At 41.4% G+C, this 144,179-nt stretch overlaps 3 protein-coding genes and 1 long non-coding RNA gene across 10 annotated transcripts; 1 reads left to right on the top strand and 3 right to left on the bottom strand.

Annotated features, from left to right (window-relative positions):
• Positions 1-31,902: 31,902 nt before the first annotated feature.
• Positions 31,903-32,322, bottom strand: LOC124057508. The gene is made up of 3 exons (XR_006843115.1): positions 32,245-32,322; positions 32,112-32,173; positions 31,903-32,038 (listed from the first exon to the last, which is right to left on the bottom strand). It is a non-coding gene; the product is annotated as an uncharacterized LOC124057508 (long non-coding RNA).
• Positions 32,323-61,818: 29,496 nt separating this feature from the next.
• On the bottom strand, positions 61,819-104,157 carry ccdc125 (coiled-coil domain containing 125). 4 transcript variants are annotated; one of them, XM_046386093.1, is made up of 12 exons: positions 103,948-104,157; positions 99,191-99,443; positions 93,859-93,920; positions 93,679-93,765; positions 88,183-88,260; positions 83,639-83,724; positions 83,459-83,541; positions 83,105-83,217; positions 80,743-80,847; positions 71,471-71,621; positions 66,013-66,131; positions 61,819-63,259 (listed from the first exon to the last, which is right to left on the bottom strand). In XM_046386093.1, the coding sequence occupies exons 2-12, from the start codon at positions 99,441-99,443 to the stop codon at positions 63,029-63,031; spliced, it is 1,368 nt and encodes a 455-aa protein (XP_046242049.1). In that variant the 5' UTR covers positions 103,948-104,157; the 3' UTR covers positions 61,819-63,028. The 4 variants fall into 4 exon arrangements, with proteins under 4 accessions (XP_046242049.1, XP_046242051.1, XP_046242052.1 ...); XM_046386095.1 differs by having other exon boundaries at positions 93,859-93,917; XM_046386096.1 differs by lacking the exon at positions 93,679-93,765.
• Positions 104,158-104,636: 479 nt separating this feature from the next.
• rad17 (RAD17 checkpoint clamp loader component) lies at positions 104,637-124,905 on the bottom strand. 4 transcript variants are annotated; one of them, XM_046386091.1, is made up of 17 exons: positions 124,726-124,905; positions 124,389-124,438; positions 124,070-124,282; positions 123,134-123,208; positions 122,756-122,894; positions 120,588-120,724; positions 116,012-116,064; positions 115,550-115,675; positions 113,746-113,815; positions 113,551-113,662; positions 113,240-113,431; positions 112,318-112,421; positions 112,081-112,227; positions 110,573-110,701; positions 108,882-109,002; positions 106,848-106,905; positions 104,637-105,398 (listed from the first exon to the last, which is right to left on the bottom strand). In XM_046386091.1, exons 2-17 carry the CDS (start codon positions 124,428-124,430, stop codon positions 105,200-105,202), a joined length of 1,917 nt encoding a protein of 638 aa, XP_046242047.1. In that variant the 5' UTR covers positions 124,431-124,438; positions 124,726-124,905; the 3' UTR covers positions 104,637-105,199. The 4 variants fall into 4 exon arrangements, 3 of the variants coding, with proteins under 3 accessions (XP_046242047.1, XP_046242045.1, XP_046242046.1); XM_046386089.1 differs by having other exon boundaries at positions 124,389-124,495; positions 124,726-124,900; XM_046386090.1 differs by having other exon boundaries at positions 110,585-110,701; positions 124,389-124,495; positions 124,726-124,900.
• A 146-nt stretch (positions 124,906-125,051) lies between these two features.
• On the top strand, positions 125,052-136,641 carry ak6 (adenylate kinase 6). The gene is made up of 6 exons (XM_046386092.1): positions 125,052-125,188; positions 125,271-125,345; positions 128,084-128,176; positions 128,399-128,457; positions 132,560-132,705; positions 134,298-136,641. Exons 2-6 carry the CDS (start codon positions 125,309-125,311, stop codon positions 134,485-134,487), a joined length of 525 nt encoding a protein of 174 aa, XP_046242048.1. The 5' UTR covers positions 125,052-125,188; positions 125,271-125,308; the 3' UTR covers positions 134,488-136,641.
• The last annotated feature ends 7,538 nt before the right edge of the window (positions 136,642-144,179 follow it).

The following is a 144,179-nucleotide window of genomic DNA, read 5'->3' as shown; positions in this document are numbered from 1 at the left end:
TACTCATAGAATAAGTAAAAATCGATGTTATCTGGAAATATGGTAGGATGCAAGTAGTAGTTGGGAGAAGCCAAAGGGTCCAACCTGTCCTGAAGCAGCCCTTCCTGTTAGAAAGCCCTTCTCATTAAGAGTAATACAAACCATGCCATGAAAGGAATAAATGTGTATAAAATTTTATATACAGCTATTATCACTGTAGTAGTTCTCTTGCAGACTGAATCATATTTTTATTTTGCTGCATTCATTTTACTGTATTCATTTCACATTTAATGTGCTTGTGGTGATTTGCAGTGTTTGGTGTCCACCAAACACATTGTCTAGTCTGATGGCCAAAAAGCTCTATTTTGGTCTCATCAGACTGAAGAACTTTCTTCCAATTGACCTTGGAGTCTCCCACATGCCTTTGGGCAAATTCTAGTGGAGATTTAAGAGGAGCACTTTCACTTCAACAGTGAAAGCCACTGTTGAAGAAGGCTTTAAAGCTTTGACTTTTGAAGAACCCTTGCAACAGTTGTATGCAGAGTCTCATCTCAGCCGCTGAAGCTTTTAACTTCCCTTCTGAGTAGTTATGGATGTCTTGGTTGGATGTTGGATGTCCCTCACTGGCTTGTGAGGGCAGCCTGGTCTGGGCAGGCTTGACATTTGCTTTTTAGCTTTGCTGCTGGTTAGGCTTTTGAAAGGCTTTTTTTTTTTTTTTGATTAGGCTTGGTATGTTGCTGATTACATTCAATAAACTCTTGAACGTAATAGACATAACCTCAAAAGTTCCTCAAATGAACAGAGCCTTAGACTTTTAGTCTTAAAAATGGAACGTCACTTGTACTACTGTGCACATTAACAATAAAAGAACAATGAACAGAACCACTGGAAAGAAAATAACATGGCGTCATGGGGAAAAGATCCAATCGTACAGGGTTGTCTCATAAACATCTCCCATTATGAACAGAGCCTGCTACCGAAATTGCTCAGTCCTCCTGAATTCAGTCTAACCCACATGTCTGCTTACTCTCTGCTCAATGATTGTGAGGCCAGTGTGTGAAAGTAAATGGTGCCCCTCTGAAAGGCTCTATGTTATTAATGACCTTGAAATGCTTTATTTTTTCATTTGATAAAATAAAACTGAATGGGTTTTTTTCATGTTATAATTAAGTGACACGACAGAGTTAAGATGAGACAGGGCACTGGGACATTCTCTGGGCTGTGTGTGTGTGTGTGTGTGTGTGTGTGTGTGTGCATGTGCATGTAAAAGGGACTAAATTAGTGCAAAATGTGTGCATGTGCATGCATGTGTACACTCACATATGCATGAATGACTGCATGTATTCTCATGAATTTATGAAGGGCATGAGAGTGCATGTGCTGAATATGTGTGTGGGCTACTCGATGACAGTCTGAAAGTGTTCCAGGCTGCTTGTGAAGCAGAAAACACCATTCAGTGACACATGGAAACGCCAAGCAGGGCCTGTTGGCAGCACAACCAAAGTTTCTTTTAATTTTCTTGAGTCTCATTGGTCCCTGAAGAATTCATTTTATTTAATTGTGCGTGCATCTGTGTGTTTACATAAGGATGTCTGAATAATTTGTTCATAGTGTAACTGTATATCTAGTAAAGTATATGTAGTGTGAGTGACAAAACAAAGATTTTGTCTGCTTTTGTTTGTTATGACGAAGCATATTACCGATTTACTGTCATATTCGCGTATGGTTAAGATGTTGGCTACATGTTAGATTGCTACGTGGTGTCATGTCTTTGGGACAAATAAAGTTAATAGGGGTATTAAATAAACACAATGTAATGTTACATTACAGCTGAAAACCCATGTAAATTGGGTGTGCCATTCATTGTGCTTAAAACCTAGTCCATTCATTAGTAGTTCATAGCAAGAAACTGTTCCAAAGAAACTGCATAAATTACCAGGACTATAAGTTGTTGCTACTTTTTTTGTCAACAGAGTCGGGACTGAGAAACTTCCTGCATGGCTGGAAACATAGCCGATTGGGATCAGCTGGATCAGGCTGTAACCGACTGAGCCAAGTGAGTGCGCAGGACTCACAGCGCCAAAAGGACCTGGGTCCACAGGATTCATGACTGTGTCCAACTGATCCAAATGATTGCGTGGGACTCACAGTGCCAAACAGAGCCTGATTCACAGGACTCTTGTGTCTCGACTCGAGTCTTGTGGATCTGTTTGGCACTGTGAGACTTGTGACCGTAACAGAGATTTCACTAATCGGCTGTGTTTCCGGCTATGCGGGAAGCTTTTCTAACCTGAATCCATCAAATGCCTGAGTCTCCTGATGATGAATAAGATAGCAGCCACTACGTGTCCATGTAATTTATGCTATTTGTTGCAACAGTTTCTTGCGAACAACTACTTAGAATGACTGGGGTAGATTTTATAGAGATTATGAAAGGCAAAATTTATAATTCAGCATTTATATGGGTTGTTAGCAGCAAGTATAGCCAAGCACTCAACAGATCTGGGTTAGAGGATTCATATTTTTTGGAGCTGAGTGAATTAACTGAGTGACTCAGGACTTGTTCATGTCTATTTCATTAATTCATTCATTAACAGTAATAAGGGCATGGTACACATCGGACAATAAATTAGGGGGAAAGCATGTATGTATTTGAAAGGGCGAAAATAGCACAGCTATGGTATTTTTAAATATGAATGTATTTACAATGGCTAAGATATAATACAATGGACATGTATGGTGTTGTTTTTAAACTTCAATCACTCAAAAAGCATAAAGTATATGTGAAGTATTTGCAGTATAAACACAGAACATTGAGAAAAATTATGCAAGATAATGTGAATTAGGTCAACATAACATACTGCTTAACAGCAGTCACACTAATTATTGGTTTTATCCAGTCTTGCTTATTTCTTGACCATCTAGACTTGTATCCCTAGAATTTACTTTAAGAAAGCAAACTCAGACTGATATATTAAGGAATGAAAAGTTCATCAAATGAATCCCTTCCGTCAGCTTCAGCATATTAACAGCTGCATTATCTGCTGGAGTAGATAAATGGAGCAAAGAAGGTAATTTTGTTCTCTATCTTTGTTGAAGAGGAGGATCCACTTTTTCAACCTCTTTCAGCAGTGGAATAACTACTAACCTTCCTGGCAATATCGATCAAGCTCTATGCATGGCTGCACATTGAAAAAAAGGTCTCCCTTCATCAACATCAAACCCATTTGAGCAGAAAAACTGCAGTGTCCAAATGATGTTTACACTTCTGCTCCAATGTCCCTACTTAGTGATATGGCTGCTCGGCCCATCATATTTCTCTCAGCCAGTCTGCATAGGAAAGATTAATGATCTTGTGCTGCCAAAGCCCAGTAACATTATGTGACATTTACAGGAAGCTAAAAAGCAAAGGCTTAAACACAGCAATTTTCAAAGGTCGGCCATTTGTGTGTTTAGAGGGAATACAGCTTGGTAAGTCAAAGAACTGATTCACTTAGTCTTGCTCATTTAATGTTAATTCTTACCTCATATCCTACTTTCCATTTGATGAGAATAAAGATAAAAGATATTAAAGACTTTTATTATTTTTGAGCAAAGATGTTGTAATTTACTATAGAACCTTGTTCTCATAATGAAATTATTTGAATGGAGTTATTCTACTGCTCAGTCAGTACAAAGCAGTTGAAATGATTGCCACTGTGCTAACTTGGGCACATGATACTTGTTTAGATTGCTGTTTGAATGGTGAATGGAGACTGGCTGGCATTCAGTGTGACCCGAAAAGTTTCAAATGCTAACATGTACCCAGTGACACGTGATTCACATGCCATCCCTCGAGGTCACGTTGGTGTGGGACAGGGGCAGCTCTCTGTCTTACACACTGCAGCAGTGTGCACCACACAAACGCACAAAGAGCTGAAGTGGTTATACTTCAGAGTTGATGCTGACAGTACTCATTGCCACAAGAGCCAGTATTTTATCTGTAAGGGCAGATACACAAGCAATCCATCTAAACATCTAGCAAAAGTGCATCATATGCAGGCAGAGAAATGCACAGTTTTCCTAGCACGTAGTTCACTGGTCATTGTCCCATGTTACGTATGCTAGCAGCCTGGAGCTCACACACAGAGTTAACTAAATTATTCAAACATGGGTTAATAATTGAAAGTTACTATTAGACCGCTGATTGTTAAATTCTGTGTGAAATGGTCAGAGTATTGTCCGAACTGTCATTCAGAAATTCATTTTCACTTTCAGATCACAGCTGAAGCAAAGTTAGTGATTTGGGGGCTGAAGAGTGATGAGAGGTATTATCAGCACACTATACTTAGTTTTTACTTCCTTTATTTAACAGTTGTTCAACATGGAACTTCTAAGTCTTATAGTTATATCTTATAGTTACTTATAGTTTGATAAATAAATAATAATGCATCATATTTATTTGTCATATAAAATCTGTTATGCTTTGATCTGAGATCAAATGCTAAAATTAAAAAAATTTTGAATTATTTAAATTCTGAATTTATTTAAAGATTTAGATTTAAAGATTTAGGCCAAAATCCCTTCACAACTGCAGCTAGTGGGAGATTTATTTACAGTTCATATAACAAAATAAAGCAATGTTAATTATGTTCCTAATTTGTTTCTTTTTTCTCCTAAAAAATTCAAAAAGAACTGATAAGAGCATTGTTTAATTACTGTATCGATTTGCTATAAGAGTAATTAAAGTTGTTAAAAGTTGCAATATTAGTCGTTAAAAGCTCAAAGATACCCATCTGTAATAACATATCACATGAAAGAATACTATTTGTTTATACTCTTGTGTCTGGACTCCTAGATGCCTATGCCTATTTCTTGGCATGTTTGTCTCTGTCATACTTCAAAATGTAGACTAACTTGTGTGACTGTAGTAAGAATCTACATTAAAAAAAACAAACAACATAAAAATTGCATTGAAGGTAAAATACTCCTTTCTGATCTTTGTAAGGTCACTCCCAAGTAGCTAAAGCCACTGTTTCAACTGTCCTTCAATCCAGCTTGACTTTCATTTGTGAAGTGTTTGTGAAGTTCTATTTAGAGGTGTGCTTAAACTACCTTAAGAATGGCTTACACAGTGATTGGATGTTATTCTACAATCAGTTAAGATGGCTCCACCATCACCACTGGAATGCTACTCAAATGAGCACCATTGACTGGGATGCAGCTGGACTGGGTGCCAGTGACTGAAGCTGGTGACTGCTGTGTCACAGGGACCAGGATTCGTTGAGCAGCAGAGCTGGAAGCAGATGACTTGACCACCTCTTGGAACCAAGATCAGGAGATGATGACAGCTGAGCCACTGACTGTGCAACAGGACCAGGGGGTGTTGCCAGCCAGGCCGAGGACCAGAAACAAGAGTTGGATGAGTCTCCTCATGTTCTCCTCTTTCTGGACTCCCAGAAACTGGAAGTCAGAAACCCTCTCCAGGTAGTCCCCCTGATGTATATGACTGAAAGTTCTTTTTTTTCATCCTGAAGTCGATAATCAGCTGCTTTGTCTTAGTGGTGTTGAGGACCAGATTGTTGTCCATGCACCACACTGACCGCCACTCCACCTCATCGCAGTATGCAGACTCATCCAGCGAAGAGATGAGCCCCACCACCATTGTGTCGTCAGCAAACATGATGATGATGTTGCTGGAGTGGGTGGGGATGCAGTAGTGGGTGTAGAGGGTATAGTGTAGTCATCAAATATGTCATCCTGCTCTGTAAACAGCAGAAACCAATTGATTCTATACAAGATTGTCCACTGTTTGCATTATTTCAAACATAAATCGCACAGATTCTATCCCTCTGTCTCACCGATATGTGAAAAATGTAAGATGTCAGAAAGCACACTGTCGCATGTCTTTTGGTTTTGGCACATTAACGGGCTTCTGGTCCTGGATATTTGATTTTTATTCTAACGCCTACAAAAGACCCCTTCAACCCGAGGCACAGCTTGCTATCTTTGGCTGCTTGCCAGCGTCTGAGGACCTTCCTGTATCAGTGCGGCGTTCACTGGAGCTGGGAGTACTAGCAGCCACACTAAGTGTTCCCTTCCCTTCTGCCTGCTTTGTGCATTTACTTTTATTGTGGCAATGTATTTTGTATATGTCTGAGCCATTGTTTGTTTACTTGTTCACCTGTTTGTTTGTCTGTCTTATACTGTTTAAAATATAAATTTAAAAAACTGGTTGAACTGGTTTGCTCTATCCAGGCTCCCTGATGTCTGCCTCATCCCCTTGATGTGTTTCATTCCCATCCACACATCCCTCACACTGTTCTGTTGGAGTTTGGCCTCCAAATTCCTCCTGTAGTTGTCTGTACATGTCCTCAGCATGTCTCTGAGTTCATGCTGTGCCCTCCTCTGCTCCTCTCTGTCTCCGGACCTGAAAGTCTTCTTCTTCTTGTTCAGAAGTGCCTTCAGGTCACTGGTGGATCTGGGCTTGCTGTTGGAGTAGCAGTGCACGGTCCGGGCTGGCATGGTGGTGTCCTCACAGAATTTGATGTACTGGGTGATGCAGTCAGTCATCATATTGATGTCCTCCCCATGCGGCTCACAGAGTACATCCCAGTCTGTTGACTTGAAGCAGTCCTGCAGTGCCTCAGCAGCCTCCTGTGTCCACCTCCTCACCGTCCTGGTGTGCACAGGCTGCCTTCTCACAAGAGGGACATACCTGGGAGTCATCATGACCAAGTTGTGGTCTGACCTGTTGAGGGGCGGAAGGGCTGTGGCATCATATGCATCCATGGCATTAGCATACAGGAGATCCAGCATTTTATTGTCTCTGGTGGGGCAGTCGACATACTGGTGAAAGTTATTTGTGAGTACTGTATTGAGTTTTGCTCAATGAAGCATGATTAAAGTCTCCCGTAATGACCATGAATGCATCCGGGTGTTCAGTCTGTAGTTTGGCTGCAGTGGAGCTGACGACTTCACAGGCCACCACTGCATCAGCTGACGGGGGGATGTAAGCAGCAATAACAATGGTAGACGTGAACTCCCTCGGTAAATAATACGGGCGCATTCCTACAGCTAGCAATTCAGGGTACAGATCCACTCCTTCACACTAACATGTTCGGGATTGCACCACCTCTCACTCACATAAAGTGCAAGCCCGCCACCCTTCTTCTTCCAACTTTTGGAACAGTCTCCCCATACCAAACCGTAACCTGGAAGCTCAACGCTGTTGTCCAGGATGTGTGAGTGCAGCCATGTTTCACTGAAGGAAAATATGCTACACTCTGGGTCTTCACAAGCGCTGCCAGTTCGTCCGTGTTTTTCCCCAAAGACCTCACGTTCCCCATCATAATCACCAGGACCACTGGCTTATGTCTCCTCCTTTTCTCTCTCCATTTGGTTCCAACCCTGGAACCTCAGCGTCTCCTCTGTAACTCCTGTGGAACCACAGGTCTGTCTCCAGGCAGCAGCAAGGGCTTACACAGTACAATCAGCTCTTCACGGATGTAAACAATGCCTCTACCAGTATCAGCAAAGTTCTCTGTCACAAAGAGTAAAAAAAGTAACAGAAGAATGAGAAGAAGAGTAGCAAAACATCCAGCAATTGTCACAATTTTTATGAAGAGGTTGTGATTAATCAAAAAACAAATGGACAGGACTATACCAACAAATAAACAAAAGGAGGGGAGCTGTGGCTACAGGCTGCCACCTGGAACAGTGCCAAATACAGATGATGGGACCAGTTTCTCAAAGCACTTCATGACAACCGATGTAAATGCCATTGGTTGAAGATCTTGATGAAGATCCCAGCCAGCTGGTCCAAGCAGTTCTTTAGTGGGCAGGTTACAGACTAGCCCACTCAGGACCTGGATGGAGGTTTACAGGTGACAAAGAAGAAAAAAAAACAAGGAGAGAAACAGAACAGAAAAAAAGCTGAGAAACACAGAACACTCACAAAACACTGACTAAGAAAGAACAGAATGCAGGGAAAGCAACATTTGCAGGGAATATGGGTTAGGTAGGAAACACAGGACATAGGAATTGCAGGGCAACAAGAAAAAAACATGCTATTAGACAAACACAATCAGTAAAACAATTAGGGTGGAACAAGCAATCAAAAAAGGAGGGAAAACAGACAAAGACAGGAAATCAAAAGCTTAATCAGACACAGTGAGAGAAAAGCTACAAAATAAAAACAGGAAACTAACTAAACAGACACTTCAACCATGACAGGGTGACATAACAGTGGGTGTATACTTTGATGGGACAAATTGAAGCATTTAGTTGAAGCTGCTATGCAACCCCACTGACTTAATGGCATCCTGACAAACAGCTGCTCGTCCTTTGTCAAATATTTGTTCACTCTCACTATCTGCCATCACGTCCCAGTATCATTATTTAAACAGCTTATATAAACACCTTTAGCATTACCCACAAGCTGACAAGGCCATTGAGAATAAGCTGTTCCAGGCTTCGGTGTTTAAAGAGGTCAGAACTATTAACACCACGTGGGCAGTTCAGATAGCACCATGAGTTCATGACAGCCATGCAGAGCAGAAACCCTGTGAACTTGGAGTTATAATTCATTTATAGCAAGTGTTGCTGTAGGAAATAAAAAGAATTGTCTTTTTAATTGATATGTCATCTGATTTTCATGCAAAAAGTAATTACCAGCAATGATGAAAATGAATTATATAATTAATCATTTGGAAATACACACAGTTGTTATGTGTTCAAAAGTCGGGCCCCCTTATTACCTATTTAATATTATTATTTGAAGATTGTTAATTTTTTACAGCAATCATGTTATGTGCATGTAAATTGATGCAGATTCATGACCGGATGTGGATTTGCGACCTTTGGGCTGTTCTGCTCCTGTTCACTTTGCTTACACTTTGTTTCAATCTCGATATGAACCTGTATGAGTAACTAGTTGGTTGATTAATGGATTAATGAAAATTACCCTAAAAAATGCACTCCATGACAGGATAATAATAATTTGATGAAATGCAATGATATTCCTGGGAATCCTACCTTTCTTGTAACTCCAACAGAGACATTAACAATGTGAATAGTGAAACTAATAAATGAGGGCACCAATGAAGGAAAAAGGAAACCCAGATTTCAATGTTTTGTTTTTTTTTCTTCTTATATCTGCAAATTTAAACCAGAGATTTTTTTTTGTCACTGGTGGAACAGAATCACATTGTTACCACCACACTGATGTATCACTACCTTTTAAGTTGATATGGGGAACTTGTTCAGCAGTTACAAAGCAGTATTATCATTCATTTGAGTTTGTGTTTGTGTCCACCTTATGAATATAAGCACAATATTCATTCTGTTTTATCTCTGTTTTTGGTCTCTCGAAATTCAATATCTGATTCTTCAGATGCAAAATGTACCACTGTTTCAAAAGCTAGTCTTTAAACTGCTTGTCTCTGTTTGCTGCTGAGCATCACAATGGGCTTCCAGACCTTTTACTCTGAAAACAGCTGCCATTCATTCAAGTGAATGAACCAGAACAGTAAAGATGTGGGCCAGCAGCTAAAAAATGATCTGACACTCACTGTGAAGCTGTGTAAAGCCATTATGAGTTAAATTCATTTGATAATTCTCTGTATGTTCATCAGTACAAGACATTCCTCAGATTGTCACATCAGAATCAGAATCAGAAAGACTTTATTGCCATTGTAAGTGAAGAGGTTTCACATTACTAGGAATTTGTCTTGGTGATTGGGGCATACACAGAACGTAACGAGTAACATATAACAGAAGAATAAAATAAAATAAAATAAAATAAGGTAACACAAAATAAAATAAGATAAGTAAAATAAATATGTTTCTGGAGGTAGTCTAAAAGTGAGGTAGTGCAGGGTGGAATGGACCGTAACCTCCTGCCTGAAGGGAGGGAGTTTCACAAAGAGACATTATTGTAACAAAAAAAAGTAATGCACATCACAATTCACAATATGTCTTCTGTACAAATAACCTTGTACCTGAGAACTTCATGTTCAGAGAGAAACACAGGAGGCAGGGTATACTTCAAAACATCACAGTCTTAATTGAAGCAGTTCAGGATAAAATACAAGTGATCTATCCAACCAAGGAAAACAGTAACAGACAAAGGGCAAAAACACAAAAACCAATGAACAATCCGACATCATAACCCTAAAGAGCTGACATGAGGAAAAGGCTGGAGAGCAATGTACACACAAGGGAGATACGAAGATAATCTGACAGAGAACAAAAGAACATAGTGTTGTAAATAAACAAGTTGAGCTGGTGGTAAACAGCAGAGGTAGGAAAGGTATGGTCAGATAGTAAAAGGTAGTAGGGCTCAGGGGATTCTTTCTTACAGGTTTGATCTTGGGATGGACTCTCATACTTATGCAGAGATGTAACTGGACAATTACAGGATTGATCATTTTAGAAATAGGAAAAGAATCAACAAACGTGGGAGCCAGTTTGCATAATCCCACTCAGAAAAGAAGATCTTGGGTGGACAGTCAGACTTTTTGTCTCACAATATACCAAGGAGCTGGAGAGTGAACTACAGCCAGGGCTAAAGGCACAGAAACTTCATCTTCTAACTTGTGAGAACACAGAACATGGAACATGTTCACACAAACACTTGTCTTATCTTAATAGCTCCCAGGCAACTGAGCCCCCAACCTAACATCAGAAGCCTCAAACTTTATCTCCCAAGCTCATCATTAACAAGGGTCAGAGAAAACAGCACCAGAGAGATCAGAGAACTCTGAAAAGGAAACAGAGGACTTGCGGGGAACACTGGGAGGTGCTGACAGCAAACAGAAGGAGTGGCAGAAACTACCATATACTAGCCAGGAATAAGCAAGGATCTCACAGCTAGTAGATAATATGGAAAGTGATATGCAAATGAGATAAGCACACATAGGGTATTAACTAAATGCAAGGAGCATTATTCAAATAATTTATTTTAAGAAACAAAGGTAACAAAACTAAAACTGACAGGACATGTTAAATAAGATGATGATAAATAAACTGAATAGAAGATCAAAAGAACTCTAAAGCAATGCAACACAGTGCCAGGGAAGAGGGAGGCATAAAAATGCCAGAATGGGGCGATGGCCAGTTGCCTGGGAAGTTAGCACAGAAACAATGAAGGATAAAACAGTTAAGCACGTCTGATGTTGTAGGGTGTTATAAGGATAGATAAATAAATCATATTGCTGTAATACTGTGAAATGACAAGAATTTAGTAAAAACAGTCGATATTGTCCTCAGCACAGCATTAATATATATAATGGTTTTTGCTCCATGCCTATGAATCCTGCAGATCTGCCACTGTAAGCATCAAACCCAGCTTGACCTTTCCTCTGCTCCTGATCTCTTCCACTTTAACCTGCACATCTTTCAGCCATCAGCAACAGATGCTGTTCCACTGTCAAATGGCCTACAATCAAACTGCACTACTTTAATACTGAGTGTAGCCAGCATTAAAAATTGGATTGAGACGGATAAGATTAGATTATGCCTGCAGGATTTGACAAAATGTAAAAGCCTCATTTAGGCTTTTACATAATCTCCTTTCACTCCCAGCTAGCATCAAGCCTCCCAGCAGATGCCAGATACACTTTATATAGATGTTGCCTTTATTTTATCCCCAAGTCTCTTTTAATTTATTATTATTATTGTTATTATTATTATTATTATTATTATTATTATTATTATTATTATTATTATTATTATTATTATTATTATTATTATTATGAGTACTCCCTCTCTTTTCAGTGGACATTGTGTATCTTTGGGGTGTTCATACAGCAAGAATCTAGATGTTCGGCTTCCCAAGTGCATTAGTTCACAGGCCAAAGCCGGTAGCTTTTACACAAATTTCTATTACTTCACAACTAGAAATTTAATTTATATCGAGCACAGCTATATCCCCTATAACCAGTTGAAAGTTGATTAAAAACAGTAAAACTCTGCAACAGGTATCCCCTAACAACAGTTTGTATAAAATTTCTCTGACCCAGGTAGATTTGATCAGTATAGGGTGCTGTCCAATCTATCATTATGCCACTAATGTATGAAAAAAAAAAGAATGACGTAATGGCACCTCCAAAACACCAGTATTTCTCTGACGACAAATGAAGGAAATGAAGACAGATTAGAAAACAGGATTAAGGTATGAGAAAAGGGAGATTCACTTTGAGGCTGAATTAACAAGAAAGAGCATAAAATTAAGAATTTGTTAGTCCAGATTAGTCCTTAAACCCTGCCTCTAAACAAACAAGGGCGGGAAAAACCCTGCCTCAAAACTGTTGGAGAATAAAAAAAAAACAAGGAAATAGTTACAATTACTTATTACTTCTGACAGTAAATTAAATATCATAGAACCAACCTCTAATTACTGAGCAATGACAGGGGATCCAGCAAAACTTCAGAAGAAAATAAATATGGTGTTGAGCATACTGACCAATAACAACATGGTCAGCAACCAAAATAGTGACTAAAAAAATGTCCTGTTTGTTGATACAGAGAATACAGAGAATGTTTCTGAGAAAATGTATTAATTATGAATTATAGTAAAAAAAAAATAAAAAGATAATATTTTTAGAAAAAAGACACAAAGGGTAAATTTGGATAAATACTTCCTGCTATGTGTTCTCTTGTTGAGAAGAAAAAAAAATTGAAAGTGTGTTTTTGATGACCTCATCTGAGCCATCTGAGATCTGAGGGATTGGGGTTAGTTTTGAGAAGCTTTTCTTGCAGCTTGCTATGAGCTGGGGATAAATAGGCCTACATCCACACTTTCTCTCTTTGTCTCAAGCTGCTAATCCACCAGCAGCTCAGCCATTTAGTGGCAGCACAGGACCTTTCAACCTCGTCTTGCAGCACGCTGTGAGACAACAGGGGATGGGAGCACAATGTGTGTGTGCCTCAGTGTATGTGTGTATGTATGTGTCTATACATGTGTGTGCGTGCGGGTGGGGGGGTGTTAATAGTTGAACAGCTGCTTGTGGAACAAGAATCTGCACATGCATGCACGCACGCACGCACACACACACACACACACACACACACACACACACACACCATCACCATCCCATATGGCAAGGGGCCAGATTACAAAACCCCAACCAGGGTCATGGTGGCTACTGACTGATCTGCTTTCAGAGGTCCACTCACCAAAGGATTAAGACCACGCTGTTTGTGTTTTTTGTGTGTGAATGTTTTTTTCACTTTTTGTCTGAAAAGGGCTGTAAAGTAAAAAGAAAAACAAATTTAAGTTCTCTGAAAGGCTGCAAAAAAAATGAGGAAATGCTGAAAAAACAATGGTAGCAATTAAAAGTAAACCGTTAATGTATTGCTATTAGGAGTGGACAATATGGATAGAATCTTTTATCAGTATATGGTGGTATATAAAATATTTCATTATGGTATTTATGATGATGTATGCATTTGACTAAACAAGCATGTTGGATATAAAATCAAACTACTTTTTAGATGGATGCAAAAACACAATGAAGCAGTTTATTCTTTGCCTTTTGCTACAGTGTTGCCTATTTTCCCCTAAAATCGTGGTAGAATGTGAGGTTTACAGTGTAATACTGTAGCTAACCTGTCAGTATTAGACTGGTTAGTCAGCGTGGGTTCAACATCTCCTGTACTATGAAGTACCTAGAAGAATCTGAGTACCTATGAAAATGTAAAATAAATAAATAAAAAGAAAAATTTACTGCTGTATCTATCTTACATCAGCATGTTTATGGAGATAAATGTGAAGGTTGAAAAATTTCTAAATATATGAATACATCCAAGAATACCACATGGTGCCCAAGTGCCCAAGTCTAAGTGCATATTTGCCATGTGCAGATGGGGGCTCAGCTTGTGACCTTGTGACTTGGACTTGAGTCACAGTTAAATCACACACTCATGACACAATATAAATACAAAAAAACCTTACTGGACATCTCTTTTCGTAGCGAAAAAAACCCACATAATTCCTTTAATTTTTTTTAATAACCTTGGATTGAAAATCCATACGGCCTGTTGGATGGCCTGTTGATGGCATGTTGTTCATCCAATCTCTGTATTGTTGGACCGAGAGCTTGGTTCATGTTTCCAGCAATAAGTCAAACTCATGCCCAGTTAGGTTTGGACTCTGCCAGGGAGGGTGTCGAGTTTGATGACCTGAGGACTCTGTCTCTGCTTTTTGTATATGACGTGGTCCTATGGGCGTCATTGAACAGCGACCTCCAACTCGCACTGAGGTGGTTTACAGCCGAGCATGAAGAGGCTGGGATGAAGATCAGCACTTCTAAATCTAAGGCCATGGTTCTTACCTGGAAAAGGATGGATTGCCCATTCCAGGAGAGTTGCTGCCCCAAGAGGAGGAGTTCACGTATCTCAGGGTCTTGTTCATGAGTGAGGGAAAAATGGATTGACAGACGGATTGGGGCAGAGGGTGCTGTACCACTTTGTTGTGGTGAAGAGAGAGCTGAGCCTATGGTCACAAGCTGTGAATAGTGACCAAAAGAAACAAGATCACTAATACAATCAGCCGAAATAAGTTTCATCCACAGCGTGGCTGGGCTTAGCCTTTGAGATGGGGTGAGGAGCTTGGACATTCAAGAGGAGCTCAAAGTAGAGCTGCTGCTCCTCCACATCGAGAGGAGCCAGTTGAGGTGGTTTGGGCATCTGTTAAGGATGGTAGTTTTTCCTTGCCACTGTTGCCAAGTACTCGCTCATGGGCAATTGTTGGGTCTCTGTGTATTAAAAATATATTAAAGAGCATGCTTCAGACTATCTCTATCTGAAAAGAGCCATAGTTTTGTTGTGGTTTGGCATTATGTTAAAATACTTAAAATGAACTGAACTGATCTGATACACTTGTGACATGTTTATTTACATTTAACCAAAACCACGTTCTTTCCCAAACCTGGAACAACTACTGTTGTTGCCTCAACCTAACCGATCAAAGCTATGCACTCAAAAATACACCAATCAGCCACAAGACTGAAACCACTGACAGCTGAAATGAATAAAATTAATTATATGTTTACAATGCAATGTTTTTCAGAGAAAACTTGGGTTCTGGCAATCATGTAGATGTTCTTTGACACACAACATCTAGCTAAATATTGCCTTCCTCCTGGAGACTCTACCCTCAATGCACAGGGCCCAAGGGATCCAACATGCCTGATGCCGAGAACCGCAAACTACCCCATAGGTCCTGTATCCCTTCTCCTGGCAGGTTAGGTTCAGCCTCCAGGTTGGAGGATCAATTGGATGTTTATCATAGTGCTTTGAATTTATTATTCATTCCTTTATTTATTTATTAATTCATTTAGTTAGTTAGTTAGTTATACTCCAGGGGTTTTGTGTTGAATTTATTTTTCATTTTTCAGATTTTAAAAAATGCACACAAATGACTAATTTTTACAAATTTAGACACATAACATTTACACTATCTGCATGCCACTATTAGAGAAAGCATGTGTTTTCATAATACAAAATCGTATGAAATGCTGATATTATTTCAGATATGTTATAAATTGCAAATAAATAAAGAAACAACTCTAACCTCACTCAGAAATGTATTCCTAACAAAAAAAAAAAAAAAAAAAAAAAATTTACCTAGTTCGAGCCTTAATGTCATCCAGAGAAATATGCTACTCAGATTAATAACAAGCTGTCACTGTGATCAGATCCTGCACTTACGGGTTGGAGGTACAGCAGAGATGTTGCCTGTGGGCAGCAGTGCACAGGGCACACTGCCATTACTTTGAAGTCGATCTTGCACAAAGATTAGTCCTGGACAAAGATCAGCAACCAACAGCGACATCACCGCTGCCTTCGTTGTGACAGACACATTTCCTCTGTGATTAATCATTCCCTAATAGCTGCTTGAATGGCCTGACAGACAGGCCCAATGTGTCTCTGTGCAAGATATTGTATATAGATTATGTCTGTTATAATGAGAGCTACACACACACCATCCCTCAGAGACTAGAGACTGTTCCTCCTATATTAAGATTCAAGCTGCTGATAGATGATACTTTTTAGCAATAATAATTAAAATGAATGAAATGAATAGATTTTTTTTTCTCATAGGACCATCAGTATCTCTATGAAATTTTATTGCTGCTAACTGTGAAAATACATCTTCCTGGACCAGACAGAATGCTATCTATGGGGCAAAACACTCTTCAATTATTAAATGTAAATTCAAACAAAAAATCAAAACTAAATTATTAACTGCATATATATGCAAAACTACTACTTCATCTGAGAGTATGGTCAAACAGCAATATTGCTCTCATCAGAATGGAAAAATGTGGCTGGCCAACATAAAGCATTTAACAAAGCCTCTTCTACCCCCTTCTAACTTCCCACAGTACTGTGAATGTCTGCTGGTTGGATCAATAATCACATCCACCCAACTGGAAAATTTCACTCATGTCATATTCAGACAGGGCTTTAGACTCCCTTGACTAACCTGTCATTTCAATTTCATCTTACGCTGAATTTCATTGGTTACTGGACACTGGTTACTGAGCTGTAATTATTCCTGCGAGGAAGGGTGAACATTAGTCACTTAAGCATGTGTTTGGTTTTTTTTTTTTTAAACATTATTTTTTAATACATGCTCTCCAAAAGCAGCCAAATTCAAATTTGTCTCTGTCACTAAGCACAAACTTATTTGACATCACAGGAAAATAGCATGGATTTCCTATTATTTGCACAACAGCAAACTAAACACACATTGTCCAAAGTCACAATAACAGCTGTTAAGTCGACTCTTGCAGCATTTCAATGGTGAATGTTGCAGGATTACAAAAGCTTTTCATCCAAAGAGACACTTCACAAGTGAGGTGGAGATAATGTATGCAGAAGTGTCAACGTGCTGTTTAATTAATGTGCCACACATTTTCATTGCAACACAGGTATGGACTGCAGGCAGGCCATTTAAGTAACCACACTCTTAATACGAAGCCACACCCTTGACAATTGTGATCCTGTAAGCGTTTACAGTTGCCTAAGGATCCAGGGATTATTACTTATGGAATCCCTGCCACACATGTTTTTAATGGATTTTAATGAACCAAGAAGTACACATGATATGTTGCAAGCGCAGCAGTTTTTGTTTTTTTTTACCAGTGAATCAGGGAAAATATCCACTATTGTGTGCATATGTGTTACCATGGTTACCAAATAATTTGTACTCAATTTCTCAGTAGTTTATCTTTTTGAAATGTTGCTAAAATCACATTCTTGCTTTTGTAAAATCCAGTGGTGGGTTCATTTACTTTCACACCATAAACAGATCACCCCAGGATAGCAGCAACATGTATTCCAGAGCCCATGTAGTGGCATCCTTTATGCAGCCATGCTGGTTTTTAATGCAGTGTCACTTGAGGCATCAAAGGTCACAAGCATTCAAAGTTGGCTTTCGGCCTTTCCCCTTGCCTGCAGATATTTCTTTAAATTCTCAGAATGTTTTGAAGATATTGTGGATCGTAGACAGTGAAAGCCTGAAATTTTTGTGCTTTGAGAAATATTTTTAAATTTTTGATGCAGTGTGTGAGCTTGTGAACTTTGAACCATCCTTCTCTGTGAATAACTTAGCCATTTAACGATGCCCCTTTCATACCCAATCATGATGTTATCACCTGTAACTAATGAACCTGTTTACCTGTGAAATGTTCTAAACAGTTTTCCAAGAGCTTTCTCAGTCTGTTGTTGCTCCTGTCCCAACTTGCTTGAAACAAAAAATTTAAAATTAACATATTTTATAAAATTAGTTTTTGTACTGTGTTCAATTTAATATATGTCAAAAAGGATAAGCAAATTATTGCATTTGCATACTGTTTGATTAATTTATGTCAGTTTTTGTGGAAGAGGGTTTCACATATACGACATATGCATATGGTATATAAAGATATTGACCTGACTATGAAACAACCGATATTAAATTGGTGTCAATTTACTTGTGTTACACTTTACTTGTTTAAGATAAGTTCTCTGTTCTGTCCTACCGTTTCCCCTGTAAACTGTACCTTTTCTTTTATCCACAGAAAACCAGTAATACAAAAACTGTGTGCATATTATCCCGGATGTGTGTGTGCAGGTGTGTGTGTGTGTCTACAGTTCCCCTTCATTACCCCAGCAGCTTCTGCAGGGAGGAATCATCTCATCCGTTCCCTACATGGAAGAGGGAAAAGGACATTCAAAAGAAGGATGCCTCGAAGGGATATGTTTGAAATCCACTCAAACATACTCCAGTACATTAGACAGTAAACATATGGCAACCATCTCTGTCCCCTCTAGGTACACAGGCTTTTTGGAACACAAGTCCCTCTGAGGCATGGGCTGCTACTGCCCCCTCTTGATTAAAGGCAGAACTGGAACAATTCCTGCAAAGCAAGAAGTGAGCAATTTAGTAAGTAGGTAAATTTAGTCAAGAACAAACAGCATGCTCCATGCTCACATATTGCAGCGTCCCCATAAATGTGACACTTGGCTTCTCTAATTACTGTTTATTAGTTTTCTCACTTCACCTCATCTGAAAGCTCCATCAACAGCAGGACATATCGGGGAAGTCACATTCCAATCAAAAAACACTAACTCCATTAAATGAATAACCAACGGAGCGTCTGGACTCAGTAATGAGGGACACAGACATGTGCAGGGGGGCACTGTGTGTGTGTGTGTGTGTGTGTGTTTGTGTGTGTGTGTGTTGTGCTCTTATGCTTTTAAGTGAGCTGTGGTCCTTTCCCTTTCACTTTTTGAAGTGAATGCTGGATAAATATTTACCTGCTGAAATGTTTGTGTTTTGTAGATTTATCAAAGGCTATATATGTATTTATTTTGCAGTATTATGGATGTTTTGGTCAATTATTATAATACAGTCTCCTTCATTCTTAGTTAATTTCATATTCTGATTCATTACTGTGCTATGTGATCGTATTGGTGAACTTAGTTGTAAAGGTAACAATATACATTTAGAGGTCCCTTTTTTAATTGATTCATCTTTTACAACAATTGATTAACTTAGTTTGTTTGATTTTCTTTGAGGTCTATCTTGGATATTTTATTGTGTGTTTACGTTTAGCCAAGTCAAAAACACTCTTGAGGAGGTAAGTGTGTCATTGTCAGAGTTTACAGTCAAGAGGTGGCTCTATGAATGTAAATACAGAGGCTTCCCAACAAGGTAGAAAGCACTGGTGATGCTCCAGAACATGCTCAAGGACAGATTAGACTTTGCCAGAAAGCACCTAAAAAGCCTGCCCAGTTCTGGAATAAGATTCGTTGGACTGATGAAACCTAGATTAACTTGTACCAGAATGATGGGAAGAGAAAAGTAGGAGAAGGAGAGGAACAGCTCATGATCCGATGCGTACCACATCATCTGTCAAACATGGTGGAGGCAGTGTTATGACAGAGATATGTATAGCAGCCAATGGAACTGGATCACTGGTGTTTATTGATGACCTGAATGTTGATAAAAGTTGCAGCGTTCTTAAGTGTTAGGGCTATACCCTCTTCTCAGATGCTGCCAAATGATGTAAACCGATAGGACGCCGCTTTATTTTGCTGATGTATAATGACCCACAACATATAGCAAAGGCAACTCAAGAATTTCTCAAGGCAAAGAAATGGGATATTCTTCACTGGCTGAGTCAGTCACCTGATCTCAAGCCAATAGAACCATGCTTTCCACTTATTGAAGACAAGACTGAAGGCAGAAAGAACAACAAACAAACAACAGCTGAAGGCAGCTGCAGTAAAGGCCGAGCAAGCATCTCAGAGAAAGAAACTCAGCATTTGGTCATGTCCCTGGGTTCCAGACTTAAGGCAGTCATTGACTGCAAGGGGTTTTCATCCAAGTAAACAATCCTTTTATTTGTAATTATGTCAGTTTGGGTGTATAAAAATGGCTGTGATTCTTAAACGATTAATATCACACTTTTGTCAAACCCCTTGAATTAAAGCTGAAAGTCCTCACTTTGCTCACGTCTTGAGTGTTTCATTTCAAATTCCGTGTGGTGGTGTACAAAGGCCAAATGCAAAAAAAACGTACACTTATCCCAGTATATATGTACCTAACTCTATGTCTCCCATGGTAGTTGAGTAAAGAAAATGCACACACAACAAAAGTAAATCAATGACTTGTACCTGGAAAAGATATGTGACCACTGATTGATTAATATGTGGCCCTGGAGTAAAAATAAAGAAAACATATGAGGCTGTTTTACTATATGCAGCTCTCAAATTACTTTTGCATGCGCACACCTTGTTCCCCTGTTTTGATTCATTTTTGTGTGTAAGATAAATGTGTAGCCTACAGAGAGTAAGTACAACAGGCTACAGTTGAATAATAAGAAATGTTACTTTTGAAACTGTTAATGTTTTACCTACATCCACAGATGGTATATAATTTTTATAATTCATGAACCATGTACATATGTATATGATTACAGCAGTGCAGGAAGAGTGCAGTGGTTGACAACAGACAACAATTATGTTGCTGGGTTTACCAGGGTAACTAGCTCATAATCTGCTGGGCCAGCACTGCCACTGGCAAGTCAACTGCAAGGAAAATACAACCAGGGCTGCACATAATAAAGCCTCAGAGCTAAACTAAAGCTGTCAAGTCCTTCACAGTTAACTGTTCTCATTACTCAGTACTGATAAGCAAGACTGGTCTGTTGTGCTGGCTGTCTGTATGTATACAATTCATTTGTGTGCACAAGTTAATCAAAACATGTGAACAAATTGCATCTTGTGTAGTAACAACATAACCTAGATATATTATTTATTATAATTATTAATATTGTGTATTTTTTTTCTCATCTATGACCACCCTGGAGCTCAGTAGTTTAGAACCTAGTTTCATCCAGTGTGGGACTAATAAAGGTCCTCCTTTATTAGTCCCAACAATCAACAATCTTACAGTTTGTTGAACCATGTAGCCTTTCTCCCAGTACACTCTGTTCACATCGACAAATACGCGAACATTCACAAATCAGCCCTCCTGGGTGCAGGGCTTTAGTAGTGAGTACTGGAACCTTTCGTTTTCATTTTGAATCAGAAGCAGCAGATTTTAAATATTGTTTTTTTGTGTGAGGCATCAGAAGTAGCTGCTTTCTTGGTGTACATGTACACATCAACATATACCTCATTAAGTAACTGTAATCAACTCAATTCAAAGTCCACTCAATTATTTGTGTTATTATTATTTTCAAATAACACAACCAGAACATGTGTTAAAGATCTGCTAGACATTGATTACACACTCTGGGTTAACACTGCTATAGATCTCAGACAGCATACTAATACTCACACTCACATATACTTTTAGTAGCAATTCAGATTTTTGATCCAGACAATGTAAAAGTAAACGTCGTGCAAAGAACACATGGGGATATATCTCTGTATCTGAGAGAAGACAAGAAAAGAGGAATACTTCAGACAATGAGAGAGAGGCTGTGTTTTAGGGGAGCAGTGCTGTCATGTGGTGGCGATTTCTCCTGCCATGCACCCATATCTCTTTCCTTTGAAGAGAAGTCAGGCTCTCAGTGGAGCTGTTTGATTCACTGGGAGTCTCTCCAGCTCTTATTGATTTACTAATCATTCTACCAATGAACTAACAGATACTGACCTTTTCATAGTCCCTGAGCAACCCCACCACCTCCACCCTCATGCCTTCCAAACCAGATGAATTGATCACTTAATGGAACATCAAGGCTACACAGATTATTTGTTAGCATTTTGTTATGCATGTCCTTACGCCCAGATAGGTCAATACATCGACTTTCCCTAAGAGGTGTGTAAACAACTACAGATGGGACTGAATGCCATTATTAACCTCAATCATCATATTTATGAGCTATTTAGACTGTAAACTAATGAGGACAGACTGGTTGGGAGGGTTGCTACTCCATTACTGTGCTACTGTCATGGCTTTGTGCATATAGAAAACGAGTACACACCAGGGAAAACTGATGTTTCTCAAAATTTTGTTTGTTTTACTGTTTTGATCATGAATAGACAAGGACAGATGCTCACACACATACAGGTCTTTTTCCTAGTCTGTCATTCTTATAATACAGATTTCTTTCTGATTGCACCCAAAACTCAACTGTATTAAGGCTGATCCTTGTCTTATTGGGTATGTTTCCTCTTGGCAGCATTATTTATTTAACAGCCTAAGAGCACTCTCCAGTCAACACTACTTGTGTTTAACTTATTAATGTTTCTTGATATGATGATTTTAATAAAATCAAGTGCCCGAATTTCTTAACCATCTACCAAGATGTTACCCTGAAAGAACAATTCAAACAAGAATTTCCCTCCAGGGATTAATAAAGGAATTCTGATTCTGATTCTGATTCAATGTAATTTTGCAATTACAGAATAAATGGCATTGACAAAGACATTGTTCTGAGATAGAACACATATCTCAGAACAACAATAGAACACATAGGAAGTACCAACTATTTTATTGGAATTTTTATACAGTTTCTAAAACAGTTCCCTTGGAAGAACTACTGAAATCTAAAACCCAATATACTGCATGTCCTTTGCTTTTTTCTTTCTTTCTCTTCCCATTCATATATGTTCTTGATTGTTGAGTCTGAACGTCCCTTCTGTCATGTCATTTGTCTTAAAAAGTGTAATGTCACTACATAGGGCTCATATCGTCTGTGTTCTCATAGTGCCCTAAAACAAATAAAGTGGAAACAGGCCAACTGGAGCTTACTATACAGCACAAAGGCTGATGTGAGGCTTTGGAGGTTGCAGTATTGTCCCCCGATTACTGCAGGCATGAACTCAATTGAACGCACAAGAAAAAGAGAAGCAGGACCTGGAAACAAAACAACAATGTGGCTGCATGGCCCTTCAGCCAGCCAGTGTCAGAGGGGCACTAGCTTTTTCAATGGATGTCACTCACTGATCCACTAATCACAGATGACATGGAACTTAATGCACCAACTAAATCCTGGGCTGACAAGAGTAATGGCTCATAAATTCAGCAGCCCTGGAGCAGGGATGTGTCAACACTCAGCAGTGCATTGTAGGTTAATGTTTTTCATACAGCTTGTGTGCATGTGCATGTGTATGTGAATATCTGACAGCGCCCCCCCCCACCACACACACACACACACACACACACACTGCTGTTACCACGCTCCCGCAGTCATCCATACTAAAAACCATTTTCTTTTTAATTAATCATTCCAATACCACGGAGCAGCTTTGGTCCCAGCCCAGCCATGTAGCTTAAGCTCCAATCAATGGCACCAGATCCCCCCCCAGAGCTAAGAGCATCAATATTTTCCAAAGTGCAAAAGATAAAAGTCCTGGAGGGTCAGGCTGCCCCAAATAAATTGCCCTGGAGATGCAGGCGGCCCAAAAAGCTCTTGACTTCAATACTACCCTCTTCTTTTGTTCTGGCTAGTTGGGTGTAGAGGAGAACAGAGGCTGTGACCCACAGAGCTGGGTCAGGTCTCCCTGTGGCATGCAAGTCAGCATGCACTCATGGCACATTTTACTTGACACATAGAACATGACAGTCACAATAAAACAGTTATTCGTTTTCATTTGGTAGCCTGAGGTAAAATAACATTTAAAAGAAAATAGATGTTGAACTCTGAAACATTCGTAAACATTTACAATACAACCATGTTTCAACATGCAGGCTTTTAGTCAAGATTCCATTACGATTGCTCTAATTAGAGTAGATGCTATCCAAAGTGTTCTGTACAAATTTCTGAACTAGTCTTTAGGCATGCATGATTAAAATCACTAGCTACATTGTGGACTCTGTCAGGATGGGACTTCTGCTGTTTGTTTATCATGCCCTGGAGGTAGTCGAGAGCACTGCTAGTGTTAGTGTCAGGTGGAATGTAGACTCCAGTGATAATCACAAATGTCAACTCTCTGGGTAAGCACATGATTGTTATTGCTTACAGGTTGGGAGAACAGTGGCACACCAGTCATCATGGACATTAATGCACAGACCTCCTCGTCTGCTCTCTCACCAGGTTTTGGTTGTATTGGTGGAGAGAGCTGCCTGTTGGCTGCACTGCTGTGTCAAAAATCCATGGATGTAGCCAGGTTTCCATGATGATCATCACAGAGCATTTCTGAACGTGAGTATTAGCAGCTAGTAGTACATCCAGTTCAGTACATCTGTAGTCATGAAGTCATTTGAGCGTCTGGTTCTGTCCCACCTTAAGTCCATCACAACCCCCCTCCTGGACCGCCTGCAGTTTGCCTACAGAGCCAACAGGTCTGTAGACGATGCAGTCAACTTGACTCTACACTTCATCCTGCGGGATCTGGACTCCCCGGGAACCTACGTTAGGATCTTGTTTGTGGACTTCAGCTCTGCCTTCAATACGATCCACCCAGCTCTCCTCCAGGACAAGCTGTCCCTGCTGAACGCCCCAGGGCTGTGTACTTTCCCCTCTGCTCTTCTCCATCTACACCAACTGCTGCACCTCCAGCCACCAGTCTGTCAAGCTGATTAAGTTTGCAGACGACACCACCCTCATCGGTCTCATCTTGGATGGGCTTGGGATGAGTCTGCCTACAGGAGTGAGGTGGACCGTCTGGTGTCCTGGTGCGGCAACAACAACCTGGAACTGAACGCCCAGAAGACAGTGGAGATGATCACTGACTTTCGGAAATTGCCAGCTCCATCGCTCCCCCTCACCCTGACAGACATCCCCATCTCCATGGTGGACTCCTTCCGCTTCCTGGGTACCACCATCACCCGGGACCTCAAGTGGGAGTTGACCATCAGCTCCCTCATCAAAAGTGCCCAGCAGAGGATGTTCTTCCTGCAGCAGCTGAGGAAACTCAAAGTGCCAGTCAAGATGATGGTTCAAGTCAAGTCAAGTCAAGTCAACTTTATTTGTATAGCCCATTTTTACAAGCAGTTTGTCTCAAAGGGCTTAACATAACATCAGCAACATCCTCTGCCCTTCGACCCTCACGCCACAAGAACAGCTTCTTCCCCTCTGCTGTTGGACTGTTGAACACCAACTGACTAACATGCTGCCCTGCACTTTAGTTACTTCAGTACAGGAACTGATTTCTGCTCATGTCATTATCCACCTGCTGTTCATTTGCACTGTTTACCTCACCTACTTGCACTATACTTCCACCCTGCACTACCTCACTTTCGGACTACCTCCAGAACCATATTTATTTTACTTGTTTTATTTTGTTTTACCTTATTCTATTTTATTTTATTTTATTCTACTATTATATGTTACTCGTTAAGTTCTATGTATGCACCAGTCATCACCAAGACAAATTCCTAGTAATGTGAAACCTCTTCACTTACAATGGCAATAAAGTCAATTCTGATTCTGATTCTGATTATTTTTGTGGACGATGGACCTGGTATTCATGAGTAAGATGCTTGGCAGGGGTGGCAGTTTAGCTCCCCTCCCCCGACATCCTCACTTCTGCTTCCGCTCTTGCCGCCATCTGCGTTGCTTCTCAGGCCCGACACCAATCCAGGGAGACCCTTGTGATCTTGCAACGTCTTCCAGTATGTTGTTAGTCTGTTGGTAACGTCGGAGCAACACTGTCCAGTGTCTGACAGAGCCATCAAACTGTAACCATGTTTTGCTTGATCTTGAACATTTACAGAAGCCATAAGCACAAACACACACACTAATAATAAGCACTAACTCAGAGAGCCAGGAACCGTGCCGCCATACATGTGCAACATCTGATCAGATGTGTAATATCAGTGTGTAATGTAGGTGAGGAAGATGATAGCATGGGAGCTACTGGGAGCTAATCTGTGATTGGGGTGTGTGGGATCTTTGTTGTGTTTTTCTGAGGCATCGTGTGTTGAAAGTGCTTTGCAGAGAGGGGAGGTGACAACCAGTGAGGCTCAATGCCGTCTTCACAACCCACTCGAGAGACTCGTGGTCTGCAGCAGAGCAGCTGTGATGTGGTGGAACCAGTAAGAAGGCTAGAAGGTGCAGAGGGCAGTGGTGTTCGGACCAAATTAAGCAAAGTAAGCTGGAATCTCTTTATCATTAACTAGACTGAGTACCTTTCCTAGAGTGCTGTTTCACAGTTTTGTATTGTTTTTGTTTTTGATTTTTGTTTTTTGGGGAGGCTTGTTACCGATTTTGTTACTCATTTTGTTACTTGGACATCTCAGACATATAGTTCCCAGAAGGGAACATGGAAGAAAATGATGGTGTTGTCCAGGTATTCAAAATAAATGACACCTTTTAATTCTTCCAGTGCTCTCTCTATGAGTCTCCTGAGTGTTGCAGGGGCATTCTTTAATCCAAACAGCATGACTTTGAATTGGAACAGAACTAGAAGGCAGATGAAAGCTGTGATTTCTCATACCTCCAGATCCATTTCGACCCTCCAGTATCCATTTTTTAGGCACACGGAAGAGTAGAATGCAGCATTGAAAAGACTATGCATTGTCTCCTGTATTGTGGGAATGGGGGAGGCATCTGTGATGGTGTTTTCATTCACCTTCCTAAAATCCACATAGGAACTTTGTTTGCCAACCTTCCTGCTAATCAGGATTACTGAAGAAGGACTCTGCATAAAAAAAAAAAAATCTTTTTTATTTTTTGTTGTTGAATCAGTACACTCCTCCAGAATGTCAAACTGCATAACTGTAGAAAAAAGAAGGAAAAGCAAAGTCCAACCCCAATAGAGCAGCAAATGCAAATATTTCGAAATTCAGCACCACCACAGTCACCAGCCAGGTTTTAACATGTAGATTCAGTGTCATCTTCACTCAACCAAAGGGCTTCCTGGGTTGACCATCTGCCAGGCAGGATGGTTCTCCGGACCTTGGGTAAATTTTCCTTTAGAGCCTTGACACTGTCCCACCCATGTTCACACGTGAGGAGTGTGTGAGAGAATTTCCCCACTGTATGAGGCCTATGAGTATGAGTAAAGCTGAAACTGTAGCCACAACTGTCTTGCTTCTCAATTTCCTCACAGTTGATGGGGCTTTCAACTGTTATGGAAGACCTTTATATCTCCCTCCAGGGTTGCCGTACATCCTTACACATTATACAAAGGACTGCAAGGTGGCACATATTGTTGACTGTACCGAATGTCTCACTGGTTCATCCACAGTGCTGGCTCTACCCCAGGGCTTTCTTGCCTTATGCAGATTGATATTCCTAAAAATTTGTTTGAGTACAGCAATTTCCTGAATATCAGGCTTCCACTTTTGACAAAAAAATGGTAAATACAAGCAAAATCATGTGTTGTGCCAGTGCTAGTACTCAGACAAGAGGTAGCCCAGAACTTTTTCTGAAATTCTGACCAGGTATGCATGTTTAAACGAGCCAGATCCCATCAGTCTGCTGTTCCATGTAGGACATTTCTCAAGGTTGCTATCAGCTCCTCCTCAGCCAGTGGATTTAAACCAAGAAAATCATTATATCTCTCCAGATCTATCAGGAGATCTGGTTCATTTTCCATCTTCTCAAATGAGGGAAACTGCAGCCTGACAGGGCATATCAGACTTTGTGGTAGATTGACGACATTGCCTATGGTCCAGGGTGGATCCAGAAATCTGGGGTGCCACTCCTAGGGAGTGTGGGTTTGAGTCCTACTTATTTGTGCCACTTTGGTCAAACATACAAAACAACAAAGCAAATAGTACAAATAGTACAAACACTTAATATGCAACAAGGAAATCAGCACTACAAAACAAATAGGTGTGTTTGTATGTGTATATTGTATGTGTATGTATATATATCCAGATTTGTGTGTGTCTTAGGGCCAAAGTCCTAGAGTTTATTCTGCTCCAGAATGAGCCCCAACAACATCTTCCAAACATCTCAGTTCAGACCGGTTCACAATGTAATGAAACAAAAGTTAACTCAAAACTCCACTCTGTTATTTACCGCAGACACCCACAAATGAATGCAAATGACTGGAAATCAGGCCGGTAGCAATAGTGCCTGTGTTCACTGTGCAATTACAAAGGCTATTTACAGTAGTTTCACCAGGTATTCATGGTACTGTTATTCAGTCAGTCAGTTAATAGAGGTGTGCAAAAAGAGTTACAAAAAATCTAGATAATAATGTGGCCTGTTGGTGAGGTAGTCGATGATCCAAGCAGCCAAATGTCCAACCACTCTTGCTCTCTCCAGCGTCCCTCGCCGTGGATAGTAGCACTCCTGTCCTGACTCCGGGGGTCCAATCATCTGATACCTCGAGTTCCAGCACTCTGTTGCCGACTCCACGGGCCAGACTGTCCGCCACTGTGGTTACCAGTGCTCTTGCGCCAACTCCACGGGCCAGGCCGCCTGCCACCGTGGTCCACAGCTCTCCAGTGCGGACTCCAAGGTTTCGCCGCCCCCTCCGCAGCCATCTCTCCTTCTTCCCACAACACACCTCCCCCCCGCATCGTTCCAGTTCTGGTGGCACTCACTTCACACCTAATGAAGACATTGGAGCGGATCTTCCTCAGTCTCCTCAAACCCCAGGTTGCCCAGGACTGCCTGCAGTTTCCATACCAGCAAGGTGTTGGTGTGAAGGATGCCATCCTCTACCTGCTACACCAAGTCCACTCCCATCTGGATCAGGGAAGCGGCACATTGTCTGTGTGGCACCTGTATACGAAGACACAAAGCAGGTTGTACTTCCTAAGGAGACTGTGGTCTTTCAACATCTGCAGGAAACTGCTGTGGATGTTCTAGCAGTCTGTGGTTGCCAGTGTCAGGACATTTATTTATTTTTTTTTTATTTAACAGGGACAAGTGCAATCAAACATAGTTACAAAGAAAAGCATTGCCGCTGATACGTTGCACAAGAGTTTATAGCTAATGCTAATTCACAACTCCTGTCCCTGGTTGGGCCTTTCTACACACACACATACACACACACACCATTTTTGCATGCACACACACACAGAGAGAACCAACAAACTTTAAAAACACTAATTCACTTACCGCTCACTCACCGCTCACTCTCGCATTTGGTTACTTGTAAGCCAAGACTTGACCCTAATGGTGAATGCTTTAAACTCAGACATAGTCTTGAGCTCAGCTGGCAAGGAATTCCACAGCTTTGCTCCTTTGCAAGAGAAGGCAGACTGACCAAATGAGGTTCTGCTAATTTTTGATTGTTTGATTGTACAGTGAACTGATGCATTTTGTGACTGTGGGAGAGGCCTGTGCCCAAGTGGTCATGCAGTATGATATATGTGAAAATATCATAGCATGCATGTACAAAAGGGCGGCCTGATTTGGGATATAATGTCTAATTAATTTGAAACAATTTAAGTTACTTTTTATTGTTTTTGAGACTTTCTCAATGTGCTTATCAAATTTCAATTGGGGGTCGAGAACCAACCCAAGATATTTACATTCTGAAACCGGTTGAATTTTGTTATTCTGTAAATGTATTTGAAAATTATGTTCGACGTTAATTTTTTTAATTGAAAAACACATTAAGACTGTCTTAGTTAAATTTAGCACCAAATGATTTTTGCTGAGACAAAACCTCTGCAGCCTGTTCTGGTGTTTTTGCGGGTGCATAAAAAACTGCATCGTCCGCATAAAGTTGATAACTGACACCATTGCAGGCTACAGGCAAGTCATTTATAAAGAGACTAAACAGCAAGGGTCCCAGTATAGACCCCTTTGGTATGCCTCTTTGGATGTTTAGAAACGAAGATTTATCCTGGCCCACTTTAACACACTGTTGTCTATTGCCAAGATAAGATGCAAACCAGTCCACTGCCTCGGAGGAAATCCTAAAAGATGACATTTTCGATAAAAGCAGGCTGTGACTGACTGTTTCGAAAGCCTTTTTGAGATCTAAAAAAACAGATCCTACCACCTGACCCCTATCCAGGGACTTTTTCACATTCTCAACAAAAGAGCAGTTAGCTATTTCGGTAGAATAACCAGATCTAAAACCAAACTGTTGTGGGTGGAGGAGCTGGTTGGCTTCCAGATGGTCCATCAGTTGTGCAGCTACAGCTTTCTCGATCACTTTTGATAGTATAGGTAGAATTGATGTAGGTCGGTAATTGCATATCGAATCATGGCTACCTGCTTTAAATATTGGAACAACAACAGCTTTTTTCCAGTCTAAAGGAAATTTAGAAGTTCTTATGGATATATTGATAGGATGTGTCAGTGGTTTAACCAGGACATGACTGTATGTTTTAAGAAGATTACTGTTATTATTGTGAATGTCATTCGATTTCGAATTTGCCAATTTTGTAATGATTTGCGCAACATTTTTCTCATCAACTTGTTTTATGTAAAAGTTATCTACAGATGACATCTGATCTGGATAATTAACATGTTCAACAGGTGCAAAATCTTTAGTTAATTCATTTACTGATTGTATAAAATATGATTTAAATTCATCTGCTATATTGGCACTGTTAGTAATATTTTTGCCATTTATTACAAGTTCCCTAATTCCTTTATGTTTAGTAGATTTATTAGTCAGGTTATTTAGGTGTTTCCAAAGGGATTTATTGTTGCCCCTCGCATTACCTATGAGTTGAGTATAATGGGAAACTTTTGCTCGTCGCAGTTCTTGTACCACTTTATTTCTCAGACTTTTGTAGCTTGAAAGGTCAGTATTCAATTTTGAATTTAGTGATTTCTTGAGAGCTATGTCTCGCCTCTTCATTAGTTGTTTTATTTCATTGCTTAACCATGGTAGGGTCCTGTCATTTTTGCATTTTTTTTGTACTGTTAATTTTTCAGTTAACCCTGTAATGGCTGCTGTCACAGAATTACAGCAGTCATTCACATCCTCCATGGCTACCATTTGTATCCAGTTGAAATTTTTGAGTTCTTGTTCAAATTGCAAAGTTTTTTGATTTAGGAATAACATATTTTATGTTATCTTTATTATCAGTTCTACCAAAAAATTGTAATCTCTTTTTAGTTAATTTTCTAACTGTAAGAATCATGTTGTGATCTGAGAGTCCTGTTATTAAATTATAAGTCCTTGTGATACGCTCAGGTGTGTTCGTAAAGGCCATGTCAATGAGAGTTTTTCTTTACCTAGTAATTCTAGTGGGCTCTTTCATTTCATCAATCATTTGTTCGTAATTAAATTTAGTCATTATTGCTCGCAGTTTTTGGTTTCCACCTTTATCTAACCAATTGATATTAAAATCACCATACCATATTGTCTCTCTATACACCTCAAGCTGTTTTGATACATCACTTAATTCATCATAAAAAGACACATTATGAGAGGGTGGGTTATAGAGGACAGCAACAGTGAAGTTCATTGAGGGTGATAGGACCACATTCAGGGCAAGGCATTCCAGAGGAGTGTTCAGTTCTACTGGGTTGCATTTAAATTTGTCTTTGATGTAGATTAACACACCACCTCCTTTCCCAGAGTGCCTGTCCTTTCTGAAACACTGATATCCAGAAATATCTATCATGTTTGTAGGAACATTGTTGTGGAGCCAAGACTCTGGTAAGCATAGATAGTCCAAATTGGAATCCAGGAGAATTGCTGAGATCTGATCTCTTTTGGGGATTAGACTGCGGATTGTGGCGGCACGAGGGTGCGACCTCCGCGTGCTAGAGAAAAAGGGCTATGGAAATCGATACCAGTTGCCAGACAACGCCACCCTGGGAATTTCACCCAGGGAACTCTTTCCAGGGGACTAACTCCCCAAGAATAGGTGACATTCAGGTTCATCCACAGCTGAGGCAGAGACCGTAGCTCGTAAAAATAATAATTTTATTTACAATAAAAAAGAAACCAGACACTGAAAATACATTAATTCAAAAAAAGAAAACACAAACCTGTCACTCAAATAATACAGAAACCAATCAGGGCTGAACCTCTTGGGCTTGATCCAAACAATAATAAAAAAGAGAACCCCTGGAACACCACACGTGAAGCAAACCAAAACTGGGACAACAAAATCCACCGCAGCCAAACAATCTCCGGTACGAGGCAAAGCCGTTAGCCGCGGTTGCAGCCAAACAATCTCCGGTACGAGGCAAAGCAGCAGTGGTTTCCCTCGCTGATCGGCCGACACTGCGCAGCAGCTGGGTTATACTTCCCCCTACAATCATAATCGTACAGGATAAACAACTCAGAAGTGGCTGGAGGAGGGACCGAAGCGCTAGCCTACATACCAATCAGGCAGTCCTGGACGACACAGCTTGGAGGAGAGGAATAGACGCCGCACAGAAACAACCTGCAAACAAATGCACAGGTTGCCACAAGTACAACGGCAAATAGGAGGACACCGGAGAACAACACACCTACCCGCAGCAAGCAATCAGTGGAGCATAGCGCACCCCCAATGGCCTCTACCACCACGCCGGGACGGAACTGGGGGAATGCTACGGAAGTGCTACGACCCAGCCTCTGACAAGCCAAAAAAAAAGGAAGACAGGTGCTCTCTACCCGCTTTTAAGCAATCTCCTCCCACAATGATTGGCCAAAATCCCAACCCAGCTGAAACTGATTGGACCACCGATTGCGTCCTGCCACTGGATGTTAAGATGCCCTCCTAGTATTCCTTTTGGTTTACTCCCAGGTTCCCAGAGCACGCGTGCATGATTGACAGTTTGAAAGAAGAGAACTCCTCTGTCTTGCTGGTGTTAAGGAGCAGGTTGTTGTCTGCACATCATGTGGCCAGGTGCTGTACCTCCTCCCTGTAGGCTGTCTCATTGTCGTTGCTGATGAGGCCAATAACTGTGGTGTCATCAGCAAATTTGATGATGGAACTGGATCCATGTGCAGGCCTACAGTCATGGGTGAAGAGGGAATAGAGGAATGGACTCAGCACACAGCCCTGTGGTACCCCCTGCAAGGGACAGGTGTCTTTAAGATGTCCGTAAAGACCCCGGCGAGCTGCTCCGCGCATGCTTTTAGCACACGACCAGCGATGCCATCTGGGCCAGCAGCCTTGTGTGCGTTGGTCCTACTCAGACTTCTGTGGAGGTGAGGGTGAGGGTGAGGGGCTGGTGATCTGCTGAGAGTCTGGTGTTGGTGGCCGTTTCAGTGTTGTCCCTGTCAAAACGAGCATAAAAGTCATTTAACTCATTCAGAAAGGAAACATCTGTGGCTGTCATGGATGAGTTACCTGGTTTGTAGTGACTGATGACTTGGATGCCCTGGAGCTGGACAAGTGCTCCTCTACCTTTAGCTTGTAGCAATGCTTGGCCTTTTTGATGCCCCTCCTCAGATTAGCCCTGGATATGCTATAGGCCTGTGCATCACCTCATCTGAAGGCGGTGTTGCGGACTTTCGGCAGGAGCTGCACCTCCTTGTTCATCCATGGCTTCTGATTTGGGTACGTGGTGATCTGTTTCTCTGTTGTGACACTGTCAATGGTGGCATTGATATAGTCCAGTACAGAGGAGGTGTATGTATCAGTGTCTGTGTGAGAGCCACAGGTAGCCTGAGCAGCAAACATACTCCAGTCTGTGTTTTGAAACCTGCTCTGGAGTACATGGTCTGTCCCTTTTGGCCACACTTTGATGGTTTTGGTTAATGGCTTCACACGTTTGATAAGTGGTGAGTACTTAGGGATAAGAAACAAAGAGAGATGGTCTGACTCTCCGAGGTGGGGGAGGGGGATCGTGGTGTAAGCCCCAGGATTGTTTGTATAGACATGGTGCAAAGTTTTGCTTCCTCTTGTGTTGCAGGAAACATGCTGGTGGAATTTTGGAAGCACTGTCTTTAAGTTTGAGTGATTAAAATCACCGGCAACTATAAAGGCAGCTTCTGGGTGAACAGTCTGTTGTTTGCTAATGGCTGCATAAAGTTGGTTCATAGCCAGCTTAGCATTAGCGTCCGGGGGGGATATAAGCAGCAGTTATAACAGTGGAAGTGAACTCCCTTGGCAGATAGAACGGTCTACACTTAACCACGAGAAATTCGAGGTTAGCTGAGCAGTGCCTCTCAATAATCTCAACTCAACTCAACTCAACTTTATTTATAAAGCCCTTTAAAAACAGCTGCAGCTGACACAAAGTGCTGTACATAAAATAGGACATGAAATAAGACATATAAAACAAAGAACAATATAAAAACAATAATATACGATAAAACAATGTTAAAATAATATTAAAGCAAAAACAGAAACAGGGTCTCATGCTGGATTAAAAGCCAAGGAATAAAAATGGGTCTTAAGACGTATTTTAAAAACGGACAGTGAAGGGGCTTGTCGAATGCATAATGGGAGGTCATTCCACAATTTGGGACCAGCAACAGAAAAGGTCCTATCCCCTCTGAGCTTCCGTTGGTAACTCCAGGAGCAACTGTTCAGATGACCTGAGGCACCGGGCAGGAGTGTATGGGCGGAGCAGCTCAGAGAGGTAAGGCGGGGCGAGACCATTTAAGGATTTAAAAACAAATAAAAGAATCTTAAAATGGACTCTAAAGTGCACAGGCAGCCAGTGGAGAGAGGCTAAAATGGGAGTAATGTGCTCCCTCTTACGTGTTCCAGTTAGGAGGCGAGCAGCAGCATTTTGCACTACCTGGAGACGCGCGAGGGAGGACTGGCTGACTCCAAGATAAAGTGCGTTACAGTAATCCAGCCGCGATGTAATGAAGGCGTGGATTACTGTTTCAAAGTGCTTTTGTGCAAGGAAGGGCTTCACCTTTGCCAGCTGCCTAAGGTGAAAGAAGCTGGACTTAACTATTGCACCGATTTGCCGGTCAAGTTTAAAATCACTGTCCATCTTAAAACCCAGGTTTGAAACTGTTTGCTTCCTGTAAGGCAGCAGGGGGCCTAAGTCAACAGGAAGTGGTTCACGAGAGCCACTGGGACTGAACACCATCACTTCTGTTTTATTTTCATTAAATTTTAAAAAGTTCAAAGACATCCAGGCTTTAATGTCTTCAAGACATAACAGAAGTGGTTTCAAGGAAAACCCGTCCTTCTTCTTCAGTGGCACATAGATCTGGGTATCATCAGCGTAACAATGAAAAGAGATACCATGTTTTCTCAGGATGGAACCCAGGGGCAGCAAGTACAGTGAGAAAAGCAGGGGCCCTAAAATTGAACCCTGTGGAACCCCATATGACAGCGGAGCAGGGCGGGACTCAAAACCACCAAGGCTTACGCACATAGTCCTGTTTGCCAGGTAGGACCTGAACCAGTCCAAGGCGGTACCAGAGATGCCTACTAGCTGCAACCGATGTACTAAAATGCTGTGGTCCACGGTATCAAAAGCTGAACTTAAGTCAAGGAGTAGAAGGGTCACATAGTCTCCAGAGTCATTTGCCAAAAGGATATCATTAAAAACTCTTAATAGAGCTGATTCTGTGCTATGTAGTGTTTTAAATCCGGACTGGAATACCTCCAGGACCTCGTGCTCATCCAGAAATGATTTCAATTGAGTATACACAACTTTTTCCAGGATTTTTGAAATGAAAGGCAGTTTGGAAATGGGTCTAAAATTGGCTAGCACACCAGGGTCAAGACTGTGTTTCTTGAGAAGGGGTTGTACCACAGCATGTTTAAAACTTTGGGGGACAACACCAGAAGACAGACTGCTGTTGATAGAGTCACAGGGAGAACCTGATGGTTTAATCCGGTCAACCACATCTTCTAAGGCCTTCAGGGACACAGGCTCAAACAAATCAAATACAGCCGAGCAAGGGACAAGGTCAGAGGGGTCAGATGCAGGAGTAGGGATGAGAGCCCTTGCAGTAGTAACCTTGTCAATAAAAAACTGCAGGAAACTATTGCACATTTTGGGGGATGCCTCTATGCACACCTGGGGGGGATTAAGAACAGCCTCGATGGTTTTAAATAGCACACGCAGGTTGTGGTGATTAGATTCAACAAGCCTGGACAGGTATTGTCTTTTGGCCTCCTTAACAGTACTCTGGTAGCAGCGCCAACAGTTTCTTAAGATTTGGTACGAGACCTGCAGCTTGTCCTTATTCCACCTGCGTTCAGCTTTTCGGCACTCCTGTCTAGCTGCGCGAGTTTTCTCATTAAGCCATGGCTCAGGTTTAACTTTGAGCTGCACCGTTTTTAATGGAGCCACAGAGTCCAGTATGGTTCGGCAGGAGGAGTGAAACCAGGAATTTAGCTCCGCCGTGTTTGCAGATGGTAAGCCAGAGGAAACACACAGTCGGTTAAAAGCAGACGAGAACTGACCAGCAGTGGCAGGGTTAAAAATCCGACGGCTCCGAGCAGGAGCGGCAGATTTGACTGCAGAGCAGGAAAAGGCAGTTTCAAACACCACAGGCAAATGATCAGAAAACACATTGTCACAATTTTCCATGTTGGACACAGACAAACCATGGGAGAGGACAAGGTCTAATGTGTGTCCATGTTCATGTGTGGGACCAGACACACACTGCACCAAATTAAAAGAGTCAATGAGGCTTAAAAAGTCCTTCACCATCGGCTTGTCAGGACAACACACATGAATGTTAAAATCCCCAACAAGGAGGACACGATCATACTTGGTCATAATTTCAGCCAGCAGATCAGAGAAGTCATTTAAAAAGTCCTTGTTGTATTTGGGGGGTCGGTAGATTACAGCACACAGGGCCGGATCGGAGCGGCCCACCTCAAATAAATGTGCCTCAAAACTGGAAGAGGGGGATAAGACGACACGCTGCCTACATTTAAAATCATTTTTATAAACAGTCGCCGTTCCTCCTCCACGGCCCGACGTCCGCGGGGAGTTAAAATAAGAGCAGCCGGACGGTAAAAGTTCGATCAGAGGGCTGCACTCACCGGGACCGATCCAAGTCTCTGTCACGCAGAGAAAATCCAGGCGGCGAGAGTTGAAGAAATCCCTCAAAATAAACGTTTTGTTCGCCAGAGATCTGGCGTTCACCAGGCCGATCCTGGCGGGCGCCGGGGGCTGCGGTTCGGTGGATCTGCGAGACCGTGGTAGCGTCTTCAGGAGCCGGAGGTTCACCCCGCGCTGGGAAAGCCGAGGAGGGCAGGAGCGGCGAGGCTGGAGTCCCGCAAGCGATCCGGTGACAGGTACAAGGCAGGCACCGATGGGGTCGAGGAAACGCCGGGGCACAACGAAAGGATGGATTAATCCCAGTTCTGTCCGGGAGATGGTCGAAGATCCTGCCAGCCAGGCCTTAAGCTTCACCAGCCGACCACCGCGTTTGCCGCGGCGGCGGAGACGCTTCCGCCGAGGAGGTAGAGCCAAGGCCCGACACAGGTGAGTCGGGATCCCCGCCAGAAGCGGGGGCACAGTTTTCTGTCCACCATGCTCAAACGCACCCAAAGTCTTGGCATTATGTCTAAGATCTAAAAGGAATTGGCGATCGTACACCAGCAGAGACTTGATCTGTGTAATGGCAAGGGTTGAGAACACCAAAAACACAAGATACCGTAGGAGCAGCAGGCGGCCAGGTACACACACCGGCGCCATCTTCCCAAGATACCTGACAGAGTCTGTACACCAAGATTGACAGAGTCTGTACACCAAGATTTGTTAATATAAATGCAAAGTCCTCCACCTCTTGTCTCTCTTAAAGAGTTGATAGTTCCCTATTATCCCATCAGAACTTTACATTCCCAAAATGCAGGGTTACTTGTGGTTCCTAGAGTCTTCAAAAGTAGATTGGGAACCAGAGCCTTTAGTTATCAAGCTTCTCTACTGTCGAACCATCTTCTGGTTTCGGTCCAGGAGGCCGACACCCTCTATATGTTTAAGAGTGGACTTAAAATTTTGCTTTTTGATATAGCTTATAGTTAGGGCTGGCCTGGGTTAGCCCCTAGTTATGCTGCTATAAGCTTAGACTGCAGGGGGATCTCCCACAATGCACTGAGCTCTCTCTTCCTCTTCCGCTCCTTCTGCACACATCCATGTCCCATTAATGTATGTTACTAACTCAACTTCTTCCCTGGAGTCCTTGTGCTTTCTCGTCTTGCAGGTTCCCATGGATCGTGGTTGAACCTCCTGCTGCTGTCCTGTACTATCATTATTATTGTTACTACTTTTCATAGTAACATAATCACCATAGTACCTTGTGTATACTTCATCATTATCCATAATTCCAATACTTCTGGTATTATTGCTGTTGGTACCCGTCTCTGTGGGCTCTTTCTCTCACACCTCACCCCCACCATTCTCTCTCTCTCTCAAGACATATTTACTAATGTTCTGTTTCAACATTTTACAACTTTGCATACATGCAAACAACAGGTTTCCTCTTTATATTAAAAATAATTTTTAAAAAAACTGAAAAAAAGTTCTAAATAAACAAAATTACATAAAAAGAAGCGATTATACATTTTGTATGAAGTACATTTTGACAATGTCTAAAGGCAAAAAGTTTATTATTGTTTTGTAAATTTATTTTCACGTCATGCACAAAAAGTGTCCAACTCATTTGGGTTGAGACATCATAAGTACAGTTGCAGTAGTCAGACATTTCATCATTTCATTATAAAATCTCAGGTTATTTTCCAGCTTGGTTACACTAAATATTCACATTTTCAAAATTAATGAAACAAACAAATGTAGAATTGTTCTCATGACTGTATATATGTGGTACACCCAAATATAGGTAATCACATTTGGTATTTTATACAATAAGCCAAGCTTATTTTATTGCTACTTCAACAGTGCAGGGCGCATTAATAGATGAACTGTATTTTGCGTTTTATATACGTTGTCCTCTGCAAAGAAAAAAAGTGTGAGTAACAGAATAAGAGAAGAAAAGCGGAACCTTCCAACTGTTGGTGAAAGGGTGGATAGTCAAGTCACGGTCCCACTATGCAGCCCCTGTCATCTGTGTGAGGAAGAAGGATGGATCTTTACGTCTGCGTGTCAATTATCGCCTTCTAAACAACAAGACAGTACCGGACAGACACCTGCTTCCCCGGATCCAGGACCTCACAGACTCACTTGGAGGTTACAGTTGGTTCTCAGTCCTGGATCAGGGCAAAGCATACCATCAAGGTTATGTGGCAGAAGGATCAAGGTACCTGACCGCGTTCACAACCTCGTGGGGCCTCTATGAGCGGGTAAGAATACCCTTTGGACTGTCAAATGTGCCCGCCGCCTTTCAACGGAGCATGGAGGAGATGCTTGACACTCTACGTGACGAATGCTGCATCCCCTACCTTGATGATATCCTGTGTTCTACAAAGTCATTCCAGGAACAGTACTGCGTAAAGTCCTCAAAGCCTTACAACGGCATGGCATGAAATTGAAGCCTGAGAAGTGTGAGGTATTCTGCAGAGTGGTCCAATACATCGGCCGCTTAGTGTCTGCAGTTGGAGTGAAAGTGGACCATATGGATACTGAGGCTGTGCAGGCCCCCAAACAGAAAAGGCCCCAAACAGTCGGAGACGTCAGACAGCTCCTGGGATTCCTGAGCTATTATCGGATGTATGTGCAGGATTTCTTGCGCATCGCAAAACCTCTGTATGACTTGACCTAATCTAAGTCTGACACACCACAACCCAAACCAACCAGAGGCAGGGAAAAATACCCCCAGCCTTTCCGAGCTCCAATATAATGGAATAGAGAACACCAAGAGATTCTTGAACAGTTGATCAACATGCTAACCTAACCACCAGTGTTAGCTTATCCCAACTTTACCCGCCCATTCATACTCCATACAGACGCGTGGTACAGAGCGATTCCATTGGCCATTTATGAAGCGAGACATTGAGGAGTATGTGCCAAGGAAAAGCCCATGTATTAAACAGAAAAAGCCAGCAACACACGAGAGGGCACCCATGGGCAGTATAATATCCAACTCGAACTCGTTTGCATCGACTTCCTGAACCTAGAGTCCCACAAAGACGGGTTTGAGTACATTCTAGTAATGGTGGACCACTTCACCAGGTTCGCACAAGCTTACCCCAGAAGGAACAAGGCTGGTAAAACAGCAGCAAAGCCCCTGTTCAATGACTTCATTCCCAGGTTCAGATACCCTTCCAAGCTTCATCGCGATCAGGGTCGGGAATTCGAGAATGTTTGAGAATGTACGAACTGTTTAAGTCCCCCAGGCAGCTTGCAGGTGTGGGTCACTCCAGAACCTCGCCCTATCACCTGCAATGCAACCCCGCCGAAAGACTGAACTGCACTCTATTACAACTGCTTCATACATTGGGAGAGAAGGAGAAACAAAACTGGAGGGATCATTTGCCTCATGTTATCCATGCTTATAATTGCACTAAGCATGAGGCTCAAAAGAGTTAAAGCAAGGCATCTGGACTAGTGAAGATAGGCTTGAAGATGTTTCGCTGCTCATCCAAGCAGCTTCATCAGTTCTGAAAAACTGACTGGTGGGGAACAAATATATACCCCTCAGTGGGAGTGCCTAAGGGAAACTAACTAAAACAAAGGATCAGATAGCCCTGCAGATTGGTCTATGTAGTTGGACGGCCTGTCTAACGACTGGCTAGTGGCTATGGGAATGTTAATGAGTTTGGGTATGGCCGGTTATCGACCTACTGTTGTTATGGTTGTTGTGTGAATTGGGGTGAAACTTCCTAGGAATGGAAGGGAGGACAGCATTGTAAGTGCAAGAGAGATGATGTCTAAGTCCACCACCTCTGTTAAGAGAAGGTTTTTCCCACTTAACACAGATGGCTTCCTTGACCCCTCTTTCGTACCACCTGTCCTCCCTGTCGAGAATGTGGACATTGCTGTCATCAAAGGAATGTCCCTTTTCCTTGAGGTGTAAGTGTACTGCTGAGTCTTGTCCTGTGGAGGTGGCTCTCCTGTGCTGTGCCATTCTTCTGTGGAGTGGCTGTTTTGTTTCACCAATGTAAAGGTCAGAGCATTCCTCACTGCACTGGACTGCATATATGATGTTGCTCTGTTTTTCCCTGGGAATTTTGTCCTTGGGGTGGACCAGTTTCTGTCTCAGAGTAGTCATTGGTTTGAAATGGACCGGGATGTCATGGTTTTTAAAAATTCTTTTTAGTTTTTCTGATAATCCTGCTATACTGGGAATGACAATGTTGCTCCTTTTTCTGTTATCATCCTTTTGCAATGCAACCCCACCGAAAGACTGAACTGCACTCTTTTGCAACTGCTTCATACATTGGGAGAGAAGGAGAAACAAAACTGGAGGGATCATTTGCCTCATGTTATCCATGCTTATAATTGCACTAAGCATGAGGCCACAGGGTTTTCCCCTTACTACCTGTTGTACAACAGACACCCTTGCCTCACAGTAGATCTTTTCTTTAGCCTCCTGACAGAAGAAGATACTGAAACACTACAGGGATATGCCAAGAAATGGAAGGAGAAAATGACAGAGGCATATAACAGTCAAGAGTCAAGTTCTAAAGGTAAAACACATTATGACAAAAGATGCAAAGGAGTAACACTGCAACCAGGAGACAGAGTGCTTGTACATAACTTGGGTGAGAGAGGTGGACCAGGCAAACTAAGACCCTACTGGGAACAAACAGTCTACATTGTGAGAGAGCAGGTTCGAGAAAATCCAGTCTACAAACTAAGTTCAGACACGGGAGGCCGTCCCACCCGCACTCTACACAGAAACTTGCTGCTGCAGGTGAATGACTTGCCAGTAGATCTAGTCCAAAATCCCACCCCTAACCCACAAAAGAGGAACAGAAAGTCCACAGAAAGACACAAGACTCCAGTAAAATCACTAAGTTCAAAAGCAAGCGACTCAGAAGATGTTCCCCTCTACTGGTTTCGTGGGCCCATCAGCCAAACACGAGCCAAGAACCAGTGTCCATCTGAGCAGATTGGCAGTGAATCACAAAGTAGACCTCAACCAAGTCAGACTCACCAGGTAGAGAGACTCCACATTTGGCCTGAACAGGAAAGAGACATTGTTACAGAACAGGAACAAACAACAAGCATAGATAATGGACAAGACATAGACCTACCTCAACCGGACGACCAACGGGAAGGGCCACAGCTTCACCAGGAAGTGGACATCCCGGAACCCAGTCCTGAATTGGCATCAGAGTCTGATCCTGGGCAGAATCTCCACCCGGAGTCACCACCTCAGGTGATAGGTGGTAGGTGATGGATACTCACCTATCCATCTTTGGGTCAGCCAGCCTACCATCCCCATGGTGAACGCAGTCAGGAAATGTGTCGTTTAGATGTGCCGCGCCAAATTGTGTTTATAAGGAAACAACTGTTACTGTTACTAGAAAAGAGCAGAACCGTTGAATTAAAAACTAAGAGGTTTGATTTGTTTTCAGAAAAATTTACTTTTTGTTTTATTGTAGGTGAAGTGTCGGCTCTGCTCAACAGAATTGTCTTACATCAGTAAGAGCACGTCATCAATGCTGAGGCATTATAGAGCTCAGCATGGCAATGAAGAGTTGGCAGACGCTCCTGCTGTGAGTATCCCAGATATGATGAAATTCTCACAAACTTTGAATTTTCAAAAATACTTTATTACACACAAAAGGCTTTGTGTGACTCTGTAGTATTATTTGTAAAATTACAGTCCTTTAACAAGCTTTAAACAAAATATTTCTTTTTGGCTTGCAGTTCCTAACAAGCAAGCACTGGATGAGGCTGTGATCAACATGATCATCATCAAAAGGAGAAAACAAAAAAGGACCTCCAGAACGCTGTTGCTGTTACTTTAACAGCTGACGTGAACCTCGATTAATATGGAGGCATATCTTGCTGTTACTTGCCACTATGTGGACAAAGACAGCCATGAATTCCATCAGTCTTAGGAGTGCAGCATTTTCCACAGAAACACACTGCAGAAAACATGGCCATGGTTAAAAGGAGCCTCATGGAGGAGTGGGACATAGCGACCAAGGTCAGGTGTCTTGTCACTGATGCAGCAGCAAACATCAGAATCAGAATTCCTTTATTTATCCCTGGAGGGAAATTCTTATTTTTACAGACATTGCACATGCAGTATTCCCGACCAAGAAAGGAGAAAAGTGCAGAGTATAAAAAATAGGATAAACTTAATAAAGATAGGATAAACAAAAACTAAAATCTCAAAGTACAGGTATTTACAAAAACTGTATTCAAATTTTAAGAAAATTTAAAATACAGGTATGTACATGTGTAAAAAAGCCAATATGTACATTGTATATATAAGTGATTGTGTCCGTCACAGTGCTGAGTTTAACAGTTTGATGGCGACAGGCAGGAATGATTTCCTGTGTCGCTCTGTGGTGCATCATGGGAGTAAGAGTCTTTTGCTGAACGAGCTCCTGTAGCTGATCAGCACATTGTGGAGAGGGTGAGAGGGAAAGTCCAGTATAGTTCTTATTTTGGACAACATCCTCCTCTCAGACACCACTGTCAGAGAGTCCAGTTCCTCTCCCACAACATGGTTGGCCTTCTTAATGATTCTATTGAGTCTGTTGGTGTCCCTCACCCTCAGGCAGCTGCCCCAGCAGGCAACAGCATATGTGATGGCACTGGACACCACCGACTCATAGAACATCCTCAGCATCGTCCTGCAGATGTTGAAGGACCTCAGCTGCCTCAGAAAGTAGAGGCGGCTCTGGCCCTTTCTGTAGACCATGTCCACGTTCTTGCACCAGTCCAGTTTGTGGTCTAAGTACATCCCCAGGTATTTGTACTCCTCCACCACCTCCACAGTGTCCCCTTTGATGTTGATAGGGGTCACTGGAGCCTTAGTCCTCCTCAGGTCCACCACCAGTTCCTTGGTCTTTGTCACATTGAGCTGTAGGTGGTTTTTCCCGCTCCATGTGACAAAGTTGTCCACTACTGTCCTGTACTCTCTCTCATCCCCCCCAGTAATACACCCAACCACTGCAGTCATCAGAAAATTTCTGAAGATGGCAGGACTCTGTGCAGTGCGTAAAGTCTGTGGTGTAGATCGTGAAGAGGAAGGGAGAGAGGACAGTCCCCTGTGGAGCCCTGGTGTTGCTGATCACTCCATCTGACAGGCAGCACTTCAGGCGTACATACTGCGGTCTGCCCGTCAGATAGTCTGCGATCCAGGACACCAGTGGGGCATCCACCTGCATCTCTGTCAGCTTCTCAGCCAGCAGAGCCGGCCTGATGGTGTCAAACGCACTCAAGAAATCGAAGAACGTGATTCTCACAGTGCTTGCCGGCTTGTCCAGGTGAGTGTAGACTCTGTTCAGCAGGTAGATGATGGCATCGTCCACTCCAAGGCGGGGCTGGTAGGTGAACTGAAGGGGATCCTGAAGTGGTTGGACCATGGGCCGGAGCTGTTCCAGGACGAGTCTTTCCAGGGTCTTCATGATGTGTGACGTCAGGGCCACAGGCCTGTAGTCCTTGGGGTCGCTGGGACGCGGCGTCTTCGGGACAGGAACGAGGCATGACGTCTTCCACACCACGGGGACCCTCTGAAGACTCAGACTCAGGTTGAAGACATGATGGAGTACTCCGCTTAGCTGGGGGGCACAGGCTTTCAGGACCCTGGGGCTCACACCATCTGGGCCTGCAGCTTTGCCTGCACGGAGTCTCTGCAGCTGTCTTCTCACCTGGTCAGCTGTGAAGGTCATCGTTGGGGTGATGGGTGGGGGAGGAGTGCATGTGGTACCCAGGTGAGAGTGGTCCACCCAGGCTTCTGGGGACGAGGTGTGAGCGAGGCCATCCAGATGGAATGTAGGGGGAGGGAGAGAGGCTGGAGTGGCTGGTTGCTGCAACCGTACTGCTGAGGAGTCGTTTGAAGCGTGAATTGGGGTCCCAGTGTCGAATCTGTTAAAAAACTGATTCAGGTCATTCGCCCGTTCCACACTGCCATCAACTCCTCCGCTGTTTGGTCCGTAACCTGTGATGGTCCTCATGCCACTCCACACCTCTCTCGTGTTGTTCTGCTGGAGTTTCCACTCCAGCTTCCTCCGGTACCTCTCCTTTGCCTCCCTGATCTTTATTCTCAGGGTGCGCTGAATAGCTCTCACCTCCTTCCTATTGCCCGCTCTGAAAGCCCTCTTCTTGTTGTTGAGGATGGCTTTGATGTCCTTGGTTACCCACGGCTTGTTGTTGGGGTAACACTTTACAGTTGTGGTTGGGACAATGGTGTCCACACAGAAGTTTATGTAGGCAGTGATGCACTCAGTGAGCTCATCAATGTCCTCGCCGTGGGGCTCACAGAGTGCCTGCCAGTCTGTCACCTCAAAACAGCCCTGGAGTCTGTCCATCTCCTCACAGTCCTTGAAGTTGCGGGCAGACACTTTACGAGAGGCACATAGCAGGGGGAGAGGTGGATCAGGTTGTGATCTGACCTGCCTAGTGGGGGGAGGGGGGAAGAGCTGTAACAGTCCTTTGCATTAGCATACAGCAGATCTATTGTTCTTCCCTCTCTGGTAGGACAGTTCACAAACTGAGTGAAAGTGGGGAGTGTTTTGTCCAGGTTAATATGGTTGAAATCACCCGAGATTGCAATGAATGCACTCGGGTGCTGAGTCTGTATCCGGGCTATTGCAGAGTGAATAGTGTCACATGTCCTGCTGGGGTTTGCAGAGGGGGGAACATAAACAGTCACCATGACAACATGTGAAAACTCCCTGGGCAAGTAATATGGACGTAGTCCAATGGCACACAGTTCCACATCCGGGCTGCAGATGCGCTCCTTCACCGTGATGTGAGCTGGATTACACCACCGGTTGTTAACGAGCACGGCAAGCCCCCCCTCTGTGCTTACCGCTGGTAGCGCAGTCCCTGTCCGCACGGACCGTATGGAAGCCCGTTACTGTCACATTGTCATCAGGTATGTCCTGGTGCAGCCATGTCTCCGTAAAGCACATCAAACTGCACTCCCGGTATTCCCTCTGACTCTGCGACAGTGCCGTCAGTTCGTCCATCTTATTCCCGAGTGACCTCACATTTCCCATGACGATAGAGGGGAGACACGGCTTAAACTTCCTAGTCATAAGCCTCAGCATTCATTCAGCAGGGATTACTCTCGGTGTTTTCCCTGGAGCGGTGGCCAGCTTCAGGTCCATCAGCTGATCCCGAGTGTAAACAATGCAGGCAGCGAGGAGTTGCATCGCCGCTCCGAAAAGTGTAATTCAGCGACGAACAAAAACACCAAAAAGACCCACAACTTTCCTGGTGTGTGGTAGATAGAAAACAGTGTAGTCCAGAGTAAAAGAAAGTAAAAAGGAGTTGCGAAATAATAATAAAATAGTAGAAAACAGTGAGAAAGATCGGGAGCGTCTGTAACAGGCTGCACACGTATCGACGCATGCGCACTGACAAACATGGATTCATGTGCTCAAATACTGCAAATGCAGCAAACTATTTGTATTGCCCATTCCATCAATTTAATTGCAACAAAATCATGTGATCAAATTACAACACTAACAGAAATATGCAACAAAACACAGCAAATTGTCACATAGTTTCGATCAAGCACCACGGCCAAAGAAAAGCTCACTCAAATGCAGCAACAGCTGGGAATACCATTCCATAAATTAATAAATGAGGTGCCAACACGATGGAACAGCACCTACCACATGCTGGAAAGAATGACTGAGCAGAAGGAGGCAGTCTGGGTGTCACTGGCCTCATTAAAAAATGATATTACTCCACTGACTCCTGAAGAATTTGAAGTCACAGATGCTCAGGGTGCTCTCTCCTTTTGACCAAGCCACAAGAGAACTCTCTGAGGAAAAAAAGAGTCTCGGGGTCAAAGGTTATTCCATTGATGAGAATGATCCACATTGAGCTTCAACATCAAGCCTCAACATTAACAAAACCAGCTGTTCAAGAACTGGCTGAAAATCTGAGAAAGCGGCTAACTGAGTCCATCTGCAACATGGCAACACTGTTGGACCCCAGGTTTAAAACAGTTGGCTTCTTTAGTCCACTAAAAGCAACGGAAGCTGTTAAGAGACTGAAGTCGGAGTGTGCTGCTGAAATGAGGAGCCATGAGCCTGACCCAGCAGAAGAACCAAACTCTTCACATGGATCAGAACCCAGTTCAGGTATGAAAACACATTTTTTTGTGTGTTTATATGTATATTTCTGTGGTTTATCGTAAGTGTATTATCACATGACAGAATTTTTTCAAAAATATTTGTTAGGGCACAATCTCTGGAAACCTCTATATGGAAGTTGAGGAGAACAGGATGACCTCAAAAAATACAGCAGATTCCACAGTTGAAGGCCAACGCCACTTGGCTGAAAGCAACACACCCAGAACACAAGACCCGTTACAATATTGGAAAAATAACCAGAAAACGTATCCACACCTTTATCAACTGGCACTTAAATATTTATGCACACCATCTTCACCTGTTCCCTGTGAACGAGTATTTTCTAAGGCAGGGGAACTGGTGTCCAAGAGGAGAAATCGCCTTATAGCAAAGACACTTCAAAACTTTTGTTCCTCAATAAAAATGTATGAATGAATCCATTTTTAGTGTGTTATTTCATGATTGAACACTTTGGTTAACAAAATCCCATACATAAGTTAAACATTTTAATTCTCAATTTTATTACAGACAAATTTGCTATATTTTACATACCAAATCATTTGAGCATTTACACAAACAAGCAAATTTTGAACCCTTCTAATAAACAACTTCATTCAGCAAACAAATGGAGCAAATGAAATTATACAAGGATGAGATCATATTTTAAGTAAACGACTAGCAATTGAATAAATTGATTAAATATTATTTCACAGGCTAATGTTGGGTTAACAGCATGCAAGTTTTTCCATCTTTTCATTTTGTTTACCTGCAATGATTTTAGATCTACAGCAGAGGTCACTATTGAGTGACGAACACAGTGTCAATGCAGTGTCAACACAGTTTGTGTAATGTGTCAATACACCAACCCATCTCTAGTGTATAGTTGGTGTGTAGTGCAGTGTGTTTAGTGTGTAGTTTAGTTGTTTTTCTGTTTTTTGGAGTGACACAAATAACTTGTGATGTATTTTATTGTGACACCTGATTGTGTTGTAAATAATAATAAGAAGAATCAACTTTTATTGGCAGTATATATATATTTTTACATACACACATACTGAATTTAACTACTGCATTTATCCCATCCTTAGTTGAACACACACATGCAACACCCAGCAAATTACATGCAGTGAAACACACACAGGAGCAGTGGGCAGCATCAAGCGCCCAGGGAGCATATTGGGGGGTTAAGTGCCTTGCTCAAGGGAACATCAGCCGGCTAATGAAGGAGGGGGGAGCATTTTTTCGCATTAATCACGCCACCACACCCAAATTTTTCCTGCCCGTCCGGTGGGGGAATCGAACCGGTGACCCTCCGATCACAAATCGCTTCTCCAACCTCTAGGCCACGGCTGCCCCTGTTGTAAATAACTGTACAAAAAACACCTGAGGCATTTACTGCATTTTAAGGTAAATGGTTGTAAATGACTTGTTGTTTGCTAAATTTGTACAGACTTTTTGAAATTTACAATTTATGTTTGCATTCTAAGTTCTCTCTACAAGAGAATGCACAGCTATGAAAAGTTAATCTCTTATGAAAGAGTAAAACAAAAGGCTATAAAAATTAATGAAGAAAAATCATTAAAGAGAAAATAAGCAACAACCTAATACTATAATCCTAAGAACAAAAAAACTCTCCAACCAGAGGAAACAAAAACTGACACAACTGCAAGATGAGAACAAAAAAAATCACTCTAACCTGATAAAGATAGATAGATAGATAGACAGATACTTTATTGATCCCGAGAGAAATTCAAGACCAAAGACTAAGCACAAATTCTAAACAAAGGTAACTAAACTGACCTTTAAAATCTACAGCAAAAATCACTCTTAGAAGAGGCAAAGACAAAATGCTTACACAAGGTCAAAACGATGGCTGTGGCTGAGAACAAGGAAAAGATGGCCTCTAAAGTGTTGCATTGCATTTATTCCATTAATTTATGTGATTGGAGGACAGACACAGTCTCTGTGGGATTTTGGATGGGTAACTGCTCTACTGGAAGCACAGAGAGCTGTGTAGGACTTCAACTCTGTCTCCTGGACTCAACTCTGGGCTGTCATGGTTTTGGTTTATTCAGAAACTTTGTCAGATCTCTTGATAATGGAGCTAAATGTTACTTGCCAAATTAAATGCATGGTGAACAAGAATGTTAGCTTGCAAATTATGTAACATTTGGCTAATGTTATCAACATTTCATACTTTCACAAGGTTGATAGGTAACAGTTTCAACTGTTAAAGGAGTTAAAAGAAACTTTCTCCCTTGAGGAACCAGCTAGCCAGAGTGAGGAGGTGAGGAAAGAGTGATAAAATAGATGTTGCAGTCTCAGTCATGATCATCTCGCTTTGTATTTCAGAACGAGAATCAATATCGGGTTTATTGGCCAAGCACACTCACACTATACAAGGAATTTGACTCTAGTAGATGTTAGACCTCTATATGCCCAACATGTAAATATGTAGTGGTATACATATAATACAATAGTACAATACAGACAACAATGTACATATAGGCACCTAGTATAGGCAATAATTCTGATTCTAATATACGGTGGGACAAAAAATAAAAGTAGGACAATATGCAATACGACGATCTGTACAAGACAAACACTTGGGGGGTAAACAGATAATGCAATGAGACATTACAGTTTGGACAGTGGAATAAGAACCCACAAGGAGAGAGATGTGCCTAAGTAAGTTTCAGGGACACTTTAGACTGCAAGACTTCTTGTGCCATGCACAAAAAACAAACAGTGGAAGAGGGGAGTATGGTGAGTGCAAGGGAAAGTGCAATGCAGAGTGCAAGGTAGTGAGTAGATATAATGTGCAAAAGATACTAAGGGATGCTGGGTAGCATGTCTGGGCAGACTGAAAAGTGGGAAGATGGAGAAAGTGGGGATGACCCAACAAACAACAACTACATTGTCATCTCCTGACTCCATGAACTCCACAGACTACGGATTATGTGCAGTAAGTGCAAGTAATCGGACATATAACAGTATCCAATAGGGACTATGTTATGCATAAAGGCCTTTGTGACACGCTAAAAAGCATAATATATTCTATATTAAACAAAAGAAAGAAATTCATGGGTAGTAATATAAAAAAATCTGTGGGATTAAAAAGTTAAATTAATAAATAGTATTTAATGGGTTTGCTTAAAGACATTTAAACTGATCAAGATGGTTAAATTGATAAGTGTTGATTTTATATTGTTTATTTTGTTGTTTCTTAATTAGTATGGGTTTTTCCAATCTGTGATCTATACAGTGATCTTGCTCAGACAGTCTGTGATCGATTGCTTTTGTCTCATGCTACAAACCCGGGGAATTCACAATGTTTTCCTCATTCGAGTAAAATAATTGTTCAGGAAACAGCACTCGCATCATTATTTCTTCCCTATTTTCAGGTATGTTACAGGTTATAAACACAGTTGTGTGGACTACTAGCATGTTTGAAAAGTAGGAGAAATGTGTTAGAAACGGTTTTAGTGACCGAAAATTAAGTTTTCTCATAGTTAAGATGTGAGTTTGTGTGTAAGAACGAGCCTCCATTTTCTCATAAAGACGTGGTTAGTAACGCTGTGTCTACTGTCGTGTTAATTGTGATTCCGTATCCACGTACATATGGTGTATTTCTTTTGTTATTTGTACAGTATGTTTTGATGAGTAATTTCATGAGAAATTCACTGAGTTAGCGATAATTCATAGTTTAAACGGTGATAACTAAAAATTAAATGGGAGTAAGGATTATTTCTGTAATACTGCTCATATTATTCCAATTTAAGAGGGGTGTATACATTCTGAGAGATATTTCCTATAGATCACTTTTTCTGCAGATTGTTAATTTTTGTATATTTGCCCAATTCATTTGAGTAAAATCCTTGTTGAAGAAACATCATTCGCGTCATTACTTCTCCCCTATTTTCAGGGGCATAACACTTAACATATTCTGTGTGAATATTACACCAAGAAACTTGAAAGACATTTGACACTGGGCTGTTGGATATTGTGAGTGGGGGCAGCAATGTGGTGTTTTCTAAAGTCCGCAACCATCTCCACAGTCTCAGTCACAGAGAGTTCAGCTCTAGGTTGTGTTGACTGCACCAGAGCACCAGCCTATCAACCTCCTGCCGATATGCAGATTTGTTGGCATCCTGGATTAGCCCAGTGACGGTGTCATCTGCGAATTTTGAGAGCTTGACAGCTGGGTCATTAGAAGTACATTTGTGTAGAGGGAGAGGAGCATTGGAGAAAAGACACACCCTTGTGGAGCACCAGTGCTGGTTGTCCATGTACCAGATGTGACGTCTCCCAGAAAGAAAGAAGAAATATCTTCCTGTATGATTTTGTTTTTTCCTGGTTTGAAACATAAAATTTTTCCTCCATGTGTATAGCTGAATTGCCAGTTTCATAAAAATCATAAAAATCAAGTGAGGAGTGCGAGTCCTACATCAAGTGAAACCATCCATGACCAAAGGTGACTGCACAACTCCCAAAACATCAGACCTGTAGTAACAGATACTGATGCTATGTTGTCAGCATTACCTGACAACACAGCACTACAAATTCAACTGGGACTCAGCTTCAACGCAGTTTTACATTTGCACTCTGTGTAGCTTGGCTGGTTAGGTCCAAGCTACACAATGACCCACTGGCTTGCTGCTACCACAGGTTGGGCTCAAACTACACGTGTACAACTTACAAGAATCATTGGTCACAGATTTTGGGGTCTTGGGTCAGAAATGCATTTATGAATGACCAAGTAAAACTATGCTGGGCTTTGTCCGTTTTGTTAAACAGTGGAGCTGGTATGCTGCTGACAAATGCAAAATAAAATGCCAGACAAGGGTAAAATCAATAAAATGGCATCATTAATAATGTTATTTTAAAAATAATAAAATAAAATTTAAAAAAACAGACACTGGTCCTAAAATGTGATAAATAAGTTAAAAAAGTCATTTTTTATTTCTTTAAAAAAAAAAAAAAATGACCAGACCCAAATGCAAATAATAATAGGAACAGATGTTCAGACAAACACAATGACATTGATTCAATTCAGTTCAGTTCAATTTTATTTAAACTGCCAATTCATAACAGAGTTACCTTAAGGCACTTTGCAGGTGTGTAAACAACACAATCAAAATTTTTAGGGCATTCTGACAAAAGAGTTGCAGTCATCCAGTCTAGAGGTAACAAAAGCATGGATGAGCTTCTCAGCAGCATCTAAGGAAAAGACATTTTGGTTTTTGGAATGTTACGAAGGTGGAAGTAGGCAGTCCTCGAGATTTGTTTTATGTGTGTGTTAAAAGACAAGTCCGGATAAAAGCTAACACCCAGGTTCTTTACAATGGTGTTAGAGGCAGGAGCTAGTCCATTATGAAAGGCTATATCATTAGCTAAAGATTGTCTGAGATGTTTTAGACCAACTAGGAGAACCCCAGTTTTGTTTAATTTCAATAGAAGAAAGTTGTGGGTCATCCAGGACTTAATATCTGCAACACAGGATTGCAATTGTGTTAGCTCATTGCTTTTATCTGGCTTCATTGATAAGTAGTACAATTCAGTGTCGTCAGCATAACAGTGAAATTTAGAGAGTGCTTTCTGATCATATTGCCTAGTGGAGAGAGATGTTAAGAGGCCTAGATCTGTTCTTCCCTCTATTGTCCCACACTCCTGCTTTCCCCTGTCTTACATAATTACTTAAGAGCACACTCTCCTGAGCCAGTCAGTTCTGGCCCATGAGGGGTGTGGCCCAGTTACTCATCTGAAACTACTGTTTCTCATCATGTTGATCCTCAGGCCAAAACATGCAATAACAAACTCAAACCATATGCACACATATATTTACATATATGCTATACATATATATGTAAATATATATGTATATAGTGTATATGTAAATATATGTTGAACATATAGTTGAAAGACGTATATGTGGGGGGGGGGGGGGCAATCAAATATGTGCACATATGTTGGAAAATGTATGTGGCATAGATAAAAAAAAAACAAAAAACAAACAAAAAAAAAAACATATGTTCATATATTTTCTTTCCATGTGGAACTGTATAGTAAAAAACAACAGTGCTGCTCTGCTGTTGCATCATGTACATCTATCCATCCAGTCTGATAAACTGGAAGACTAAGTTTTCATTTTCAGCTGACTGAATAAGATACAGACATTAGATTGTTTGATTATTTAATTTTATTCCACTTCCTGTTACAAATATGAGATGTAGTTGAAAGCTCCAAAAATGTAGTAATTGTACCTTTAAATCTTGTATGCATAGTGTTTTCAAGGTCTAGAATGAACACCCTTATTGAACAACATACTTCTGTCAACCATATGGGGATATTTTTTAAAAATGTGTAAAAAATACACTGGTGGGAATATATGACAACACTGTGATCTTAGGTTGCATAAAATATTCTAAAGTCCACTTACTGTAATGAACACATTTTGTTAGGCCGTGATCTCGCAAAATTCCAGCAAAAAACAGGAGAAACTTGGTGATTCTCTGGGTGAAGGAGGGACTGATGGCAGAGCTGGAGGAGCCTGCTGGCTGGGCTGAACTGCAGCAGTGAGTTGAGTAGTTAATGCAGGAACTTGATTGGATAATTGAGTAATTTGATTTACCATGGCTTGTTAGCTGTCAGAGAAAGCCTGAAACTTTTTTTCATGTTGTCCAAGAAGAATTTCTTGATTGGAAATGGCTTTTAGAAGAGTGGCTGGTTCTGGGTCTGAATCTGCTGGGTCCATGCTGTCCAGACCGTTCTGTTGAGCAGTGCGTGGAGAGAATTGGACCCAAAAGCGAGAACTGGAAAACAGTTCAGTTGTAAGTGGCTTTATTTTGTCTAAACAACAGAGAAAGGACAGCTTCAGTGATTCTGGGCCCTCAGGAAACACGGGCAGGCAGACAGAGCAAATCTGGAAGCAGGTGGCAGGCAGAAGTGGCTGACTCACAGGAGACCCACAAGCAATGATCTGCTGCAGAAGAGACAAGTCTTCAGCAAAATCCCACAAGGAAAAAAAGGCTAACAACAACTGGCAGTCCAAGGTTAACACCACAAGGTAGACTGAGCAATATGGCAGATAGTAGACTGCAGAGCAGAGTATTTATACTGCTGGAGATAATTAGTGGATGGATCTCAGGTGAGCAGGCAGATTGGCAGCAGGAGTTGATTTGCAGTAGGACTGATGAGCCACACCCAGAACACAGACACAGAGAGAGACAAACATGGAACCACAAGAAACAAAGGGAAGGGAGAAAACAGCTGACATATGAGCTGGGTCCTTCATAATACATCATTCTCTGCTACATCCGAAATTGCAAGTCATCCAGGTTTTTATGTCTTTAAGACATGCCTGAAGTTTGATTAGCTGATTTCAGAATCAGAATCAGAATCAGAAAAGACTTTATTGCCATGTAAGTGAAGAGGTTTCACATTACTAGGAATTTGTCTTGGTGATTGGTGCATACATAGAACGTAACAGTAAAATATAATTGAAGAATAAAATAAAATAAAAAATAAAAAATAAAATAGAATAAGGTAACACCAAATAAAATAAGTGAAATAAATATTTTTCTGGAGGTAGTCCAAAAGTAAGGTAGTGCAGGGTGGAGTATGGTGCAAGTGGGTGAGGTAGACAGTGCAAATGAACAGCAGGTGGACAGTGAATGAGCAAAATCAATTGCTAAGGTGCAGGGCAGCATGTTAGTCAGTTGGTGTTCAACAGTCTAACAGCACAGGGGAAGAAACTGTACTTGTGGCGTGAGGTTTTGGTCCGAATGGACCGTAACCTCCTGCCTGAAGGGAGTTTTACAAAGAGTTGTTTCTTCTTGTTTCATTGACAAGTGTAATTGTGTGTCATCTGCATAACAATGAAAATGTATGGAGTGTTTCCTAATAATATCACCGATGGGGAGCTTATAAAGGGTGATTAATATTAGCTAGAGGACAGAACCTTGGGGAACTCTGTGACTAACTTTTGTGAGTGTGGACAATGTATCATTAACATGAACAAATTGAGATCAATCTGATAAATAAGACTGAAACCAGCTTAATGCATTTCCTTTAATGGCCAATTAGGTGTTCCAGTACTTGCAATAAGATGGAATGGTCAGTGGTGTCAAATGCAGCAATAAGGTCGAACAGTACAAGGACAGAGATAAGTCCCTTGTCTGATGCCAGGAGGAGGTCATTTGTGACTTTGACCAATGCTGTTTCTGTGCTATGATGAGCTCTAAAGCCAGATTGAAAATTCTCAAATAAGTTGCTATTTTGAAGAAAGTCCTTGAAAGCCTTCTTTCACGGATCTTGGAAAGAAATGGAAGTGTAGATATTGGTGTATAGTTGCTTAAAACCTCTGAGTCAAATGTGTGTTTTTTAAGGAGGAGTTTGACTACAGCTACTTTAAAGGACTGGGGTACATAGCCTGTTATCAGGGACAGATTGATCATGTCTAATAGACAGGTGCTAAGTAAGGGTAAAACTTCTTTGAGTAGCTTAGCAGGGATGGGGTCGAAGAGGCATGTTGTTGGCTTGGATGAATATTTAAGTGAATATAGCTGATGAGGGTCAATAGGAGAAAAGCAGTCAAGATGATTATCTGTTTCTACTGTTGTTTCTAAGATTCCAGTGTTTGGATGTCAATCTGTAGGTCAGTAGGTGTTGAATTTTGTCTCTAATGTTTAAGATCTTGTCGTTAAAAAAGGTTATAAAGTCATTGCTGCTGAGGGCCACAGGGATACAAGGCTCGATAGCACTATGGCTCCCTGTCAGCCTGGCTACAGTGCTGAAGAGAAACCTGGGATTATGCTTGTTATCCTCAGTTAATTTCAAGTAATAGGCTGCTTTGGCAGTCTGTAGGGCACGCATGTCCAAAGTCCGGCCCGGGGGCCAGTTGCGGCCCGTGATCAAATTTTTAGCGGCCCGCGGCCTCTGTCATAAAATTAATAATATGTGGCCCGCCAGTAATGTTGACAGCAGTATAAAATAAATGTGTACGAAAAAAGTTATTTCACCATTTCACCAGAAGATGACAGTAGCCCTTTGGCCGCACCCTGGCCGCCTTGACCCTTGGCCTTGCGTGATCGTTTTAGCGGTTAAAACGCTAAAATTTAGCCCGACCCATTTCTGACATGGCGACTGTAACTAGAAAAAGGAAAGTTGACTGTGAGGGCCGCCGCTTCCAGGACAAGTGGAAATTGGAGTATTTTTTCACCGAAATCCGAAACAACTGCGTCTGCCTAATTTGCCAAGAGACTGTGGCTGTTTTCAAGGAATACAATATCAAAAGGCACTACAGACGAAACATGCTAACTACGACAAGCTAACTGGAAACCAACGCGGTGAAAAGGTGAAGCAACTGGAAGCTGTTTTAACGGCGCAGCAGCGCTTTTTCACAAGAGCCCGCGAGTCAAATGAAAATGCTACAAAGGCGAGCTACGAGGTGGCGACGCTGATTGCCAAGCACTGCAAACCATTCACTGAGGGTGAATTTATTAAAGACTGTATAATGAAAATGGTCGAGAAAATTTGTCCTGCGAAGAAGCAAGAGTTTGCCAATATTTGCCTGGCTCGTAACACTGTGGTACGGAGAATTGAAGATGTTTCATTAGATATTAAGAGACAATTAGAAGCAAAAGGAACTGAGTTTGACTTTTTTTCGTTAGCCTGCGATGAAAGCACGGATGCATCCGACACCGCTCAGTTACTGATTTTTTTGAGAGGAGTGGACAATGACATGAACGTGAGTGAAGAGCTTCTGGATCTCCAGAGTCTGAAGGACCAAACAAGAGGGACAGATTTATTTGCTTCTGTTTGTTCCGCCGTAGATGACCTCAAACTGCAGTGGAATAAAGTCACTGGGATTATTACAGACGGTGCACCTGCCATGACTGGGGAGCGGAATGGATTATCAACCCTTGTCTGCAACAAAGTCAGCGAAGAAGGAGGCAGAGCCATTAAACTCCACTGTATTATTCACCAAGAAGTTCTCTGTGCCAAACATCTGAAATATGATAATGTTATGAAACCGGTGATAAAAGCAATTAATTCTATTCGCTCCAAAGCGCTGTGCCACCGCCAGTTTCAGCAGTTTCAGCAGTTTCTTCTTGACATCCAGGCTGAATACGGAGATGTTTTGTATCACAACGACGTAAGATGGCTCAGTCGGGGGTCTGCACTGCAGCGTTTCTACGCTCTCAGGGAGGAAATTGGACAGTTCTTGACAAAAAAGGGACAACCGACGCCACAACTTTCTGATCCTGTTTGGCTGGCTGATTTGGGATTTTTGGTTGACATAACGAGACATCTGAATGCGCTGAACATAAGCCTTCAAGGGCAAAATGCAGTGGTAAGCCAACTGTATTCACACATCAAGGCATTTCGGACCAAGCTACTACTTTTCCAAAGGCACCTGTCACAGGCGCAGCCCAATACCACACATTTCCCATTGCTGCGGGAAATTATGACCAGTCTCCCACAGAACAATATAAGTGCGCAAATGGCAAAGTACGTAGCAGACATCTCATCTCTGGCTGAGGAGTTTCAAAACCGCTTTCGGGACTTTGCAGCTATTGAAAAGGAGATCACGCTTTTTTCCTCTCCTTTCTCCGTGGCCCCTGATGACGCTCCAGACCACCTGCAGCTGGAGCTCGTTGAGCTGCAGTGTGACGCCGAGTGTCGCGGTCGGCACCAACAGCTCCCTCTTGTCAACTTCTACCGCCAGCTGGATGAAGGCAGGTTCCAAGAAATGCGAACATTTGCTAAGAAAATGCTGAGCTTGTTTGGCTCCACATACTTGTGTGAGAAGACATTCTCCCTTATGAACATTAACAAGGGCCGCGTGAGGACGAGACTAAGTGACTCTCACCTGCGTGACGTCTTGCGCATCAAAACGACTGTTCTTGAGCCAGACCTGGACTACATACTGCAGTCGAGATCCCAGTATCACCCTTCACATTAGTGCAGGCAAGACATTTGTTTATTCCTGAGTTGAATAAATTCTTAAATCTCAGTTTTTTTTTGATGGTCAAAGCCACAGTTTTGAATATGCAGTGATCACTGTCTTGAATTTATTTTACAGTGAGCATATAATAGCGAATAATATGTAATGCTTCAGATAAACTTGGATGTCAGTAATCTCCATAAGTGTTTTTTTTCCAGACAGACTTTTTGTTCATTTTATTGTGGTCTGTGATTTTGTTAAAACTTTTTTTTTTTTTTTTTTTTTAAAAATGGAAAAAAATGAAGTCTGCCATTTGCAATAAATATATATAATCATAAAATAGTTCATTTGTATTTAATGTTAATGGTTCAAAGAATGTCAGGCTGAATAGTCGGCCCTCACACATTTTCAGCTTACCAAATCTGGCCCTCTTTGTAAAAAGTTTGGACACCCCTGCTGTAGGGCCTTCCTATATCGTCTAAGACTGTCTTGCCAGATTCAGTAAGTTTGCCATTTCCTTTCAAGTTTCTTTAATTTGCCAAACTCTGTATTTTACCAGGGTGCAAGTCTCCTTTGCTTTATGCGTTTCTTTTTTAGCGGGGCAACAGAGTCTATCGTTGTCCTTAATGAGCTTTCAGCGCTGTCCACAAAATGGTCAGTTTGAGAGGGATTGTTGTAATGTTCACTAGTATCGGGACATGATACTGAAGTTAATGACAATAGAACTGTTTCTTTAAATTTAGCCACAGCACTATCAGACAGGTATCTAGTGTAGGAGTTTTTTCTTGATGGTATGAAGTCAAATAGTACAAACTCAAAAGTTATTAAACAATGGTCAGACAGAAGAGGATTTTGTTCAAAGACTATTAAATGTTCTACTTCAGTGCCATATGTCAGAACAAGGTCAAGAGTGTGATTGAAGCAGTGAGTGGGTTTATGTATACACTGACAGAAGCTAATTGAATCTATTAGAGAGATAAATGCTGCACAAAGGCTATCATTACTATCATCCACGTGGATGTTGAAATCACCCACAATAATTACTTTATTAGTTTTAAGGACGAGACTTGGCATTATCATAGGAACTCAGAGTTCCTATAGAGTCCAGTAGAAATTCAGAGTATGGGCCAGAAGCGCGGTACACTACAGCAATAAAAATTACAGGTAGGGTGTGAGATACTAAGAATAAGCCTTTCGAATGAATGGTAGTTGACTTTGGGCTTTGGATTGAATGATAGATTTGAGTCAAAAATGGCTGCAACTCCACTTCTTCAGCTGGTGTCCCGAGGAATGTGAGTGTTAATATGACTTTGAGGAGTGGATTCATTTAAGCTGACATATTCTTCTGGCCAAAGCCAGATTTCGGTTAAACAAAATAAATCTATATTATAGTCCAATATTAACTCATTCACTAGTACAGCTTTAGATGAGAGAGATCTAACATTTAACAGTCCACATTTAATTCTCCTATTTGTTGTAACTATGGAGGTGTTGGTGTTGATCTTTATTAGATTTTTATGTATAACTCCTCTTTTTGTATTTGATTTAATTAGTTTAAGTGGTCGGGGGACAGACACAGTCTCTATGGGATATTGGGTGGGTAACTGTAATGGAAGCGCAGAGAGGCATGTAGGACTGCAGCTCTGCCTCCTGGTCTCAACTTTGGGTTGTCAGGGTTTTGGTTTAATAAGAAACTCAGTCAGATTTGTAGATATGAGAGCTGCTCCATCCAGAGTGGGATGAATGCCGTCCTAATGAGACCAGGTCTTCCCCAAAAGGTCTGTCAATTATCTGCAAAGCCCACATTGTTTGCTGGACACCACCTCGACAGCCAGCGATTGAATGATGACATGCGGCTATACATGTCATCACTGGTCAGATTGGGTAGGGGTCCAGAGAAAACTACGGAGTCCGACATAGTTTTTGCAAATGTACACACTGATTCAACATTAATTTTAGTGACCTCCAACTGGCGCAGTTGGATCTCGTTACAGCCAACGTGTATTACTATTTTACTGTATTTACGCTTATCCTTAGCCAGCAGTCAGCGTCGCCCGCTCTGGCCCCAGGAATGCATTTGACTATGGTCGCTGGTGTCACTAATTTGACATTTCTGACTACAGAGCTGACTACTGATCAATAAGCTGTCTCACTTTGGCCTACCCACTCACACCTGCACCTGGATTAAAGGATTTCTAACAAGCCGCTCAGAGATTGTCAGGCTTGGATCCAATCCCTCCTCCACCATCACGCTCAGCACTGGCTCACCACAAGGCTGTGTGCTGAGCCACTGTACTCACTGTACACATGTGACTGTACACCAGCCCTTTCCCCTAATATCATCATTAAATTTGCAGATGATACTATGGTGATCCGGCTCATATCTGCATGCAGGGACGAGGTCCAGAAATTGGTTAGGAAGCACAGACCAGACATCTCTCCACTATTTATTTCAATTCATTTCTCTTTATTTATATAGCGCCAAATCACAACAAAAGTTGTCTCAATTAGGGCACATCTAGACCAAACTTTAAATGGTGACTGTGTGAAATGGGTTCAGAGCTTCAAATTTCTTGGTGCCCACATTACTGATAACCTTACCTGGTCTGTTAACTCCTCGGCTACTTTGACAAAAGCTCAGCAAAGCATACACTTGTTAAGGTTATTAAAAAGGAACGGTCTGAATAAACAGCTGCTTAGAGCATCCTGGTTTACAGCATCATAGTCTGGTACGCCAGCTATTCAGCAGCAAACAAGAAGGTTCTGCAGAGGGTGATAAATACAGCTCAGAGAATAATTGGATGCCCTCTCCCCTCCCTGGAGGATATCGCTAACACCCACTACCTCAGTAGAGCCCCAGTCATCATCAGAGACTGTACCTACCCAGGAAACCATTTGTTTGACTTGCTGCCCTCTGAGAAGTAATACAGATCACTCAAAACACAAACTCACAGATTCAACCACAGCTTTTTCGCTACAGCAATACAAACAGACTTAAATATAAAATGTTTCTTTTTCCATCATTACTCGTGCAATAGTTTTTAAGTACTGCATTTCTTTTGAATTCACTATTATTTTCTTATTACTTATCAACATGTGAGCATGTATGGATGAATGTGTGGAGAATGTGTATGGTTTTCTTTTTGTATCCTAAAATTAGTAATGAGTTTTAATGTTTGTCAGTAGCAGACAACCTAAAACCTCAGAATTTAGTTGAAGGTTAAGTTTTAAAAATATTTTTTCTTAGTTGTAACAGCACCACCTACACACTGTCAAACAAATGCACTGGCAGATACAGACACAGATCACTTAATGTGGTGGTAGCACACTCCCTCTAAGATGCTGTTGTAGCTGATACTGGTGAGCTGTTTTTGTATGGGCAGATGACCAAATCACTGAATATGCAGTGGAGCTCAAGACTGTTTTGTGATTGAAACACTACCTCTTCCCGTTGACAAGCCAACTGACCTATTTCAACCAAGGGATTATGTGTTGATATTATCACTGTATAAAGTTTCATTTTATTTCCTAAATGGATTGGACCTTTAATTGTAATTTTGACCATGTAAAAAGCAGCTAAGGTGAAAGTGAAGCCTGAATGGACACCAGATGTCCTCAGAGACTGATGGTGTTCCTGAGTTTGTTCCTTTGTTCCTATTTTTCCTGGTTATATAAAACCCACATACTCCCATAATCACAAGACCTTAGAAGCACTGAGAAAACATTATGTTGCTGATTAAAGCAACTCAGGTTGCACTGACCCTATGTTCAATTCTGAGACTGTGTGGGAAGTCCTGGGTAAAGCTGGAAAGGTTTTTATTTTTGCTTCAAAATTGATTCATAAAGCGATTTTTTGAATAAGAAGGAGAAGTGTGTAAAAAACTGTTAGTTCTGGTATCTTCTCTTTCACTAATTGTGTGACATTGCTATTATCTTCACTCTATTCACTGCAACATCCTCTGTGCAGTCACCAGAGACACAATTTGATGAATGAACAGACGAGAACTCTATTGTCCAACTTCATATCACACTATTATTTTCTTAAACACAGTTTAATTCAGAAAAGAACTACAGACACAAACATAACATTTGCAAGGATAATTCTTTATATTTGTGTGATCATATCAGTGTTAATTTGAGTCTGGAGTTAGTGTGAGTTGTTTTTCCATCGGTGGGGTAATCCATATAACACAAACTAGATGAATGGATCAATCATTAACACATTATGATGGATTAGAGGGTATGTGTGCTGAAAGAAACAATTCTGATACTAAGAGTGACATTTGTAGACAAACACTGCCCTCAGCTGGTCAGCTTCCTGTATAGCAAGTAGTTTAGATGAAAATTATGTACAGAGATGTTTGGGGATCAACAAGAGTAACAGCTACATACTACTCAAGATTCATGGAATAGTATTGTGGTAATTTAGATGGGCTAATCCTATAGTAACCACTCTAAAAAAATAATTCATAAAGATTAATTAATTAATCATCATCACCCATCAGTATTTTCATCATTAAAATAATTAGTTCAGAATTTAAAAAAAAAAAAAAAAAAAAAGTAAATAAATGTATTCAAATGTGTTTAATATGTACACTAAGCTTTGGCTTGAGATGATTCAACAATACCATTAGGTAGAGAGACAATTTTTGAATATTACAGAAAAAAAAGGAAAAAACAAGAAAAACCCCCCCACATATTCTATTTCCACATTTCCATGTAAGTGATCAAGTACACAAGTCAAACAACACAAAAATTTCCAAATTTTATTTTCTGAAACTGTTACATTCCTGTATCAGAAAACAAGTTGTAGAAAAACTGTGAATATCCAAAGTGTGCAAGTTATCATTATTCACCCACCATTTAAATAGTCTGTTTGATCAGTTATGCTTTGGTCATTCGTGCAACTATTATTATGCATATTCATGGCTACAAAATAATCATCTCATAATGCTTAACTATAAATAACCCAACTTGTTGATCCAGTGAAAATACCAAACCTGCCTTGCTTCTAATTTCCCCTCGCTGAAACCAAGTTATTATTTTAGATTTACACAGTTAAAAAATACTTTTCCTAAACTATTACAATGTTAGATTTTTTTTAATCCAGTTGATGCAAATCAGTACTTCATTTTATATGAATAATACCTAGTTTAAGAAAAAAACAACAACAACTTCACTGTCTCAACAAACTATAGGTCTGCAAAACTTTTTTTGAAGATATGGTTGTTGTTCTGGCTGAAGCTGGGAATATGGTACCTCTATTTGGTGGTGTGCTTGTGGTTCAGCTCTGATGTATCAGATGTTTTCTGAGACTGGCTCTGGTTCTCTGTTGGTTTTTGTTGCTGCTTTGATGGAATCCTGGACTGTGATGGGTCTGATGGCCAGCAATGTGAATCTAGATGCAACTTTCTCTGCAGCTCCTCAGCACTGTGGGCTAACATGATGCTAACCTTCCTCTGGTGGGCCAGGGCCTCCTCCTTGTCATTTAGCTATAGCAAGAAACAGCAAACAGAACCATCAATTACACACCACCAGCAACTAACACTCTGGAGATAAAGAAATTCTTATTAACAATGATTGCTTACATGATACCTGTTTAAGAGCTGTAGCTGCAATAACACCTGCAGAACAGCAGTGATTTGCTGAAAGGTTTTTTATAGTTTATGCTACAAAAGGCAAAAATAATGTTTTCAAAATGATAGGCTTTACCAATGATCTACTTACTGTAGACTTACTGTCTATCAGTAATGTTTCATTGAAAACTGTGAGAGACAAATTTGTATCAATTACTTCTGATTTGTTAGATACTTAGAAGACTTAGAATCTTTGGTCCTCGCTCCTCAGAGCAGAAATGGAATAGTTTTGGGATGGCCTCCAAGATGGCAGATCAGAACTACTGTGAGTTCAAGCAAGGACTGAGGAGCGAGGAAATATCAAATAACAGAACTGAGATGTACCCAATGGTTCCTCAGAAACCTAAGCCTGATGTCAAGGAGACCATGTTCATTTTTCAAACATTCTACGTAAAGGGCGCCCAGATGATGGTTAGGTTTAGATTAAGGTTGAGAGTAGAATTATGTTATTCAAGTATCAAGAATATCAGTATAATGTCATAGTAATGTCCTCTGAAGTGATTGTGTGTGTGTCTACAATTAAGAAGTAATTCTTTAAGCGTTTCTGTATTGTGTTGGGGTCACCTTAAGAATCACAGAATGTTATGTCACATGACTAGTAATCAGGAATTAGAAAAGCATGACACAGAGAGCTGTTGTTTATTGTGTCTGAACTAATTCAGCTCCTGCATACATCTTATGCTCTTACTAGCATCGTGGGTATGAACTGATTGGTTTTTATTGTTATCTGTGATCGCAAATCGTTATTCTTGGGACAATGTTCAGTGTTCTGTGAAGTTAGATTTTAGAAATATTGCTACTGATTATGCTGTTCCTACGCTATAGCAAATTCATGTGGTTACAAAAATGGTTACAAATAAATAAATAATTGATTACAAGATGGCAATACATTACATTTGAAGTAAAATATATAATGAATACATACAACGTGTAACAATAAATAAAACAAAGGGATTTAATTCATATTGGAGATTTGAGTTGGTGTATTTACATCTGTACATGTTAAAAGGAAGCATAATGTTGATTATGTTTTTGTATTTCAGTTTCACCCTTCTTTGCAACATGAATAAACCTGTGGACAAGGGGTCAACTGTCTTCAGAGTCTTGAAGTTAGGAAGGTGTTTATCTGGCTGTCAAGTTATATATTGCATATATACTGAGGACAGCACAGGACAAAATTTCATTATGCTTGTACAAAATTTCGTTATGCTTGCATAATGACAATAAAGACTCTTGAATCTTGAATCTTGAATCTTGAATGAAAATATGACTATGTGTCTATGTACATGCCTTCTTTATGTATGCCCTTCTCAATAAATAATTGGTCACAAAAACACATCAGCTCCTTAGACAGCAAGTAGGTGTCAGTGAGCTTCCAAGAGTAAACAAGTAATATTCAAATTATTGAGTGTATGACAACTTTTGATTTTTTTTTTTTTTTTTTGGAACAGTGACTGGTCATTTGTGTAGTAGGAAGGTTTGAACCTCTGTTATGGTATCCATTCAGTTTTTTCCTACTGTATGTGTTTATGCGTTTACCCTGCACTCTTGTCTGACTGTCTTCCCTTCCTGGGTTGTCTTGGCTGGAACACCTAATAATCATCACTTAATCAACTGCTCCAACAGTTGCTGCAACCTTAACTCTCTTTCCAGCGTCTGCCAGATTGTTCTATTACTCACAATGGCTGCTACATTTAGGCCAATACTTTGCAACTCAAGTCCTCTGTTTGTTGCAATTATTCCTTGCGCTAATGCTAATTTCTATGTGTTTCAGATCTCCTCTGCCTGCTAGTCAGCCTGTCTTGTTGTCAGTAGTCTGCTCACTCTCTGTCACTATACTGACCTTCTCTATCTCTGCTATGCTCACCACTGCATCATTCCTTCACTCTCAAAGGACTGCTCTTTGCTCTACCAACTATCACCACTCCCCAAGCCATTACTCCCAGATCTCCATTACCCACCATTCATCTACTAAAACTGAATATTGCACTGAATCTTTGAAAATATCTTGATTTTCCTCACACAAAATCTTCTACTATTTCTCCTGTGAGTAATCAAGTGCAATATCATAAATACCTTTGGGGAGAGATTGTCTGGAAGGCATTTCTCTCATTTGTACAAGTCATTTTATCAAGTTGTTGCTGAGAGATCAGGGAGACGGCGAGAAGAAACCAGGGGCCGCAAATAAAATTTTGTAATCAGCTTGCCAAGTCTAAAATAAGTGAGGTGAAAAGGAAGAAGAGTAGCTGAGGGGAAAAAAAACCTAGGCCTATCCTGTTCACCCAGCTGGCTGACTGTTAACAACCCCTTCGTCTCTATGATCATAGACCTTTCCCCCACTGTCATGTGAGGCATTTCAGAACAGGTAGAAACACTTTTGACTTTTAACCTCTAACCTGAACTTGTTTATTTTAAACATATGAGGATAATGAGGTCTTAACACCAACAAGGGCATCTATTTTCCATTACATGGGGATGGCTGAAGGAAAACAATTACATTGCAGAGGGTCAACCTCCCCAGTAAAACATAATGACCTCTCCAGTATATTTCACAGTCTCTGTTGTGGTCTCTAGATAACAGGCCTACAGATGTTTGAGGACATACTAACCAAGTCCAGCAGTCTGTAGAGAGTCTCTAAAAGATCATCAGGCACCTTCACCTCCAAACTGGAAGGCAGCAGTCCTCTCAACCTCTGGCTTACCCTGATTAGAGGACTCTTGTTAGCACCTGGAATGAAAAGACACATTTCTAATTGCTACAGTAAATGGGAATATTGAGGCACTCAAATTAATGATTATTTATGGTTTCATGGAGAAATGAGTCACAGTGTTATACAACAGTACAGTACAGTACAGTACATCCCTGGGTTTGACAGGGAAAATCTGGTCTCCTGTTCTGGAGAAGCATCCCAAGCATTTCCCTTTGTATGTGTGTATTTTGCACATTACCCCTTCATATTTGGGGGCTTTTAAAATGTTTTCTTGTACAGCAGAATGTTTTTCTAAATTTCATTTATTTTTAATTAAAAAAAAGTGTGTGTTTCATCATAGTATGATAAATTAAGATGAGAAAAAATTTCTACCACCCAGAACTGAGTTTGTTGGCCTTATAAATCTTTAAGAATTCCAAAATTCACTGCAGTACAAGTGTTTTTTAATCTAGAGATGAACTGAAAGACTTCCTCCCCATCTTCATATTGGATGGGACCTTTGTTGGAACTGAGAGAAAACATCCATCCATCCATTTTCTATACCACTTATCCGTCAGGGTCGTGGGAAAGAAGACATAAATTGTGATTTTAACATTTTGATTTGCTTTGTGGTATAGAACCAGTAAGAACTGAACCCACAAGAACCAGCCATGTATTCATAAAAATTTGTTACCCCCCACAGTGCACAAGTGAATGTGTGTGGTAAGCCACCCTCTTCCTGTCTTCTCACCTCCTCAAAGAGAGAGAAACAGTGACCATGCCAGAACACGCATTTGTTGATTTTGTTTAACTTTAAGTTTTCAATACATTGATGACATCACACTCGCACCTTCTTTTCACAGTAGGTTACAAAACAAAGAAGAAACCTAAGGATCAGTCCATTTTTGCTCTCAACCTTCTTATCTCTCTTCCCTGGACCCTGCTGTGTTGACCTTGATTCTTTGTTTGGACCACTGTTCAGCATCCAGCATGCCCTCACCTGGACCTGAACTGTATGCTAAGACGCAGAACATGCTGAAACTAACTTACTTAGAAAGCATAACTTGTCTGAAAGGAGTGAAAGAAAGTAACTTTTTGCAACAAGCTTGATTCGAAATGTCATGCAAATAAATCCAACTCAATTAAATTCAAATAAAATGAGAAACAGAGACAGGCATGGAGACACTGCCCCTCGTCTCTAACAAAATAATCTCATCAGAAGGTGAAACCAGTCCTTTTTCCGGAATGATTTGGGTTTGATGCTTCATGTTAGAGAGTGTTAGATCAAAACTAGGATTTCCTATCAACAGAATTATAATATCTAATAAAATTAAAATTTCTCATTTGATTCCAGCATCTCTCAGCTGCTGAATGATGCCTGATGATGAAGTTTTTATGCTTTAGTCATTCCTCCCCTGTGTTTCTGAACACAGCTTACCATCATTTACATCTGCATCTGGTACACACCGATCATTATAACATCACTGCAGAAGCTCCATTGCTGCATTACTTATTCATTGTCTCATCATTGTATGTAGTTGAGCATCTTAGTGCATACTGTCTTGTCGTTTGTCAGTAGTGTAGTAGCGAGTCACTTAACATTTGTTGGGTCCTAGTTATTTGTTCTACTTAAATTCTTTAGGTAATTCTTTCCTCTGGTCAATTTGTGCATTAAATTGGCCTATTCATGATTGACCACCAGAAATGGTTTTTACATATAGTTGAAAGACATATATGTAGGGGGGCAATTTCGAATATGTGCACATATGTTGGAAAATATATGTGGCATAGCTAAAAAATATATATTTTAATATATTTTCTTTCCATGTGGGTGACTAAAAACCATAGTGCTGTTGAGTCATGCATCAACTCTCAGCAGTGATGATTTCTTAACTTTCTTCACTGATAAGATTGTGAACATCAGAGCGAGGATTGACAGTAATACTCCACCAAACACAGTCTTATAGCAACCTCCACACCGAAAGCATGTTTGGACAGCTTCTTCATTCACCGCTCTCAGACTTAACTTCAGTCATTACCTTATCCAAGTCATCCATCTGTCTACTTGACCCGGTCCCAACTAGACTGCTTAAGAATGTGTTTCCCTTAGTTGGCATTTTTATACTGAACCAGATCAATCTCTCTTTAGTTACAGGTTATGTACCACAGACCTTTAAGGTGGCTGTCATCAAACCACTATTAAAGAAACCTTGACCCAGATGTATTAGTTAATTACAGACCTATATCCAGCCTTCCACACATTTCCAAGATCCTTGAGAAGGTCGTCCTAGAGAAGCTACAGTACATCAACATCTCCACTCTAACGACCTTTTTGAACCTTTCCAATCTGGATTTAGAGAACACCACAGTACCGAAACAGCACTGCTAAAAGCCTGTGAATATTCTCATTCATCCAGGTCATGGTTATCTCAAGGAAATTCAATCGAAAGCAACTGGACTTAGATATTTGTCTCTGAAGACGTTCCTGCTCAAGCGAGCAGGAACTGATGAAGCCTCTTGGATGAGAGGTGAAACGTCTTCAAAGACAAATATCTAAGTCCAGTTGCTTTCGATTGAATTTCCTTGAGATAGCACTGCTAAAAGTTTGTAACGACCACCTCCTACCATTCGATAGAGGTCTTGTCTCCATATTTGTACTTCTAGATCTCAGTGCTGCATTTGATGCCACTGATCACAACATTCTACTTCAGAGATTGGATCATGAAAATGGGATTAAAGGATTCGCCCTTCGATATCAGTTTGTTAACGTTAATCGCTCTGAGTACAGTAAAGTTACTTATGGTGTACCCCAGGGTTCAGTATTAGGACCAATACTTTTCACTCTCTACATGCTTCCATTAGGGAATATTATCCGGAAGTACTCCATCAATTTTCATTGCTATGCTGATGATACACAGCTACACTTATCTATAAAACTGGATGACAGAAGCCTCCTTACCAATTTGGAAAACTGTCTGAAAGATTGATGTCCTCTAACTTCTTATTACTTAATTCAGAAAAAACAGAAGTTACTGTACTTGAACCTAAACATCTCAGGGACATCATCAGTCTCATCTCGGACGGGGATGAGGCCGCCTACAGGAGGGAGGTGGACCGTCTGGTGTCCTGGTGCTGTAACAACCACCTGGAGCTGAACGCTCAGAAGACGGTGGAGATGATCATTGACTTTCGGAAAGTGCCAGCTCCATCGCTCCCCCTCACCCTGACAGACACCCCCATCTCCACGAGTGGACTCCTTCTGCTTCCTGGGTACCACCATCACCCGGGACCTCAAGTGGGAGCTGACCATCAGCTCCCTCATCAAAAGGGCCCAGCAGAGGATGTTCTTCCTGCGGCAGCTGAGGAAACTCAAGGGGCCTGCCAAGATGATGGTTCAGTTCTACACGGCCATCATTGAGTCCATCCTCACCTCTTCCATCACCGTGTGGTACGCTGGGGCCACTGCCAGGGACAAGCACAGACTGCAGCGTGCTGTGCGCTCTGCTGAGAAGGTGATCAGCTGCAGCCTTCCATCTCTCCAAGACCTGTACACCTCCAGGACTCTGAGGCGTGCAGGTCGGATCACAGCTGACCCTTCTCACCCTGGACATGGACTCTTTGTAAAACTCCCTTCAGGCAGGAGGTTACGGTCCATTCGGACCAAAACCTCACGCCACAAGTACAGTTTCTTCCCCTGTGCTGTTAGACTGTTGAACACCAACTGACTAACATGCTGCCCTGCACCTTAGCAATTGATTTTGCTCATTCACTGTCCACCTGCTGTTCATTTGCACTGTCTACCTCACCCACTTGCACTATACTCCACCCTGCACTACCTTACTTTTGAACTACCTCCAGAAAAATATTTATTTCACTTATTTTATTTTGTGTCACCTTATTCTATTTTATTTTTATTTTTATTTTTCATTTTATTTTATTCTTCAATTATATGTTACTGTTATGTTCTATGTATGCACCAATCACCAAGACAAATTCCTAGTAATGTGAAACCTCTTCACTTACATGGCAATAAAGTCTTTTCTGATTCTGATTTCTGATTCTGATTCTGACTCTTTTTCTAGCCAGGCCACCACCCTGGATGGCATCAACTTTAACTCTATTACAGCGGTGAGGAACCTTGGAGTCATTTTCGATCAAGATCTGTCCTTCAATTCCCATATAACACATATCACTAAGACCGCCTTCTTTCATCTCCGTAGCATAGTTAAAATAAAGAATAATAAATAATTCTCTCTTATCAGGATGTTCTAAAAACTTTCTGAAGAGTCTCCAGTTGGTCCAGATTGCTGCAGCGAGAGTACTGACAGGAGTTAATAAGAGAGCACATATCTCACCTGTTTTAGCCTTACTCCACTGGCTTCCTGTAGGACAGACTTCAAAATCCTTCTATTGACTTATAAGGCTCTCAAAAACAAAGCTCCATCCCATCTTAAGGACCTCATTGTTCCTTGTTGCCCCAGTAGAACACTTCGCTCCCAGAAAGCAGGTCTGCTAGTGGTTCCCAGTATCTCTAAAAACAGACTGGAAGGTAGAGCCTTTAGCTACCGTACTCCACTACTGTGGAACCAACTCTCTCCATAGGTCAGAGAGGCAGGCACTCTCTCCACTTTTAAGTCCAGGCTAAAAACATTCCTTTATGATAGAGCTTTTAGTTAGGTCTGGCTCAGGTAAGTCTGAACCATTTTACAGCTAAGATGCCATAGGCTTAGGCTGCTGGGGGACACATCAGAATAGAGGGAGCCATCTCCTCTCCTCTCCTCTCCTCTCCTCTCCTCTCCTCTCCTCTCCTTCAACACATTTGCTGTTCCATCTTTATCTGTTATACTTTGTAGTCTTGCCTTGGTGTCTTGTACTCTATCTGTGTCTTCACAGATTTCTCCAGACCTTCACCTACATGACCTCCTCCCCTCTGCTTCTACCCTGCCTGCTGTCCCTGCTCATTAGCCAACCTGCTGCTCCTGCTTTCCCTGTTCATGGTCTAGCCTTCCCACCAGGAGCTGCCTCCATCAGCTCTTCCCTGACTGAACATTCCCCATCTATCCCCTATTTCATGTTGTTAACTGCTTTCCTGCCAGTACAACATCCATTGCACGTCTGCCCATCTTGGGTGATGGATACCTCCTCTGTTGCTCACCCTGAGGTTGCTCTCATTTTTTCCATGTTAAAGGTTTCTTCTGGGAGTTTTTCCTCAGTGCTTGTACTGCTTGTAAAAATGGGCTATAGTTGTCTTGTTTTGTCTACAAGTATGTGAATTTGGTCTAGAAATTCATGGACTGGGTAGCATCCCCTGCCTGACGGATTAACCTAAATACCTACTTTGATCTAATGTAGCATACTGTGCTGAGTGCAAACTTACCTTCAGCCTTGTCATGATGGGATTTTACGATGTTGGCCTCAGCCAGCAGCAGGAAGTGCTCGCTTCGTTTCCTCAGCTGCTGTTCAAAGGCAATGCGAAAAGCATCTGCAACCATCAATGCTTCTTCTTTCCTTGCACACTGAGCTTCCAGCTGGAAAAAACACACAATTTACATTTTCACACACACACACGGCTTCCCCCCTTAAATATGGAACTGTTAGCAGTCTCATAAAAAATCAGTTGTCTACTTGTCAATAAACTTAGCGTGCTGCAGGTCGACCATTTTTTTATGTTTAGAAAAAGACATTATTGAAAAAAATTGAACGAAATCGTCTCACGGGTAAATCTGAATGCCACAGTAATTAGAGAACCTTGTGGTAAAGACATGCTATTTGACATATGTCACTTGCAGATCTTTCTTACTTCAACCCGTAGCCTAATATTTTCTTGTAAGATGACCCATGTGTCATGTTGCCCAAGTCTACCCCTCTTCTAACAATCCGTAAACTCTGGATTATTGCTGGTTTGTCATATTCCTCATAGTTACTTTTTTTCTGCTCTAGGGTGGCACTATGTTGCAGTGATTAACACTATCAGATCATAGCAAGAGGGCTCCCAGTTTGGGCCCTTGTCTGCAGAGTTTGCATCTTCTCCCTGTACCTGAGTGGATTTTCTCTGGATACTCCGACTTCCGGCTTCCTCCCACAATCCTAAAAACATGCGCATTACGTTAACTGGCTACTGTACCTAGGTTTGAGTATTTGAGCGTGTGTCTTTTTTGATTGTCTTTGTGTGTTGGCCCTCTGATTGACTGACTGAACCAGTTGAGGGTATACCCCACCTCTCACCCACTGTCAGCAGCCCCCTTGTTAGCCTGTATGGATAAGCAGTATGGAAAAATGAATGGATTTTTTGCTGTTGTTATCTAATCTTAATAATATGAAGAATAACAGTCAGCAAGTTTGTGCAAGTTTATTTCATTACAGCTTAGATCATGTCAGCTCATTTACTTGTCATTATTATCGTGTCTCGTCTTCTACTGCTTACAAGGGTCCAGGCAACAGTCTCAGCAGGGAAGCCCAAACCGTCCTCTCCCCAGCCACTTTCACCAGCTTGTCTGGTGGGGACACCAGGCCAGACGAGAGATGTAGTCCCTCCATTGTGGTCTTCTCCTGGATGGAAATGCCTGAAACAACTCCCTAGGGGGACGTCATCCTGACCAAATGCTCAACGCTTCAGGCTGATGCAGAGGAGCAGTGGCTCTACTCGGAGCCCCTCCTGGATGTCCCGGAACTTCTCATCCTATCTCTAAGGCTGAGCCCAGCCACCCTGTGGAGGGAACACATTTCAGCCACTTGTATTTGCGATCTTGTTCTTTTGGGCACTACCACATCAATTCTGTCCATACAAATTTTGAACAGAACCTAAGGTTGCAGGTCAGTGATCGACTTTGTAGTGGATTTGCAGCTGTATGTTCTGGACACTCGGATGAAGAGAGGAGGAGAGCTGTCAACTGATCACCACCTGTCGGTGAATTAGATCAGGTGGAACGGGAGGATGTGGACTGTGTTAGTATTGTCTTCAACTCCCACCAAGGCCGATCTTTGACTGCATGGTGGGGGTACATGGAATTCAAGTGGACCATGTGCCGTCTGATAGTGGAAGGAAAACTTTGAGGATCTCCTTAATCCCACCGGTACATATTCCACGGAGGAAACAGAGGCAGGGGACTCGGGGGTTATCTCTCCCATCACTAGAGAAGAAGTCACTGAGGCAGTTAAACAACTCCACAGTAGCTGTGCCCAAGAGGTGGATGAAATCCGTCAGTTTTTCAAGGCTCTGGATGTTGTGGGGCTGTCACCGCTGACACGTCTCTGCAATGTTGCGTGAACATCAGGGACAGGGCCAAGCCGGGGTGGTGGGCCCCTTTATAAGAAAGGGTCCAGAGGGTGTTTTCCAATTAGGGATCACACTTCTCATCCTACCTGGGAAGGTCTATGCTGGGGAGAGTCTGTCCTTTAGTCGAGCCTTGGATTCAAGAGGAACAATGCAGTTTTCGCCCTGGTTTTAGAACACTGAGCCAGCTCTACAGCCTCGTGAGGGTGCTGGAGGGGGATCGGGAGTTTGCCCAACCAGTCTTCATGTGTTTTGTGGACTTGGAAAAAGCTTGAGCCATGTCTCTCAAAGTATCCCGTGCAGGGGTTCTCTGGGAATATCTGGCTGGATGTTACAGGCCATCCAATCTTTGTATTGTTGAAGAGAAAACTTGGTTTGCATTGCCAGCCATGTCAATTTGTTCTCAGCCAGGGCTAGACTCCACCAGGGCTGTCCTTTGTTATCGGTTCTGTTCATATAATTACTATTATTATTATTACATCTTTAGCCTGCAGTGCTGTGTATGCATGTGGCCTATTCATTTTTATCCTTTATTTGTTAGCCTATTACAAATAACATAAAACTAACTGTGTGTCCAGTTCTCCTCGTAGTTTTGTGTCTCTCCCTCCCTTTCTTTCTCTCTGTGTATCTTTCTGCAGGTCTCTCTCCATCCAGATCTACATGCTGAACTCCATCCAACCCTCTGACAAACCCAATGTCTACTATCAACATCTGCCCATGTTGTTCTTCTATGTAGTGCTAATATAACTAACTTAAACAACATATCAACTAAAAAAACAAATACATACAATACATAGTCTTCAGAATTCCAATTATAACAACCTGTCATGTTTGTCCTTTGTAATTTATGATGTTTATTGCATGTATGTTTCTCTCTCTCTCTCTCTCTCTCTCTCTCTCTCTCTCTTTCATCCTCTCTGTCCTGTCTACCTCTTCTTTCCCCCCCTTCACCCGGCTGACTATCAGCAGGATAGTTCTCCATTGCAAGTCGGGTCCTGCTCAAGGTTTCTTCCTGTTAAAAGGGAGTTTTTCCTTGCCACTGTCTGCTTGCTCTGAGGTTCAGGCTCTGGGTCTCTGTAAAGCATCTAGAGATGATTTTGATTGTATAAGGTGCTATATGAATAAATTGAAATCACTAGCCGAGTGCTGCTACACTCTACTAGTACTGCTTTCTGCTACTGCTGCTTTCCAGCGAGTTTCTGACATGTTCAGGTGACCGTACTCCGTCATTTCCTGTTTGTCGTGCGCTGTGCTAAGCGTTGCATTGTTACACTGCTCTGCTCTAGATTCTTGTTCTGTTAAAGCTCTTTCGTTGTTGTCCATATTAGAGCTCATCTGCGCACTACTACTGCCCATATTCTGAATTCTTATCAGAATTTCCGGAGTTCCTGTCAAGCCTGGTCCTTAAATCAGATAAAGTTGTAATCACTGGTGACTTTAACATCCACGTAGATGTGGTTAATGATAGCTTGGCTACTGCATTCAATTCCATACTAGAAACAATTGGCTTCTGTCAATGTGTGCATGAACCCACTCACTGCTTCAACCACACCCTAGACCTTGTGTTAGCACAGGGGTGTCCAAACTTTTTACAAAGAGGGCCAGATTTGGTAAGCTGAAAATGTGTGAGGGCCGACTATTCAGCCTGACATTCTTTGAACCATTAACATTAAATACAAATGAACTATTTTATGATTATATATATTTATTGCAAATGGCAGACTTCATTTTTTTCCATTTTAAAAAAAAAAAAAAACTTTTAACAAAATCACAGACCACAATAAAATGAACAAAAAGTCTGTCTGGAAAAAAAACACTTATGGAGATTACTGACATCCAAGTTTATCTGAAGCATTACATATTATTCGCTATTATATGCTCACTGTAAAATAAATTCAAGACAGTGATCACTGCATATTCAAAACTGTGGCTTTGACCATCAAAAAAAAAATCAATTAACTGAGATTTAAGAATTTATTCAGCTCAGGAATAAACAAATGTCTTGCCTGCACTAATGTGAAGGGTGATACTGGGATCTCGACTGCAGTATGTAGTCCAGGTCTGGCTCAAGAACAGTCGTTTTGATGCGCAAGACGTCACGCAGGTGAGAGTCACTTAGTCTCGTCCTCACGCTGCCCTTGTTAATGTTCATAAGGGAGAATGTCTTCTCACACAAGTATGTGGAGCCAAACAAGCTCAGCATTTTCTTAGCAAATGTTCGCATTTCTTGGAACCTGCCTTCATCCAGCTGGCGGTAGAAGTTGACAAGAGGGAGCTGTTGGTGCCGACCGCGACACTCGGCGTCACACTGCAGCTCAACGAGCTCCAGCTGCAGGTGGTCTGGAGCGTCATCAGGGTCCACGGAGAAAGGAGAGGAAAAAAGCGTGATCTCCTTTTCAATAGCTGCAAAGTCCCGAAAGCGGTTTTGAAACTCCTCAGCCAGAGATGAGATGTCTGCTACGTACTTTGCCATTTGCGCACTTATATTGTTCTGTGGGAGACTGGTCATAATTTCCCGCAGCGATGGGAAATGTGTGGTATTGGGCTGCGCCTGTGACAGGTGCCTTTGGAAAAGTAGTAGCTTGGTCCGAAATGCCTTGATGTGTGAATACAGTTGGCTTACCACTGCATTTTGCCCTTGAAGGCTTATGTTCAGCGCATTCAGATGTCTCGTTATGTCAACCAAAAATCCCAAATCAGCCAGCCAAACAGGATCAGAAAGTTGTGGCATCGGTTGTCCCTTTTTTGTCAAGAACTGTCCAATTTCCTCCCTGAGAGCGTAGAAACGCTGCAGTGCAGACCCCCGACTGAGACATCTTACGTCGTTGTGATACAAAACATCTCCGTATTCAGCCTGGATGTCAAGAAGAAACTGCTGAAACTGGCGGTGGCACAGCGCTTTGGAGTGAATAGAATTAATTGCTTTTATCACCGGTTTCATAACATTATCATATTTCAGATGTTTGGCACAGAGAACTTCTTGGTGAATAATACAGTGGAGTTTAATGGCTCTGCCTCCTTCTTCGCTGACTTTGTTGCAGACAAGGGTTGATAATCCATTCCGCTCCCCAGTCATGGCAGGTGCACCGTCTGTAATAATCCCAGTGACTTTATTCCACTGCAGTTTGAGATCATCTACGGCAGAACAAACAGAAGCAAATAAATCTGTCCCTCTTGTTTGGTCCTTCAGACTCTGGAGATCCAGAAGCTCTTCACTCACGTTCATGTCATTGTCCACTCCTCTCAAAAAAATCAGTAACTGAGCGGTGTCGGATGCATCCGTGCTTTCATCGCAGGCTAACGAAAAAAAGTCAAACTCAGTTCCTTTTGCTTCTAATTGTCTCTTAATATCTAATGAAACATCTTCAATTCTCCGTACCACAGTGTTACGAGCCAGGCAAATATTGGCAAACTCTTGCTTCTTCGCAGGACAAATTTTCTCGACCATTTTCATTATACAGTCTTTAATAAATTCACCCTCAGTGAATGGTTTGCAGTGCTTGGCAATCAGCGTCGCCACCTCGTAGCTCGCCTTTGTAGCATTTTCATTTGACTCGCGGGCTCTTGTGAAAAAGCGCTGCTGCGCCGTTAAAACAGCTTCCAGTTGCTTCACCTTTTCACCGCGTTGGTTTCCAGTTAGCTTGTCGTAGTTAGCATGTTTCGTCTGGTAGTGCCTCTTGATATTGTATTCCTTGAAAACAGCCACAGTCTCTTGGCAAATTAGGCTGACGCAGTTGTTGCGGATTTCGGTGAAAAAATACTCCAATTTCCACTTGTCCTGGAAGCGGCGGCCCTCACAGTCAACTTTCCTTTTTCTAGTTACAGTCGCCATGTCAGAAATGGGTCGGGAATTCAGAATTCAGTTTTGTCTGACCATCATTTAACTTTTGATGTTCTTTTAGCTGATTGCACAAAACCGAGCAGAAGCACTCTCACTAGATGTCAGTCTGATAATGCCATAGCCAAATTTAAGGAAGCTGTTCCGTCGATTCTTAGTACAATACCCAGGCTCAGCGTGTCAGAGGACTCATGCACTACCCCTAGTTGCCATGACATTGATAACTTTGTTGATAGCATTGCAGACTCATTGCACAGCATGCTCAACCTAATTGTGCCTCTATCTAAAAAGAATTTAACTAGAAGAAGTTCTGTTCCGTGGTACACCCAGGAAACACGCGAGTTAAAGCAAAGATCATGACACATAGAGAAGAAATGGCGTTCAACAAAAAAGGATGAATTCTATCAGGCCTGGCAAGATAGTCTAAAAACATACAAAGCACTCCGTACAGTCAGAGCCAATTATTACTCATCACTCATAGAAGAAAATAAGAACTGCCCCAGGTTTCTATTCAGCACTGTAGCCAGGCTGACCCAGAGTCATAACTCTATTGAGCAATCCATTCCTCCATATCTCAGTAGCAGTGATTTCATGAACTTCTTTCATGAAAAAAATGTAACCATTAGAGATAACATTCAAGACCTCCTAGCATCACCTACCACAAAATTGTCTGTCAATGGAGCCGCATTAGAGATAACCACTAAGATACATACCTGAACTCATTTCTTCCTATCAACCATCAACAATTGGCTTCTATCGTTTCCTCCTCTAAATCCACAACCTGTCTCTTAGATCCTATTCCTACTTGGCTACTTAAGAAGTGTTCCCTTTACTTGGCACCTCCTTACTAGACATTATTAATTTGTCCCTGTCATCAGGCTATGTCCCACAGAAGTTTAAAGTTGCTGTAATCAAACTTCTGCTAAAAAAGCCCACTCTTGATCCAGGAGTTTTAGCAAACTATAGGCCTATCTCCAACCTGGTCTTCACTTCAAAAATTTTGGAGAAAGTCGTCGCCAGTCAGCTGTGCAAGTATCTCAGTAACAGCCTATTCAAAGTCTTTCAGTCAGGTTTTAGGGAACATCACAGCACAGAGACCGCACTAGTAAAAGTCACCAACGACCTGTTAATGGCCTCTGACCAGGACTGTGTTTCAGTACTTGTCCTTCTGGACCTCAGTGCTGCATTTGATACTGTTGACCACCAGATTCTTTTACAGAGACTAGAAAATCAAATTGGTATAAATGGAACCATTAGGCAATGTGATCAGAAAGCACTCTATAAAATTTTACTGTTATGCTGACGACACCCAGCTGCCAGATGAAAGCAATCAGCTAATACAACTGCAATCCCGTGTTGCAGATATTAAGTCCTGGATGACCCACAACTTTCTTCTGTTGAACTCAGACAAAACTGAGGTTCTACTAGTTGGTCCAAAACACCTTAGACAATCTTTAGCTAATGATATACCCTTTCATAACAGACTAGCTCCTGCCTCTAGCACCATTGTAAAGAACCTGGGTATTAGCTTTGAGTGTCTTTCAACACTCACATAAAGCAAATCTCGAGGAATGCATACATCAAATCAGGCATGTCCTTTCCTTAGATGCTGCTGAGAAGCTCATTCATGCTTTTGTTACCTCTAGGCTGGATTACTGTAACTCTCTTTTGTCTGGATGCCCTAAAAAGTCCCTCAGGACTCTGCAGCTCATTCAGAACTCTGCAGCTCGTGTCCTGACTAAAACTAAGTGGCGTGACCACATTTCACCTGTGCTGGCCTCTCTACATTGGCTTCCAGTAAAATTTAGAGTAGAATTTAAGATCCTTCTCCTAACCCACAAAGCCGTGCATGGTCTGACACCATCATATATCACTGATCTCATTGAACCATATCAGCCCACTAGGGTGCTGCGTTCCTTAGATTCAGACTTACTGGTAATACCACGAATCTCCAAATGTAAATATGGAGCCAGGGCCTTCAGTTATCAAGCTCCTCTTCTGTGGAACCAATTACCAGCCTCAGTTCGGACAGCAGACACCCTCTCTATGTTTAAGAGTAGACTTAAAACCCTCCTTTTTGACAAAGCCTATAGTTAGACCAACCCCTAGTTATGCTGCTATAGGTTTAGATTGCTGGGGGAGATCCTTAGACACCGAGCTTTCAGAGCAGGGGGACTCACTCATCATCACCATCACCAGTACAGTACTAACTTGCCCTCTCCCCCAGAGCTCTTGTGCTCGTTCTTTCCTTAGCACTTCCGGAGCATGTTGCTGGATTCAGAATCTCCTACCCCGCCCTCCTGAGGCCTGGTACCGCTGCTGGATCCTGAGCCCTCTATGGCCCTGCCTGGATCCTGCTGCTCCTGCTCTGCACTGCTCTGCACTTAAATAAAACTGAATTGAAAAAACTGAATTGAAAACTGAAATTGAAATCAACGGACAGTGGCCATCTCTAGACATCTTTTTGCCATCCATGGGACACCCCAGTAAAAAATTCCAAAAACTGCCGCTAATGTAGAGGTGGTCGACACAAGAAGCTACTGTTGAAATAAACTCAACATCTCCAGCACATGCTAGCTAACAAAAAGTTAACTCAATGAAGTTAATCTAAAATTAGATTGAAATGGATTTTCAGCATTAGTTGTCAGAAAGTAGTTTCAAACTAGAAAGGGTCAATTTGTCACATATGGCCAGAATTCAAATTAACTGCCAAAGTGCTGCTTACTGCTGTTTGCTGTAGTTAGGTTTGGCTGCAGCTATAGGCACCATTTGCTACTGCCGGATTGGACTGTGACCTTGGAACCTTGATGGGAGTAACAGCAGGGAGCAGTGCTCAGCTCTACCCAGCTCTGCACAAGGGAGGACAGTTTGACATAATTTTCCTCTGGGCAAAGAAACTAGTCTGGAATCAGCATTTTTATATATGAATAAATAAAAATGTTGATATACTTAAACATCATACTCATTGAAAATCTATGGAACTACAAACCAAGACAGTTATGTTGACTTTTAAGTTTTCTATGTCTTGTTTGAATGAAGTCTGTTTACAAGGCAAAGAAACTCATATTTGGTAAAAGAGAAAAATCTGAATTCAGAAGGTGATTGTATAGAACAGCAAGAAACATATGAGTAAGAATATCTGCTTTCTTAATATTCTGTGAGTTTGTTTTCTTCACTTACCAGACTAAACACTAAGAGACCCTGTGAAACTTGCTGCAAATTCACTGCTCATATAGACATAGACATATCTGACACCGCTGTTCCTTCACATTATGTTCATAATGTTAGTTCATTCTTTGAATGTTTCAAACTAAATGTCTGTCCATATCTTACAATTTGCAATTGTTGTTATTTTACCTGACAAAGCAAGATAAAGAAAAGCTGAACTGAAAACAAGGACTGATGTTACATCTGACACACCTCCTAGCCAGGCTTTTTAATGTGTGCCCCCTAATAACATCTTATGAATGATGGTTTGAGAGCAAAAACAAGAAAAAGACAGAGCTCAGCACAGGTGAAGTTATAATATAGAGTTTACCTCCTCTTGCAGCTGGATGAGCTGTTTCCTGCTGGCAGCAGCAGTCCGACTGCATGGACAAGCTTCAGCAACACCAAGACACCGGCAAGCTCCCAACACTGCCATCTAGAGAACACAGAGACGATCAATCATCTTCTATTTATGCACCTTCAGTGCGTTATGTACATAACTTCGTGCCAGTTTTCATTCTGCTTCCGTTTCCATTGTTTATAAAACAGCTGAAAATGTCCCTCTTGTTCCTAAATACTACAAATACACTGATGTTTTGTTACCTTATTGTAGTTTCAGTTTCAGTCTAGCCAGATGATTGACAAGCATTGTTAGAGTTGGTTCAGGAAAATAATGAATGGCATATAAATGATAAAATGTGCATGGCATTTTTTTGGGAAATTATGAAAAAATACAGACTGTGTCTGTAAAGAAAAACATCTTAAATGCATGAATATGGGAAAACTCCGCATAGTTCAGAAATTATGATCCAAAATGTAAATGGATTTAGACATGAAATGAACTACTCTGAGCCCTGGGAGGAGCTCCTGGAGCAGCACAGAGTAGAGCCACTGCTCCTCCGCATCAAGAGGCGCCAGTTGAGGTGTTTCTGGCATCTAATTATTGAGCGACTAGAGCTGCCTACCAAAGTTATGTTTTGAGGATGGATGTCCCTCGACGACCTCTGACGGTTGGGTAACGTATTGCGTCACTTCCTGTTTCTGTTCTGTCCTACTCATTCACTTGCTTGCGTTTGGTGCTCAGTGGTGTGGATTTACTTCAGTCGACATACTTTGTGTTAGCTTTCACTGTGGTTGGTTTTGACATATAAGTACACAAGCACTTTAGGAAAACTTTATTAACTGCACGATCCTCTGGATTCTTTCCTCTCCCAATCCTCGTTCTGTCTCTGTCGCTCAGCTCAGCTTAGCTTAGTGCTAACATGGCTTCTTCCACTCACTCTCCCTCTGCCTCTCCCTCTCCCGTCTTCTGTAAGGTGTGTGAAATGTTTAGCTATTCCTCTGCCTCCTTTAGTGAGAGTGAGATGTGTAGAAAGTGTAGCTTATTCATAGCCTTGGAGGCGAGGCTAACTGAGTTAGAGGCCCGGCTTCGTACTGTAGATCATAGTCCATTAGTCCCGACAGCTAGCCAGCAGCAGTTAGCCTGTGCGGACCGACCTGCCTTAGCTGATGTCAGCCGCCCCCCGGCAGCCCCCGAGCAGCCGGGAAGTCAGGGAAGTTGAGTAGCGATTCGAAAGAAGTGTAGTGTGAAACAAAGGCCTGTGGTTCACCACCAACCGCTTTGTGTATCTAACCGCTTTTCCCCACTCAGCGACACACCCGCTGAGAAACCGACCCTGGTTATTGGCGATTCTGTTTTGCGATATGTGAAGCCGACACCAGCAACCATAGTCAAATGCATCCCAGGGGCCAGAGCGGGCAACATAGAGGGCAATTTAAAGCTGCTGGCGAGAGATAAGAGTAAATATGGTAAGATCTCCCATGATGCACTGACTTTCTCTCTCCTCCTCTAACTCTCCTTCTGGACACATTCATTTCCTATTAATGCATGTTAGTAACTTTCTTCCCTGGAGTCTTTGTGCTTTCTCATCTTGGAGGTTCCCATGGATTGTGCTATGCCTCTTCTCTCTCATTCTCTCTCTGATCTAGACTTGCTCTAATTGGAAAATGTCATGAGACAACTTAGTTGTGATTTGTCGCTATATAAATTAACTGAACTGAACTGAATTTAGACTTTGGTTTTAGATTAATTACATTCATAATTTACACTGAATTCATAATTTACTGTTGTTGTGAGGCTCAGAGTATCATACTAAGTTGTCATCAACTTGAGTATTGTTGTCTTTACAAAGCTGGCTAATTACTGAAACCAGCATAAATTGACATTATAATACAATTACGCACCAAGACAGTGCAACATCATGAAATACAGAGAGTGAATCGAGTTACTGTGCTGCATTTTCCTTTTTGAAGTTATATTGAAAGGTCACACATGCATAGAAAATGAAGGAAGAAGAAACAAACCAGTAGTTTCAAAATAAAAGATTTAAATTAAGTTAGTATTTGGCATTCTCGCCCGTAGTCAGCTGGGATAGGCTCCAGCTCCCCCTATCCTGACGGATAAGCGGTATAGAAAATGGATGGATAGTATTTGGCATTATTTTTGGCAGTACAAGAGAGTCATTTTGGGGTGCCCATACCCTGGTACAAGCCATTACAGTTATAAAGGAAACAATGAAATGTGCTGGTGACAGTAAGGAAGATGTGCTTTGTAGTTTGGACATTACACAATCTCTGTCTCTCTCTGTCTTGCTCCCTCCTTCTCTCTCTCTGTCTTACTCTCTCTCTCTCACCTCCAGAACGCTTGCGTCTCTCTCTGGGCTGTATTGAGGTTTGGTTCCTTGATAAGCTCTCTGTTCCTTCACATTCAACATGGAGAGAAGTTCCAAGCACTGCCGGCTTAGAGCTGCAAACACACAAATACATACAATTTTTCTGATGACAATCCAATCAATTCGCTTTGATAAAATCAATTTGCTGATAAAGACCATGAGATGTGGTTAAATGGACTTTAGGTTACAACAGTGAATTTTTACTATTGTAGTCTTGAAGTCACACACTGAAGTTTTTGAAATTGATCCCATATGGAGACAATGTATATGCATAGACATGTCTATCTCACCTTAAAATAATTCTAAGTTATTTACCAGAATTTTCTGTTCGAAGCTGCTGGATCTCACTCGCACCTTCCTCCAGGTTATCAGTCAGAGTCTTGTTCTCATTCAAAATTCTGATTACAACAGCAGCAACAACAACAACAACAGTGAAGTTACAATATAAACCAATAAAAATACCGCAGACATGAGTGTATGTGGAGTAAATCCAACCTGTTGTATTTCTGCTCCCAGAACTGCTGAGACCTCTTCATCTGGACCTGGTTGAAGCTGAGTTCCCACTGCAAGCTGTTCACCTCCTGTAAAAGATGGAATTAAGATCAGATGAACGAACTGACTGCATATTTTATTAGTTTTACAGATTTATAATTCAAGCACAAAATGCATTTTCTGTAGAGGAGAATCAAGGAATCAAGGAACTTTATTGTCATACCAGCTCACATTCACATGTTTATGGTACGAAATTAGGACTCAGGTCCCGGGAGCAGTAAGTAGACTATAAGAATATAAAAATATAAAGTAAAGGTAAACAAAAAGACAGGGGAGACAATTATTATAAGAAGAACAGAAAATAGAATATAGAATTGTTGTAGATTAGTAATTTTTGTAGAGTTGAATTTTGGTGAAATAATGTCGATAGCAACAGCAAACACTTGTTTATGTTTCCTACATAAGAAATGTTCACTGAACTAAGTTTTCCTTTATTTCCTCTGGTCATCTATGCCCCTCTGGAGTGGTTCTGAGCAAGCCAAGCCCACCCCCCAGTTTGAAACTACTGCTACAGAGTGGTTAATTTGATGCACCTGTAGCACCTCCCTGAAGGCGACAGGTAAAACAGGTTAAAGCCAGGATGGGAGCTGTCCTTGCTGATGTTTTTGGCTCTGCTGAGGCAGCGGGAGGTGTAAATGTCTATCAGGGAGGGGAGAGGGCAACCGATGATCTTCTGTGCTGCCTTTACAATTCTCTGGAGCCTCTCCCTGTCTGCAACGGTACAGCTACCATACCATACTGTGATACAGTATGTCAGCAGGCTCTCGATGGATGAGTGGGAGAAGGTCAGCAGCAGGTTGGAGTTTAGGTTGTGTTTCCTGAGGACTCTCAGAAAGTGTAGCCGCTACTGAGCCTTCTTGATAACTGCCGTGATGTTCTCTGTCCAGGAGATGTCAGCGGAGATGAGGACACCGAGAAACCTTCACACACACGCTGTTGATGTAAACGGGGGCTGGGTTGGTGCTGTGCTTCCTGAAGTCAATGATGATCTCTTTGGTTTTCTTGGTGTTCAGAGAGAGGTTATTCTCTGAACACCAGGAGGCCAACTTCAGAATCTCCTCTCTGTACGCTGCCTCATCACCCTTTGAAATGAGTCCGACCACTGGAGTGTCATCAACAAACTTGACGATAAGGTTGTTGTTATGGGTTGAACTGCAGTCGTGAGTGTCTAGGCGGTACAGGAGGGGGCTCAGCACACAGCCCTGTGGGGAGCCGATGCTCAGCGTGCGGGTGGAGGAGAGGTGGGGGCCAAGTCTCACAGTCTGGGGTCGGTTTATGAGGAAGTCTTTAATCCAAGCACATGTGAGAGGAGGAAGGCTGAGGGTGGTGGTGGGGCAAGCTGATAGGCACATGCTCTAAGCACCTTGCCAGGTACTCTGTCTGGGCCGGCAGCTTTCTTGGTGTTCACTGCCAGGAGCACCCTTCTGACATTGTGCTTCTGTACAGTGAGTGGAGTGGTGCAGGAGCCAGGTGGGGGTGGGGGCAGGGCTGGAGCGGATGAGTGCTGCCGAGATGAATCGAAGCGGGCAAAGAAGCAGTTTAGCTCCTCTGCTAGTGGCGCACTCAGGTCTACTGTTCGCATCACAGCCTCTGAAGTTTGTGATGTCTTGTATGCCCCGCCATACCTCCCGCATGTTGTTGCTGGACAGGTGAGACTCTATGCACATTCTGTGGTCCGCCTTGGCTCTTTTTATTCCTCTTTTCAGGTCAGCTCGAGCAATTCTGTACAGTGCTCTGTCGCCTGACCTGAAGGCTGCATCGTGGGCCCTGAGGAGTGTGCGGACCTATATATATATATATATATATATATATATATATTGCACATTATGCAATGGATACCTGTGAATGTCTCCAGCTCCTGGTGTTCAAATAAGTCCTAGTCTGTCTGTGTGAAACAGTCCTGAAGTTTGTAGAGTGCATTATCAGGCGAGGTTGTAACAGCTTTTGTGGTGGGCCTGGCACTGCGTCTGAGAGGGGTGTAGGCTGGGGGAAGCAGGAGGGAAAGATGGACGAGGTGGGTGAGGGGTATGGCTCTGTACGCACGCTTGATGTTGGTGTACACATGATCCAGAGTGTATTCCATCCTTGTGGAACACTTGACATGCTGAGTTTTCAGACTTCTTAACTAGTTTAGTGCTCAGTACAGATAAAGTCATTATAGTAGGTGACTTTAACATTCATATGGATGTTGACTCTGATAGTCTTAAGACAGCCTTTAGTTCACTCTTAGATTCAATAGGTTTCCTTCAGATAGTAAATGAACACACTGTCATAATCACACCCTCGATCTGGTTCTCACCTACGGCCTAGAAACTAAGAACCTGTTAGTTGTCCCTCAAAACCCTCTCCTTTCAGACCATTCACTTCTAACTAACAAGGCTAACTCTAACAGAATTAACAGCACACAACAAAAATGTCTACTATACCAGATGCCTCTCTGAGAATACTGTAGACAGATTTAGGGATATAATCCCATCACAGCTCCCCCCAGCACCATGTACTAGTACAACAGAGCGCACTGATTTAAATTTTACTCCTGCAGAAATTGATTGCTTTGTTAACAACACTGCAGCCGCATTACACACAGTTTTAGATATGGTTGCTCATTGAGAAAGAAGGTTAAAAATTATAGGAGGCTAGCTCCTTGGTATAATTCAAATATACAAACACTGAAGCAAACATCAAACTGGATGGAGCCGAAGTGGTACTCTTCCAAATCAGCTGAATCCCAGAGGGCCTGGAAAGATAGTCTATTGACATATAAAAAGGCCCTTCATAAAGCCAGAACAGCTTATTATTCAACATTAATAGAGCAAAACTGTGGGGACAATAGTGGCAGTCTTTAAGTAGGTGGGGACGGACGCCAGTGACAGTGATGTGTTAAAGATGTCTGTCAGCACCTCAGACAGCTGGTGTGCGCAGTCCCTCAGTACACGCCCTGGGATGTTGTCTGGGCCAGCAGCTTTGTGGGGGTTGATACCTTTGAGGGTCTTCCTCACATCCGCTGTGGACACACAGAGGTGCGTGTCACCGGGTAGTGGTGTAAGTCTAGTGCTGGGGGGGGAGTGTCAGGATCCTCGAAGCGAGCGTAGAACCTGTTGAGTTTGTCCGGCAGAGAGGGGTCCCTTGGGCATTGTGCATCTCTGATGTTATAGTCAGTGATGCACTTTATGCCCTTCCACATGCTCCGGGGGTCGTTGGAGGTGAGGTGCCCCTGAATTTTGCGAGCATATGTGGCTTTGGCCCTGATGATGCCTGATGTGATTTAGCCAGGTTTCCGTGAGGCAAAGGACAGCATAGTTCCTCATCTCCGTGGAAACACTCAGACGGCCTCAGACGTAACAGATCCACTTTGTTGTCCAGGGAGCGGACGTTGGCCAGGAAGAGAGTTGGAATTGGTGGCCTGCTAGCTTTCAGCTGGGCAAGCGCGCCTGCCCGTTTTCCTCGCTTTTGTTTTTGGGCACATCATTTCCTCTTGCCGGCCGCTCCCTGTACTCTGCTGTGCCACTCCGTTGTCCTCAGGAGCCCCTGTCTTCCGAGTGCGGATTTCAGCTTCGGTGAGATCGTAGTAGCCGAACTATCTCTGATGAGCATAAGTTTAGTTGGGCTGTACTTCACACGCTGAATTGGCTCTGAACTAGTGCTAAAAACGGCCTCTGAGTAGCTAAAAAGGCCTTAGTCCCGGGACCTCGAGAAGCTGCTGCTCTACTGTGCGCCGCCATCTTGTAAAGATGAACTTGAACAACATATCAGCTAAAAAACAAATACATACAATACATAGTCTTCAGAATTCCAATTATAACAACCTGTCATGTTTGTCCTTTGTAATTTATTATGTTTATTGCATGTATGTTTCTTTCTCTCTCTCTCTCTCTCTCTCTTTCATCCTCTCTGTCCTGTCTACCTCTTCTTCCCCCCCCTATCAGCAGGATAGTTCTCCTTTGCGAGCCGGGTCCTGCTCAAGGTTTCTTCCTGTTAAAAGGGAGTTTTCCTTGCCACTGTCTGCTTGATCGGGGGTTCAGGCTCTGGGTCTCTGTAAAGCATCTACAGACAATTTTGATTGTATAAGGTGCCATATAAATAAAAATTAAAAAAATAAAATTGAATTGAACTGAGTTTAAAAACAAGGCCCTGGTTAGTTATGTTGAAATGTGGTTTACATGTTTAAATATACATTATGCTAAATTATTCATCATTATTTTTAACCATTTTCATAACTGTCGATATTTGTCATGGACCTTGCAGGATTTTCCTGTCTGGAATGCACTGCTCACCACTTGAAATCAGAATGCCACTGTAAACTGTAAACTGCAGAGAAAGGTTTCTTTATATCACCATGCACTGTGTTGTATTTTTCTCTACCTTTGGCTAAAAAAAAAAAAAGAAAAAGAAAAACAGCAGTACCTACTGTTGGGAAGAAACCTGCTGTACAATGTCAAAGCAAACAGAACAAGTCCTTAATTTGTGCAGCTTGCATTTATACTTACTTTCTCTAGAGCTTTGGCAGTCTCCTCATTTTTTTGCAACAGACTTTTGGTGTGACTCGTTGCTTTGTCAAGAATGGCCTGTGTGAGGAAGCACAGTTTTAATATTGTTTTATTACCTTATTTTCACAGTGTTGGTCATCTTTTCTGTTATATTTATTCACAAACTTCCAACCTTTTGCCTTTGACAGTTTACAACAGAAACAAGAAATATGGGGTGAGACTGATGGACATGACTGACAAAACAGCAGTCTAAAAAAGTGTGTGTGTTGTTAAAAGGGCTGGAGGTTACTGGACCTATCAAGCAAGAAACTCACAACACTAAGACAGGAGGTAAAATGAGCTAACAGTTTTTATTACACAGTGATTTTCAAGAGTGTAACAAGAGTCCTTAGCTGACAACGTATTTGTCCAGAATCCAGGGAGCATGGCAAGTAGGAGCAGGAGTCCTTGGAAGGTGGTGGAGTAGATGAATGTTATTGTTCAGTTAGAAACACAGCCAGGCTGAATCAAGGATATCAGGTAATCAAGAGTTGGGTATGGCAATGGGAGTTGACTGAACTGGACCTGAAGCACAGGGAAACATAACCAAGGGGCTAGGAAAACAGGCAGAATGGTGGATGAATGAACTGGCCTTAAATACTGCCAGAAGGAGGTGAAACTGAAGGCAGGATCAGATGCAACTGCACAGGTGAGCTGGTGGGAAGAACCAGGTCACTACAAAGCAAAAATAACGCACACACCAAAACGGAGAGAGAGGACAAACAACGGCAACCAAAATAGGGGAGAAAAAGGAATAAGGACAAAACTAACAAACCCTGACAGCAATCCCCGCTCCTCCAATGGGCGACCCATCAAGGATCTCAGGATGTTGTCTATGAAACTACATCACCATAGCAGAATCCAAAATGAATGAAAAATTAATACAAGAGCACTCCTCTGAACCATAACCATCCCAGGCCACTAGGTATTGAACATCCCTGCCCTGTCCAAGAGACGGTGAAACATGAAGGCAGGGTGATAGCCAATGAGCTGAAATAGACTTAAGCTGAGAGACATGGAACATAGGGTGGATATTCATGGAAACAGGCAGTTTTAATTCGATGGATCGATTATCTTGGTTACAGGGAAAGGACCCAGGTATGATAGAGACATTTTTTTAGAGAGGAATATCCTTCGAGGACAGCCAAACCTTCTGACTTGGTACTCTGGTACAGTCATCCCCCTGTTGCTCTCTGCTGTCAATAACAAGTTTCTTTCCAGAGCCCTCTCTTTCTGAGAAGGAAATAGAGGAAGAGGACAGTCTAGAATGGGGACCAGAGGGTGAATTGCAATTATAGAAGGATCAAACTCCTCAGCCTTCCTGGGAAAGTCTACGCCAGGGTGCTGGAAAGGAGAGCCCACCCATTAGTCCAAACTTGGATTCAAGAGGAACAGTGCTGTTTTTGCCTTGGCTGATGCACCGGACCAGCACTACAGCCATGCAATGATGCTAGAAGGGTAATGGGAGTTTGTCCAACCAGTCCACATGTTTTGTGTGGACATAGAAATAACTCACAATCATATCCCTTGAGAGATCCTGTGCAGGGTCCTTCGGGGATATGGGGTGGATAGCCTGTTGTGATGGGGCATCCAATCTCTGTCAGACAGAATTTCTAGGCACAGCCAAGCAGTGGAGGGGGTCAGGTTTGGTGACCTTAGGAATTCCGTCTCTTCTTTTTGCAGATGCTGTGGTCCCATTGGCGTCATTGAAGAGTGACCTCCAGCTCGTACTGGGGAGTATCGCAGCAGATCAGCACTTCTAAATCCGAGGCCATGCTTCTCAGCTGGAAAAGGGTGCATTGCCTACTCCGGGTTGGAGGAGCGTTGCTGCCCCAAGTGCAAGAGTTCAATTATCTCAAGGTCTTGTTCATGAATGAGGAAAAAATATAGCGGGAAACTGACAGGCAGATTGGGGCAGCATTTGGCATTCTGGCATCTGGTTAGGGTGCCTCCCAGACATCTCCCTGAGGATTTGTATCTGGGAGAACGATGGAGGGACAATGTGTCTCACCTGGCCTCGAAAAGCCTCCCCACAGACTAGCTAGTGGAAGCAGACAATCTGGGCTTCCCTGCTGAGACTGTTGCCCTTGCAACCCGGACCCAGATAAGCAGGAGAAAATGAGAAGAGGCAAGACAAAACAGCCGAGGGAACCTTTAAAGAGGGTTCACATCTGTAACGAAGCTTGTGACACAAGTTTGGGCTTACTCTATCCAATCCAAATTTGAGGTCCACAGGGAAGGTTTTGTAGCAGCCCACTTGGATTAACTACACAAAATGCAGAGCTTCGACTGGTGCAACTTTAATTCTCTCCTCCTTTTGCCACCGTGAAAACTATAAATGGGCAAGAAACACAAATGCCATACTACCATATTTCCACAAATAATATATAGAAATCATATTTACATTTTAACTTAATACAAATAATTTTAGTAAACTTAAATACTGAATTTTTACATGAAATTAGCCTTTTGAACTGCTATGCGTTGTAGCTCTTATTTAAACAAAATAATGACAATTTCCTTCCTTTTTAGATAAAATTAACCACTCTTTTACAATGGATACACTGTTAATCTCCTCCTACCTCCTTCTGCTTCCAATGGCGCTAAGTTTGAGATCTGCCTGCTATCAGCCATCATCTTCCACACACAACTCAGCAATAGCAGGAAGTAATAGAAGAAGAGCAGTGCTATATCTAAATAAATCTAAATAAAAGCACAAAAATGTAAAGTGACAGAACTGCATCATTTACCATAAGCAAAATTAGCTGCCATTTATAGGATTGAAGGAGATAACACACTGAAGTGCAGCCTCCAGTTCCTGGTTTGCCTTGGTTTGCCCATTTGTCTGCAGGTGGAAACCTGAGGCCAGACTGAGAGAAGTTCCCAGTACTGCACAGTTTATGACATGAAATGTGGGCTAAAACTCATTTGAGCAAAGACAGAGTACGGTTTACACCAGGATGACAGGCAAACTGGGTATCTTGAGTCCACTGTAAGACCTGTGAACAAACAGCCTTGGGAATAAACAAACAGTTAGGTAGCCCGTTTGCAAGATCTGGTTGCTGCTGCTGTGCCTACTTTACCAGTGATTAGATTTCCCATGAGACTGTCGCCACCACATGCCTTGGAGGCAGTATGGACTGAGGTGTGAGAACCTGGGTGATAAGTTCTGGCAAAATTAACACTATTGAGAACCAAGACAGAGCACTACAGTTATGTACAGATTGTATTTAATCTCTCTTGAAGTGTTAGCATAGCCTCCAGTCACCCCTGGAAACCCCACAGGTCAGCGCTCCTGTTGTTCTGAGGTAGACCGAGACCGTGCAAGCTAAATGGACTCCTCAGTGGTGGAATGATGGTGAGTGCAGGGTCCGAATGATGAGTTTTGTAAGCTAGTGTGAAGGAATCCTGGGATGTCTGTGGATGAGTTCAGAGTCCGGAGTAACTAGCCTTTAGTTTGATGAGGTAACTAATTAAACGAATAGGAAAACAAGTGAATGCAAGTTATCAGGCTTGTCATGAGTAATTAATTCATCCTTCAATTGCTCACTCAGCCCCTTAATGAAAACTCCTCTTAATGCTCCTATCAGGAATAATCTGCATACATCAAAAACTTGAACAAGTAGCCATACTCCAGTTACTTTGACAGGGACATAACAGTCTATTTGAGTTATCTCCATTGTGGTTGAAAATTGCTTTGAAGCGAGACACAAGCAAATCACGTCGAGGCAGTTAATTCAGAGTTATTGAAAGAAATACTTTCAGCCCAGTCTGAAGCCCTGCCCTGTAATAAACCCAACACAAAGTCAGAGTCCCCTGTTTGAATGCCACTGAACATTGAAGCAAGAACCCTCAGCAGTGGTTCAGCTCATCAGAGTGAGGCTGGGGATCTGCCAAATAGGACTCTCGAGAAAAGACTGGAGTAAATACTTGACCCGAGGCCTCTGGTGAGGAGGGCTGAGGCTTCAGGAGGATAAGTAAAATTGTGAACAATGGTTAGTTCAGAACTTTGTGAGGCAATGACCCGAATGTCATCCATTATCGAGCGGATTCATTGATTATGCTGCCCAAGAATGGCTCGTTGACTGGACAGTGCTTGATGAAACTGAGCTGATTCAGATGTGGCGTCTGTGAGGTCCATATTGCTTGTCTAGATCACAATGGCAGTTTACAGCGATTACAAGACAGCAAGATGAGTCCTTAGATGTTGGTTTGTCCAGAATCTAGGGAGCTTGGCTGAGGTGAATAGATAAGGAGCCCTCAGAGGGTGGTGTGGCAGGTGAGTGTTAGGAAACATGAGTAAGCCAGTCTCAGTGCTGAATTCAGGGAATCAGGAAACCCAGAGAACAAAGACACACAGAGCTGGGTGCAGCAAACAGGAGTTGACTGGACTGGACCTGAAGCACAGGGAAGCATAAGTTACCAAGGTGTTTAGCAAAAAGACAAGTTCAAAGGAAGCCTGAAGCATAATGCCAGAAAAGGTGACTGTATGATTTGGCGGAGAGTGGATTAATGAACTGGTCCTTAAATACTGCCAGAAGGAGGTGAAGTTGATGGCAGGATCACATGCAGCTTCGCTGGTGAGTTGGTGGAAAAACTCAGACCACATCTCTGTTATGCTAATTCCAGCATACAGACCTGTCGTTAGACAGACCAAACTGGTCCTGAAGCAGGTGAAAACCTGGTCAGCAGGAGCCATCTCTGCTCTTCAGGACTGCTTTGAGAGCATTGACTGGCACATCTTTAATAAAGCTACAACCGACAGGGACCACACCAACCTGGAGGAGTATACATTATCAGGCACTAGCTATATTAGCAAGTGCATCAACAACGTCAGTGTCTCCAACACCATCATCACATGTACCAACCACAAGCCGTGGATGACCGCGGAAGTGCACAAACTGTTGAGAACCTGTGACAGAACCTTCAGAGGTGGCACCGAGCACAGTGAGAGCACATAGTTTGCACTATGTACAGTTGTATACAGGTTGTATTTAATCTCTCTTGTGATGTTAGTGTAGCCCCTGGTCTGTGGACAAATGCTGTCTCGTTTGACTGTTCAGTGTACTGCTGAAATAACAATAAAAAACCATTTGACTTGACTTGCCCCCGCCATAGTAGGACCCCATTAGAAACGTTTTATTTAGTCAACCCTGAAGATCTTGCAAATAGTGTTTTCTTGCAAATAGTGTTTTCTCTGAAAGACTCTCAATAAAATCAGTTTTTACTTACTTGCTTGTCTCAAGTGTTCTGTTTTGGGGATCCCATTTTTAAGCTTGTAACATTGTAAGTCAAAAATACTTGCTAAGGAGCATTCTTGATGGATGTTTGTGTCATCTGCTGTCTGGCGGTTTTCCAAATTAAAACTCTTCCAAATTGAGGTTTGAGGTGCAGTATTTCTGTGTGTGTGTGTGTGTGTGTGTGTGTGTGTGTGTGTGTGTGTGTTTGTGGCTCTACCTTTCCTTGTAAGATCTTGAGAGCTTCATATTTGCCTTCAAGGTAACGATGTGCCACCTCCACCTCACAGCATAATACGTCTATCACCTTCAACATAGCCGAACCATTGGTTATAGATTGCAAGGCTGGGGTAAAGTGGACAAAGTAATTTCAGCTATAGTTTTTCTTCACTTTTCCTACCTCAGTTACTTCCTGTAGTCTGTCTTTCAGCTCGTCTTTGGACAGCTCCACCATGGAGTCTGCTGATTTAAAAGAATACTCTCGCATTAATGGTCATAGAAAGTGTATGTGTGTTCTGTTGCCTTTGTTTTGTTGCATTTTTGTGTGTGAAGAACCAGCTGGGGTTTTATACAGTTAGAACAGGCACATGTTTGAAAAGTGAAGCATCAAAAAGACTCAAAGGGATGTTATATGGTGTGCACCTGGGTTTGTAATTAAACCAAATGGAATGTTATGGTGAAAACAAAAAGTGACACATGACACCAAGTATAAATTAAATTGACTTGAGTTGCTACCAAGTGTTTCTGAAAACCTATACAATAAGAATCACCATAATGAGGCCAAACTGAGAACATTAGTTAGGTGGTAACGTAGTACAGCTATAGTGCAATCTCTTGTATGCAAACTGGTAAGGTAAGAATACCAGACAGTATAGTATTGCAGTAGTTGATGCAGGATGTCACCAAGGCATTTACCAAAAGTTCGGTGCTACGTTGTGTGAGGGTGGGACGTCGTCTAGAAATATATTGTATATAACAGAAATCACTCAAAGAGATGTTGTTTATATGGGGAACAAAGGAAGAGGTGGTGAGGTTATAACTGCTGATCTTTGCAAGTGTAGATTTACAGCAATGAGTGATGAGTAGCTTTGTTTTGTTGTTGCTGAGCTTGAGAAATTTCTTATGTCATGAAGACAAGCAGTGAGCTTTCAGGGGAAGAGTGGAAATAGGCTTGGTGGAGAGATAAAGCTCTGTGCCATTAGTATAAAAGTGGAAATGTATACCATGGTGACAGAAGATACTGACCAAGGGAAATATGCAAATAATGAACAGGTGGGCCCTCAGAACTGAACCCTGGGGAACTCCCTGTGTGACTGTAATGCTTTCCAACCTGAAGGATTTTAATTGTAAAAACTGCTGCCTATTACTCAGGTACGCAGAAAACCAGTTGTGTTTGGGGCCAGACACATCAAGGTGTGTCGAACATTCCAGGAGTAGTTGGTGAGACATGGCGTCAAATGCTGCACTGAGGTCAAGGAGAATAAGAAAAGATAAAAGTCCAGAGGCTTTGATTTTAACAAAAGCAGTTTTTGTGCTATATTTAGCATGTATCTTCAAACACAGAAACCTTAGAAATAGCTTCAAAAACATACTTATCTAGACTGCTTTCTTCCATTGACCTTCACCAACTAATGTCAATTATTTCTTTATCTAAACCAGCAAAGTGTCTATTAGAACCCATCCCAACTAAGCTGCTTACAGTTTTATTACAGAGATTTGGACATTTATCTGACATTAAATGAACTGCATTAAGCTGGTTTAAATTCAGTTTCACAGATTTGTTTCATTACATTAATCCAACTCCATGGTTTCTGCATTTCCAAAATAAGTTTTTCCACTGCCACTGTCACCATGTGCTTGCTCATGGGGGGATGCTGGGTCTCTCTGTATTAAAGACTAAATCAAAAAGTATGTTCTAGACCTGCTCTATTTGGAAAGTGAGACAGCTTTTGTTTTGATATGGTGCTTAATAAAGAAACTGAAGTATTTTATACATACCAAAGTTTGTCACAGAGTCCCACAAGGTTTTGTGCTTGGACCAATACTTTATATAAGCTTCCTATAGGTAATATTATTTAGGAGACAATTTACTTTATTATGCAGATGACACACAATTATAATTATCAATGAAACCAGACGAAACATGCAACATGAACTAGATAAACCGCAATTTTATACTACTAAACTCGGGCAAAATTTAACTCATTGTGTTGGTCACTAAACATCTTATACACATTATTTGATGACATAGCTCATCTGGGCAGCACTATCTTGATATTCAGCATCACTGTAGGAAATCTGGAAGTTTGGTCAAGATATGTCCTTTATCTCCCTCATAAAATTTCAAGGACTGCCTTCTTCTCTTCATGGATATCCTGTCTTAAAAAGGTGCAGAAAAATTAGTCCACACATTTGTTACTTCCAGGCTGGGGTATTGCAACTCCCAATTATCAGTAAGGCTCTAAAGACTCTCTGCTAATCAGTCACTCTATCTGCTGCACATGTACTAACAAGAATAAGTATTAGAGATCATATTTGTCTCTGACTGGCTTCTCTACACCGGCTGCCACCTACAACGCCCTAAATGGTCAGGCACTCTCATATCTTAAAGAGCTCATGGTACCCTATTATTCGATGAGCACTCTACAATCCCAGGACTCACAGTTACCGGTACATGTGGTTCTTAAATTCTCAAAAACTAGAATGAGAGCCAGAGTCTTCAGTTATCAAGCTCTTGTCTTGTTGAACATCTTCAAGTCTCTGTTCAAGAGGCAGACAGGAAGCCTCTAGTCCTCTACCATTATGTGCTATCATGGTTAACAAATGATTTGCATAACAATATGTCAAATCAAATATCTACTATCATCAAAATGACTATGACTAGTTCATTTTTTTTTCACAAAAGAAACCAGTGTTCAACCAGAAGCAAGACAAAACCACCCTTTCTTGGCTATCGCAGTTGGCATCTGTTCCCAGTTGCAGTATTTAATATAGGCCTGAACAATATTTGGGTTGAACACTCATGGTTTCGAAGCAACTGCTCTGAATAAAGGTGCAAAAATTCCCAAATCAGTGTTTTCCTCAAGTGTTGGCTGAATGGCTGGACATTGAAACATTTCCACTTGATTACCCTCTAATGTTTTCAAATCCCGTCGCTGTCACTAATTAAATGCTGTATCTTTAAACACTATGAAGGATTTTAGCTATTATAGCGATATACTGGGCACTATAAAAGTTAATTCTGGAGTCAACCATGTCGCATAAAACATGTTTTAACATTAAATATTCTCTGGAACACTGCATGTGAGAGACTTGCTTTCATTTGCCCAGAAGCTATCCATTTGCTGTCATATCCCTTCAATCATATCCCAGTTTTAAACCACAGTGTCCAAAATTAATCCATAAATCTGACACTGAATGTCTTCTCATTGTTGAATTTCCCATTGTTAGCATGGTTGTTAGCCATTTACTGGCAATCTCACAATGCTTTGGTGGAGTCTGTCGACCACTCAAGACGCTGTACTTCTGACTTGTTTATCTTTGGCTTCGTCTCCCTGAAATATGAGACAGTCAGATATACACTTGGAAAAATATATAAAGGCAGGTCTCCCATTTTTCACAAATTGAATAACAGAGGGAGCACTTTTTGTGTGTTCACAAAAGGCTTATTTTTCTCAAATCTTGAGCACAAATTTGATGAAAAACCAGCATCAGTGAACACTTATCTTTTGCCAATATAATCCATTCACCGGAAGGGTGTATCATATCAAACCAAACAGAATTGTTATTGCACAGGTAGCCTTAGAATGGTCACAATAACAGGCAACTCTAAAATGTGCAGTTGTATTACTTAACACAGTGACACAAATGTTGCAATTTTAAAGGACCATGTAATTGGCAAGTAATTGTCGTCCTTACAAGGGATCTTGAACTGATTGGAGTTCATTGTTGTAAACAATTTGGGCAAATGCTCCCCTCTGATAGTGTCTGGCACTTTGGAGAAGAATGAATTCCTAGTATCATGATAATGCGCAGCCACATTAGAAAAATCCCTACGCATTTTCTGGAAGCTGAAAATATTCCAGTTCCTGCATAATCTGCACACTCGCCACACGTTACATGTTCTAGCACAATCCCCCAGTTCATTCCTAGTCATGTGAAGTCCATAATTCTTACTTACTTATCTTCTGTGTTCTGGCTATGACATAAGGCTGCAGTTGTACACTGCTACTGAACCCTGTCTTGTGCTTTGGCCTGTGCTTCTGTCCAATGAGAGACCCAACTCTTCCAGTGCTTTCATCACTGCCCTTGCCCACGGGGTTTTGGTCCCTTTCTTTCTTGCCTCTCTTTCTCCTGCCTGTTGGGGTTCATTTGAAGCTAATTTTAAGAATCCTTACATTGGACATTCTCAGGACATGACCAAGCCATTGTAACCTAAGTTTCTTTCTCTCAAGGGACAAATTAATACTGCCTGTCTTGTTATACAGTTCGTCATTTCCAATCTTGTCAGGACAGTACATATTGCAGTTCTTGCATAAAAAGTTGTTGTGGAAAATGTCAGAGGTAATGCAATGTAATCAATGAGGTTCTTGAGAGTGAAAATCTGATCTATGTACACTCAGCCTTTACAAAATCCTGCCTGTTGCTGACTTAACTTGATATCTATGTTGCCATTGAGCCTTTTGAGGGAAACTGTACAGAAGACCTTGCTTGGAATGAAAAGAGCTGTTATGCCTTGTCAGTTTTAACAATTGTTAAGATTGCCCTATTTGGAAAGCTTACATATCAGGCCCTTGGTACGGTCCTTTGGGATAACATCACATTCCAATATCTTGGCAAAAGAGATCAGTCAGTGTCATGTACACTGTGGTGATATCTGCCTTGATCAGTTCCATAATTCAGTATCTAACATTTTTTTAAGATAAACCTGCACATTTTAGAGTGGTCTTTAGGTCTGACCTTTCCAAGTCAGAACTATCAGGTGGATGGATTATCGTTGCAAGAGAAGTGCCAACTAAACTGATTTCAACAAATTTGTGCACAAAATTTGAGAGAAATGTCTTTTGTGTACATAGAAAATGTTTTACATCTTTAATTATAATAAATAATTTAATTTAATTCATGAAAAATGTTTGCAAAAACAAGTTTGTTTATATTTTGTTCAGCATAGTTAGATAGATATTTGGCTCTTGCACTACTAAATGCTAAACTATGTTCATCAGCTCTGTGTTTGCAAGCTCTTGGAAAATTAATGTTGGTTTTTAGAGTTTTTTGCACTGAAAACCAGCTGCTGCTGGAAATGCCATTGACAAGACAGAAAGTAGCTCAAAAGCTCTGCAGAACTGCTGTGTTCATGACATTTCACAGATAATTAACCCAACATCCGACTTAAAGATTGATGAGAAAGATGAGAAATGTATAATTAGCACAGTTAGGAAACTATCTTCAGGTAAAGATTTTATATGGGATGAAATTCTTATTCTTTTTCGTCTTATTTTCGTCCAATTTGGGCTCGAGTCAATTTAAAGACTTTTTCTGGTTTAATAATGAAATGCATGCTTCAATGTTACATCTACAACTTCAGAGTTATGTGTATCCCTTTACTAACAAATGTATGACTTGCTTTATGTAATGAAGAAATTAGGTATGCTATTTCAAGTATGGGATAGTATCATGCCACTTCTTATTCAGCTCCTTTGTTATAGTTAAGTTAATTTCACAGACATTCTTACCTAAGCATATTAGCTTCCTGCAGGCTCTTTGTCGCATCTCTGCAATCTTCAGTCCTGGGATCCAGGCTGCCTCTCCTTTCTGGCTGCTGTGCCTACGTAACTCTGCTCCAGGCATCAGAGTCTCTGTAACACCAGTTAAGCCTTGGCTCTTCTTCCTTGTGGAGCTGGGTGCTGCTCTGACTACCATTCCATCACCCAGGTCTCCATCCACCATGTCATCATCAGGGTTGCAGGCCTCACTGACCTCTTGCATCTGCACATGGTAAAACTTCACATTACCGGTACATTCTCCACAGTGTGGCTCTGCCAAACCACATACAGATTTTTTCAATGTTGTTAACAAAAAACACACAAAAAAATGTTCCACGCATGAAAAAAGGGCCGAACTTGATTTGTATTTAATAGATATTTAATTTGCTGGACTAGACAAGGACAGGCTATTTTATCTATAAACAGTCTTTATGATCTGGGACACTGCAGAGATCAGGTCATTACTTAGTGTTATGGAGTTTTCTGACGGACAATAGTCCAACCATCAGTGAAGAAACTGCACTGGATTCTTTGATGATTTAGACTGCAACATTTATTGAAGTTTGTACCAAGGAGAACAGGAAAGCTATCAATGCACCAGTCATGAAAGATGTCAATCTCTATTCAGAAGATCCGGCTTTTAATTTCTAAACAAGTAAATGCATTAACCCATGTTAGCTCAGATCACGTTACATGAAGCCTCCCAGACCACTGTCAGCATGTTGTAGAGGTCCTATGTGGCTGTCCATCAGAAGGTTCTCAAACACCTAAACCATAGTGCCTAGGAAGGAAGGCAGACTTTTTTATGACCTTGGCTACCACAGTAACACTGGTTCACTTAATACCAAAGGGTCTCCTGCTTCTCCAAACAGCTGCGATAAATCTTAAGGAGAAACATCACCCGTTTGTCTCCTCGAAGACTTATTGCTGCCTTCACTTTGACCCTGAATAACCCAAGTCTTAACTCTCAAAAATTTCCTTAATCCTTGGTACCTACAAGAATTAACTTTTTGCTGTAGTTCAGGTTATCTACCATTTCACTGGAAAGCCATATGTTTCATTAAACAGAGCCGTTACTTGACATGAGTTGAAATTTGTGTGGCAAGTTATGAAATTTTCTGAAATGAATGTCTCATACAAAATTGCAAGTGGAATTTTCATTATGTTGTTTATGAAAGCAGAAAGTGTTTATAGGTTAGATCTCACAATATTGTACACCGGTTTCTGCCTCCATTGTGGCTCTTTTTTCATGTACTTAATATATTATATTTGGCTACAGTAGAATGTTATTTTGTATTCCAGTCCCATTGTTTTCCAACTTGTTTGGCTTGTGAACCCATAAAACAAAACATAGTCACAGGATGTTTGTTCATTATGAAAACCAAAAACTGAATTTTTTTTCTTTCTCAGACTGCTTTGCTTAATGAACTGTACACATCGGGGCACGAGGCCATTGTTACCTGTTGCCAGAAGGCACCATGTACATAGGTTCATATTGGCACGTATATGTACAGAGGTTTGCACTCTGATCCGACATTTGAAGTTTGTGCAGATTGCACAGTGTACACCCAAGTTATATCAACCCCGTTTCAAGATGAAGCATGGAAATTTGCCTTCATCCACGTTAAGGCCATTCTAATGAATACTCATCATTAAACTCTGACGATTTTAATAACTGCATTTGAGGTGCTTCTGGTGAACCTGAGGGAAACAGTACACAAAACTCTAAAACAAAACATCTAATTTCTTGTTCCCAGTAGGTGGCGCTTTGACTATAACTAAACATTCACACCTTGTCTTTAGGTGGAAATTCATGTGAAGTCTGATACAGAATGGATAATATATCCTGAGTTAGAGCAATTTCCTGTTTTGTGGTGAAACATCAAAATTCGCAAGGCCATGCCTTTCAAGTTTTGCAGAAATCTTTGATAACTTTTCATTGACAAGGTCTTTTGTACAAGCTCACCGAGTCTGAAGTTGTACTAATTAATTCCTGAGGATGAGTTCGGTAAAATATGACCTGTGTAAATGGCCCAAAAATATTGAGCCAAATCAGGGCCAAAACTGTCATTAATTTGAAATTCTTTTTTTTTTTTAATTCACTTTCAGCTCTCATTTTTTCAGTTTAAAACTTTCAGTCCGGATCTGGCATGGGGGGTGTGGTTTCAGCTTAGAGGGGCGTGGAATCATGAACGACAACATAACAAAGAAAGCCGAGGATCTTCCTCAATCACGCTGCCCTTAGGAAACAGAGGTACTGTGAGAAGTATGACTCCACACTGATACACCATATTCACTTAAAAAACATATATTTTTTGAATAGTAGTTGAATAATAGTTGAATAAAAATCTGGGAAATTACCCTAAATGTCATAATGATGGGTAATTTTTGTAACATAGGGGCATACCATAAGGGGACTTTGCTAAGCTGGAAATTAAGCACAGGACTGGCAGAGTTTACATTAGCCCGCATATTCCGGTTACTGGCCAGTATTATGCATTGACGTCTGGCAAATGAATACAGTGGTGGTAAATATGGCAAATAAACAGGTTATTATGTAACTAATAAAATATGTTCACAACCGAATGGATAACCAGGACCTTAATGTCTGATGTAAATGACTGACAGACACAAAAATCTTTGGAATTTGTGAATTATTGATAGAGAACAGGGTACTTGTTGACAATCGCAACCACACTACATTTACAAAGCAGTAATTTCACCAAGTAGAACACAGGAGTTGCTGGAGTATCCCTGCCTCTATCGGTTAATTGTTTTGTATTACTGTGAGATCATTTACACACGGTAAAATGACTGTTTTTGTCAATGGAGTCTGAATTCAAGTCAACCTGAATGTGACTTAAATCCAGGGCCGGCCCAAGTATTCATGGGGCCAATTATACTGACTACTATCTTGATCATTCGCACACCTACTATAAATTTAATATTTCTTTTTTCCCATTTGTCGCTACAGACACACTTTATTCCCCCCTCCCCACTCCTCCATTGGCCACCCAGAGGAGCAATACATGAAGCGTCAGGGACAGTTTAGGACAGTTGTAGCACATCATCCCAATGTCAGCCAGACATGTTTTTATGTTTCTATATATTTGTTGATCTTAAATGGTTTGTAAACTCAGTTACAAATGTAAATTGACCTGGTGTTGATTTACACTAAATATTGAAAGTGATACAGTAGTAAGTGGAATACTGAATGTGGTCTTGGCCTACTGAAAAGTAACAAAATAAACCAGTAGCCAATGCATTTACTGGAAACACAGTAACTGCTTTACTTGTTTTGTGCAAAAACAGTTAAAGTTCAGCAATAACAACAACAAGAGCAACAACTAATTCCTAATTTCAGAAAGCTTTCCAAAGACAAAATATGCAGCCAGCACGGATTAGACATTTGCCAGCTAGAACTAGTTACTTAACTTGTATTTTCCAAAATTGTCTTGACACCAAACATTAAGTGACTAAGTCATCAAACGTTCCTTTATCTTGCTATAGTTTTTCATCTTCTTCTCTCCTCCTCTTTCTTTCTTCTGCACCTGATGAATATGTTCTTTTGTGCCACATTATTTGTTATACAGAGCAGAGGACAGTTTCAGCCTGCTCCTCAGCAATGCGCAGTGCCCAGCCTATGCACATGAGCAACGACATTCAGAGCGAAGGCGGTAGGATTTCACTACACAATCAGTGCTCTGATAAAATAATATTGTGGGTTTTTATTTTCATTATATGACAATACACACTATCACACGCGTTAAAAAGAAAGCTATCTGGGGCCCCCTGGTGGTCAAGTGGCCTAAAGCAGCCGCTGAGTGCGCTTGTGCCTTGGGCCGGCTGTGCTTAAATCATTTTAAAAGACTTTCAGTAGTCTTTGAAGAAAGTCCCTTTTCAGGTGCTCCTAGAATAAACAAACGTAGCTTGAATTATATCTGGCTTGATCGAATCATTTACGTTGACTTAAATCCGGACTCCATTGACAAAAACAGTAATTTTACCGAGCAGAACAGAGGAGCTGCTGGTACACTCTGCCTCGGTCTGTTCGCCATCGTGCGGTACTTTTACGTGTGTAAATGATCTGAATACTTGAAATTACTGCTTTGTAATCCAAAGATTTTTGTGCCTATCTGTTGTTTACATGAGACAGTAAGGTCCCGGCTATCCTCTCGGGACCAGTGTCAGATCGCAGTAGATAGATTTGCGGGGAGTTTTTGTCCATGGGAAAGGCCTCGTAATTGGCCAAAAAATTAAACGTAAACACAATAATAATAATAATAATGAAGAAATAACAATAGGGTTCTCACACTTTTAAAGCTCGAGCCTCAGTTTTTTGAATTATTTAACTCTGTTCATCAAACAGGCTATATAATTCCAAGCAACATTACTGAGTTTTTGTTGGGTTTTTTTAACATAAAGTATGCACACATAATAGTTAAATTCTAATTTGATCATTTTAAATACATGGCCTATTGCCATGGCCTGTGGAAACGTTTATTCATACACAGTGATATCGATTATATTGACTAAAGTGCTGTCATCCAGCTGTGTTTAAGTATTGATTATGGATAGGCTTTGTCTCCAGGTGACACCACTGTCGTCCGTCCCAGATCCATGTCGGGAATGACTTGAGAGACCCAGAAAAATCTTGCCTTTGTTACAAAAACAATTTGTCAATCAAAATGAATTGCTGTTTTTTTTTATGGATTACTTCCTCTTACCTGCAACTTTGAAGCGAAACTGAAGCTATATTCCTTGGTGCTTTAGAGCCTCTACCAACGCACAGACAAAGCCAAAGTTTGGTTAACTGTTGTCTGAGTTTTACGTCGGGAGTGGGAGCAAAAATAAGTTTCACAAATGATCCGTTTCGAGCCGCATTGGATTACTATCAGTAGGATATGACTCACTTCCTCCACCAACTGCATTAAAGCTGTAACATTAACTACTTCCGGTCAAAACCTTGGAAAATAAACTTCATCTCTTTAAGAAATAAACAAGGCCCGACTCAGGAAATAACTAACTTAGTTACTTAACAATAACAACATACTGTAAAAGGTTTCCTAAAAGTGTTTTTTCCCCATAAGAGACAATGAAATAACATCTTTAAACTATGACATAATAGTGTATAATTAAAAAAATTTCTGCGATTTCAAATGTACTCCTTATTCATTAATTACATATGACATACACTACGAGAGCTACATACATTTAAAAGTGTATTCAAGTAGTAATAATTTATTGAATTTAAGTTGAAAATACTTCAGCAAGTTCCAACGGCTGACTGTAAGTCACCATCATGAGGGAATATTTAAAGGATCTTCCTGTGAAACTGCTGAGTAAATATTGGATGAAGGGGTGTGTGAGGGGAGAGTGCAGGAGCAACATAATGTTCAAGTGAAGAGCTCCACGATCACTTTTTCACACAGTGCTTTTAATTCACAAGCTTATTCAGTTCAAACAATGTATCACTCAAAAGCACTTAATGGAACATTTCTTATGTTCCATTAGGTTCTGTCCATTGGCTTGTTCCTGGAGAGTTCTCCATTCCAGGTGAATTTAGGCTCAGCTGTCAGCAAAACAATACTGAACGTGCATTTAAAACAAATATGAACATTACAACTGGTAGAACTGGATTATTAAAGGTCATTTTGGGAGATTACAAATAATCACCATTATTTTGTTGTATCATGTGCATATGACAGGCAACAGAAACACCACAATTCAGGTTCTGTAACACGACGGTTGAAATAATCATATCTTGATATATCATGGAGAGGACATCTCTATGAGGCAAAAATACGATCGTCATCAACATACTATGGGTGAGCTTTAGAGATTTTTTCTTGTTCAGAAATAGGGGGAAAAGTGACAGTATACCAACTTTTCAACAGTAACAAAGTCATTCTCAGAACACACAAGAACCTGACAATGAAAAGTGAAATATTGTCAGGGTGTATGACAGAGCTGTGTTTGTCAGTCACTGGTATAATGCTCTATGATGAGATCGTTATCATCGAAAAGAAGTTGGCTTACAGAAGACTGGGGCTGACGGGACAGCAGACCCTCCTCAACCCCACCCTCAACTTTCTCTTTCCTCTCCTCTTCTTCTCCGTCCTCTGTGTCGGTATCCAGCTGGCCAGGCTCCTTGTCCGTCAGGGCTTCCAGTTTTAATCTACACACACAACGCACACACCACATTGCAAAGCCAAGAGATAAATAAAGACAGAGTGCAAATAAAATCCATCCATTTTCTATACCGCTTATCCGTCAGGGTCGCGGGAGAGCTGGAGCCTATCCCAGCTGACTACGGGCGAGAGGCGGGGTTCACCCTGGACTGGTCGCCAGTCAATCGCAGGGCCAACACACAAAGACAGACAACCACACACTCTCACACTCTCACCTAGAGGCAATTTAGAGTAGCTAATTAACCTAATGTGCATGTTTTTGGTATTGTGGGAGGAAGCCGGAGTACCCGGAGAAAACCCACACAGGCACAAGGAGAACATGCAAACTCCACATAGAAGGGCCCAGACCGGGATTCGAACCTGGAACCCTCTTGCTATGAGGCGACAGTGCTAACCACTGTACCACCGTGCCGCCCGCAAATAAAATTGATATATATATATATTCATAAAAATAAAAGCTTGGATGGCAGCAGTGGAAACATGTTCTGTGGAGTGATGAATCATGCTTCTCTGTTTGGCAGTCTGATGGGCGAGTTCAGGTTTGGTGGATGGGAAAAGCATACCAAGACATTTTGGACAATGCTATGATTCCAACTTTGTGGCAACAGTGTGGGGAAGGCCCATTTGTATTCCAGCATGACTGTGCCGCAGAGCACAAACTGAGGGCCATAAAGACATGTTTGGACAAGTTTGGTGTGGAAGAATTTGACTGGCCCCCACAGAGCCCTGACCTCAACCCCATGGGACACCTTTGGGATGAAGTGGAACGGAGATCGCGAGCCAGGCCTTTTCGTTCAACATCAGTGCCTGTCATCACAAATGCTTTACTGCATATTAATCTGAGTGTATTTAGAATGCAATGTCATTTAAGTCCCTGTTGGTGTAAAGGTCACAGTACTTTTGTCCATATAGTGTACTCAAATCAGTTGGTATCATTTGTGAAAATATTCTGTTGGTTACTGACACTCTAAAGTAAAATCAGTTTTACCAAATGCAGTGCTTACAGTGTTGAGTGTATTTCATTCACTAAAACCAAGCTAACAGTATATCTGTTTGATAATATTTTTATTTCATTCTGTGATATATTTGTGTGTGTACGTCATTGCTTTATGATGCACAACTATTACTACTATGTAATTATTATTATTAAGGTTCAAATACTTCTGTAAGCTTGTGAGTAAAATCTAATAATATTTTGTCAAGAACCACTGAATAGTATTTCAGCAGTAGGAAGCAAATGTTTCTGGTTAAACACTGGAATGGTGACATCCCTGGTTTCCAGCTACGGCCTTCATTTCTCTTTCTATTTTCCACCAATCTCTTTTGTCAATAAGACAGCTGCTGTAAGGGCTCATTGGATCTATGCACTGGGTCAGTAAAGTAATCATGACTCATAGACACACTTAAATCTAATTATGGGAAGATAAAATCTGTACCTGGAGGAGAATCTCCTTAGTGACATCTGACCCACGTCCTGGATAAAAGCTATTTGAGCTGGAAGACATGGTATTAAATAGAACACTTCTATTAATAAATCCTCATAAAAACAGTCATTAAAATTAAATTACAAAACTTTGTTGATTATGGTGAAATACAAGATTATAAAGGCAAAAGTGTCAAAACAGCAGTTTTAATTAACTTTTTACAGTCAAAAATTACATTCTTAATACATTCTTAAACAAACAGTACTGACAGTACAGTACAGTACAGTAATATGACAAAACCACTATGAAAAACTATTAGGTATAACCTAAAATATCAATACAGGCTTATATCTATCTATATAGATATATATAAAGTACATCCAGTATTCACACCACTTCGCTTTCTCCACATTTTGTTATGTTACAGTCTCATTCCAAAATGGATTAAATTAAATTTCTCCCTCAAAATTCCTCACAAAATACCTCGTAGTGACAAAGTGACACAAGCTTGCTTGAATTTTTTGCAAATTTATTAAAAATGAAAAACAAAAAAAATGTAATATGTACATAAGTATTTACACCCTTTGCCATGAGCTCATGTGCATCCTGTTTCCATTGATCATCCTTCAGAGGTTTCTGCAACTTGAGTTGAGTCCACCTGTGGTAAATTCAGTTGATTGGGCATGATTTGGAAAGACACACACCTTTATAAGCCCTCACAGTTGGCAGAGCATATCGGAGCACAAACCAAGCCATGAAGTCAAAGGAATTGTCTGTAGACCTCCGAGACAGGATTGTGTCGAGGCACAGATCTGGGGAAGGGTACAGAAAGATTTCTGCCTCATTAAAGGTCCCAAAGAGCACAGTGGCCTCCATAATCTGTAAGTGGAAGAAATTTGGAACCACTAGAACTCTTCCTAGAGCTGGCCACCGAACTAAACTGAGTAATCGATGTAGGAGGGCCTTAGTCAGGGAGGCAACCAAGAGCCCAATGATCACTCTGAGAGCTCCAGTGTTGCTCTGTGTAGAGGGGAGAACCTCCAAGAAGGACAACCATTCCTGCAGCACTCCACCAATCAGGTCTGTGTGGTAGAGTGGCCAGACAGAAGCCACTCCTCATTAAAATGCATATGAAAGCACGTCTGGAGTTTGCCAAAAGGCACCTGAAGGACTCTCAGACCACAAGAAACAAACTTCTCTGGTGTGATGAAACAAAGATTGATCTCTTTAGCATGAATGACATGACATGAAGTGTCGTGTCTGGAGGAAACCAGGCACTGCTCATCACCTGGCCAATACCATTCCTACTGTGAAGCATGGGGGTGGGGATGCTGTGGGGATGTTTTGCGGCAGCAGGAACTGGGAGACTAATAAGGGTCGTGGGAAAGATGACTGCAGCAATGTACAGAGACATCCTTGCAGACAACCTGCTCCAGAGTGCACTGAACCTCAAACTCGGGCGACGGTTTATCATCCAGCAGGATGACGACCCTAAGCATACAGCCAACATCACAAAGTCACTTCAGGACAGCTCTGTGAATGTCCTTGAGTGGCCCAGCCAGAGCCCAGACTTGAACCCTATTGAGCATCTCTGGAGAGATCTGAAAATGGCTTCGCACTGACACTCCCCATCCAACCTGATGGAGCGTGAGAGGTTTTGCATTGAAGAGTGGGAGAAACTCCCCAAATATAAGTGTTCCAAGCTTACATGATCATACTCAAAATGACTTGAGGCTGTAATTGCTGCCAAAGGGGCTTCAACAAAGTATTGATCACATGGTGTGAATACTGTGTACATGTTATAGATTTTTTTATTATTTTTAATAAATTTGCAAAACACTCAAGCAAACTTGTTTCACTTTGTCATTATTGGGTATTTTGTGTAGAATTTTGGGGGAAAAAATGAATGAAATCCATTTTGGAATGAGACTGCAACATAACAAAATGTGCAAAAAGCAAAGTGGTGTGAATACTTTCCGGACGCACCGTGTGTGTCTGTGTGTGTATATATGTCCAGCGGTCCAGGTAGGTATGCGCGTGTGTTACCTTGGTTCTTCATAGTGTCTGGGAGTTTGGCCAGGTAGGGCAGCAGTTCAGTCTGCAGGCTCACTGGTGTCAGACAGAAGCTCCTGAACAGAGACTGGGCAGCCAGGCAGTTCTCCTGGTGCTGACAGGAACAACATCGGTTTCATTACAGTTGTCTAAGTTCTTCTTCTTCTTAAAGGTGCAAAGAACCTATAGTCAGTACAGAGCATTGGGCCCAAGCACCAAACCTAGGTGTGAGGAACCTATTTTTTTCAAAGAACTTATTATTAGGGCCCAAGCACTGAAGGTATCAGGGTCAGAACCATCTGAATTGGCAAAAATTACAAAATTTTGCAGTGACTGGGCTCTGACCTGGTCAGCGGGCTCCATAGTGTCTCCTAAAGGTGTTCTGATAGCAACAAAATTGGATTCGATGTTTATTGCACCCGACAGGAAGTCTGCCAATTTCAAGGAACTCAAAATCTCACAAAACCTTGCACCCGTGTTTAAACTAGTAAATATTTTCATTTGATGCTTGGGAGTGTCTGCTCTCTCGTGCCTCCTTAATGACTTAAAGCATTTCTGACACCCTCAAAAACTAACAAAAACTTTGCCTATCTTAGTGGGGACTTTTCTGACACACACGAGTATAGTGTACATACATACATTGCAGTTCATATACAACATATATACATATTGCACATGTTAAGGTTTTTGAATACTAGGGGTGTAAATTTCAGCTTTCATCATGACACAATGTTATTTGATTCTCTTCACAATGATACAAAATTTTCTGATATTACAAAGCCAAAATGCAAATTTATTGGATTCAGTGCAGGGGCCTGTGATTGATGAGAGAAAATATCATACCTATTTAACAAAATCAGTTACAGAAGAAGCAACAAACCCTTTCGTTTCTGCTTTTTTGCAATGAAATCATAAAACAAATAAGCCTTTGTCAGTAGTTGTGACCAGTTAAGTGCAGTAAAGTTTACTTTAGACCGACACCACTAACACACTAAACATGGCTTAACAACAAGAACATTTGATGAAAGTATAAAATTCAGCTCAGTAATAAAAGTCAAGGTTCATAAACGAAACAACTGAGGTTTTTTTCTAGTCCCCATTATTAGATTAAGCCTATGGCAACTTACATTGCATAAATTAGCCTTGCGGCGAAAATCACCCAACTCCTGAGAGAACAGAATGGTTAAATTTCATCTTGCATGCAAGTTAGCAGACTGCTGAGTGAGATGTTTGGCGTATTTCCTGAGTATTTTATCTCATCGCAGCATTGTTTGCACACTGTGGCATCTGCTTTGTCTGTTGATCTGTCTTTTTGCCAAAATGCAATATACTTCTACACTGCTTATTTATTTCCAAGAGGGTAATATCTTCATCATTGTTTTCTTGCCATCACCTGCCATCTAGCACTATTTGAATGTGGAATATGAGGAATATGCTCTTGGATTACAGTCAGTTTTTCAATCCAAGGCTACACAGATATTAAAATTATTACAAATGTTGTGTGTGTTCAGTGAGTTTTTCCGTACCAGCAGTGAGTGTAGGTTATTAATTTTAAAAAAGGAGTATCCTATTTAGTGTGGCTAGGACATTTTTTTCTGTCACGGCCTTTGTTCAAAGTTTTCACCATTTTTAAACCTTAACCACAGCTAAGCTAATGATGAAGAAACAGCATTGATGTATCTTACATTCTTATTGACCAGCAGCCAGTTAGGTTTGTGTAGTGGTCTGAAGCCAACAGAAACTTGTTGAGAGTTGGAGTGAAGGAGCCCCCTGGTGGCCACTGAAGACCCATAATTCCCCATGGTGCTGCGACTCTGAAAACAGCACAGGCATGGACCATATTCAAGATTCAAGATTCAAGATTCAAGATTCAAGTAATTACAGAGTACAAGACTGTGCAACAATACTCCAGTTATAGTTACCTACAATACTTATAAAAAGCTAAAAACTATATAAACTAATGAATAAATAATCAGAAAAAATAATTTGGAGTGTGGAAGAGTCTCACAACCTGTTCAGGAGTTTCACATCTTGAGGAAAATAAAAAAAAAGCTCAGCAGTTTGATTCTACAGCAAAGGATACGTTTGTAACCTTTGCCAGATCGCAGCAGGGTGGATGTTGCCTTCTCACATTGTGCTCTTGGGGGAACCTCACCAGTATAACAGATGCTCAGCATATTGGAATAAATTATGGTTTGGGCAGTTTCAATCACCCCGTGCATGAACCATGCCAGGTTGTAATGTTTCCAGTGAGAATGTTTTCTATCGCTTCGATTGCTCCTTTATAAAAGCTCAAAAGAACTTGACATGGTTCTTTGTGATGTTTATTCCCAAGCACCCCCATTTGTTCCACCTCAGCTCCACTGATATAGTGTCTTTCCCTCCTTTTTTCAAAGATCATCAGCTCCTTGGTTTTATTGATGGCGAGCAGAAGATTGTGCACCACTCTGAAAATTTGTTGATTTCCTCCCAATATGAACTCTCATCATTGTTTGTAATTTGTCTAATGACAATGGTGTCAAAAACATGACGTCATCTCCATGTTTGGCATTGCAGTCAATAACTGTATAATGTGAGCAGGAGGAGTCTGAGCACACAGCTTCAGGGGACTCTTGTGTGACTGCCAATTTGAACTGTCTGGGGTTTGTTTGTTAGAACTTCTATATCGAACTGCAGAGTGTGATAATCAAGCCCAAAGTGTTCTCCAGTCAGTTTCATGGGGGAGGTTGTATTGTATGCTGAGCTGAAACCAAAAAACAGCATTCTGGTGTACGTGTTATTTTCAAGACATCTGAAGAATGCAGGGTAGTGGAGATGACATCCTATTTGGACCTGTTTGTTCGTACTGCAAACTGAGTGAATGCAAACATCATAGAGTTGCTGGGATGTTGTTTTTGATATGCCAGGGAACCAGGGTCTATATCAATATATATATCAATAATAAACAAATACATTCAAGTTGTTCCTCCCGATTACATATTACTGCTTAAATTTCTCCACTGTAGTACCACCTATGACACAGGAGAAAAGTCTACTGTTAGTGTTGTAGTACTTTTTAGCGTAGTGCTGTGCTCCTATCACTGATAAACACAGGCAGGGGCGTGGAGCTGGTGGCTACACTAATGTGAAAACAACTCCTTCAATATAGTATGCACCATTCCTATTTATATTTAGTGTCTAGGAAAAGACTTGCCGTCCAATCAGCAGTGAGGAGGTCAGCATCAGACAAATACTCGCTGGCCTGGCCCACATCTTCCATCTCACAGAAGAAGTCCAAGTAGTTTTGTTGAAGGTACAGGTTGAAGAACTCCCCAGATATGTGTGAACGCTCAACAATCATCTGAACAAAGAGACACAGACAGATGACTTCTGAGTGTGACTTCACACATGCTGCTTGTTTCTAGTTAGCTACAAAAATGCATGTTTCTACCTCGGGGTTTATTATTAACGCTTTTCTGCGATGATGAGACAGGTGAGGCGGGAGACCATGTCCAGGAATACATTCAGCCGTTTCAGGACATCTGGGATTCTCTCCTGTTGATGCCAAACAACCAAGCACACAAATTATTTGCATCTGTGTCACTTAAAATTACTGCAGTACTGCCATGTTTGATCAACCAAGGCCAAAGTACGTTCTCTTCAGTGATTAGATGCTTGCTGCTGTAAAGGACTACCAGCGAGTAATTAATAATAATATATAAAATAATACATAATTTAACATATTTTGCATTTTAGTTCATAAGAAGTTCATAACCTGTAGTTTATGTATAAGAAAGGCTAAGATGAAGTTTCTCTGAAACTGTAAAAAAACATGCATACCTGTAATGATATTTTTTTATTTTAGGTGATCTCCCCTGCCCAGTCTGTAGTGTTCAGCCAATAGCTTCACAATCACAAAAGTTATCTCATGTTACTTTCCAAATAGAACAAGTCTAGACCATAGATTTTAATAAAGAGAGACCCAACATTCCCCATGAGCAAGCACTTTGCAACAAATCTTACTGAAAACAAACGCGAGTAAACAGGGACTATTGTTAGGGACTATTTTCAGGAGCGGATTAATCCACATTTGATGCTCTAGTGAATATTTGGGAGAGCAGGATGTTATATGTGGGACTGCATCAAAATAAAGTACAGTTTGTGGGTTTGTAGTAATTAAGGAACACGTCACCCAGTGCAACAGTGTGGCTAACTGATGTGTTTTGAATTATTATGGCACAGAGGAATAATAATAATAATATTGGGTTTTCAATATCACATTATACTTAGGTCTGTCCAATGCATAAAAGTTGCAAGGAACAAAAAAATAGGTAAGGGCTGTATGGAAACTGGGCTATGTAGCTGTGACTCACGTTTACAGTGCAAGATCTTCCCGAGTGCTCTGAAAAGGAACAGAGAGGCATCTTTCCCTCCAATAGCCTGCTCTCCTTCCTGTTTCTTTGCCTGCTTGGACTTCATCTGGTTTGCTCTTGAAACACCTTTGCCCGGTGAAGTCAGAGGTCTTTCCTTCTTCGCCCTCCACACTCCCTTTTCCAATGGCATGTCTATAAGGTCATAGGGTTATTAAAAATCAAAGAGGGATTTACAGCAAATTTTATTGTGTGCACGTGTACACTATAGAATGTTAGTTTGATGTAGTTTGGTGGATTGATTTACTCCTCACCTGGGAATGAGGAAAACTGGAGGCTGTTGACAGCACTGCGAATATCTCCCGAGCTTCCTGAACACAGCCTCTCCAACACTGCATGGTCTGAGACGGGCATTCTCCCACATCTCTACTTAAAATTATGGGATAATATATTGTAGAAAAAAAACATAAAAACTTATACCAAAATGTGTTATTATGGCATGTCTTCACCTTTCCTGCCTCCAGAGTTGAAATTCGAGTCAGGACTTTCATCATTGCGGTTGGAGCCACTGGATTAAAACTGGAAACAGAGAACACACCAAACAATTTTCAATGAATGAAAATGAAATGAAATGGACCCAAAAGACATTTAGGTCAGAATCCAAATTTAATTAACCAGAATTCTCAAAAAGACTGGTATTCAAATAAAGTCCCAGAGTAATCTTATCAATATGAACACGTAAAGGCCAAACAGTAAGAGGTGATGAAACTACCTGGGCCATAAAGGCATACATGGTAAAGTCAACAAAGACGACATTTCCATAGTCCCAATTCCATCAATCATGTCATACTCTTTACCAAAGGTTTTTGGTTTTGCACCAAAGGCTTTCAGAAAAGCAGATATAATTATAAGCTTATGGACATATATGTGCATAGAAAATGGTAAAGAAATAATTAAAACAATATTAAAACAGAAACTATTTAAACTATAATGTTAAACCAAAATAGGTTCTGTACAGTGGGAACATTTAAAGGCAATTTCTGGCATCTGTACAAAGGAGGTTATCTGTCATCTCTGTGCAGTGCTGTTCACAGGATCCTAACTTGAATTTCTTTGTTGATGATATGTGAGAGGTAATTTGCTTTTACATCTTGAATAACGGATCATACTTGATAAGTAATTCCACATATATTTCATGTAAGACATGTATTCTTGTCTTTTCTCCTCTTTTTTCAGGGGTCTGCTGTAGTCCTCCTAACTCTAGTCCCTAACTCTAGAGGGGTAGTAGAGTCTGGGACAGACAGACAGACTGTACCATAAGTTCAAAATATGGGTCTGGCCATATTACAATAATGTGTGCATGCTACACTGCAGTGGCTTTGATGTTTTAATGGAACATATTTCATCTATATGTAAGTAAAATCGGTATGCTACTTTGTTGCTTTTTATTACTTAGCATCAATCAGGATAAAAAAATATTGGAAATTAGAAATATGCACCTAGTCTCTCTCCAGTTGATGTAAATGAAAGGACCACTATTTGAGAATTCACTGTTCATGGAATTTATCCCTCCATTTACCATTTTAAACTTAATACACAGCTGGTGACAGATATGCATTTCAGTACTGAGGGATAGATTTATTGAGGTTTTTGCACTAAATACATGTGCTGTGTTTATTAAAGCAGTCACAGCAGCCTGAGTAACAGTGTGTGCGCCTTTCACGCAACTGTTCAAAAGGCTCGCCCTTGTCAGCATCACTTTTTGTGATCTGATCAATCACAGCCTGGACAGGCAAAAACATAAATAAAAAAAGGATTATGGTTATTAAAAGAAATCTTAATTAACTATTGGCTTCAATATAACTACAAATACAATTTCTTGGAAACAAAAATGACATTAATTGGCTATTTTTAATTGACAAAATGTCTAATCAGCAATCTGACTAAATATCTGATGCTGTAACACAAGGAATGTTACCCCTACCATTGCCCCAGGGAGACAGTGCCCCAATGGGATCCTTGTACCTTCTTTTCTGAGTTTTGTGACATCATACAAATCCCACCTCAGAATTGTTCCTATAAGCTCTCTTTCATTTGCACTGTTTGTCTGGAGACTGGTCGGGATCAGGGTCAGCTCCGAAGCTGACTGCTGAATGAGCTCCTTTCTTAATAAATGATCTCAGTAAATATGGTCATGAAAAATAACTTCCCTCATCAGTGCACAGTGGGTGCTGAACTGTAACTGTAACAGGGACATTTGGGGTTTAATGTGGGCTGCCATAAAAGACAAGCATCCTTGTGAGAGTGTGGAACCTGATGCTGGTGATGTCCAACTCATCCTGGATATCTCTGGGGAAAAGGAAGCGCAAGCTGTTGTCTCCACTCAGACTGTCTGACACTATGAACACCAGAGGACATCGACTGGTCTTCACAAAGCGCCTGGAAGACACATAACAGGACACAGTCTCACACAGAGTAGGATGAACACCCACACATAAAGGCTGCTCTGTCCTGTTGAAAAGCTTTTTACAGATCAGCAAATTCTGATTCTGGGGACATAACAGAATGTAAGGTTCCAAGACCTTCTGTCATTCTCTTTTACACAAATATGGAGAAACTGAAAGCTACAAAGTTGAACCAGTAGTGCTGGTACTGGTCACAGTGCCTCTGTCTTTACTTTTACAAAGAGGCCTCAAAATTGTTTGTCATCACTGAAACTTCTTCTGATTTTGTGTGAAAATATGTAAGGAAATGTAAAGTGAAACCTGATCTCACCTTAGGATATCATGCAGACTGCCAGGCTGCCTGTAGAACTGGTTTGGGAAATCCTGAGTGGGGGAGGAGGGGTTGTTGACTCAGGTGTGTATCCACAATGATGTATACAAAGCTTTACAGCAGTATATCAGTTTGACTATATTAGAAGAGAAGTTTACATGCACATGCTTGTGTGTTCAACCAGTGATAAAATGCAGATAAAAATTTCAGTGTATGTAAAAATATACTGACAATAAAGTTTGAAGTTAAGTTTGTTTTTCAGAGCAGTACAGTAATTTTAAATACCAAATAGCACAGCAGAGTAGAAACCAGTTTCCAATTTGTTTTTGTGACATTTCTTTGGACTGGTCAGCAGCGACTGTTTTTATGACTTATCAGCCACTCATTACATTCCAGACACCACTCTGTTGAAAGCGGTTCTCATAATTATTACATTAGCAGCTCCATCTACTACCTTTATTCCCAAAGCAGGTTACATGTACCCCTGGGAGTCACTCATGAAAAAAAGTGATTTGCATTTTGAGAGTTAAACAGTCCAAACACATTTTCAAACTGACCTATAAAAGACCTGCACTCTTCTGTCTGAACAGTCTCTTTGTCCTGCCAAAATTACACGCATGTTTACCTTCTAGTGTTCAAAAAAATAATTACACTGCCAAAAATAGCTACAGGCAGATTAGTCAAGCTAAAACATAGCATAATCATTAGCTCCAGCACTGTGTAAAGAAGTGACACTTATTGCCTTGCCACTTGTTGCTTCACAAAAATGGATAAATGGTTTATGATGACGAGTTAATCTGCCGTTCACAGAGACATCACTGCCATCACCAGAAAGACCAACTTTCAAGGATACAGCTGATAGCTGTAACCCAGTTTACTTGTCCAAGTCTACCACAGATTAGGATACCAGTGGCAGTCCAGGTTTTGCTAACCAAGCTACTACCATGACCGCAAACAGTGATGAGTCTGATGCAGAACCACCTGATGTGTGAAAGCCCACTGTGGCAGAGAAAAAAAAATCAAATATGATAAGAAATATATTGCTTTGGGGTTCACTTGAATTGGTATTTACTCGGGCATAGTGTATTATATGTGTAAAACTACTATCTCACAATGACAATGAAGCTGAGGCTTTGACCACATTGCATGAACAACAACAAAACAGCGGTCCTCACGTCACTGTGCCATTTTTTTTTTTGCGTGCAAATCAACTCAGTGTGACAGACAGTGTCAAATGCGAAATAATACCACGCCTCAGTGAACTGGCTGCACAACTGTGCAAGCAGCCTACTTCTCCAAAACTGATGGTTTGATTCATTACTCCTTACTTTCGCCGGCGCATGCGTCGAGCTCATAGAGCAAAACCCCGTGTCGGTGCGCATACGCTTTAAGAAAGTCACGTGATCAATACGGGAACTGTTTTGAACTGACACTGACGCGCCAAACTGTGTTTATAAGGAAGCGCATCTGTCAATGGGATGTATCAGCCAAAAGAATCTCTGATCTGATCATCATTAAATTCATCAAGAATTATGATGCAGCCTCAAGCCAAGAGAAAGCTTTCCGCCGTGTGGGACCATTTTGATCTCATGTCGGAAAATAAGGTATTTGTTTTAATATCCTTGTTGTTTCATCCTGTTCCTCTCAGAGTTTCCACTTGATCTGTCTGAATTCAAATTCATTTCAAAGTGACTCTTAGTTTACTATTCATATTATTTTCTGCAGGTAAAATGTCGCATTTGTTTGACAGAACTATCCTGTTTAAACAAAAGCACCTCTTCAATGCTGAGGCAATATAGGGCCAGGCATGACAATGATGCCATCCAGGAGGTGCAGAGATACCTGGCAGAGGGCAATATTGCCAGGTCCCAGGATCCTATGAGATACTGGGACAATCAAAACACAATCTATCCAAACCTCTACCAGCTTTCCTCTCCCAGTCCACAAGCTTCCTTATTCACAACACATTCACTTAGATTTTCACGTTATGATACATGTCCACATTATTTATTGACCGTATCTAAAAATATAAGATATTTTCAATTTAAATGAAGATATGAAATAATACAATATATATATATATATATATATATACAATATAAAATACAATGACTTAAATTATATTATTGTATATACTAGGTCATCAAATCAGTGTCAGTTGAGTCTGTCAACTAGGTTGTCTGTAGGGATTTTTAAGGTCCAGCAGGTGTCAGTATTCAGTGACACAGTATCAACACTGTATCAATACAGTTTGGCAATGTGTCGAAACGCTTCATGACGCCTCATCTACCCATCACTAAGAACAACACCATCTGCCATCAGTTAAGTAGTGGAAAATTTCCCTTTGTCTACCAACAATGGCACATCCAAAACATGTGATGCGCTTTTTGGACAACTTTTTAAAACATCTTGCTGCCGAACAAAGTTAGCAGAGCAGGCAGAGGGAGAGAGAGACAGAAAGAGAGAGGCTGGACCGGTGTGTGTGTGCGTGTGTGCATGTTATGTAAAGCCCTTTGAGACAAACTGCTTGTAAAAATGGGGTATACAAATAAAGTTGTCTTGTCGTGTCACACTAAACACAAAAATTAAGTAGAATTAAAATGGTGTAGTAACAAATAACCTACTACTGGGCGATGTATTGTTTCAATAGACAAATATACTTCCCCCACCCCAGTTACGCTGTCAAGGCCTTTCACAAATGAGAAAGAAGACTGCAATCGCAAAAAATTGTTGTTTAAACGTTAGGCTGTTCGACTCATCCTCTCAGTTACAGTGGTGGTCAAAAGTTTACATACACTTGTAAAGAACATAATGTCATGGCTGTCTTGAGTTTCCAGTTATTTCAACAACTCTGATTTTTCTCTGATATAGTGATTGGAACAGATCCTTCTTTGTCACAAAAAACATTCATGAAGTTTGATTCTTTTATGACTTTATTATGGGTAAACTGAAAATGTGACGAAATCAGCTGGGTCAAAAATATACATACAGCAATGCTAATATTTGGTTACATGTCCTTTGGCCATTTTTACTTCAATTAGGCGCTTTTGGTAGCCATCCACAAGCTTCTGGCAAGTTTCTAGTTGAATCTTTGACCACTCCTCTTGACAGAATTGGTGCAGTTCAGTAAAATTTGTTGGCTTTCTGACATGGACTTGTTTCTTCAGCATTATCCACATGTTCTCAATGGGATTTAAGTCAGGACTTTGGGAAGGCCATTCTAAAACCTTAATTCTAGCCTGATTTAGCCATTCCATTACCACTTTTGATGTGTGTTTGGGGTCATTGTCCTGTTGGAACACCCAACTGCGCCCAAGACCCAACCTTCGGGCTGATGACTTCAGGTTTTCTTGAAGAATTTGAAGGTAATCCTCCTTCTTCATTGTCCCATTGACTCTCTGTAAAGCACCAGTTCCATTGGCAGCAAAACAGGCCCACAGCATAATAATACCACCACCGTGCTTGATGGTAGGCATGGTGTTCTTGGGGTTAAAGGCCTCACCTTTTCTCCTCCAAACATATTGCTGGGCATTGTGGCCAAACAGCTCAATTTTTGTTTCATCTGACCACAGAACTTTCCTCCAGAAGGTCTTATCTTTGTCCATGTGATCAGCAGCAAACTTTAGTCGAGCCTTAAGGTGCCGCTTTTGGAGCAAGGGCTTCCTTCTTGCACGGCAACCTCTCAGTCCATGGCGATGCAAAACACGCTTGACTGTGGACACTGACACCTGTGTTCCAGCAGCTTCTAATTCTTGGCAGATCTGCTTTTTGGTGCTCCTGGGTTGACTCTTCACCCTCCTGACCAGTTTTCTCTCAGCAGCAGGTGACAGCTTGCGTTTTCTTCCTGATCGTGGCAGTGACAAAACAGTGCCCTGCACTTTATACTTACAAACAATTGTTTGCACTGTTGCTCTTGGAACCTGCAGCTGCTTTGAAATGGCTCCAAGTGACTTTCCTGACTTGTTCAAGTCAATGATTCTCTTTTTCAAATCTGTGCTGAGCTCCTTTGACTTTCCCATTGTAGCGTTTGTGGGTGTTTTTATCCAATGAGCCCTTTTTAAATGGCCTCAGAGAAGTCACCAGCTGTAGTCACTCATAATCACTCACAAGAAGTTAAGAGGTCATGCTATGAAGCTCATGTCATTGACACAACTTTCTAAGTCTCCAAAATTGCTCATTCATGTTGCTGTATGTATATTTTTGACCCAGCTGATTTCGTCACATTTTCAGTTTACCCATAATAAAGTCATAAAAGAATCAAACTTCATGAATGTTTTTTGTGACAAAGAAGGCTCTGTTCCAATCACTATATCAGAGAAAAATCAGAGTTGTTGAAATAACTGGAAACTCAAGACAGCCATGACATTATGTTCTTTACAAGTGTATGTAAACTTTTGACCACCACTGTATGTTTCTGCCATTACTACACATAAGTCAATGATAATGTAAATTGTAATATTACAGCTGAGCAATTTACATCACCACAATCCTCTATAGCCACTGTATTGTGCAAATGAAATGAATAGGAACGACAACTTGGAGGAACAGTGGTTTCATTTGAAGGTGTCGTACATACCTCTACCAGTATGAGTTTCTTGTCTGTAGTTTCTCTATCACCCACCATTTTCAGGCTGCTGTACTTGTTGGCTCTGAGTAGGAAGTCCTGGAACTGTGCTAACTGGGAGCTACAGGACAAGCTGTTCATCCTCCACCCTGAAAAAAGGCCGGGAAAAAAAAACACAGTGGAGAAGGCTGTATGCTGACACAGGATATTGATGTAGGAAATAGTCGAGATTTGTCATCACATTCCAAATGTTCGTCTGCATTCACGCATAAAATGGCCATGCCATTTACTAACACTGCGTGGATAAAATACAGACACCTAGAGAAAACAAAACACATTTCAAAATAAAGCAATCCAATAACCCCTCCATAAACTGCCACCTTGAGCACCCGAGTGATCCTAGGAGCTATGTTGTCGGGGGCTGTTTGCCCCCTGTAGGATCTCCTAAGGCAAACTGGTCCTGGGGGAGGGACCAGAGAAAGCATGGGTCAAGAAGACCACTATGAAGAGGAAAAACAAAAACAAGTGTATACTGCCCAGAGGGTTACTCTGACCCTTTCCTGGAGCCAGGACTGGACCAGACTCACCTCTATGCATAGCCTGGGCTCTGGAACCAACCTCTTTGTCATATGCAAACTAGGAATCACACCCAGTCACTTGTTCACTGCTGATTGTAACTGCATAAAAGGTGCTTCTCTACCTCTGCTCTTGGTTAGCTCACTGACTAGGACCCTCTCTTTGTCAGTCAGTTCACTAGTATATATGGTCAATTAAATTCACATCACAACAGCAAACAGTTGGACTTCAGTAAATTTCTTTAACAATGCCAGGGGTGAACGGTGCCTTCAAGCTAAAGAAGGATTCATACAGGGCATGGTTGGCTTGTGGGACTGCTGAGGCAGCTGACAACTATTGGCAGGCCATGACATGCAGCTCGGGCAGTTGCAGCAGTAAAAATCTGGATGTGGGAGGAGCTCGGTGAAACCACGGAGAGAGACTTTAGGCTGGCCTCGAAGAAATTCTGACAAACCATCCAGCAACTCAGGAGGGGAAAGCTACACTGTGACCACGCTGTTTACACTGGGGATGGGGAATTGCTGACCTATAGTCGGACAGTGGAAGGAATACTTCGAGAATCTCCTTAATCCCACCAACACGTAGTCTATGGAGGAAACAGGGGTGGAGGACTTGGGGATGGGCTCTCCCATCACTGGGGCAAAAGTCAGTGAGTAGTTAAACAGCTCCTCAGTGGCAGTGTGCTGGGGGTGGATGAGATCCATCCTGAGTTCCTCAAGGCTCTAAATGTTGTAGGGCTGTACACTGCTTGGTCATTGGGACAGTGCCTTTGGAGTGGCTGACCAGGTTGTGGTCCCCTGTTTTAAGAAGTATGACCAGAGGGTGTGCTATAGAGGGATCACACTCCTCAGCCTCCCTGGGAAAGTCAATATCAGGGTGCTGTAAAGGATAGTCCACCTGTTAGTCAAACCTTGGATTCAAAAGCAACAATGCAGTTTTCACCCCAACACTAAACCAGCTCTACAGCACTTGCAACAGGGCTGGAGGGGTCATGGGAGTTTGCCCAACCTGTCCACATGTGCTAAGGGTCATCCAGTCACTGTATTGTCAGAGTGAGAGCTTGGTTCTTGTTGCCAGCAATAAGTCAAACTCATTCCTGGTTAAGGTTGGACTCCGCTAGGACTGCCCTTTATCACTGGTTCTGTTCATGATCTTCATGGACAGAAAGTGGCAGAGGGTGTCAGATTCAGTGACCTTAGGATTCCATATCTTCTTTTTGCAGATGATTTGGTCTTATTGGTGTCATCAAAGAGTGACCTCCAGCTTGCACTGGGATGAAGTGTGAAGCAGCTGGGATGAAGATTAGCATCTCTTTGTCTGAGGCCATAGTTCTCATGGACCTGGGTCTTGTTTACAAGTGAAGGAAAAATGGAGAGGGAGATAGATCGGGGCAGCATCCGCATCACCACTCTGTTGTAGTGAAGAGAGAACCGAGGCTCTTGATCTACCAGTCAGTCTACGTTTTAACCCTCACCCATGGCCACGAGCTATGGGTAGCAGAGGGACTGTGTCTCGAATGACCTGGGAATCCCTCTGCCCTCCTATTCAACACACATTCATATAAATGAAAACTACAATCCAGTTCTTAGTTTGTTTGTCCTCACCATGCTGACTGCTGCTGTACGGCTCCAGGCTGGTGGGGTTGGTCCACTCCTGGATCCTGAGGCCGAGCTCCCCAGACAAAACCTGGACTGTGGCAGTCTTTCCACAGCCCGATGGTCCTGTCAGTAGTAGAATGCCACCCTGTAGACGACAGCTGGCTTCACTTAAGAACTCCACAGACAATAATTCAACAGTTTACGATGAATAAAGAAAGTTTCTTGTTTCATTTACTAAGAGTAGTTGTGCTGTTATTCAGGTCACTAAATAAAATGTCATAAGAGGGGCAACAGTCACAGACCATGCTAACACACAAGGTTGGGAGGCAAAGTTGAGTTACTTAAATCATAAATTATTAAAATGAAAAATGAAAATTCAAGTACCTCTGATTTGTTTATGTGAATTCTTATCCAGTTCTCCACTTCTTCTATCTTCTTCTTGTGGACAGCTAGCTCTGCCTTTACAAGAATGTTCAGTGTTAAACTTTTGCTACAGATAAAAATATATGATAAGAGCGTTCAGCCTCCAGACACTCAAATCAAAAACTTAAACCACTGGTGGTGGAATGGGGTTAATGGATACCGGTACATTGGTACAATACAATACAATACAATGGATATATTCACACCAAATGTAGGTAGCATTGGAGCCAGTACAAGGAGCAAACAGTATGAAGGGAGTACAAAGTGAGTTTGGGGCAGTAGGCTTATCCTTTAGCTACTTAAAATATAAATAGCTTTGTCCTTATCGCTCTGATGAAGTTTAGGATTCATCCCAATGGACCGCTTCATCACAAACAATTCCAGTGTATAAACCAAGGAACTGTGTGTAACAGCTGACCTATGTAGTTGTGTGGCAGAAAACTAACGCACACATGTGGACAACAAACTGTACTGCTGTACTGATGTTTCTAAGAAATTCCTGATATAATCAGTGACACCTGAAAGACATTATTGTTAGTGTCAGATATTAATCTAACACTTTATGTGTAGTACTATATTTTCCCCCTCCGATGTTAAGTTTCACTGTGCAATCTGTTTTCTTTCAGCTTTAAGCGGGAATCGAATAAACACTGAAGAGGACGAATTTCATATGTAGGTGGGGACATATGACCCCTGTTCCCCACAGTGATTACCCAGATAAAGGTATCAAGCTTGGTAAGTCTAATCACCATACAGTGGTAAAATCTAATTTTGAATACTTAAAATAAATACAAAATGCAACCAAATTTTAAGCTGTATGTCCCTCCTGAAATAAGAAATATAAGGCCATCCCCAGTACTTATTATTTGATGTGCTTTTCCCCAGTTTGATGCTGACCTGTGAACAGGGTGTGTATCTGTCCACCCAGATCTCATCCTGGTCCCTCCGGGCTGATGTGTGAGGTTCTAAGTTTCCAGCCTCTCCTTTCCTCTTTCTTGGTCTCTTGGGGTGAGCCTTGGAGCCTTGGACCTGACTGTCTTTTCTTTTTCCAGGCAGAGTAAAGTTTTCCCCCGGAAAATCAGCGAAGGATGGATCTACCCAGCGGTTTAGCTATTATAGGTATAGCAAAACAAAAATAATTAAACATTCATGAGGAGCATCTGAAGGAGGATATGAACAACAAATTAACATTTATAACATACAAAAAAGAACTTACCCTACTTGAAGCAATTTTGTCTCCGGGAAAAAGCTTGTTCATGCTTGACGCTTCACATTGAGGACAACAGTTCATTATTTTTCGCTTTGAGGTTTGTTTTTTCCTTGCTGCCCAAATAATAAGATATTCTCACACCTCAAACATATACTCGTACAACTGAGCCAAATGTGTGATAAAAATGCGTTTCAGTCATTTCACTTTAATGTCGCTGTACCATAAGATTCTATTTTTTAACTAGCTTCATATCTTGACCACAGAACTGTGGAATGGGTTTCACGTTAACTACAGCTAGCGTTAGTCTATGGTAAGCTAATGTGATACCTCTGTCTTAACATACCTTCTTTGAACCTTTGATGGGCCCGAAGACTTTGGTATCTCCGTCACTTCAGACTTATGTTGGGATGTTATATGAGCCCACTTGTCAATTAAATTTGTTTTAAGTGAATTAAAGAGAGAGAGAGTTAAGTTACCCTCACTTAAGAGCTACTTCTCTGAAATGATGCCAAAATAATGACCCGCCCTACTCTACCTCTGATTGGCTTACCTTGAGATTCTTGCACTAACTCTAACCAATCATCACCCCTCGTGTCTAAACCTAACTGATCCAACCAACGACGGCAAAGACTAATAGCCAATCGGCATTTCAGAGTGCCGCAAAACGAATGTTCAATGACGTAAAACTGATGTGAATCCACGCTTTTTTGCAGTGCATGATTTGTTTTGTGGAAGCTGTGTAGCTCACAAATTTGGGCTAGCTGAGAAGACGGACGTTGACCATTTTGTCTGCTTCCGTGTTTTAGGTTTGTTTCTTGACATTTAGCGTGGACATTAAATTGTCTCTAGAATAGCACGAACATACAAGAGGATGATTCTGTCTTTCAGGTTGTTGCAGCAAAACACGTGTTGACCGGCAGCGAACTATGAAGATGAGCAAGCGACCAAACATTCTTTTAACAGGTAATATTAACTTCTACGGTGTCTTTTAGCAGATACCTTCAACACAAATTATTATACCCCTCTAAAAAAAGAAGTTGCAGCTGATAAAATCATATGAGAGTTGCATTTGGTCAGTGACTTTACATGTCAGAAATGATGTTATGAATTATTATTATAACTTCAGTGACTTACCAGTTTGAGCCGAAGATATGTTTTTAATGACATATTCAAGTCAATTTGATTTGCATCACAATTAGCGATCAGATCATTCGCGTTTTTGTATTTTGTTTTTCCAACTTCCTGTTCCTATTTTTAGACATACACGTCGTATACAGTGACGGTAAAACATCCAGTAGACCTGTGTGGTACGGTATGTGCACCAGCCGTCCATAACATTTTGAAAACTGACAGGTGAAGTGATTAGCATTGATTTTTTAGTTACAGTAGCACCTGGAAGTGGGTGGAATATGTGGGTGGAGCAAGTGAACATTTGGTCACTGAAGTTGATGTGTTGGAAGCAGAAAAAAATGGCCAAGTTTAAGAATTTTAGCAACTTTGACAAGGGCCAAATTGTGATGGCTAGATGACTGGATCAGAGCATCTATAAAAACTGCAGCTCTTGTGGATGTTCCTGATCTGGTCCGAGCCTACCAAAAGCAGGACATGGAAGGAAACTTGGTGAAACGGCAACAGGGTCATGGGCAACCAGGGCTCACTAACGTAGGTGGGGAGCGAAGACTGGCCTGTGTTGTCCAATCCACTAGAGTAACTACAGTAGCTCAGATTTCTGAAAAAGTTAATGCTAGTTCCAACAGAAAAGTGTCAGAACATACAATGCTTGGAAGTTTGTTGTGTATCAGACTGCATAGGCACAGCTTGTATCAGACTGCATAGCCACAGCTTGGTTAGTGTGTCCATGCTGACCTGTGTCCACCTGCAATGGGCACGTGAATCTCAAAACTTGACCACGCAGTCATGAAAGAAGGTGGCCTTTTGTGATCAGTCATATTTTCCTTTCTGTCGTGTGGATGGCCGTGTGCGTTGCTTAGCTGGGGAAGACATGGTACCAGAATGCACTACAGGAAGGCTAGCTGGCAGAGGCAGTGTGGTGCTTCAGGTAATGTTCTGCTGGGAAACAATGGGTTCTGCTATTCATGTGGGTGTTGCTTTGACACATACCACCTACCTATTGCTTTCCATATACATCCCTTCATGCAGACGGTATTCCCTGATGGCAGTTGCCACTTTCAGAAGGATAATGTGTCCCGCCACACAGCAAGAATGGTTTAAATAACAAAGAAATGAGTTCTGTCTGTTGGTCTCAACCCCCACTTCTCCCCGGGCGCTGCACGCGGTCGCCCACTGCCCCGGGTTTGCTGTGTGTGTGTGTGCACGTCACTTGGGTGGATTAAATGCAGAGCACGAATTTCGTTGGAGTGAGTTCCCTCCAATGACAAAATATGTCACTTTCATCTTTCATCTTTCACCACAACATCCTGGATCAAGCTGTTGCACTTGACAGTATATAGTGGGATAGAAAAGAATCACCCTCTTGCAGCTTGAAATGAAGGCAAACACAAAAATATTTTTTCCAGCAGTATTCCAGCAATTTAAAACATCAAAGTGAAGGGTATAACAGCAGCAGTTCAGAAGAAAAAAATAAAACAGAATTACTAAGACAGTTAAAGGATCACCCCTTGTTTCAGCATTTTGAGGAACCACCTTTTGCTTTAATTACAGCCTTGAGTCAGTTGGGATGACCATTGGTGGACTGCACTAGAAGAAAGTGACATATTTTGTCATTGGAGGGAACTCAGTCCAACGAAATTCGTGCTCTGCATTTAACCCACCCAAGTGACGTGCACACACACACAGCAAACCCGGGGCAGTGGGCGACCGCGTGCAGCGCCCGGGGAGCAGTGGGGGTTAGGTACCTTGCTCAAGGGTACCTCAGCCATGGACACCGGTACAGGGAATCGAACCAGCGACCCACCGGTTACGGGTCCGATACCCTAACCAGTATTCCAGTCATTCCACATATTTTTTTGTATTCATTTCCTGATTTGTGCCTGGCCGTCTGGTGCGTCTCCCATATCTCTGATAAGACATACGCCATGTCATACACCGCAGACAATAACACCACCGCTCCACACTAAGTGTGTTATAAGTAAGTTCCTCTGTGTGAGTGAAGAAGATACTAAGCTCGCAAGTTGTAATACATGTAAAGCCAAAGTAATCCATGGGTGACTACCGCGAAAACATTCAGAACAACAAACATAATCAAACACCTAAAACAGCATCACCCAGCTGATCATTCCCAGTTTGAAGAAGCATGCAAAGGGAAAGTGTTACTGCATTTCTAACCTTACGCCAAATGGCTCTAAATGCCATATGAGTGAAACAAAAATTTTAGCATCTTCACTCCAGAGTCATTGGTCCTGCTCAACAACCTTATAAGATCATACTAGATTATGTAGTAAGATACATTTTTTCAGTTTTAAATTGTGCAACACTGAGTATCAGGAATATATATAGATTATCCACAGCATCAGAGCTACCTCTAGGTCAAGTGAATATCAGCAATGTTAAGGTCAGTTGTACATGTCAATATCCACATGAATGTCAGAAACCTAGGTTCTTCAGCAGAATGTTGAATTGTAAAGAGATGTTCAATGATTCTCACTTACTTATTGGTTATTTTTTTTAATATTTTGTCTTGTCATTTTTGAAGAAATTTCATTGTTAATCCTCTCCTCTAGGAACCCCAGGTGTCGGAAAGACTACTTTAGGCAAGGAGCTGGCCCAGAGGACAGGCCTGACCTATATTAACATAGGAGACCTGGCCCAGGAAGGTAAAAACTTAAACCAACTTTCACAACATGCCTGATTGAAATTTCCAGAGCATGGAACATAGTTCATCCCTCTGTTGAATCACAAAAGGAAATCTTTATTGTCCATCGTCCTTGTGCTGCTGTGCTCTCAACTTTACTGAATCATTTAGATTGGTATGTAAATAATGGCTCTTGAAGATTTTGAGTCCTCCTGAAGCTGTTTTAATATTCTCTCCTACCCAGGGCAACTTTATGATGGCTTTGATGAAGAGTACCAGTGCCCAATCTTGGATGAAGACAGGGTGAGTTGTAGTACAAGGAGGAATTGTGCTTAGCAAAGTGACTTTGGGGTTAACCCTGGGTTTTCAGTTTTACGAAAGTTTTTCCCTTCTTATTGGGGTACACCACCATGGTAACTTATGCTTCACAAACATAACCTGCTCTTGAGCAGGTTTGTGTGCAGGGTGTGAGGGGTCTGCAGTGATGCTTCCTGCCCTTTTTTGACCCTGGACTGGTATAAGTCCTGAATGGAGGACAGGTCAGCCCCGATGATTTTTTTCTGCAGACCTGATTAGCCTTTGCAGTATGTTCCTGTCCTGTTTGGTGGCCGATCCAAACCAGACAGTGGTCGAAGTGCAGAGAACAGACTGGATGATGGAGGTTTAAAAGATGGTCAGCAGCTCCTGAGGCAGGTTGAACTTCTTCAGCTGTTGCAGAAATTACAGCCTCTGCTGGGCCTTTTCCCTGATGAGGTCTATGTGGGACTTCCACTTGAGATCTTGGACAATTGTGGTTCCCAGGAACTTAAAGGAGTCCACAGTAGACATTGTGCTGTTGAGAATGGTGAGGGGGGGGAAGGTCAGGGGTGGCACAGAGGTTGAGTGTTGTGGATGGGGTGGATGATGGGTGTGAAAACCAGCAGTAGAAGCTGTTCAGCTCCTCTGCAAGTACCTTGTTACCCCCAGAGTGGGGAGATGGGTTCCTGTAGAAAAGACTGTTCTTGAATTTTGACCTGTGTGTGAGTTAAATGACATTTCCTGATCAATGATAACTCCCAGTTTTTTGTTTTTTTTTTGGTGCAACTAGACGCCAAGGTAATGCCATCCAAGGTAGCTATATCACTAGATAATTTGTTTCTAAGATATGTAGTTCCCAGCACAATAAGTTCAGTTTTGAGTTTAGAAGTAGAAAATTGCAAGGCATCCAGGTGTGTTTTTAAGGTGTGCCTGATGTTTGGTTAGCTGATTGACTTCATCTGGTTTCATTGATAAATATAATTGTGTGTCATCTGCGTAACAATGAAATGTATGTTTTTCCTAATAATGTCACCAATGAGGAGCTTATATAGGGTGAATAATACTTGTCCGAGCACAGAACCTCATTCATCATTAACATGAACGAACTGAGTTCTGTCTGATAAATAAGACTGAATCCAGCTCAGTGCAGTCCCTTTAATGCTAATGCAGTTTTCCAGTCTGTCTCATAAAATATAATGGTCAACAGTGTCAAATGCAGCACTGAGGTCTAACAACACAAATACAGAAGACCTTCATCTGATTGACTTTGACCAGTGCCGACTTTATGTTGTGATGAGCTCTAAAAGCAGACTGGAAATCCTCAAATAAACTATTATTATCTAGGAAGTCACATAGCTGATTATCAAGTGCTTTCTCCAGGATCTTAGAGAGAAAGGGGAGGTTAGATTTCAGTCTATGGTTGCCCAAAACCTCTGGATCAAGAGTAGGCTTTTTAAGGAGAGATTTGATTACAGGAGTGTGGTACATAGCCTGTTATTAGAGACAGATTTATCATGTCTAGTAGGGAAGTACTAAGTAGGGGTAAAACTTCTTTGAGCAGCTTAGTTGGGATAGGTCTTGAATTTTGTCTCCAATTAATCAAATTTTATCATTAAAAAAGGTCATAAAATCATTACTCCTAAGGCTTACAGGAATACATGGCTCAATGGTACCATGACTCTGTCAGTCTGGCAACAGTGCTGAAGAGAAACCTGGGGTCGTTTGTCACGGCTGAGGTTTGGACCATAGACTGCAGGAGACCAAAGACTGGTTCAGTTTTATGTTTTAATTCCAAAGACAAGTTCAAAGGTTTCTTAGACAATAACTCGGCAGTGAAAGCAGGAGGCAGGCTAACAGGCAGGGCGCGCACACACAGGTCTCAATGTTCAATCATCTGGCAGAGTGGTGAAGTCAGACCAGGTTTAAGTAGAGCCAGGGTGATTGCTGCAGGTGTGTGATATCAGTCAGAGACCATCCCTGCCTCCCGTCACAACCTGAAACTCAAAAGGGGAGGGGAAACAACAGAAAAGCAACAAAAAACCAGACCATCACATCGTTCTAATTTTCCTCAGTTAACACTGAGTAATAGGCTGCTGTGGTATTCCATAGGGCCTTTCTTTATGATTTGAGACACTGGTACCAGATCAGGTGAAATTCTTCTAGTTTGGTGAAACGTCATTTCCTTTTGAGTTTTTGTGTATTTTGCTTTAATTCACGAATCTCAGGGTTGTACCAATGCGCTAATCTCTTTTGCTTTATTGTTTTCTTTTTCAGGGGGGCAATAGAGTCAAGTGTTGCTCTCAGTGAGCTTGCAGCACTGTCCACAAAAAGTCCAGTATAGGATTTTTTTTTCTCGTGACTTGTAGTCAGGTAATAGAAATTCAAAAGTTATTAAACAACGGTCAGATCAAGTAGGATTTTGTGGAAAGGCTATTAATTGTTCAGTTTCAATGCCATATGTCAGATCAAGGTTGAGAGTGTTATTAAAACAATGATTCGGTTTATGTACACACTGACAGAAACCGATAAAGAGATAAATGCTGTACAAGGCCTATCATTGTTATTGTCCACATGAATATTTGAATAACCCACAATAATTACTTTATTTGTTTTCAGGACTAAACCCTGATAGAAACTCTTAGAATTCAGAGTAAAGAAAAAGATTTTGGACCGGGAGCGTGGTATACTGTAACTGCACTGTTTTCCAGGTCGGATGTGAAAGGATAACAATAAGTCTGTCAAATGAATTATGATTGAGTTTATAATGCCCTGTGCTGACTTTATAACTCTCTCCAGAGCCTTTTTGTCAACCATGGTGCAGCCTTTGAACCACACCAAAATTGGAGTAATAATACTTTCTGAGACAGATTTTCTCAGTGACTGTAAGTAGTGCAGTCGCTGCTGTGCTATTTTTCACAGGGGCAGTGGTGTTAATAGTCCATGTGAGATCCTGAGAGATGTACAGAATTTGAAGTCACTGATCCTCTCCACCATGACTCCTTTGATGTAGAGGGTGGCAGGATCCTCCATCTTCCTCCAGAAGTCTATCACCAGCTCTGTTGTTTTGGAAGGCTTGAGTGTCAGATTGTTATTTGAGCACCATGCAGTTAGTTTTTGGACTTCATCTCTGTTGATGGCTTCATTGTTATTGTTTATCAGTCCCACTACAGTAGTGTCGTCTGCAAACTTAATAATAGTGTTGCTTTTGTGTGTTGGTGTGCAGTCATGGGTTTAGTTGTGAAGTTGTAAAGCACAGGACTCAACACAGAACCCTGGGAGGCCCCAGTGCTGAGGGTCAGGACTGAGGAGTGTTACATGCTGGTAGAATTTAGGGTGGACAGTCTTAGGATTTCTATGGCTAAAGCCCCCTGCCACAGTAAAAATCCCATCAGGATGCAGGATCAGAGCTGGATTTACCAAGGGCTGCTCTAAAAAAATGTTCGGTGCTACATTAGTATTAGCACTGGGTTGAATGTACACAGCCATGACAAAAACAACAGTGAACTCACCCAGCCAATAGAAAGGCCTGTATCTCAGTCACTGCAGCGTTTGTATACCACCTGTTGTTAGAGTAGATGCACAGCCCTCTGTTGATGTCTGTTAAGTCTGAATTTGCGGTGTCTTCATCTTCAATTTGTCAAATTGCAGTGTCTTCATTTTTGTACAGAGATTATTTAATGTCTGACTTTCTGTGAGCAAAGCAACATTTCATTCAGTATGTGCATCATTGATGGGTTTGTTGAACAACAGTAAAGCAAGTCTAAGTCTAAAAGATTCCTGTGTATGTTGAACTTGTTTCATCGTACAAGCCTTGTTTTTCAAGGAGTTAAAGTCTTTTTTTGGAGTGCTCCACAAGCTTCCATAAAACATAAAACATCTTGGAGAGAAGTGAAGAAAGAGGTGCTACGTTCATGTGCTCTTCCACTGACTCTATATACCTTATAGATTATCATCATAATATCGGGAATTGCAGGGGCAGCTTATTCTCTCTGTGAGCTGAGTTCTGTTTATTTGAAATTGTTGAACCAATATGAAGTAAATTATCACTACAGATTGAATTAGTTTGGGTGTATGTCAAATGTAAAGCTTGTGACTTGTGATTCTGCAGGTGGTGGATGAGCTGGATCAAAAGATGGTTGAAGGTGGTGTAATTGTCGACTATCATGGCTGTGACCTGTTCCCCGAACGCTGGTTCCATATCGTCTTTGTCCTGCGTACTGACAACACCCAGCTGTACACACGGTTAGAGAGCAGGTAACTCCATTTCTCATGTGCATTGAACAGGGCTGTACTAAATATATTGAAGCTTTTTATGTTTTCTTTTTTTTCCTTAACATTTACATTCAAATTCTAAACCAACATTGGAATGCCATGCAGCTTTCACTTGACTCTGTTCATTCTGTTTAAAACCAGTATTTGTGCACAGTTGCAGATAAAGACTAGACCAACTAGACCAGGCAACCTTTAGCATGAAAAGAGCCATTTGGCCCATTTCCCACCAAATTAAAACCCACTCAGAGCCACAAAAACTATTTTACCACTAAACTGAAATTAACACCACATATAGTTTCCTTTAACTTATGCTTTACATATGAGAACTATAATATGTTACTTTTATGAAATTAATAAACTTTAAACAGAAAATGACAAAAGGATTTTTTCCATGCGGGCGGCACGGTGGTGCAGTGGTTAGCACTGTCGCCTCATAGCAAGAGGGTTTCAGGTTCGAATCCCGGTCTGGGCCCTTCTATGTGGAGTTTGCATGTTGCACGCGTGGGAAAACCGTGCACCCGGTTTTCTCCGGGTACTCCGGCTTCCTCCCACAATCCCAAAAACATGCACATTAGGTTAATTGGCTACTCTAAATTGCCCCTAGGTGTGAGTGTGAGAGTGTGTGGTTGTTTGTCTTTGTGTGTTGGCCCTGCGATTGACTGGCGACCAGTCCAGGGTGAACCCCGCCTCTCGCCCGTAGGCAGCTGGGATAGGCTCCAGCTCCCCCGCGACCCTGACGGATAAGCGGTATAGAAAATGGATGGATGGATTTTTTCCATTTTTAACAGCGCAAAACACCTACCGGTAATTCTTTTGTAGGCTACTTTGAGAGAAAAGCACCTATACATTTATTTTCAAATAAAATAATAAATAAATTTATTAGGGCTGTGGCACCGTTAACGCATTAATGCATTAGGGCTGGGCAAGGAGCACGTTAATTAATTAACGCAGACAATTATTATTTTTTATTTTATCGCGCATTAACGCAGTTTGATTAGTGAGCAATGGTTGGATAACTAGTGAGCAACGGACTTTAAAAATAATTATCATAATTAAACCAACAGCGTGATAAAATAATTGTTGTTGTCATAATGCATTAAATTGCACAGCCCTAAAATATATATAAAATAAAATTTAAAAAATGTTTTCTCTTCTTAGATTTGTCCTTTGCTACCTTACCGGGGCCACAATAAGTCACTTGGCGGCAACAGGTGTCACAAACAGGACCTGGCAGATGTTTTGATCGACAAAATATTAAAACAAATTTTACATTAATGTCACAAGAGCGCCTCAATCTCCAAAGAAATAACTATTACAACGAAAACAAACCCTGAATAAATAGAATGAAATCAATTTAATTTGAGTGTCCGTTATTTATTCGCATCATTTTTTCCCCAAAATATGCTCGCCCTCTCTTAGCCACGGGAGCCACAGAAGAGGGATGAAAGAGCCGCATGCAACCTTTGTGATAAATCTAATTATCAATTAGCTTCAGTATAAGGAGAGAATCAGTCACGAGTAACGTTGTTCCTATGCTTCTGTCTCCCTCCTCCTGACTTCTGTTTGACTGACAGAGGTTACACAGGAAAGAAGCTCCAGGACAATGTGCAGTGTGAAATCTTCCAGACTATCTTTGAGGAAGCCATGGAGGCATATAGTGAGGAGATTGTCCACCAGCTGCCCAGCAACACTCCTGAGGACCTGGAGCAAAACTTGGAGCAGATAGTGCAGTGGACTGAGCAGTGGATGAAGGACCATAACTAGAAGCCGAACTCTGTCTTCTGGCCTTCATGGGCAGGACTGTCAGTGAAGTTATTTGGGTAATTTGGGCTGCTCTTATACAAAGATCCAGCCCTATGCTCATCTACCTTAACTGACATTTTGGGCTCATGAGACCTGATTGTGTTCTGCCACAGTGGTCTAAAATGTAAAACTGTTCGATGAAGTGTTATAAATTTCAGTATTTTATCTAAAAAAAAAAAATTCTACCCTTCTGTAAACTATTGCAGTCAATGAGTAAAAAGGGCATCTTCAAACATCCAAAATCTCACCTGAGGAGTGGTCAGTGTGACATGACTTCATGATGAAAAAGATGATTTTGGTTCAGTCAGTTCTGCTGATGGACCTTCAATTTCTTATTTGTCTAACTCCTCCATCCTCACTATTGCCAGTCCTGACTTGCAGCTGCATAGCAATTATGTTTAAAAAGAAATTCTACCTAGTTTTGCATTTATTTTTGTAGATTTTGCCATTATGAAAACTGGTGATTTGTTCACAATATAATTACTTTTAGTGACCCATTTTACATTCCTCTAGTTTTTCATTGCATGACTTGACTGCTGGGAAACCATATTCTCTTCTTCTTATATTGGAGATAGATTTATTTATAGATAACTTCTCTAAATATTATAAACAGGGGTGCGCATAGCTGGTACATAGGTACACATGCGTGACAAAAATAAGGAATGCGTAATGTCACTTGTGTTACTATCTGAGAAAGTGGTGTTGATAACGTTACGGTCAAGTACACAAGGCGGTAGTAATACAAGTGACATTGCACCCCGCTTATAAATAGTTTATAACATAATAGGAAATAAAAACAGTATGCTAAACATTGGGCAAAAAATGTGATTGAATGATGGGAAGTAAAATGAGCTGACTGTGATTTGAAAAATAAATTTAAAAGGGGACATTGATTCAACTAAGCAGATCTCAAGCAAGTGAGCAACATGTCTAGGCAGTGTAGGGGGTAGACAGGTGTGATGTGATCCCATCGCTTAGCTGTAGTCAAAAATGAGCAGCTGAGGTTTTAGTTCTGCTTTCCAAGGTCTTTGATTGAGGCAAGCAAAAAGAGCCCTGCAGCAATAAAGACTGGGATGAGATAAAGCCATGTCTTACAGTTTTGCTCTCTTTAAAAATTAAAATGTTTCAAATCTTTACATGTTTCAAACTGGTTAATAAAGCAAGATCGTAATTATGAATACCATTTAATGTCATGAATATCTCTGCTGATTAAATCATATATTAAGGATAAGTAGCATTAGGATTGTTAGGACAGAAAACACTGTGGGTACATCTCACTTCCTTTATTTGATATTTCCTGGCTCCTCAATCCTCACTTCAGTGGGAAGTATTTTTAATTCACCATCTTGTACACCATTTCAAAGCTCTTATTTTGGTGAGGGAAATGTCAGCGCAATATAAGGGAATTGGTATGTACCTTGTATCAGGAGTTTTTTAAGGGCGAGAGAGATAACCACTTGCTGTCAAATATGACTAGTTCCTGGAGGAGCAGTGGGAAGGCACCGAGGAAAATATCCTTATTTGGTCACCCTGGTGCACTACTACATATGTGTAAAGCCTGTCAAACCTAACCGCCTAGCTTACAGGCCGACAATAGTATAAGTTCTACTAACTCAAGCCCAAATTCCATACTGCACACTAACTGTGCACTTACTACCTTCAAATCTTTACCTTTTCTGCAGAAGGTATGCATTAAATATTTATACTATGTTATAACAGGAAATTATGCAATGCATGTGCTATCAAAGACAAACCAAATGCCACCACCAATAAAATCACAATTCCTTTGTTTATCTCCAAGGGGAAAATCATGGCCTTAAACCTTTTGTTAGTCACAAAGAATTACTTTCCCCATCACTAGATTACCTGGACAAAGCAAGCAGTTGTCCTAGTCCCCATTTGTCATATAATGTGTCTCAAATTGTATGCTGTATATTGCTACATTAATCTGTGTAACCCCCAAGATTTTTTACCACTTCAATTTTGAATTGATTTTGTTTGGACATGCTGATGTGGTGAGGTATTATGTTATCTCGCTTCTGGTTGTTGTATGTTACTGGTAGCTTACTAATGGGTGACTGTTGGGTCTCTGTATATTAAAGAGTATGGTCTAGACCTGCCCTGTTTGGATTGTCATGCAATAACTGTTGTGATTTGGCACTTTAGAAATAAAGTAAATTCCACTGTAGCATTATAAGGTATAGACCTATTAAACCACGCATGTCCAAAGTCCGGCCCGGGGGCCAGTTGCGGCCTGTGATCAAATTTTTACCGGCCAGCGGCCTCTGTCATAAAATTAATAATATGTGGCCCGCCAGTAATGTTGACAGCAGTATAAAATAAATGTGTACGAAAAAAGTTATTTCACCATTTCACCAGAAGATGACAGTAGCCCTTTGGCCGCACCCTGGCCGCCTTGACCCTTGGTCTTGCGTGATCGTTTTAGTGGCTAAAACGCTAAAATTTAGCCCGACCCATTTCTGACATGGCGACTGTAACTAGAAAAAGGAAAGTTGACTGTGAGGGCCGCCACTTCCAGGACAAGTGGAAATTGGAGTATTTTTTCACCGAAATCCGAAACAACTGCGTCTGCCTAATTTGCCAAGAGACTGTGGCTGTTTTCAAGGAATACAATATCAAGAGGCACTACAGACGAAACATGCTAACTACGACAAGCTAACTGGAAACCAACGCGGTGAAAAGGTGAAGCAACTGGAAGCTGTTTTAACGGCACAGCAGCGCTTTTTCACAAGAGCCCGCGAGTCAAATGAAAATGCTACAAAGGCGAGCTACGAGGTGGCGACGCTGATTGCCAAGCACTGCAAACCATTCACTGAGGGTGAATTTATTAAAGACTGTATAATGAAAATGGTCGAGAAAATTTGTCCTGCGAAGAAGCAAGACTTTGCCAATATTTGCCTGGCTCGTAACACTGTGGTACGGAGAATTGAAGATGTTTCATTAGATATTAAGAGACAATTAGAAGCAAAAGGAACTGAGTTTGACTTTTTTTCGTTAGCCTGCGATGAAAGCACGGATGCATCCGACACCGCTCAGTTACTGATTTTTTTGAGAGGAGTGGACAATGACATGAACGTGAGTGAAGAGCTTCTGGATCTCCAGAGTCTGAAGGACCAAACAAGAGGGACAGATTTATTTGCTTCTGTTTGTTCCACCGTAGATGACCTCAAACTGCAGTGGAATAAAGTCACTGGGATTATTACAGACGGTGCACCTGCCATGACTGGGGAGCGGAATGGATTATCAACCCTTGTCTGCAACAAAGTCAGCGAAGAAGGAGGCAGAGCTATTAAACTCCACTGTATTATTCACCAAGAAGTTCTCTGTGCCAAACATCTGAAATATGATAATGTTATGAAACCGGTGATAAAAGCAATTAATTCTATTCGCTCCAAAGCGCTGTGCCACCGCCAGTTTCAGCAGTTTCTTCTTGACATCCAGGCTGAATACGGAGATGTTTTGTATCACAACGACGTAAGATGGCTCAGTCGGGGGTCTGCACTGCAGCGTTTCTACGCTCTCAGGGAGGAAATTGGACAGTTCTTGACAAAAAAGGGACAACCGATGCCACAACTTTCTGATCCTGTTTGGCTGGCTGATTTGGGATTTTTGGTTGACATAACGAGACATCTGAATGCGCTGAACATAAGCCTTCAAGGGCAAAATGCAGTGGTAAGCCAACTGTATTCACACATCAAGGCATTTCGGACCAAGCTACTACTTTTCCAAAGGTACCTGTCACAGGCGCAGCCCAATACCACACATTTCCCATCGCTGCGGGAAATTATGACCAGTCTCCCACAGAACAATATAAGTGCGCAAATGGCAAAGTACGTAGCAGACATCTCATCTCTGGCTGAGGAGTTTCAAAACCGCTTTCGGGAGTTTGCAGCTATTGAAAAGGAGATCACGCTTTTTTCCTCTCCTTTCTCCGTGGACCCTGATGACGCTCCAGACCACCTGCAGCTGGAGCTCGTTGAGCTGCAGTGTGACGCCGAGTGTCGTGGTCGGCACCAACAGCTCCCTCTTGTCAACTTCTACCGCCAGCTGGATGAAGGCAGGTTCCAAGAAATGCGAACATTTGCTAAGAAAATGCTGAGCTTGTTTGGCTCCACATACTTGTGTGAGAAGACATTCTCCCTTATGAACATTAACAAGAGCCGCGTGAGGATGAGACTAAGTGACTCTCACCTGCGTGACGTCTTGCGCATCAAAACGACTGTTCTTGAGCCAGACCTGGACTACATGCTGCAGTCGAGATCCCAGTATCACCCTTCACATTAGTGCAGGCAAGACATTTGTTTATTCCTGAGTTGAATAAATTCTTAAATCTCAGTTAATTGATTTTTTTTTTTTTGATGGTCAAAGCCACAGTTTTGAATATGCAGTGATCACTGTCTTGAATTTATCTTACAGTGAGCATATAATAGCAAATAATATGTAATGCTTCAGATAAACTTGGATGTCAGTAATCTCCATAAGTGTTTTTTTTCCAGACAGACTTTTTGTTCATTTTATTGTGGTCTGTGATTTTGTTAAAAGTTTTTTTTTTAAAAAAAATGGAAAAAAATGAAGTCTGCCATTTGCAATAAATATATAAATAGTTCATTTGTATTTAATGTTAATGGTTCAAAGAATGTCAGGCTGAATAGTCGGCCCTCACACATTTTCAGCTTACCAAATCTGGCCCTCTTTGTAAAAAGTTTGGACACCCCTGTATTAAACCTTAAATCCACACATAGGTCAAGTGAATAACCTTAATCACCTGTTTATAATGCAGTGTTCTACGGGGAAACCTTAGCCTTCTGGCAATCATGTGGGTGCTCTTTGACACACACCTATTGCACATAAAGTTATTGTGGTGGAGTTACTGCATATAACTGCACTTGTCTTCGCAAGCAGTGACTACAAACAATATTAAAAGGTAGGCTATAACAATCATCTCTCATTAATACATTAAACAATAAGCTATACATAATAGCCTATCACTGATATGTTAAATAATAACTTGATTGCGATGTGTGAATATCTTTTTTTGTTAGAGAATTACAATAACTTGCCCTGTGCTATAAATAGTATTTGAATCTAAAAGTACAGCTTTTGTGTTGAATAATTTCTGTACATGCAGTCAAATAAATACCCAATAAATATATACAAATGTGAACAATAAATGAAAAGGAATATAGTACAGGGGAACAGAATAAAACATAACTTGTGACTTGTATATTGTATGTGAATGAACAATGACACTGCTTTCAGGACACAGGTCACTCTATCTCCTCTTTCTTTTACCACAATGCTTCTCCTCCTCCTGTCTTCCTTTTATGATAGTGCTAAGTGGTATAATGCACATCAAGCAGGGAAGATACTACAGATGTGAACCACAGAAACCAGAGATTTTGGTCCTGGAAGAAGAGATTGGGAAGCTGGTTTGGGTGTTTGGAGAGGTGATTCGAGAGCTGCAAGGGAAGGTGACCTAATACCAGAAGATGGAGCCACTGGCATGTTCATTCACTATTTCAGCAAGGCTGTCACTGGAGTGTTAAGGTGCAGAACAAAGACGCAGGGTCTGGTTTTATACTCAGTTGCAAGAGGCAGGTTTTGTGGGCTCACAGTGTCTGTTGTATAGATACTTTGTTCTAGTACACTTTTGTCTCGTTTTCTCTCACAGAACATTGTGAAAACATGTTCGCTAGACAATTCATACTGTACATACTGTTTCGTTCTCTCTGTAACAAGCACAACAATTGTTTTTGTGGTTCTGACTGCCTTTATCATGGGGCCATCGAGGGTATATTGTGCATTGTGTGTATCCTTTGCCATATTCTCCCATCAGTCAAACACTTCCATAAGGCAATGATAGTGCAGTAGCTGCAGTACATCCATCCATTTTCTATACCGCTTATCTGTCAGGGTCGTGGGGGAGCTGGAGCCTATCCCAGCTGACTACGGGCGAGAGGCACCTGGACTGGTCGCCCGTCAATCGCAGGGCCAACACACAAAGACAGACAACCATACACTCTCACACTCACTCAGGGGCAATGTAGAGTAGCCAATTAACCTAATGTGTATGTTTTTGGTATTGTGGGAGGAAGCCAGAATAGAAGGGCCCAGACCGGGATTCGAACCTGGAACCCTCTTGCTATGAGGCCACTGCACCACCGTGCCGCCCTAGCTGCAGTACATGATCCAGCAATTACTTAACTACAGATATTTCTTGTGTTCACACAAATGCTGGCTGATCTGGGTTTAGGTATTATGCACCTTTTAAATGGAATAAGCTACAAACTGTACTCAAACTAAAGTCTTGTGTTCCCTTTGGTTGTTTTAAATCTCTACTGTCTAATGTCTTTCATGTTTTTGTTTGTGTTTTAATTAACTCCTTGTCATATTGTGTTTGCTGATTGTGTTCCTGTGAATGTTTTTGTTTTCTTCGTCCTCGGGCATCTCTTGAAAAAGAGATCCTAATCTTAGTGAGACAGCTTGACTCCTTTTAGTTGAATCTTTTAGTTTATTTTACTGCAGTATAGATAGCAAACTAAGAACTTTTGGGGATCAGAAAAGGCTTATATGGAAAACAGTGGATGTCATTTCCATCTTGTACTAAAAGAGGTATCGTCAGTGAGTATTAGTACATGATTTCCTATTTCCTATCTAAATGTTAGCAGTAGCAGTATCTGAATTAACAAACCTACAAACCAATAAAAGTGTCTACAATTAAGCTATCAGCACCTTTGCTGTCATTGCTTTGTGACCATTTGGTTATCGCTGCGTACTGTATTTGTCCGTCGGGATTTTCCGTGCAGTAAGCTAGCCTTAAAAAGACGGACGTTGCCCACATTTCGCCCATTATTTTCTGTCTCAGTATAACGTTAATAGAATTTAGGCAATGTAGTATTTCTCCCCGTTGGTTAATCTGTAGGTTAATAGCATGTAATAGTAAATAACATTAAGTGATAGCTAACGTATTTAAGTGTGCCATTTATGTATTTAGTTTACATTGATGCACTTTTCCAGCAACACTGCTAAAATATTTAGGAGCGCCTCCTGCCCAGGATGAGTCTCCAGCAACAGAGGCCTGATCTGTAGCAGAGGATCAGGAGATCCCATCCACCTCTACGGCTGCTATGGCTTCTATGGCATCTCCTGCCATGTCTCAAGAAGACCACGAGTTTGCTGCTGCTTCTCCTCAGCAGGAGCCTATAGGTTATTTTGCTCTCATTTGTGTATGTGTGTGTGTGAAGATAGAAGTAGCAGTGTGTTTTATCTGTGAATTTTACCTGCCTGTACACATTTTTTCCTGTTAGTTGTGATTAATCCAATTTTGCTATTTTTAAAACCATGTTTTTTTCCACTGCTGTGTGGTGTTCTCTATGGGTTGGTGGGGGGGGCGAGGACCAGTGGGGGGGCACCACAGGGGCTGTTCGCCCAGGGAGCCATTCAGCCTAGGACCGCCACTGTATGGCAGCACAAGTAAAGTTGCCGTGTCAGAAAACAGAGATGCTCCTCTGCAAAATTATAATTACCAATCATCGATAAAATTTTCGTTAAAAATTAACGTTCCGCGAACATTCCTCGAACCGAAAATTAATTGCACAAATCATATTTCATAGACCCCGTCTGTGAAAAATGTCTATGCTGGTCCAACTACTCATTTGTTACTCGTCTTCCTCCACCTGCTGTCTGTCCCGGTGAAAGCAGGTCCATCTGACCGAACAAAGCGTTGCTTCAACTTTCACCTCACCTGGACAATCGGTGGGGGCAACCTCCGTGCAGAGACGTGCTGCTTCGCTTTTGTTCCATTTTCCTTCTTTTCAACCATCACACTTTTCACTGTACTGCAATGATTACATCGTTTTTCACACAGCTTAACACAAAGTGCAATCAAAACGACAGATGAGTCATAAATAAATGGAAAACAGTAAAAAAAAAATAATAATAGTAAAAATAATGTAAATTTGTTGAAATAATGTGATATAGTTAAAAACAACAATCATAACTGAGTAGCATATAAATGATTGGTTTCACACATTACAATGGAAACATAGGACAGCCATCTGACACCACAGATCTCAATAAATACAGCCTGGCTCTTGTATGTGCTTTCATCAGTTATCTTAACAGTCTATGCATAAAGCAGGTGATAGTAAATATATGTTCATTTATCTCACACATCAACCAACCACCAAAAGGTTTTTGATTTACAGAATTAAACTACAGGGTTACCAGCCATGTCCGAAGTTGAGTCTATGTGGCATCAATGCTTAAGCCTGTCCACCGATGTCCATATTGTGCTGAAAACATATGACACTTTGAACATATGACAACTTTAAACTTTTAAACTTCAAGCTTTATTGTCAGTATATTTTTACATACATGAGACCAATTAAATATGATGGCCTATCTTGCACCATGAGGTTGATGCACTGTATCATTAATTATTCATAAACCCTTTAGAACAACGCAAAGTTTGCACAACACCGCAATCCATGTTAGTGTTTGAACGTCTCCATGTTTAGGTTGTATGTGGTATGTAGTGATGTGTAACTGTGCACATAGTAAAATGACATCAGTTACATAGTAAGGGATAAATATTTTTGAATTTATAAAAAATAATAATAAAGCACTAGTACTGCACTGGATCTGCCAAAAAACTGAGTTTTGTATCAGTTAAGAAAACACTGGATTGGTGCATTGCTATTAGCATATGTAATTCTCATATCCACAGATCATTTTCAGGTGTACTGTTGCTGAGGACCGTGAATGGGAAACAAAGAATAGTCAAGAACCCCACAATACACATGCTGCTCACACAGCCAGTGTGTCCCAGTCGTCAGCTTCCTACAACTTCACTCTAATTTGGGTCTTCGAGGTTCACTGTAACAGTGATGCACCTTAGAATCACAGATTTTTACTCCACAACTCCACACTCCCCAAATCTTTTCCTAATTTCAGTATGCAGGTAAATAATAGAAAAAACTATATAAAATTAATTGCCAGTGCTTGTTGTCATCAGGACTCTTGATGAGGTTATCTGGTACCAGCATATGCAGTTTTGTGATCTCTCTGGTGTTTTTTGTCCAAGGCTGGAGTTACTACACATTCTGTGCCGACGCAGACAGAATGATAAACTGACACAGAGACACTATGTACTTTGATATTATAAAACTATTAGACTCCAACATAGCGACCACAAATGCAAGTGATGATGGCAAATAGTTGACATTTGGGCAGGGAGACTGATATGGAAACAAAAGTTTACATGGATGCATTTTATCCATTGTAATCAAAGTAAGAAAGTTTCACATGTTCATTTTCCTTGTCTTTATGTGAGAAGAGCATTTCACACCACCTTTCATCAATCAACTTTTAACTATTGGAACTGGTTTTCACACTAAATTGAACTATAAGCTTAAAATCAGATCAAAATCTTTTTGAAACCTGTTACAATTTTATAACATCACATATAACATATACTGTATATCCATCCATCCATCCATTTTCTATACCGCTTATCCGTCAGGGTCGCGGGGGAGCTGGAGTCTATCCCAGCTGACTACGGGCGAGAGGCGGGGTACACCCTGGACTGGTCGCCAGTCAATCGCAGGGCCAACACACAAAGACAGACAACC

The sequence above is a fragment of the Scatophagus argus genome, chromosome 4 (assembly GCF_020382885.2).
Source record: "Scatophagus argus isolate fScaArg1 chromosome 4, fScaArg1.pri, whole genome shotgun sequence".
Lineage (NCBI taxonomy): Eukaryota > Metazoa > Chordata > Actinopteri > Scatophagidae > Scatophagus > Scatophagus argus.
This window is presented reverse-complemented; position numbering and strand designations above follow the sequence as displayed.

Coding starts and splice junctions, on each gene's coding strand:
- rad17 (XM_046386089.1), bottom strand. CDS start 124,463: ATGAACTGTTGTCCTCAATGTGAAGCGTCAAGCATGAACAAGCTTTTT. Junction 113,432..113,550: donor CCAGTTTTCCTCATTCCCAG/GTGAGGAGTAAA, acceptor ATGACCTTATAG/ACATGCCATTGGAAAAGGGA. Junction 109,003..110,572: donor GGCTGCTGGTCAATAAGAAT/GTAAGATACATC, acceptor TGTTCCTGTCAG/CACCAGGAGAACTGCCTGGC.
- ccdc125 (XM_046386093.1), bottom strand. CDS start 99,443: ATGCAAGAGGTCAGTGAGGCCTGCAACCCTGATGATGACATGGTGGAT. Junction 88,261..93,678: donor TCAAGATCTTACAAGGAAAG/GTAGAGCCACAA, acceptor TTCCTCACACAG/GCCATTCTTGACAAAGCAAC. Junction 83,725..88,182: donor CTGCCAAAGCTCTAGAGAAA/GTAAGTATAAAT, acceptor CATCTTTTACAG/GAGGTGAACAGCTTGCAGTG.
- ak6 (XM_046386092.1), top strand. CDS start 125,309: ATGAAGATGAGCAAGCGACCAAACATTCTTTTAACAG. Junction 128,177..128,398: donor AGGAGACCTGGCCCAGGAAG/GTAAAAACTTAA, acceptor TCTCCTACCCAG/GGCAACTTTATGATGGCTTT. Junction 132,706..134,297: donor TACACACGGTTAGAGAGCAG/GTAACTCCATTT, acceptor TTTGACTGACAG/AGGTTACACAGGAAAGAAGC.